This window comes from Coffea arabica, chromosome 10c, assembly GCF_036785885.1.
Source record: "Coffea arabica cultivar ET-39 chromosome 10c, Coffea Arabica ET-39 HiFi, whole genome shotgun sequence".
Taxonomy (NCBI): domain Eukaryota; kingdom Viridiplantae; phylum Streptophyta; class Magnoliopsida; order Gentianales; family Rubiaceae; genus Coffea; species Coffea arabica.
The window spans coordinates 30646164-30790342 of record NC_092329.1 but is presented as its reverse complement, the minus strand read 5'-3'; the positions used below and the strand labels follow the sequence as shown (position 1 = coordinate 30790342).

The 144179-nt window shown below is 36.5% G+C and overlaps 4 protein-coding genes, 1 long non-coding RNA gene and 1 pseudogene across 20 annotated transcripts; 2 read left to right on the top strand and 4 right to left on the bottom strand.

Annotated features, from left to right (window-relative positions):
- Positions 1–1435: 1435 nt before the first annotated feature.
- Positions 1436–4553, bottom strand: LOC113712255 (taxadiene 5-alpha hydroxylase-like). Its single transcript, XM_027235585.2, has 3 exons — positions 2288–4553; positions 1975–2162; positions 1436–1789 (listed from the first exon to the last, which is right to left on the bottom strand). The coding sequence occupies exons 1-3, from the start codon at positions 3264–3266 to the stop codon at positions 1493–1495; spliced, it is 1464 nt and encodes a 487-aa protein (XP_027091386.2). The 5' UTR covers positions 3267–4553; the 3' UTR covers positions 1436–1492.
- A 32166-nt stretch (positions 4554–36719) lies between these two features.
- LOC113714054 (T-complex protein 1 subunit beta-like) lies at positions 36720–71142 on the bottom strand (annotated as a pseudogene).
- On the top strand, positions 41166–42271 carry LOC140016159 (uncharacterized mitochondrial protein AtMg00810-like). Its single transcript, XM_072069588.1, has one exon. It carries the CDS (start codon positions 41166–41168, stop codon positions 42204–42206), a length of 1041 nt encoding a protein of 346 aa, XP_071925689.1. The 3' UTR covers positions 42207–42271.
- A 6712-nt stretch (positions 71143–77854) lies between the features above and the next one.
- LOC113715125 (uncharacterized) lies at positions 77855–84264 on the bottom strand. Of its 11 annotated transcripts, none has more exons than XM_027239314.2 (5): positions 84016–84264; positions 82842–82905; positions 81596–81669; positions 79862–79959; positions 77855–78707 (listed from the first exon to the last, which is right to left on the bottom strand). In XM_027239314.2, exons 4-5 carry the CDS (start codon positions 79922–79924, stop codon positions 78126–78128), a joined length of 645 nt encoding a protein of 214 aa, XP_027095115.1. In that variant the 5' UTR covers positions 79925–79959; positions 81596–81669; positions 82842–82905; positions 84016–84264; the 3' UTR covers positions 77855–78125. The 11 variants fall into 11 exon arrangements, with proteins under 11 accessions (XP_027095115.1, XP_027095112.1, XP_071925502.1 ...); XM_027239311.2 differs by having other exon boundaries at positions 79862–79954; XM_072069401.1 differs by lacking the exon at positions 79862–79959 and having other exon boundaries at positions 77855–78703.
- Positions 84265–102647: 18383 nt separating this feature from the next.
- LOC140016294 (uncharacterized) lies at positions 102648–112129 on the bottom strand. Its single transcript, XR_011822671.1, has 2 exons — positions 110825–112129; positions 102648–104823 (listed from the first exon to the last, which is right to left on the bottom strand). It is a non-coding gene; the product is annotated as an uncharacterized lncRNA (long non-coding RNA).
- A 1173-nt stretch (positions 112130–113302) lies between these two features.
- On the top strand, positions 113303–123190 carry LOC113714597 (uncharacterized). Of its 6 annotated transcripts, none has more exons than XR_003453752.2 (9): positions 113303–113841; positions 114718–115518; positions 116201–116553; positions 117725–117936; positions 119197–119453; positions 119543–119721; positions 119835–119957; positions 120058–120122; positions 122433–122575. XR_003453752.2 is itself a non-coding variant. In XM_027238521.2 (8 exons), exons 1-7 carry the CDS (start codon positions 113583–113585, stop codon positions 119913–119915), a joined length of 2142 nt encoding a protein of 713 aa, XP_027094322.1. In that variant the 5' UTR covers positions 113303–113582; the 3' UTR covers positions 119916–119957; positions 120058–120395. The 6 variants fall into 6 exon arrangements, 2 of the variants coding, with proteins under 2 accessions (XP_027094322.1, XP_027094321.1); XR_003453753.2 differs by lacking the exon at positions 122433–122575 and adding an exon at positions 121868–122315; XM_027238521.2 differs by lacking the exon at positions 122433–122575 and having other exon boundaries at positions 120058–120395.
- The last annotated feature ends 20989 nt before the right edge of the window (positions 123191–144179 follow it).

The following is a 144179-nucleotide window of genomic DNA, read 5'->3' as shown; positions in this document are numbered from 1 at the left end:
TGATACAAGGACTCAAACAACATAGGAAAATTTTGTTAATGCATTAAAGTCAAAAGTCAAATTTGCACCGGTCTACAGCCGTTGTAACCTGAAAAACCGAACCAACACAAATTCGTTAGGAAGGACTTTTAACGAAATTCTTGGTTGTTGCCTTGTTGGAGGAAAACGACACAAAGAGGCCTGAAGAGATGTATGCTCGATCCCAGCTGAATTACGTACTTTGTAACTACCATCAATTATTGTGACAAACTGCAACTCATGAAATAAAATCATGTTTGACCTAGAAAGAATGATATGGCCTTAGATTCGGAGAGCATTAATTAATAAGAGGTGTAATACGGGTAAAAAATCACCTATTACAACTTTTTCTACTATATTTTTTTGTATACTATCTATCTGATTGACACGTGTCCCATGTAATAATAAATAAGAATTCAAGTTTTAAAATCTCTCGATTCACGAGACACTCATCACTTTAAAAAATTGTATAATAAAGTATAACATAGAAATATGTAACAACAGAGCTCAAGCAGGCGTAGTTCTGAAGTTGCCATTTGACATCTTTGACATTTTTATGCCCTTTGTCTTTGGTAAAAAAATAATAAATAAATAAGGAAAATAATGGGAAAAATAAAGAGGAAAGAACAATTGAGTGAGACTTGAACGGGATTTGGGGCAGGGACGGTCATCAGTATGACCGTCCCTGCACGGTTGAAATTTTTGTGCGGCTGAGTTTTGCCCTCAAAAAAATGTGCGGCTGAAATAACACCATGTAACTCGATTTCCGCGCCAAGTGTGGGGCCCACCACTATCTGTTGTGAAAATACAACCTGTGGAAAAAAAATTACACGGTGAACAAAAGAAGTTGCCCCGAGTCCACTTGAACGCGTATTCTAGGATGTGACAGGTCAGAATCTTTGATTGGTAGATTATACTCTGTTCTCTGTAGCCAGAATCTTTAATTACTAGGTAATATATACCAGGTTCCTTGTAACCCGAAACATATAAGATACCCCATTTGACGTCTATTGTTATTGCATGTGCTTGGGTTTTAATCAAACAAGTTTTTTAACAATTTTGTTTATAATAACCTCAAAAATATCGTAAAATCTTAAAATATACACGTCCAAAAGTCAAAACATCAAAAATACACACCATCTTTCTCTTCTACTACTACTTCTCATTTTAGTTCGCTGCCACCATCACCACCACTTGTCCTGCCGGTGCCGACAATCCCCCTCTTTTTCCCCCTTCTCTCTCCCTCTTTCCCCTTCTCCGACCTCCCTCTCCCTCTCCCTCCCCCAGCTCCTCCTCCTCCTCCCCCCTTCCACCCCCCACCCCCTCCTCTATGCATTCTTGAAGTTGTTACTGCTAGCAAGTGAATTAATATAAGAAAATGAACGAAGGCCAATTTGCTTCTCTTGAAGCATAAACAGCTTTTTAATGCAAAATTTTATAAGTTACAAATGTCTAATCCAATTACAATCTTATTTTATGACAACTTGGGAGAAATTCTAATTGGCATTCCGTGAGAGGGAAATGGTAGAGGATCCACAGCTATAGGTTCCTCAGGATTGACTAAGGACCATTCATATTGGGTAACCACAAAATGTATCAGTATTAGGATGTTTAACTTGGCCAATTGAGATCCAGCACACTGCCTTGGTCCTCCACCAAATGGAGAATAAACATAAGGTTGAACAGGCTTCTCAAATCTGCTTGGATTAAATGTCAGAGGGTCTTCAAAATACTCTGATTCATAATGTGTTCCATAAGCAGTCCAGAGCACCTGCAGAGAGGAAGCACAGCCCCTGTTAGATTTTAATCTTCCGTTGCTGTAACCAATAATTCAATGTCGCAAAAAGTACTAATAAAACCTTGGCTAAGAGAAAAACTGAGATTTTACTCGCTCCCGGAAACCATATTGCTTTTGAACAAATATAAAAGAACTGTTGGGGCTGGGGAAAATTTTACCTTCCAGCCTTTTGGAATTGTATATCCGTCGAATTCAATGTCTGCAATTGTTTTTCTGAATGAGCCAAAGATGGGAGGGTACATCCTCATGCTTTCCCTAGCAACTTGCCAAGTATAATTCATCTTCTTTATGTCCTCTAGTGTCAAGGTTTCACCTGGTTTTCTGTTGTCCTTTACGTCAAGATGTTCTGCAATGTATTTAATAACATTAAATAAGAATATTATAACAATTGCAACATGAAATTAAAGGATAATCCTATTAGGCTAATTAAACATGAATTAGCAAGCAAGAAAATATGAAAATGTTATGTACCTTGAAGAAGTTGGGAATAGCATTTTGGATGATGAGCCAACATCCTAAAGGTCATGGTGATGGCAAAAGACGTGGTATCATGTGCAGCAAAAACCAGCAGAACCATATTATCCAACACTTCCTTCTCGCTCATTTCGCCTTGGATCATTGCCTTTACCAGCCGGAAAAGTAGCATTCCTCCCTCTTCTCCTCCTTGCTGGAATTCAATTTCTTCTCTCTTTTTTCTTACTATATTTAGCAACATCTTCTCTACCTCAACTCTTGCATTTTTTGCCCTGGAAAACGCCGACCCGGGGAATTTAACTGGGGGAGAGAACACCCCTTCCAAGACTCTCTCAAAGATTCCCAACATTTTTTGTTCTACTTCAATTCCAAGCATGCATTTAAGCACAATGTCGAATGTTAAAGTTTTGGTAAACCTATACAGGCTGATAATGTTCTTACCCTGCCAATTTTCGTCCAAATGCAACTGAACAGTGTTGCACATCTTTGGGACCGTTGCCTCCAGGCCAGAACAGCTGAGGCTGGTGGCAATGATTCCTCGAATGCAACGGTGTGCATCCCCTTGTTTTCCCATGATAGAATCAGAGCCCATGAGCTGAACAGCTGAAGTAGGCCATGAACTGACCACCAACTTGAATTCATTAGACAGAAAGAACTTATTGGCTTCAGCTCCATTTACAACCACAGTTGGTGATCCCATCAAGCTAGTTTTGAAGGTCTTCCCATATTTCTTGATTCTTGGTTGAACAAACTCCTGGTACAATTTGTTATTTTTTTGGGCTTTGAGGAAGTCTAAGGTTTCACCAATCCAAGGAAGGCCTAGTTCTCCTGGTGGTAATAATTTCTTGTCTCTAGAGCTCTTGTAGTTATAAAACACAATGGCAAGAGCCAATGCAATAAATATAGAAAACAAAGGCAGAAGAAAGTTTAAATCGATAGCCATATTGGTGTTGAAGAAAGAAGATTGAAGGGACATGAGGTTCTGAGGAGCTTAGTGTTTGTGTGGTTTAGCGGACGAGTATTCTGCAGATTTATAGTATCAGCTCCGCAGGAGGGGATGTGTATCGTCATTTGAAAATTACTAAAGTCAACCTTTTCAAGTGTTCCATCTGTAGCATTCTACTATACTCAAATATTTGTTTAATTAAATCGACAAACCAGAAACCAATCTGGTATCAGAGCCACTTAGCTACTCTAAATCTTTTAATCTCAAGGGCTTTTTCTCTACTAATTTTGATTTTGTGAAAACGAATCTTATATAATTAATTTGTGAAAATGAAGTTTTTTTAAAAAATAACTCGTGTGTTCTCTTATGCTGTTGAAAAAAAATAAAACTATAAGGGTATGTTTAAAACAAACTACAAAAGCTGATTTTGACTAATTAATGACCAAATTACCCTTTTGTAGTGCATAAATCGCCCTTTTAAAATTTTGAAGTTTCTATCATTGAAGAATACAATAACAAAGCTTTATGAGAATTAGTTGAGAACTAGCAAAAATGTCATTGGTCCAAGGTAATTATCACCAAAACTTAAAGTGTTATAAGATTATAACTTCTAGATGAGTTTTGGCTCGAATTAAATTTGGCTTCATTAGAGTTTAGGGCCATATTATCAAGAAAATGGAATGGAGTTTAGGTCTACTATACCTCCAATCTTGAGATCGGTAACAAATTATATAACCTCCCCAAAGGTTTCTAACAATTCCAAGAAGCTCCCTTCAAATTTTAAATATCATATAAACCTCCCTTATTTTTATTGTTTATGCCACAAAGTAGACCAAATCAGACAAGTATTTTTCCAAATACCTTAAAATATCCTTTTATAGTCAAAAGAACAAGAAAAAAAGAGTTTCCTAATAACATTCTTTAACTTTTACTCGTCACTAGAATAATTGTCAATTCACTTTCGACGATCACGAGTAACCTTCTCTTCCCAGAAAGAATACTTCAAAACCAAATCCTATACATTTCAAGCAATTTGAGTAGCCTAATAGCTCTCAATCACAAAGCTATTGATTCCATACTAATTGCGAACAAATGCTATCTAACTGTCAAATATTTCCGCGACAACCACTTCTTGATACCTTAAAATTCAACCTCATTACTCGACTAAAACTGAATATCTGCCCTAAACCAAATTCCTTATCCCTTTATCAAATCTGTCCAAATTGCAACAACCTTCCATCAATCCAGTCCCTAAAAAACTTCCATTTCCCTGACATTTTGATCTCTATGAACACCTAATTCTAGCAACCCATAAAAGCAAAATTACAGGGATCATATTTACCAAGACGGAGGAAATGAATAGTTGAGAGAAACAAGGAAAAAGGAAAGGCGTAGCAGAGGTAGCAAACACTAATCGGTAGTAGGCATGTGAACACTAAGACTTTGAGAAGGGAGCTCGGCTAAGGAGGGTGGACAAAGGGGAAAGAAAAGAGGAGGGCAATTTGACAATTTGACAATTTGTTTGTGAAGGAGGATAGAGGAAAAAGAGCAAGTACTTTTATGATTTTTTTTTCATTTTATTTGTTTATTTCCTTTTCCTTTGTTGGAATATGTGTTTAATTTCCTTTTTTTTCCTTTGTGGAAAATATGTCTTTACTTATAGGAAAAGGTATTTTAGTATGTTTATACTATGAAGGGAGGCAAGTGTAATTTTTAAACTTAGAGGGAAGCTTGTTGAATTATCAGAAACCTCAAGAGTGGTTTCTAAAAATATCCTTCTTTTATCCATCACAGATTAGTAAGCTATTTTACCTTGTCGGGCGGTATTTTGACTTCCCGAAGAAATAAGCTGGAGTATATGAAATGAAATAACGTTTGTAAATTTGGAAAGAAAATAAAAGTCGAGTATAATTTTCAGTCGATCTTAACTTAGCATATCTAATATTTAGTGTATCACGTATGAACAATTTTACTTTTTTCTTTATCTTTTTTGGAATATCGATTACAATTATACTTTTTTCTTTATCTGTTTAGTCATTGCGCCATTCAGATTCAAGTTGCTAACTTGTATTGTATTTTTCTTAAATTTGCTCTAATGGAAAAAGTTATGCCAAACATACCAAAGATATGACATATATAAAGAACATATACTACATGTATATAGAATTAATTAAAAATTATACTGTAAAACTCGAAAGACACTTAAAAAGTCAAATGAAGCACCTGCAACCTCAAAAATATCTATACTTCTTCCCAACCACTCTATCTACTAATTAAATTCCATAGTATTTCTAAGTTTACATCGAATTGTAATGCAGGACAATACAATTTCAATTGAGTCAAAAACATAAAAACAAATACTAAAAGTCGGCTTCTCCAACCGACTGATCATATGCAATGCATGTGCACACCAAAAACTCGATATTGTATCACCTTACCAATTTTGGACCATCAGAGCAACATGGCCTCACAAATTCAGTTTGAAGGTTTTAAAAAATTGTGCTGACGGTATGCTAGTCAAATAGTATTAAAATGTTTTATAGCCGTAGTATCCCTGCATATCTGCTTGGCCTAATAACTTAATAGGGTTCATTTGCTTCAAAAGAAAGTCAATTAATAAAAGAAAAGATGGGAATCTTTTTAATCAACAACGATTACAGAAGACAATAATGGAGGCATGCAGCTTATTAGAATAGTATAGAATATTTTGAGTTTCAAAAGAAATTTAATATATCAATGGTTGAGGCCTCATTAGTTTTCTGTTCTTTTTGTCTTTAATAGAAGGTGGTATCGCAACTTAGTGAGACTAATCCACCTCCTGACTTTTACAAAACTCTGTCTAAGGATATATGCACGATAGCCTAGCTCCTGACTTATAGAGCTTTGCTCAAGGATACATGCACGTAACCCAACGGGTTCAAACTAGTGACATACGAGATACTATAGTATGTGGTTACTAGCCGAGATCCCGGCTGGGGTGAGGACTCAATAGTTTTTGACAAATGTAAATATGTACACATTTTTTATGCTCAGTTTTGCCTAACTACAACAAAAGTTTAGACATTTAAAAAGTATTTGTAGGACTTACAAGAAGAAATTGATAAATAAATTTAAGTTACTGGATAGAAGATTAATATTTAGTGACGTACCCGACCTTGATTGTGAAGTTTGATCAACCAGGTGGAGGCTCAGCTCTTAATTGCCCAATTTAATCTTTGACATACATGTGAGTAGTTGCTAGGACTGACACAAATTACGTAGCGATGAAGAAATCATTTTAATCAGTTAAGGATTTGGCTAATGAGTGCTTAGGAGACAACTTTTAAAAAGCGTTTTTTTTTTATAATAAAACATATTTCATTAAAGGATTACTGGAAATCATCCAGCACAATTGACATACATTGCTGCCTTGATGGTAGATAAACATGCACTAAAATTATAGATATGCAATTTAACAAATACATAAGATCTGAGAAATTAAGGACAGATCTAAATAGTACCATAAATTTGAAAAACATTCGATCATAGAATAAGTCGCTGCTGCTCTCTTTGTGCATGCTGTAATCGTCAGATCTGCTAATCAACAGTTGTAACTTATAGGTCCAATAAGAATGATGAGATTTGCCGAGATAGATCCAAATCTGAAATATTCCCTCAGATCTGCTATCCAACTGGTTCAAACTCAAAACTGAAAATGAGATTTGATGAGAAGAGTGAAGAAATTTTAGATCTAACATATAGATCTAAAAAAAACTTCAAGATCTGAGAAAATAAAGAACAAAAAACTAAAAATAATCTCTCACTAAGATAGTTTAGGAGAGACAAAAACTATCAATAGGACACCCTAGGAGAGAAGAAAACTCTCACTAAAATACCCTAGGAAAGACTTTATTGAAGGAAGAACAAAGGACAAAGGAAGAGGAAGGGAGACCTTGGCTCAAGGCCAAGATCTCCCTCCTATGGAGGAGGAAGAGTAGAGGAGGAAACCTAGGGAGAAGGAAGAGAATGGTTGCTGCTAGAATCTTGTGTCATCACTTTTAAAAAGCGTTTTAAGCATTAATTTTTTGACAAAAAAAAAGACATTAATTTGAAAATATATCTAAACACAGAGGGTGAAATAAATATGAGTATGTGTAGACACATAATAAGTTAACTGTACTAATCTAAAATATCGACCACATTCATTACTGCATTGAAAAAAAAAAAAGCTGTACTAACCTAAAACATCCATCAATTAATCATTCCGACACACCTCTAAGTGGTGATAAATTATAAGCCAAAGCAAAATAAAACAACGAGAGAAAGTGGTGCTTCGATGACTGCCAAAAAAAAAAATAGTAATATCTTGAAGTCGTGGAATATGTTATGACTACTACTGTGAGTAGCAGATTTAATTTGCTGAGTTACCATTTCCACCGGCCACACTGTTGGTTGACCCTCTAACTAGTATTTTTCTTATTGGGTCGGTTCACCTTGGAGGTTTTCTTTTTTTTCTTTTTTCTTTTTTTTTTTATCAAAATATCTGCATTTTATTTATTATGTGTTAACGAAATACATCATATCATTCCATCCGGCGAAGAGCCGCAACTCCTAACCTATCTAAGTGGAAAGCTCCTCTCGCAATTTGGGGCAAGGCTGAAGCTGCCAAGTATATCTCCTCCCGGCCCAGCCGACACCCTTCACTGGCCAATGTATCTGCCACCTGGTTAGCCTGGCGATAACAGTGACGAACTCGTGGAAAGTGATGCAACAGCCCAAACAACTGATAAACCTCCTTATAAATACTCCAAGGGCACCGAGATGTCCGATTTAAAACCTGCACTAACACCTTGGAGGTTTTCTTTCATCCAGAAAAAACCATGTGCTTGGTCATGGTGGTTTCTGGTAAGAGTTGACTAACAAGATTTCTAGACTTGTGCAACATTGCTGCATACTCGGTCGTAGAATTTCTAAATTTGTATTAATTTTTTATACACTGATAATATATACTTCATTATTATTGGATGTATGACAATTTTTATATAGATTTAAATTTAAAATTTGCTTATGTATCATGCATCTAATAATGATATTATATACACTCTGTCAATGTATATAAGTTTAACTTTTTAAATTTGTAATTGTACCTTCAAATGACATGGGATAATTTCATAAATTAAGGTCATCGTAATTAAAGCGTAACAAAAAAAATTTACAAAATGAATGTAAGTTCAGCTTGTTAAAGCTAAACTTGATTTAATCGGCTTGTTAAATACAAATTCTTTCAATTTATTTTGTAAGAATTTTGGTTCATGTGGATGTACACATGAACTTCCTGCAATTAACAATTATCTAATGTTTGATGTATTTCATCAAGGATTATTCAATTTATCAACTAGCACCGATCAAATTAAATAAGAGATTCCTAACAACAAAAACCAAAATTTGGATCGAATCTAGTTGGTGAATTCATGTTTTTGTTAAAAGTCAATATTTTAAACATTGTAACATGAATTTAGCGTATCATATATATAACTTTAGATTACAATAAGAGTGAATCTATGCATTTTTTATTTTTTTTAAATTTTTCAATAGGACAAGAGGATAGCACTTTTATTCAAACTAGAATGAATCTTCCTCAAGAATAAGCCTATGCTAACTACAACAAATCAAATACTGTGAAGAGGTCATTTTAATTGGAAAGCAAAATAGAGTAATACTCTAATACCACTTAATTAAAGTAGAACAAAAGAATTCGTTACAGGAAAGAAAGTTAGAGGACGTATTAATAGAGTAAAGCCTGTTATTGGCTACAAAATAAGCAGTTGATATTTATTGATTACAAAAGAGAAGGGTTATAAACCTATAAGCTTGATTGTGCGTTATTTATCTATAGTTCACTGTGAATGAATGTATAGTCGAATTTGATTTCCTCTTCTTCTTCTTCTTTTCTTTCTTCTTTTTTTTTTTTTACTACAAAGTTAGGATCGGAAAATTTGCATCCAAATATCTGCACTCTAACTTATGATTTCTTTTAAGGCAAAGGTTTTGTTTTTGAGAAAAGTTGTGACTAAAATAAAAACAAGTAGAATCCATAACCATATGTTTGTATTCATCTTGTCATTTGTTTAAGGCAAAGGTTGGGGAAGTAAAAAGTCTGGTTTGTGTCCCATTTTTATCTCAAAGTGTTAATGTCTTATATATAAAACCATCGTTGGTTGGTCCAATGGCCAAGGAGAGTTTCTTTAAAGCTCTCTTGTGCATTAGCGGAGTTTGAACCTTCGATCTAGTGCATAGAAGAGTTTTAAAGAGTTCCTTCCTAATCATTGGACCAACGCCCAATGATTGTATATATAAGACATCAAACTGAGCTTAAATGTTCTATTTTCAAGTCTTCTCATTTTTTTATTTCTCCGTGTAACTTTGGGAGTTTCCAGCAAAATAAAAAAGGAATAGAAAAAATGAACACTTAAGAAACTTTTGAGATAAAATGGTACACTAACCAAACTTTATACCTTCCGACACAATGCCAGGATGATTTGTTGTTTAGCTTTGCTGCTCTACCTTAAATATAATCTTTATCTTTATCTATATATATATATATATATATATATTTATATATATAACTGGAAACTTAGCACCGTTTAGATTGAGGAAAGAAAAGAAAAGGACTCTAGTGGAACCAAAATAAAAGTAGAGGAAAGTGACGTTCATTCATCTTATTTGAATTAAATACAAAAGGAAAAGCAAGGAAATACCAAAAATATTGTTTAGAATAGGGAAGAGAAAAAGAAAAATCATGTGTTAAGTTACATTTTTGTTTATAATTTAACAAAATCTAATTTGTAAATTTTAGCACCTTATCTTCTTTTAGTGTTTATTTTTCAATATTCATCCTTTTATTGTCATGAGAATCTTCAAGAATCAGTATTTCAAAATGAATCAAATATTTCTTTTTTCATTTTTTATGGGAAGAAATTACAAGGTCTCAAAAATATAATTTTTTAAAAAATAAAAAATATTAATAATTAAAAGTTTTAGATGTCACTAAAACAAAGGAAATAGGATTTAGGTGATAAGGGAGAGTGGAGACTGTATTACAAATTGATTACATTAATAATAAACATGGAAACACATAAGGATATTTTAGAGTGTTTTAAATTTTTCATCTTCTTTTATCTCTTTTCTCTTTGATTCTGCTCACTTTTGGACTTAAAGCTGACAAAAAATAATTAGAGCTAATTCCTGCCCTTGCTCCTAACTCTACTTTCTCTCCTAAAAAAATCAATTCAAACATAAAAAATTTTATCCCTCCATTTCCTTTCCTCTGTGCCCTGAAAACAAACAGTGGGTAAGGGATCAATCTTTATTTGTGATGATCAGCCACATGAGGAGCTATTGTGCCACAACTACCCATATACTCTGTGAGGAATGACTTGTAACATTTGGTTTCATACAATTTAGCTAATTACTCCATTGAAGCGCTTGATCGCTGCTTTCAGTTGAATTATGTTGAACCCGTAAAATTTCACATCTTAGGTAGTTTTAAAACTATATGTTCATATAAGACTGCAAATGAACTGAGTCGAGTACACTTTTGTCCCAATCAAGCCAAGCTCGATTTAATTTGACCAAAATCAAACTCGATGAACTTGTAGACACCAAATTTTTGTCAATTTTTAATATTTTCTCAAGATTTTTCTATTTAATAATTTATTTATTTTCTTACATTTTAATGTGCATTTTTCTTATTTTTTTTGCAGGTTTGTTTAGAAAAGAAAATAAAAAGAAGACAGAAAAAAACACACAAAACTACTCCCTCAATTGACTCTCTGGACACAGACACACAAGGGAAGTCAAACTCAAAAAGAAAAAACCAACCCTCCACTCCCGGACTCTCTCTCTCGGCTCTTTCTTTTTTTTTTTTCTTTTTTTTTTCCAACACACTCCACAAATCAAACAAAAAGGGGGGAACTAGCGGTCAGGCCATTGAGGTTAGGAATTTCGCCACAAGCTCAAACGAGTGGCTGCAATATTCTAGAGGTAGTTTCTTTCTCGTTTTTTTTTAGTTTTGTTTTTCACCTTACATTCATATTTCGTTGCTTATTTTCTCCTGTTTTTGCTGCCTTCCAGTGTTGTTGTTCTATCGTTAAAATTTTGGGAAATGGCATGAGCCAGTTTTAGGAAAAGGAAATGTTTATTATGTATGCATATTAACTGTTTGATAAAATGCCGAAATGGAAAAACGGATTAAAAAGCTGAATATTGTGCATGTTGTTGTCAAAACGGATGACCGTTAGCTAGCACCAGGCCTGGAAATGTGTGCTTATCTAAATTTTTTGGAGTTTTGAGCTTTAAAGGCATTGAAATATTTTCTTCATTTTTGGGGCTGTTTTGACTTAATGCATCATTTTGTTGTTGTTTACCTGTCAAACTAAGATTATAGTTGTAGGGTTCGTTTGTTGCGGGTGAAAATGTTTTTCAGGAAAATATTTTCCTAATTTTCCGTGTTTGGTTGCACAAAAGTTATTGAAAACATTTTCCTATGTAAAATATTTTCACTCATCTTATGGAAAACAACTTCCCTTCCAAACTTACTGAAGTTGTTTTTCCGAAATGCATGCATCCCGCCTGTAGTATGTTCCAAACTTACTGAAAACATCTTGTAGTATGTTCTTTTTTTTTTTTTTAGTGTAAACAAGAGAACTCGAACCCAAAACCTCTTCCTTACACTCCCTCCCCCGTACCACCCAACCCAACCCCAACCCTCCCCCTAGTATATTCAAAAAAAAAAAAAAAAAAACCTCATCATGCTCATCCTATGCTAGTAATTAATTATGTATAATAAGGACATTCTTTTCTAGAGAAACTTTCAGCAGTAAGAGTGCAAGATATATGTCACAATAAGCATTGCATGTGATTGATATTTGACACTAAATGGCCAGCAATTTGTTTATTGCTTAACGAGATATTTTTTATTCATATATACATTTCTCCAAGATTTTTTAAAGTTAAACAATGAGATAAATTTTTTTATTTTGCATGGGAAGAAGTATGTAGTTATAATGAATAGAAAGTAAAGATAGAGATAAAAGTGAAAATATTTCAAAAGTTAAACAAACACCAGAAAAATGAAGTAAGAAAATATTTTCAATAAACTAACCAAACACCTGAAAATGATGAAAGGGAAATGATTTTCATGGAAAATTACTTCCACGGAAAATATTTTCCCAAGGAAAATATTTTACTTCCAACCAAACAAACCCGTAATGTAGATATTATAAGGAGGGTTTTGGCATAATTTTTATGATTTTTGGTGGAGGTTTAAAGGTTTTAAGAAAATAAAAACTGGACTGATTTCTTGGCTTTTTGGCCACTTTAGGGTCAATTTTTGTTAAACCTAAACTCGAAAATGGAATCTACGCGAAAAATCGAGTAAGGAGGTGTATTTTGAGAAATTTTGGCGACAGGCGGTCCGGCGGTGGTGCCGCCGGCGACCGCCATAGCCGCCAGCCAGAAGGGAGCTTCAACTCCTCGGTGGAGAAGAAGGAGAAAGCAGAAGCAGAAGGAAGGAAACGGCGGGAAGAAAGAAGAAGAAAGAAAAAAGGAAGGAAAAAGGGAAAAAAAAGAATTGGGCTAATGTTTATTTCTCTGATGGGCCAAGAATTAATTTTTTTGTTGGGTTTTGCGAATGGATCTGTGTTTATTTCTTTTGGGTTTCGGTTGGGTTAGGAGGTTGGAGCCCATGTATTTTTTTGTTGGGCTTGAGCTATAACAAAACAGGCTGGCCTGGGTATTTTAGCTTGAACTTTCGTTTGGGCCGAATGGCCTTTGGCCTGGAAAAAATAGAGAATGGCCCAGTGGCCTGTTTTCTTAAGAAGATCTGGTTACGATTTGCACTTTGGCCCCTAATCTTTGGAGTAGTTTTACTGTGGCCTAGAACATTTTAAATTCCTTTCACCTAGGTCCTTAAATTAATTGCACTTTGGTCCTTAAACTTTATCTTTCAATTAATTTTGACCTCTCAACTTTGGAAAAATATAATTTTTGTCCCCAAAAGTTTTCAATTTTTGCAATTCAGTCGCTGGTGAATTTTGACTCTCTTTATTATGATTGCTTCTCTTTTGTAATAGCTAATTATGCTACTTTTGAGTATGTTTAACTTGTAATTTTTAGATATTCTTAAATTTATTTGCGTTTGACATATTAAGGTGAATTTTCATTATTATTATTACTTTTTTCAATTAAATTGGTGCCATGATTCTTTTGTTCATTGTGAGTATAAATAGGACAATTTGATTCCATTTAGTCACCACTTCAAACGGGAGGTACCCCTATTTTTATTATTTCAATGTCAATTACGTGCTCTTATGTGTTCCTATGTGTTTATATATTTTTATATGCGAATAATTATAAAAATTAACTAAACAAATATAATATAAGAAAATTTAAATGTTCATTTAAATTTTCTTATATTATATTTGTTTAGTTAATTTTTATAATTATTCGAGAGGCATTTAAATACCTCAAAAATGTAATAGATAGGACAACTAATTTTATTTTATCATATCTTTCCCATTTTCGATTGTAGTTAGATTCCCCGATGTAATAGATATGTTGCGTGTTTATATGGCTTATATGTTATGTGTTTTATCCGCTTTTCTTAGGATTTTGGCATCTAGATATTATGTTTACGTGTTATGTGCTACGTGCTCTTATGTGTTTATTTGTTTTCATTTATGCTTTATTTGTTTCACTATGAATTGTTAATGCATGACGTCACCACACTAGTCCAACGCTAGTTGTGGCTTCTCCCTCCGCTTACTTGCTAGTCCAACGCTTGTAAGGATTTTTAGAAATGGGCTAGTCCAATGCTAGACCTGTGAGAACCTTGAAATATATATAATTATCGATGCATATTTCATTTGCATTTTTAATTCTTTAATAAATTCTAGCATTATAACTACTTGTGTTTAAATAAAAGTGTAAAGATAATTTTTATGTAATAAATAATATAATTGTGCCAAAATATTAACATACTTGGTTTCGCTATGTTAAATTAATATTTCTTGAGTTAGAGTAATTTTAATGCCTTAATATAAATTCTTCGAAATTTCGATAGCTCATTTTAATCCCTAATAAGGTTAAGTGTTAATTGGAACTTAGCATTATAACAAAACCGATATAAGTATACTAAGTATACCTAGGACATAAAAATTTCGATAATTGAACTCTCGTAAGATTAGTACGTTATTAGGCATTCAAAATTACATTTGGGGTAAATTTTGGGAATTAGATTAGAATTGAGGTCTTAGGTGGAAATTCGGAGGAAATGTGAAATGACTAAAATAGCCTCCACAATTTCGGAAAATTTCCATGCAACCATTCGAGCTCCATTGGCCACTCTTCAAATCAGAACATTTCCATTCTCTGCCGGACTGCATTTCTTCTCAACTCGCACACTCAACTCCCTCATCCGCAACTTATCTCCATCTCATCTTCACTACCACAACTACAAAGCACCAAACAACTCTATTTCACATTCTTCTTCTGCCCTGGACAGAGAGAGAGAGAGAGACAAATCAACCTCTCTTCACCGCGAATCACCTCTCTCAAATACTCCACCTTACCTCGTGAGTATCGACCGTGAGAAGAGAGCTGCCTGCTGCATCCGAGAGTAAGAAAAAGAAAACCCCGAGCTACAGTTTTTCTGTTCTGCCCGGGAGCTAGAGGGAAGAAAGGAGAGAAACACTGCGTGAGTTCCTTCTTCATTTTCTTAACCTCAACCAGCTGTTGATCGTCACCATCTTCATCAGTTCCAACCGCAACTCCACAGCTGCAACCATCGAGTGCGTAAGCTGTCCGAGAGAGGAGGAAACTTGACAGCTTTTGTGCCACGCGTGTAAGCTTCAGTTCGAGGTAAATCTTGGACTTAGACTGACTAACTACAAGTAGGTGAAGATGTTAAGGAGCTTGCATGTAATGTTTAAGCGTTCGGATGAGTAATTGAGGAAAGGAAAATTCTGATGTGCGTAGAAAATGGGTTTGCCGAGACTGTAAGGGGATAATGCTGAGACTAATTCATTTATCTCTTGACAATATGAGCATGCAATTGTGTTTAACTAAGTAAAAATAAGATGATTAAGACATGCATGTACTGTTTGTGCGTTCGGATGATGAGATTGATAGCTTAAGAAATCTGATTCGGAAAGAAATAGAAATTGCCGAGAGTTGATTAGGAAATGCAGACTTAATCTTGCTTAATTAAAATAATCTGAGCTTGTAATTTCGAGTATCCAACTAAACACTAGGTGTTTAAGTCTTGCATGAGGATAGTTAGCTCGGTTGGGCAAGAAAAATAAAAATGAAATGAAATCAGCTTGCATGCAAGATCATCCGAGGCTTGCTGGAAAAATTTCTGGAAAATTTGATGATTATGGCTATTGTTCAAATTTAATCTTGAACTGGAAATGTTAATTAGCTAGCTAAGTGTTTGCATGTCGAATTTGAGTACCTAATACCATGTTTTAAACGAGGAAAGTTTGGATTTAGGACCATTTGGCTGCTGGAAAAATTTTGTGTTTTGTCAAGGGAGTGAAACTGAAAATTTCAGTTGTTTTTGGAATAAAAATTTCTGGAAAAAAAATGTTTAATCTGTATTTGTCTATGAATAATGAGATTTCGATTGCAATCTTGGACAGGATATTGTTACAAATCTTGTCCCTGTGTTATGTACCTGTTAGTAAATTTAAACATTTGAAATTTTGGCTAAATTGCTATAAGAAATGATTGTTGGATGCTAAGGGCTAATGATTGATGAAGCCCTTGGCTATTTGAGTGATTTTTACAAGCATTAAAGTTTTGATGAAATTAACTGCTGGAATTACTTGTTATTATTTCTACTTGGTGGATAAAACCCTTGCGGTTTAGTCGATGGAATTTCTTGGAGGCCTTGAATTTATTGTGTTTAAATGTGACCTGATATGAGCTTGTTGAAACCAAGAGCTAATGATTGACGAAGCCTTGGTCATTTGTTTTATTTTTGATCAGAAATGAATCTGTTGAAACCTAGAGCTAATGATTGTCGAAGCCCTAGTGATATTGCTGTTTGAAATGTAATTTTGCTATATTGGTCTATTCTGGGAGATTCGTTATTGTAATAGTTTAGGTTATTCTTCGGAAGGATTTGGGCCAAATTGCTTACGTGAGTCCTGGCGAGAGCTAGGCAGACGGCCCGCCAACCCTCTGGTTCGCCTTAGGGGAAAGTGGAGTCGCCACAAGTGGTATCAGAACTTAGGTTAGAAAAGTTAATTGAAAGACATATTAGATGTGTTAGAAACCCTAATCCTTTCTAGAAATAAGAAATGAGATACCTAGACATATTTAAGTAGTACCTGACCAAACTAACTATTTAAGTTTTCACATTTGGATTTTGGTTATTTTGCAAGTATGGAGAACGGTAATGGACATGCTAATGGTAATGGAGAGACTAATGGACATATAGAGCCCTTTAGGTCCATCTCCTATAGGCCACGAGGCGGAGGAACTCATATACGCTACTCACCAGCGGATAGGCATCCCCGATGTCAGTGTAGGGCCACCCATGCCTACCCTAATGAGTTAGTGCTGTCCTTGGACGATGAGTGTCGCCATTTGAGAGACGCTAACTATACTTTGACCCAGGATGTAGAGGAGTTGAGCATCATGGTGGACACTCAGTTTGACCGTATAGTTGAGTTAGAGTAGAGGTTAGCAGCTGAGCATGCTAGGTTGGAGGCTGCTCGCGGGGAGATAGGGAGACAGAGATCTCGGTTGACTCGATTAGCCGAGAGAGTATGTGATAGGAGTGCAGGTATTAGGGCTGACGCCACTATGATGATGGATGAGGCCACGAGTATTCTTCAGGGTAACGCTCAGGCAGGTATTGAGGAGGATCCGGAGGAGGATCCAGAGGAAGATCCGGAGGAGAACCCCGAGGAGGACGTTGCTCCTGGTAGCTCTGCTGAGGGTTAGGTTAGGTTTAACTTGATAGTACTGGATATGTAGGGATAGAAAGGGGGACATTTGTTAGGTCATCAATTTTGTATAGTTGGATGACTTACTTTTAAGGCACCACCTCCCTAATTTTTGTTTAAGGGATTATCTGTATATATTTTTGTTAAACTCATGTGCCCTACTTTTGGCAAGTGTCCTGACCTGGTAATTGTATGACCCTTACATGTGAATCTACGTTAAGCGTTTTGTTCTCATTTTCCTCAATTTTCTTGTTGATTTTATTTACAAAGAGAATAATAACAATAATAATAAATAATACTCTCGCCTAATTACCTTATTTTTTTTCAATAATAGGCATAATTAGGTTATGGATCTCCAAGTTAGGGGTAGAGGACATGGGAGACCAACTAGACAACACCCCGAGGCGGGTGGTGACAGGGGACCTGAGGTCAATCAAGACCAAGGGCAAGGGGGCGTGGCCGGAGACCAAGTGACCACTGCAATCAATAGAATAACTGATGTATTAGAGCGCTTGACTGAGCACCAAGCCCCGGGGGTAGTGCATCATCAAGGAGGCCCCATCGATACTGAGGATCGGACATTAGAGAGATTCTTAAAGTTTGGACCTCCTAAGTTCTATGGAGGTCCAGAACCTGAGGTAGCAGAAGGTTGGTGGGAGAGGATCTCTGATATTTTTGCCGCTCTAAATTATACGGAAGAGAGGCAAGTGACTTTCGCAGCATTCCAGTTTGAGGGAACTGCTCGTTCCTGGTGGAACCTAGTTATGGTTAATTGGGACAGGAATCATACTCCTAAGACCTGGGAGAACTTCACAAGGGAGTTCAACGCCATATTTCTTCCACCTCTCATTCAAGAGAAAAGAGAGGACGACTTCATCAAATGTAGGCAAGGGACGATGAGTGTCGCCGACTATGAGGTCCAATTCACGAAACTGTCCCATTTTGCTCCTGAATTGATAGTCACGGAGCAAAGGCGTGTAAGGAGGTTTGTGCAAGGACTAAACGTGAAAATTCAGGAGGGATTAGCTGCAGTTCGGATAGACACATTTGCTGATACTGTCGAGAGAGCCCAAAGGGTTGAAGTAGCCAGAGCCCAAGTGAAATCTTTTCAGGCCAAGAAAAGATTTGCCCCTACTAGTAGTAGGGAGCCAATTTATGAAAATACTCCACCGGCCAAAGTGGGTCGAGGAACGAGTGGAATACATAGCCCTGGAGCACCACGAGGCGCTTTAGCGAGAGGAGCTGGGACAAGAAGCGCAGGGGGGGAGAGATAATAGAGCTAGAGGAGGACCAAACGGAAGGGGGCAACCTAGGAACGCCTCGCAAGGAGGTCGTGTGACCACTTCCCAGGCAACTTGTGGGTATTGTAGGAAAACTGGTCATACTGAGGACAGTTGTTGGAGGAAATAAGGAAAGTGCTTGAAGTGCGGAAGCAGCGAGCACCAGATGGCTGGGTGCCCAAAAATGCAAGATGGTGGTACCCTGAATGCTCGACCAGCCAATTCTGGAGGAAATAGGCCGAAGGTTCCTGCCAGGGTGTACGCTATAGATGACCAACCTGTACCCGATTCCTCGAAAGTTGTAGAAGGTACTCTTCCAATTTTTCAGCGATTAGCTAGAGTACTAATTGACCCTGGTGCAATTCATTCATTTGTGAATCCAACTTTTATGTCCGGAATTGATGTGCAACCTGTTAAATTACCCTTTGATTTTAAAGTTAGGACACCTATGGGTAATAAAAGTATAATTACTAGCCTGGCTTATAAGAACTGCGAGTTCTGGGTTGGAGAACATAAGATGCTAGTAGACCTAGTCAGTTTGGACATAAAAGGTTATGATGTTATCATAGGAATGGATTTCCTAACTCATTACCATGCTAAGCTTGATTGTAGAGCAAAAGTGGTAGAATTTTGGATTCCCGGGGAAGCAACCCTGAAATTGGATGTGAATGGTAGGTTAGCATTGTCTGCTATGATCTCGGGAATACGTGCAAGAAAAATGTTGTACAAAGGAGCGCAAGGTTGCTTAGCCTTCCTGATTAACGCTCCCAGTGATCAAGTGATGTTAGAAGATATACCAGTGGTACGGGAATTTCCAGATGTTTTTCCCGAAGAACTAAAAACATTACCGCCGGAGAGAAAAGTGGAGTTCAAGATTGACTTGGTGCCGGGAATGGCTCCGATTTCTAAAACTCCGTATCGAATGGCTCCTGCAGAGCTAAAAGAGTTGAAAATTCAACTGCAGGACCTATTGGAGAAATGTTTTATTAAAGAGAGTGATTCACCATGGGGAGCACCTGTCCTATTTGTCAAGAAAAAGGACGGAAACTTGAGGTTATGTATCGATTACCGAGGGTTAAACGAGGTTACAAATAAGAACAAATACCCTCTACCTTTAATCGATAGTTTATTTGATCAGCTACAAGGATCTGTAGTTTTCTCTAAGCTGGACTTGAGGCAAGGGTATTACCAGTTGAAGATTAAGAAGGAAGACATACCCAAAACTGCTTTTAATACAAGATATGGACATTTTGAGTTTGCAGTCATGCCATTTGGATTAACTAATGCACCAGCTGCTTTCATGGATTTAATGCAGAGAGTCTTTAAGAAGTATCTGGATCAGTTCGTAGTGATTTTCATCAACGATATTTTGATATACTCTAAGACTCGAGAAGAACATGTTAAGCACCTGGAGCTAGTTTTACAGATATTAAGAGAGCATAAGTTGTATGCCAAATTCAGTAAGTGCGAGTTTTGACTAGAAGAGATATCTTTTCTAGGACACAAAGTTTCTGAACAGGGAATTGCCGTAGATCCGGCAAAAGTTGAGGCAATCACAATGTGGAAACAGCCAGAAACTCCAACAGAAGTTAGAAGTTTCTTGGGTTTAGCAGGTTCCTATAGGAGGTTTATCAAGGATTTTTCGAAGATTGCTGGACCTATGACCGGGCTGACCAAGAAAGGTAACAAGTTTATCTGGACTCCAAAGTGCGAGTCGAGTTTTCGGGAGTTAAAGAAGCGATTAACATCCGCTCCTATTTTGGTATTACCTGATGGAGGAGAAGGTTATGCCGTATACTCTGATACTTCTAGAGAAGGTCTAGGATGTGTTTTGATGCAAAAAGATAAGGTAGTTGCCTATGCTTCTAGACGATTGAAGCCTCATGAACAAAATTATCCAACGCACGACTTAGAACTGGTTGCAGTGAGTTTTGCCTTAAAAAAATGAAGACATTACTTGTACGGCGTGACTTTCGAAGTTTATACGGACCATAAGAGCCTCAAGTACTTGTTCTCCCAAAAGGAATTGAATTTGAGACAGAGGCGATGGGTAGAATTTTTGGAAGATTATGATTGTTCAATTAACTACCACCCAAGAAAGGCCAATGTGGTAGCCGACGCTCTAAGTAGAAAAGTCCAAATAGCGGGGTTAATGGTTAAGGAATAGGACATGCTAGAGGAGGTGAGTAGTTGGAACCCTCGCTTGGAGAGATTGAAGGTATTATTTGGGAATTTGTCATTAAAGTCACCATTATTAGAGCGTATTAAGGAGGCCAAGAAAACGGACCCTGTAATCCAGAAGAATGTAGAGAATGTGCAAAAAGGGGAAACCCTAGACTTTAAATTAGGGTCTGAAGGAGTGTTGAGATTTTGAGATCGAATTGTGGTTCCGGTGGATGAAAGATTAAGGAGAGAAATTTTAGAAGAATCACATCGATCAAAATATACCATATATCCAGGAGTGAATAAAATGTATCACGATGTGAAAGAGTTATACTGGTGGGACGGTTTGAAAAAGGATGTAGCGGAGTTCGTACAGAAATGTTTGATCTGCCAACAAGTGAAAGCTGAGTATCAGAAGCCCTCTGGTCTATTGCAACCACTAGAAATTCCCGAATGGAAATGGGAGCATATAAGCATAGATTTTGTAACGGGGTTGCCTCGAAGTAAAAAGGGATTCGATGCGATTTGGGTGATAGTTGACCGACTTACTAAGTCCACACATTTTTTACCTGTGAGCATGAGCTTTTCTTTGGAGAAATTGGCCAAGTTGTACACAGCAGAGACATGAGATTGCATGGTATTCCTGTAAGCATTGTGTCTGATCGAGATCCAAGGTTTGTCTCGCGTTTTTGACAGAAATTTCAAGAGTCATTGGGGACCAAGTTAAAATTTAGTACTGCGTACCATCCCCAAACCGACGGGCAGTCGGAAAGGACCATTCAAACTTTGGAGGATCTGCTGAGGTCGTGTATATTGGATTTTGGAGGTAAATGAAGTCAGTATATGACCTTAGTAGAATTTGCATATAATAATAGTTATCAGGCCTCGATTCAAATGGCACCTTATGAAGCATTGTATGGGAGAAGGTGTTGATCTCCGATTCATTGGGATGAAGTGGGAAAGAAGAAAATTTTGGATCCAACGGTTACACCTTGGATAGAGGAAGCTCATGAGAAAGTAAAACTAATTAGAGAAAGGCTTCAAGTTGCCCAGAATAGACAAAAGAGCTACGCTGACACAAGGAAAAAAGATTTGGAATTCGAAGTATGAGACAAGATTTTCCTAAGAGTTAGAACCTTGAAGAGCGAAGTAGTATCCCAAATGGGTAAGAAACTGAAGTCGAGGTATATCGGACTCTTTGAAATTTTGAAACGGATCGGGAAAGTAGTGTATCAGTTGAAGTTGCCTCAAGCATGGCCAAGGTTCACGATATATTTCATGTCTCCATGCTTAGGAAATATCACCCCGACCCAAGTCATGTGTTGCAACTAGAAGGAATTGAGGTGGGTGAGTCGTTAGTTTATGAGGAAGGACCAGTTAGGATTTTGGAAAGAGCAGTGAAAGAATTGAGAAATAAGAAAATTCCTTTGGTGAAGATTTTATGGCGAAATCATGGACTTGAGGAGGCAACTTGGGAATTAGAAGAAGAAATGCAGAAAAAGTACCCCGAGTTATTTCTTTAGAAAGTGAGAATTTTGAGAGCAAAATTCATTGTAAGGAGGGGAGGATGTGAGAATCTTGAAATATATATAATTATCGATGCATATTTCATTTGCATTTTTAATTCTTTAATAAGTTCTAGCATTATAACTACTTGTTTTTAAATAAGAGTGTAAATATAATTTTTATGTAATAAATAATATAATTGTGCCAAAATATTAACATACTTGGTTTCGCTATGTTAAATTAATATTTCTTGAGTTAGAGTAATTTTAATGCCTTAATATAAATTCTTCGAAATTTCGATAGCTCATTTTAATCCCTAATAAGGTTAAGTGTTAATTGGAACTTAGCATTATAACAAAACCGATATAAGTATACTAAGTATACCTAGGACATAAAAATTTCGATAATTGAACTCTCGTAAGATTAGTACATTATTAGGCATTCAAAATTACATTTGGGGTAAATTTTGGGAATTAGATTAGAATTGAGGTCTTAGGTGGAAATTCGGAGGAAATATGAAATGACTAAAATAGCGTCCACAATTTCGAAAAATTTCCATGCAACCATTCTAGCTCTATTGGCCACTCTTCAAATTAGAACATTTCCATTCTCTGCCGGACTGCATTTCTTCTCCACTCGCACACTCAACTCCCTCATCCGCAACTTATCTCCATCTCATCTCCACTACCACAACTACAAAGCACCAAACAACTCCATTTCACATTCTTCTTCTGCCCTGGACAGAGAGAGAGAGAGACAAATCAACCTCTCTTCACCGCGAATCACCTCTCTCAAACACTCCACCTTACCTCGTGAGTATCGACCGTGAGAAGAGAGCTGCCTGCTGCATCCGAGAGTAAGAAAAAGAAAACTCCGAGCTACAGTTTTTCTGTTCTGCCCGGGAGCTAGAGGGAAGAAAGGAGAGAAACACTGCGTGAGTTCCTTCTGCATTTTCTTAACCTCAACCAGCTGCTGATCGTCACCATCTTCATCAGTTCCAACCGCAACTCCACAGCTGCAACCATCGAGTGCGTAAGCTGTCCGAGAGAGGAGGAAACTTGACAGCTTTTGTGCCACGCGTGTATGCTTCAGTTCGAGGTAAATCTTGGATTTAGACTGACTAACTACAAGTAGGTGAAGATGTTAAGGAGCTTGCATGTAATGTTTAAGCGTTCGGATGAGTAATTGAGGAAAGGAAAATTCTGATGTGCGCAGAAAATGGGTTTGCCGAGACTGTAAGGGGATAATGCTGAGACTAATTCGTTTATCTCTTGACAATCTGAGCATGCAATTGTGTTTAACTAAGTAAAAATAAGATGATTAAGACATGCATGTACTATTTGTGCGTTCGGATGATGAGATTGATAGCTTAAGAAATTTGATTCGGAAGGAAATAGAAATTGCCGAGAGTTGATTAGGAAATGCAGACTTAATCTTGCTTAATTAAAGTAATCTGAGCTTTTAATTTCGAGTATCCAACTAAACACTAGGTGCTTAAGTCTTGCATGAGGATAGTTAGCTCGGTTAGGCAAGAAAAATAAAAATGAAATGAAATCAGCTTGCATGCAAGATCATCCGAGGCTTGCTGGAAAAATTTCTGGAAAATTTGATGATTATGGCTGTTGTTCGAATTTTATCTTGAACTGGAAATGTTAATTAGCTAGCTAAGTGTTTGCATGTCGAATTTGAGTACCTAATACCATGTTTTAAACGAGGAATGTTTGGATTTAGGACCATTTGGCTGCTGGAAAAATTTTGTGTTTTGTCAAGGGAGTGAAACTGGAAATTTCAGTTGTTTTTGGAATAAAAATTTCTAGAAAAAAATGTTTAATCTGTATTTGGCTATGAATAATGAGATTTCGATTGCAATCTTGGACAGGATATTGTTACAAATCTTGTCCCTGTGTTATGTACCTATTAGTAAATTTAAACATTTGAAATTTTGGCTAAATTGCTATAAGAAATGATTGTTGGATGCTAAGGGCTAATGATTGATGAAACCCTTGGCTATTTGAGTGATTTTTACAAGCATTAAAGTTTTGATGAAATTAACTGCTGGAATTACTTGTTATTATTTCTACTTGGTGGATAAAACCCTTGCGGTTTAGTCGATGGAATTTCTTGGAGGCCTTGAATTTATTGTGTTTAAATGTGACCTGATATGAGCTTGTTGAAACCAAGAGCTAATGATTGACGAAGCCTTGGTCATTTGTTTTATTTTTGATCAGAAATAAATCTGTTGAAACCTAGGGCTAATGATTGTCGAAACCCTAGTGATATTGCTGTTTGAAATGTAATTTTGCTATATTGGTCTATTCTGGGAGATTCGTTATTGTAATAGCTTAGGTTATTCTTCGGAAGGATTTGGGCCAGATTGCTTGCGTGAATCCTGGCGAGAGCTAGGTAGACGGCCCGTCAACCCTCAGGTTCGCCTTAGGGGAAAGTGGGGTCGCCACAAGACCCTTTAGGCAGTCTTGCACTAGATTCATCTTTGTGTGCTATTCACTACATTTTCATGCATATTTTCATTTTTAGGATCTTTTCTCATTTGCATGATATTCCCTATTATATTATCCCCTACTCGTTATAGGTGCTAATCATGTCATTTAGAATTGCATCTCATTTAAGCTAGTTCATTTGCTTGTTCATGTTAGGATAATTATTTTTCAAATATGGGAAATGGGTGATTATAACTTTTTAGTTTAAATACCCTATTAATCCATGTATAAGAAAACTATGTCACGAGTTTTTGCCTCCCGTACCATTTATGTTGCATTCCTTTTTTCTTTGATCACTTATATATATGTATATAATTTAATGTCTTTTCTTTTATTTTAATCATTTGCATACTCGTGACACTTTCAAGGAATCATTTTGACCTTCGCAATTAATGCGATTGGTTCGATTAAACCCTTGAATGGATATTTTGACCCTTTCGATATTTTATAAATTTAGATTTGCATCCATGTAGGAAACATCCAAATATGATAAAATTAAGGGATAGATTAGGAAAATTTTGACTAAACATCGCAACTAGCTTAGACTAGGTTAAAAGGGTGCCTTAGGTTTGAGTCAATTGAACCTTTGCCTTCCATTTCTTCAACCGTGACTCCTGAACCCATTTTCTCTTGTTTTCAAAGATCTGGAGTTGTCAAAAAGGGTTTTGATTTATTTTATTTTTGTCAAAAATATTTTTTAGGTGACTTGGTACACCAAAACTCCATACCAAGTGACAATTCCTATTTTTTCTAAAAAGCCCTTTTAGACTAAATTTTTGGACCCAAATTGTCGTATTTTAAAAGTCCCATTTTAGGTCCCTTTTAACTTGTTTTAAAATAAAATCACATCTTTTATAAATCTCACACTTTATTTTTATTTTCATTGCGAAAAATGGGGCGCGATAGAACTTTTAATATAAAATTTGAACGCAAACTCGACCTCAAATTTGAGTTTAGTCGAACTCAACTTCAAGCCGACTCGAGCTAAAAAGAATAAAAAAATAATTATTTTATTTTTTAAAAAATGAATAAAACAATCATTTTTCCTTAATAAATAATAGAGACATATATGTAATTTTACTATTAAAATAAAAATTATATATATATATATATATATTCGTCTTGGCTCGCGAACTAAAAAGTTGAGTTTATCGATATTTGTTTCGAATTTGATAGTTCGACTTGGTAGGTTTGAACTCGTCTCAAACTCGATATTGACCAAACTCAAGTTAAGTTTTGATCAAACTATTCATTTACAGCTTTAGGTTCATCCAAGATATAGAGCATTGATTTTACTATCTTTTATATTTCCCCACCCAAAAAAGAGCCAAATCCACCTTCTGTTCGACCATTGATAGTCCCTTGCATTCTAAAATTGTATTAGTTCTTGAGAGAAATGAATGACTTTTCTAATACTATCACTATTACTAGTTGATTACCCGGAATCGAATGGGGTAATCCATAAAAACTTGAAAACTTCTAATGGAGAAATTGATCTGCAAGCACGAAGTAGAAGCATCTCTAACCAAATGATCAATGTTATTTAATTCATAAATCTAATTGTATACTACTAAAAGACAATATGTTTAGACAAAAAGCACGGGATTAGACTCTTTGCTAATTATAGCATGACACTAGATTGTTTAACATTACCCTACGAAATCATTGAAACGGTATTTCTCAATTTGGTTTGGCCTTGATTCATCAAAGGGGTTTTTTTTTTTAATTTGGAAATTTTTTCTTGCCCCTTATTTCCTTTTCTTTTTTTTTTGGGTATCTTTCTTACATGATTTAAAGTGATCTAAGAAGCACCACAAGTTAAAAATGCATTTTCGTGTTGTTGTTTTTGCTTAGAAAAACACATGTATTAAAAATGCCATTCAAATTGTTTTACACTTTTCAACAAAATTTTTAGACAAATTGAAACAAGCGAAAACAAGCCAGTCTTGGTTTTCAAAAGAAATTTTTTTTTTTTTGCTTTCATATGTTGAATGTTCCATATCAAGTTAATCAGTAATAACAACTTAGTCAAGTTCTTCCCCACAATCTCTTGAATTGTGGTCTAAATGCAATCTTTACGATCCAGCCGTAGTTTATGCAATTCTAGATAATCAAGTGATGTGGAACTTGAGGTCACAAAATTTGAAGCACTAGTATTTTGGCCAAAAGCTCGTATTAGAGCATATGAACCTGCTTTTAAACTTGCAAAAAGTTAATGCAGCAACTTCACATGGTGAATGGTACAATTTACAAGTTGATTCTTAATGTTAATTACATAGGACAATGCGTTAGTAACGATAGTTATGGTAACGAAACAGTTTTTTACCTGATATAATAGGTTGTTGTACTTTTAGCGACCATTTGATTACTTGATGGATCTATCCACCTAAATAGGATAACACTTAAAGATAAGAAAGTAAGTTTTCCATCTAAAATAGTAAGTTAACCATAATAAATTAGTAACTTTTATATTTCAAAAGGTAAATTGGAATAAATATTAAACTTACTTTTTAAATAAATAAATTCCTACTTTATATCCCAAACTTACTTTTTAGAGAGTAAGTTTAATTCAAGTAATAGTAAGTTTTTATACATAAATAGTAATTCCTACTGATAACATGGTAAATTTGATTAATAATCAAAACTTATTTGATTTATGGGACACATGTACTATTTTACTTTAAAACATATTTCAAACTAGTATTAGGAAATTTATTTGAAATAATAATAAAATGTTTTATTAATGATTAATGCTTAGTACCTTAGTTAGTAAGTACTCGTAATATACATGTATAATACATGATTATAGGTATAATTTAAACAATTTTTTATTTATACATTTTAAAATACTATGAAAAAAAAGTTTGACTTTTCACATAATCTCGTAAAATATGTAATAAAATTTTGTCGTATTATAAGTTTTTAATCATTTTCAATTTTTGAAAAATTTGAAAGTTTGGATAACAATAACAACAAATCTTCCTAGTTATAAATAGAATATCACTTGCTTATATATCACAATTTTTATAATTTAACACCTATGAATATAATAAGATGATAAAGTTTTAATAAATTTACATCTGGGACACAAAGAAAGAATATGAGTTATGTGACGCCCGAAAGGAGGGTTTTCATTTTATATACATATCCTTGTTGGACGAGTGGAGGAGCGCAGTGTTTGAACTTGGAAAAGAAGAAAAAATTTTGCAAAAAGTGAAAAGGCCAAATCCGGCCACAAATCCGGCCAACTCTTGGCCGGATTGCCGGCCAGATTGTTGAAGGATTTTGAAAAAAATTTTGATTCTCCTCTACCCTGAATCCGGCCGGATTGTGACGTGGTAGCTCCGGCAGTCACCTTTGACCAGTTGTTTTCCTTCATATATATTTTGTTTTGGCTGCAAATTGTCCTCATTTTTGCTTCCCTCTTGTCCGGTTCTTTGGGGAGAAAAACAAGAGAGAACCTCTTCATTTTTTAACTTCAATTTCTACTCAAATCTTGAGTTTTAACCGGTGATTTTGCAAACTACTTCATACAAGGGCTCACTATGGAGGTTTGAAGAAGTTGATAGAGTTGTTTTGGAAGGAGAAGCTTTAAGGTACTATCTTTCTTGAGTTTATAAGGTGAGTTGCTAAGAAAATCCCTTTGTTGTTTTGATAATGATATCGTGATGTTTCGTAAGGGTTAAATATGTTGTTTTGCGGAAGGTTTCATGGGTTGAAGTAATTTATAGTGAATTTCTGATTTATTAGGGGATTTTTTGATTTTATATTATAATCCTGAATTGGTCTTGGATTGATAGCTCTAAATGGTGTTAAATGGAGATTTTGTGCATTAATTGCGATCGTTTGCGAAAAATTTCTGGTTTGTGTGGAAATTTCGGTTTCTGGGGTTTAATTTTGGGGGTTTTCTAATGGTTGGCTTTTAAGCTTCTAATTAGTTTGGATTGAAGTGTATTGTGGCCCTAATTGAATGTGTTTTATTGTTTACGAACCGTATGTGCAATTGTGGTTGGTAAGATATAATTTGATGTTGTTATTGTAGGATGGAAATGAAGAATTTAAAGGGAAATGCTGTCCGATCTTTGAGAGTGTTTGGTTGCTTTGAATTTGAGTTGAAGGGCTTGAGTTCGATCCACGAAATTGTCTATAATGGAAGAGGATTATGAGCCGTGGTTGGTGAGTGACCCAAAACTATTTCCAAAGCTACTTATGAACTGTTTCTTGCATTATTTATTCGATTGCATATCATGTGTGCTTGCATGTGAGTTCATGACATGTTTTGGCTTCAATGAGTTTTTGGGAAGTCTTGTGCTTAGAACCAACGTCTCTACCACTGTTAATGTTCATTTGGAGCACCAAAGGGCTCCCTCTTACTGTTCAACGTTAAATGATCCATTTGAGCGTTGGGTGTTTAAGTACAATGATTTCACTGGCTCACGAGAGCAATAAACGTACATTTGATTATTGATTCATGACATCATTGAAATGAACGATTGTGAAACTGATTTGATTATTGATTTTACTGGTTACTCGCTGAGTTTCTAACTCACCCCAAAATATTTTATTCCCCTCCACAGGGCTCGAGGTGAAGGAAGCATTGGTATTAAAGTTCTTCGTGTGAATGGTTGGATGATCTCTTGTACGTTGGAGTTCTTGTTTTATCTTGTGTAATATTTGAGATTGCGCTTGTACTTGTACTTATGTGAGAACTGAGGACCTTTGTCTTATTCGGAAAAATAGTATTGTTTGTATCTCTTGAGGTTTTAGTTTGTAATGTACGTGAATTTGTGGAACATTTGATGTATATTTGAGATTTTATCTTGTAATTTATTTGAGAACTGTAGTGAGTGACTGAGTCCGAGCGAGAGTTGGACAGGCGGTCCGCCGAACCCTTTGGTCCGCCTTAGGGGGAGGTGGGGCTGTCACAAGTTAAAGCCCAAACAAAATGAGAAATAATATAACAATAAAAATGACAAAATTAGTATAACAATTAATATAAGAAAATCAATATGATTTGGACTTTTTCCCTTGAGAGATTGTTCATAAAAATGGGATCCAACAATTATAAATGAAAATCACATGCATATATAATCTATTGTACAATTTAAATTAAATTTAGTTCACGTATAAAATGGTTCTAAAATAATTAGTACACTATGATACAATGTTATTTTAACAACAAATTTTTTTTTACTAAAAGTCTCAAATATCCATGACATACATATGAGGGATGTTTTACCATATTTGTATCTCACATCTAATCATTAAAGTTAATTTGTGGAAAAATATTTTTGACTATAGAATTATTTTGAATTTGATTAACAAGTTGTGATTTTTTAAACAATAAAAGTGAAATATTTTGGGAACTTAGTTGTTTGTTTTCCCATAATTAAAAATTGCTATATTTTAGCAATTGTTGCCATTGACTTTTTGTGACGCCCGAAAGAAGAAAGAAAAGAAAAAAAAATTATGGTGAACAGTGTTAGCAAATCCGGCTAGTTCTTGGCCGGATTGCTGGTCGGATTGGTTTGGTGGTTTGAAAAAAAAATTGATCAGCCGATGCCTTGAATCCGGCCAGATTCTGGCCGGATTCTGTCGTGGATCACTTTTCTTAGTGATTAAGTCTTCATCTTTTGGCCTTTATTTAGAGTTCAAAATTCATTTTTCTTTCCTTGGCTTGACCGAACAGCTTGAGGGAGAGAAAGGAGAAGAAATGCTTCATCTTGCACTTCAATTCCTTGCTTCTATCTTGAGTTCCAACCGATTAAATCACGAAGTACTCCATACAAAGCGCTTGCTAAGGAAGATTAAAGAAGGTGGTGGAGTGGTTTTGGCAAAGAAAGCTCTAAGTTACTATCTTTCTTGAGTTTTAAGGTAAGATGCTAACGAACTTCCTCTTTGTTCTTAATAGTGATAACATAGTGGTTTCTAGTGGCTAAAATTGCTATTTTGTTGAAGATTTATGGTTGAAAGTAGAGTTTTGATACATTTTGATTTATTGGTGATTTTTCTGATTTTGTATGATAAGTGTTGGTTGGTTTTGGAATGATGGATTGATATGGTGTAAAATGAAGCTTGTGTATCTTAGTTGTGAGGGTTTGCCGAAAATTTCCGTTTGTAAGGTAAATTTCAATTTTAGGGTTTCAAATTTGGGGCTTTCTTATGGTTGGTTATTGAGCTCTTACTTGGTTAAACTTTAAGGGTATTGTGGCCCTAATTAGGTGTGTTTTATAGTCTATGAATTGTACATGTAATTATGATTGAATTGAGATGAATATTGGTGTTATTTATAGGATGGAAAATAAGGAAATTAAAGGGAAATGCTGTCCAATTTTTGAGAGCATTTGATAGTTGTGTTATGTGAAATATTGATGTTATATGTGCTAGTTTCACTTGCCTTCGGAAATTCCAGCTTGTGTAGGTCAATATCCATGTTAGGGTTTCGAATTAGGGCTTAATTATGATTGGTTTTGGAGCTATCAATTGGCTCATATTGAAGGGGCATTGTGGCCTAATTAGATATGTGGTATGGTATACCTTATGATTCGTATGTGTAATGGTGGTTAGATACAAATGTTAGGTTAGAAGTGTAATTTCAGTTTTACCTTGTTTCTGGACTCAACTTGGACTGCACATTTCTCCATGTTTTAGACCGAAACAGCTTGTGGACAAAACATAACATTTGTAGAGATATGAGTTAGCTATCTACCTGAAAAATTTTAGATCGATTGGAGTACTGTAGCTTGTGAAATGACCGAAATACCCTTAACTGCCCCTAACCCTGTTTCACGGGCAGTTTCCTTTTTTTCTCTAAGATGTCGAATTTTGTCCAGGAAAATGTATGATTTGGCTTTGGCAGTCTTCATAAGAAATGTTGGTATATGTCTTAGCTTCGTAACGCCATAAGATTCGTTTCAATCGGATGAGTATAGCTTTACTTGTGATTAAAATACCAAAAGGTGATAGGAACTTGCTGGTTTTAGACTTTCTTTTGCTTGACATGATCATTGTGATCTAGGGCTTGGACTTGAACAAGGCAATGATATATGATGGATGGTTCCTAAACTGTGGTTGGTGAGTGATCCCCAAACTATTTGCAAAGTTACTCTTCGAACTAATTCTTGCATTAGTTACTCGATTGCATATCATTTGTGCTTATGTGTGTGCCATGACATGATTTGGCTCCAATGAGTTCTTGGGAAATCTTGTGTTTAGAACCAACGTCTCCACCCCTGTTTACCTGGAGCAATGATGGCTCCCTTTTGCTATTTGACTGTTCATTGATCTGTTTGAGCGTTGGAGTTCTAAGTACGAGGATTTCACTGGCTCACAAGAGCAACATACATACATTTGATTATTAATCCATGACATCATCTAAACGCATTATTGTGAAACTGGTTGGATTCCTGATTTTACTGGTCACTCGCTGAACTTCTAGCTCACCCCAAAATATTTTATTTCCCCTCCACAGGGCTCGAGGCAAAGGAAGGGCTTGTAGTACTTATTCATGTGACCGGATGGATTATCTCATGTATAGTTTGAGTTTTAGATTTCTCTTGTGTAATAGTTGGACTTGTATGAATGTTTGGACTTGAACGGATATATGTATATGTTCCACGCCTGGAAATTAGTATTTGCTTCGTTTTGATATGTATATTCATGGAGGAATTGATGTATATTTGAGATTTATATTGTAATTTGTTTGAAAACTGTAGTGAGTGAGTGAGTCCCGGCGAGAGTTGGGCAGGCGGTCCGCCGAACCCTTTGGTTCGCCTTAGGGGGAGGTGGGGTTATCATGCTTTTCATTTTGTAGACTAATTTTTATCAATGCAAAATTAATTTTATTAACAATAATTGAGGTTCCATTGATCCGAGGATTGGCAATCTATTTCTATTATTTTATATGTAAATATTTAACCTAAGATAAATAATAGCCACTTAAAAAAAGGAAATTGGTGCTCAATTGATTGTGGTGTAAAATATTAGTATACAATTAACTAGAGCGTGAAATGGAATTAAATTTATTTAGTATTTTACTGCTAACAACTTTGACCCCATTTAATGGTTAAAGAAAAAATAAAAGAGACGTAGAGATTGGGATTAGTTTCTTAGTGTGAAAAAGGAAAGTTCCTCTGAAGTAATGCTGCATGAAATTTTGGATGCATATGAAATTAGAAATGTGATAACTTTGCAATTCATTCTCATTCATGATGAATTTCTTCCATTCTATATAGAATTATAATTTTTTTCGTTCAACACGAAAATATTCTTTTTTTTTTGTCATATTGATGGCTTTTGCTTTTAAGATTATCTACATGTCAGTGGTTAGTATTATTGACAAGGTTAGAGGTCATGGAAAATGTTACTAATTTTAGGAGAAATTATGTATTGTAAAAATGGTTTAATAATTTTCTACTAAGCATAACTATTGCATACAAAAGGAAAATATATTTGATTTTATTTTGCTTTGATTAGAAGAACTTGTACCAGTAATAAAGGAAATTTCAATTCAACAATCAACGTACACATGATTACAGTAATTTTTTAGTCAATTAGACTAATATATGCCATAAAGTAGTAAGATTTAGTCATTTGTGAATTGATAATTTTAATAGTTTACATAACATTCATCTATAACAAATTATGATTATTATAAAATGATGTTTTATAATAATTTACATACCATTTTCCAATAAAAAAAAGAGTTTGATAGAAAAAATATGGATACAAATCCATAATGTAAATGATATAAAGTATATTTGAAAGTCACAAAACTTAACATATGGGTAATTTTACTATAATTTTCAAAGATTATGCTACGTTAATACAACTTTAATTTTTATACTTGTGACCCAGAAAATAAATTTATTAAAATTTTACCATTTTACTAAATTCATAGGCATTAATATATGAAAATTGTGATGTATAAGTAAGTGCTATTTTCTATACAACTCAAAAGATTTGTTGTTATTATAATACAACTTTAACTTTTATAATTGTGACCTAGTAAATAAATTTATTAAAACTTTACCATTTTATTATATTCATAGGTATTAATATATGGAAATTGTGATGTATAGATAAGTGCAGTTCTATATATAACTCGAAAGATTTGTTGTTATTGTCATCCAAACTTTCTAACCTTTCACAAATTCAAAAATAATTCAAAGTTTTTAATATGACAAATTATTCTTACATATTTTATAAGGTCATGTGCAAAAAAAAAAGTTTTCATAGTATATTTAATATGCTTAAAACATATAACATTTATAAATGATACATACAATTGTGTATCATACATTGACATTACGAGTAATTACTAACTATAATACTAAGTTTCAATCATTAATAAAAAATCTTAGCTTTATTTCAAATAAACTTCCTAATACTTGTTTCATATAAGTTTTTTAAGTAAAATAGTAAATTTATACTACAAACTAGTAGGTTTTGACCACTATCAACAATATTTACTATTAAGCTATAAAAACTTACTATTATTTGAACTAAACTTACTCTCCAAAAAGTAAGTTTCGAATATAGAGTAATAATTTATTTAAAAAAAAGTAAGTTCCATATTTATTCTAATTTACTTTTTGAGACATAAAAGTTACTAATTTATCGAGTTAACTTACTATTTTTTATGTAAAACTTACTAACCAAATTTGTAAGTACTATCTTATTTAGGTGACCAGTCCAATAGGTAATTAAATAGCCACTAAAAGTATTTTTACCTGTTATATCAGGTAAAAACAATTTCGTTATCATAACCATCGTTACTTCAAACTTTTCCAATTACATAATGATATCTTCTAATATGTGCCTAACATTACAAGAAAAACTTACTAAAAAAGGGCTGGATTCACTAAAAAAATTCTATTATTATCGCTTTTCTGCTAAGCTACATATAAATATAATTTGTCGAGAATAATTACTCTTCTGCAGAAAAAGTGATCCCTTATAAAATATGTACTACTGGTCTATCACTTTCCTCTCTTTAAAGTAGTTGTCAAACTTGAATATAAAAGTACAGTAATTAGTTGGGAGTTTAATTATTTATCGTGACACGTAATAACTGTGTTAGATGAGGTGGATTTAGCTAAGCTTTACCAAATAAATCATGGCCTTTTAGAATTGATTATTAATATCTACAAGTAAATAGTTATTTCTTCAAACGGCAAAAGAGACAAGTTACTAAGTAATATGTTCTGAATTTACAAAAGCTCACTAAATGAAATTCAAATTTTGGTTAAAACAAAGAAATTCCAAATTTAATGAGGATTGACATGATATATGAATGTAAATAATTAATGTAGATTTGTTAATTAAAAAAAATGACACAAAATGTTTTAGTATGCACATAGAGTTTCTTAGCATGTACGTACATAAATATCTTGAACAGGATTTGGTTCCATTATCAGATTTTAATTTGCACAAATTCATATCTTTGCCTAGATACATACTTCTCTTGCAAATTTTGGATTAGGTTAGGATCTTAGACTATAAAGATTAGAGGACAAATTACAAATGTAGTTCTTGAGCATTTACAGACTCTTATTTTGGTGTCCAATATTAGTAATTAAACAATTTGATACTCAATAGGGTAATTTTGTACCAAGGTAATTCTAACATGGTATGAAAGTTAATCTTTTGTTCGAAAAACACATCCGATTCATACTATTAGGTTAAAAAAATGATATTCACATATTCCTCTTTGATATTATGCTCTCACCAATTTAAATTCCTTAGAATGCAATGAAAATTAAGGTGATTAGAATGTGCGGATATCAAATAGAAATGTATCAATATCTTTTTCTTTTTCTTCTTGTTTTGAAAAAGTAAAAGTTGGCCCACATTTTGTTCTTAGTGGGTTTTTTAAGAGAAAAATGGAATACATCTATTCAGATGGAGCTAAAATATGAATGTAATCTATATCAAAAAAAGTTAAAAAGCTGATTTTGACAAAATGATGACTCTATTACCCTTATATGCTAGATAAATAAATTTTTGCACTAATAAAATAATATTTTATGTAATTAATTACTTTTCTTATGAAGATCAAATGATGGATGAGAAAAACAGGGGACACCTAGATGAATCTGAAAGCGAAATAAGAAAAGGAAAAAAATAGAAAGACCATAAAGAGTTATCTATTCTTTAGGGAATTTAGTAGTTATGTTACCATTTGAAAGATAGTTTTATCTACATGAAAAAGTAAATCAAAATCGGAATCTAAAAGCACCTCAAACCTTGTTTTGATTTTCGACCTTTTGGGTCTAGAAAATCTAAAATCAATTGAGAGCACAAAGAAATAACTTCAAATCAATTGACAACAAAACAAAATAATGTTTCAAAAGTCAAAAAGCTAAAATCAGATTTCCAAAATCAGTTGAGAGCAAACCCGACATTAAAGTAAGCTCCGGACATATTTAAACCATCAATACCCACGCTTTATAACTGCGATAACTGTTCTCGAGAACCCTTTGTGCTTCCATATCAATTCTAATCATTTCCTACCTCCATTTTGGTTGAATAGAGAATAACTTGTCGACAATATATTTTACACATTTTTATCACATCAAACATCTAAAATGCATTTTGATCAAGAAAATTCAATGGTTTTGCTTCCTGCTGCATCAAGTGTTTGCAAATATACTTAATTTTTGTCAACATGCAAACTTCGTCCAATTATTACTTCATCCTTCACCTTCACCGATTCATCTCTATGAAAACCTTTCTTTTCTTTTCTTTGTTGGCAAGGAATAAGGGAACATACAAGTACAACTATAAAAGCCTAAACGGAGAAAATTGTCAACCTTACCATGTTATGCTAGTAATCGCAACATAACATTTGAAACAAAATGTCTCCTAAAATAAAGCAAAGCATGTTAAGGGCATGGTTTTCAACTCATAAGCAATAAGACCACTAGAAACCTTAAGTTTAGCAACTCAAACAAATGCTATAACAAGAGCACCATTGACATAAGATACTTCCATGCGACAATCTACTAAAGCAGATGAGCAGGTCTAGTTGCCAGTTTTGTCTCACATTCTATCTTCCCTCCTACATGGGGCACACGTAATGTCTACATCGACTCTTAATATCATCTCAGCAGCCTCAGTTGCAGAGAGCAATACAGATCGCTTGACTTTAAATGCTTCAGAGATTCCAAGCTCTGCCGTATCTCCTACCTGTTAAGATGACAAAATACATTTATTTGGCATAAACTGACACTTGAAATTGGTGCAAGTTACATAATATCGCTCCATAGGAATAATCAATGACAAAGCTTTAATTCACATCATCAATGGTTAAAATCACAATTAGTTCTCTAAAGAAGAAAACATGGTCTATTTGTAATAGACCACTACTTCACTTACAGATCCAGATATGACATCAATGTCTGCAGTGCTTCCTTTCTTGTGGTGTTCTGCATGGACTTGAGAAACCAATTCAGCACTCTCCAGGCCTGCATTATCAGCAATTATAGTTGGAATGGCCAATAGTGCTCACGAGAAAGCTTCAATGGCATGAGACTTTATCCCAGGGGTCTTCCTAGCTAGTTCATCCACTGCTTTTGCCATCACCATCTCTGGCCATCCACCTCCAAGCAACACTCCAATGTCATTTACAGTATGAGATAGAACACACAAGGCATCGTGTAGGGATCTATCAGCTTCATCCAGTACATGAGAATTGCTACATGAATCAGGAAGATATCAACAAAGACAGACAGATGAGAAAAGCTTGCTCCCGATCCAGGATAGTGTAATAGCTCACACTGAGTTGAATGATAGGAATTAGAGATAAGAGATAGAAGGAGAAAAGGGAGGTGATCAGAAGGGAAAAAGGGGGAGAGAAGAGAGGGCAAAGAGGAAGGGAAAGACTGAGATATTTTTGAGAGAGAAAATCTGTATTACAATCAAGCTAAAACTCTCTAGTAGACAGACGCATTATTTATACAGATTGTTAAGAGAATATAAGTATTATTGTAGATAATAAATTAGTAAGGGTATTTTTGTAAATAGTTTGTTAGGGTTGTACTCCTATAAATACTAGTTGGTCACTCATAATATGGTGACTAGATGTTTTCCTCCCAAGATACCTGTTTACATGGTATCAGAGCAAAAGTCCTAGGGTTAGGGTTAAACATCTAGCAAAAAGTTTTGGTCATCGCGACTGTTCACGCGATACTGTTCACCGCAACTGTTCATCGCGACACTGTTCACGCGGCACTGTTCACGGTACTATTCACGACACTGTTTACGGTACTGTTCACGGTACTGTTCACGCGCTGTTCATCTCGAGTTTTGACCCTTCGTTTGGTTGGAGTGCTATTCCCTATGGCTGAAAGTCTATCAAAAGGTATTGTGACGTCTACTAATATTATGCCAATGGTGATGCCTCAAATCACAAATTGGAAGTTGAATGACACTAATTATCAACAGTGGTCGAAGGCCGTTAAGATTTATCTGACAGGCTTAGGAAAGCAACGATATCTCACAGATGACTCTCCTATGGAGGACAACAAGAAACTAATGTGGATTCAAGAGGATGCCCAAATTCTTGGAGCAATATGGAATTCTATGGAGCCACGAATTACTTACATGTGTTCTCATTGTGAGACAACAAAAGAGGTTTGGGATTATGTCCGGTTATTATACTGTAGTAATCTTTCACGGATGTATGATATTTCTTTGGAGTATTTTCAATTGCAACAAGCTAACAAGACAGTAACTGAATACTTTGCTGATCTTAAGCGAGTTTCAGAAGAATTAAATGCCGTAATGCCTCTCTCAAGTGATATTACAATTATGCAGAGGCAAAGAGAACAAATGCTTGTGCTCAAATTCTTGGCCGGTCTCAAGCCAGAATTTGAACCAATCAAATCTCAAATTTTAGCAGGTGAACAATTACCATCCTTTGCAGAGGCGTATGCTCGGGTCTTACGTTCTGCATCTAAGGACAATGCACAGGGTGATGGTGCTCTAATTAACGACAAATCTGTTTTAGTTGCTAACAATGGTCGGATAGAGCAACTTAACTTGGGACGTGGCTCTCGTGGAGGAAGAAGTAGAGGAGGTCGTGGGGGTCGTGGAGGTCGAGGCACCCGTGAGTGCACTCATTGTGGTTTGAAGAATCACACTATTGAAACTTGTTGGGATTTAAATGGTAAACCTCCTCGGTTTGCTAATACGGTTACCATTGACCAAGCTGAATCAAGTCCTTCAGCACAAGGGTCCCAAAAGACTTTTACCATATCCGAGGAAGATTATGTCAAATTTCTGCAGTACCAAACTGCAAATCACACATCTCTTCCCTCTGCTTCTTTAGCACAAAAAGGTAATGCTATGGCTTGTCTCTCCACTTCCAAAAATCTTGACTCATGGATCATTGATTCCGGAGCTACTGATCATATGTCAGGTACCTCTAGAAATTTTTCTAATTTGCAAGAGTCTACTTCTTTCCCTCATGTTACTTTAGCTGATGGATCTACAACTAAAGTTAAAGGACTAGGCACTGTAGAAATTAACCCATCTCTTCCGCTGTCTTCTGTTCTTTACGTACCCAATTTGCCTTTTAATCTAATGTCCGTTAGTAAGCTTACCAAATTTCTACAGTGTTCAGTTAATTTTTCTCCTGATTCTGTTGTCATCCAGGATTTGAAGACAAAGAGCACGATTGGTGGAGGATGTGAGCATAATGGTCTTTATTTTCTCAACTCTAATGGTCCGATTGCATGCCCTGCTACTGTTTCTTCTCTTGAAATTCACTGTCGTTTGGGTCATCCGTCTCTACAAAGTTTGAAGAAGTTGGTTCCTACCTTGAGTCAGTTGTCTTTATTAGAATGTGAGTCTTGTCAATTAGGAAAGCACCATCGTGTTTCTTTTGCCCCTAGGGTCAATAAACGGGTTTCGGAACCCTTTTTGTTAGTTCATTCTGATGTTTGGGGTCCTAGTCGAGTCACTTCAAAGTTAGGTTTTAAATATTTTGTAATTTTTGTTGATGATTTTTCCAGAGTTACATGGCTTTATTTAATGAAAGATCGTTCAGAGTTATATTCCATTTTTTGTGCATTTGTTACAGAAATAAAGAATTAATTTGGTGTGCCTGTACGTATACTTCGCAGTGATAATGCGAAAGAATATTTTTCCACTCCATTTAATACCTTCATGACTGAGTCCGGTATTATTCATCAGTCCTCTTGTCCTCACACTCCACAACAGAATGGAGTTGCTGAAAGAAAGATTGGACACTTAATCGAGGTTGCTCGAACACTTATGTTGCACATGAATGTGCCCAAACAATTTTGGAGTGATGCAGTTCTAACTGCATGTTATTTAATTAATCGCATGCCATCTACTATTCTTGGAGGCCAATTACCTCACTCCATTCTTTTTCCTCATGAACCTGTGTTTAAATTGCCTCCTCGTATTTTTTGATGTGTGTGCTTTGTTCATCAGCTTGCCCCCGGGGTGGATAAATTAGATTCTCGTGCTATTAAGTGTATTTTCTTAGGATACGCACGAGCGCAAAAAGGGTATAGATGTTACAGTCCAGTTTTAAATCGATTTTTTACTTGTGCTGATGTTTCTTTCTTTGAATCCACTCCATATTTTATCAAACAAAGTATGTCTTGTGAGTTAGACCAGTGTCACTCTTTTTCCTCTCCTGTTTTACCAGTCCCTTCCCCTTTATTACCTGAGTTATCTAGTCCACCAGATTCCATAGCTCGATTATCTCGTCCTCATCTTCAAGTTTACTCTCGTCGTTCCATGGTTGAGAAAGTTCCTGATATGCCACGCACTTCACCAGTTAACTCTCACCCTTCAAATCCAGGTATGACGCCCTCCTCTGAGTTAGATCTTCCTATTGCTTTACGCAAAGGTAAGAGACATTGTACTTCCCATCCTATTTCTAATTTTGTTTCTTATTCTCATCTCTCTATGTCATATTCTTCTTTTGTTGCTTCCCTTGATTCTATCTCCATTCCTAAGTCTATTACCTATGCTCTTAATCATCCTGGTTGGAGATTAGCCATGCAAGAAGAGATGTCTGCTTTGGAACAAAATGGTACTTGGGATCTTGTCCCTCGTCCTTCAGGTAAGGCTGTTGTTGGTTGTAAATGGGTGTACACTATAAAAATGCAGCCTAATGGTTCTATTGATAGATTAAAGGCTCGTCTGGTAGCTAGAGGATTTACTCAGGTGTATGGAGTGGACTACTTAGAAACATTTTCTCCTGTTGCAAAGATTACCTCTGTTCGTCTTCTTATCTCTTTGGCAGCCACTTATAATTGGCCATTGCATCAGTTGGATGTGAAAAATGCATTTCTGCATGGAGATTTGGAAGAAGAGGTATATATGGAACAACCTCCTGGATTTGTTGTTCAGGGGGAGAATCCGCGGTTGGTTTGTCGTTTGAAAAAATCCTTATATGGATTGAAACAGTCTCCGAGAGCTTGGTTTGGCCGGTTTAGTAGTGTTGTCATGGAGTTCGGTCTGACAAGATGTGGAGTAGATCATTCTGTATTTTATCGGCATTCTAATGCTGGTAAAATCTTATTAGTTGTTTATGTGGATGACATTGTGATTACAGGAGATGATGTTGTGGGGATCCAGAAGCTTAAATCCAATCTGCAGACAAACTTTCAGACAAAGGATTTAGGTCATCTACAGTATTTTCTGGGTATTGAGGTAGCTCGGTCTAAATATGGGATTTATTTATGTCAAAGGAAATATGTACTCGATATGTTGAGTGAAGTTGGGATGTTAGGTTGCCGACCTGTGGATACTCCTATGGATCCCAATGTGAAATTAGCAGGAGATCAAGGTGCATTACTTGATGATCCTAAGCAATATCGAAGACTTGTGGGTAAATTAAATTATCTCACTGTAACGAGACCTGACATTTCGTTCCCAGTGAGTGTTGTGAGTCAATTTCTTGATACCCCTCGTACTAGTCATTGGGATGCTGTTATACGGATTTTCAAGTATCTTAAGAGTGCTCCTGGGAAAGGGTTGCTGTATCAAAATCATGGACACGCTGATATTGAAGGATATAGTGATGCAGATTGGGCTGGTTCTGCCTCAGATCGAAAATCGACTACAGGATATTGTGTGTTCGTTGGTGGTAATTTAGTGTCGTGGAAGAGTAAGAAGCAAACAGTTGTATCCAGATCAAGTGCAGAATCTGAATACCGTGCTATGGCTCACACTGTGTGTGAGTTGGTTTGGTTGAAGAGCATGTTACTTGAACTTGGGTTTGAGCATAAACAGCCTATGAATTTAGTATGTGATAATCAGGCGGCTGTTCATATTGCATCTAATCCAGTGTTTCATGAAAGGACAAAACATATTGAAGTTGATTGTCATTTCATTCGAGAGAAATTGCTTGACGGGGTCATCAAGACATCTCATGTACCGTCTGTAGATCAATTGGCGGATGTGTTTACCAAGAGCTTAGGGGGCTCTAGGGTGAAATACCTTTGTAACAAGTTGGGTGCTTATGATATATATGCTCCAACTTGAGGGGGAGTGTTAAGAGAATATAAGTATTATTGTAGATAATAAATTAGTAAGGGTATTTTTGTAAATAGTTTGTTAGGGTTGTACTCCTATAAATACTAGTTGGTCACTCATAATATGGTGACTAGATGTTTTCCTCCCAAGATACCTGTTTACACAGATCATAGCCTTCAGCTCAAGAAACAATCTGCAAATGACTAACTAATTTTCCCGCCAAATAACTAACTTCCCAATTCTGTTGTAACAATGCTCAGCCACGTGATCCTTCCCTGTGATCAGATTTCCGTTGCTCATTCCCTTGCTGACTCATCTTGGTAGCTTGTGCATGGAGCTTGAACTGATACTGGCCATAACAATACCTCCCTCTAAAAATAATCCTAGTCTCTAGGATTGATTGATTGTGAAAGCAGGGAATTGAGCATGAATGAACGATAGGTCTTCCCAAGTAGCCTCCTCAGGTTCCATGTTTTCCTATTGCACCAACACCTGGTCAATTCCCTGACCCCTCTATAAATTGTTCTCCTATCCAACACTGCTGAGGGAACTACCTCGAACTCACCATCTGCATTCAAGGTAGGCAAGGTAGTGCTGACTGGAGCCTCCTTAGATGACTTCTTGAGCAATGAGACATGAAAGACAGGATGGATGTTAGAGCCTGCAGGTAGCTGCAACCTATAGGCTACAGTTCCCACCTTCTGCTCCACCTGATAGGGTCCATAGTACTTGGCAGTCAGTTTTAAATTCCTTCTCACGGCTACAGAAGTTTGTTTGTAAGGTTGGAGCTTCAGATAAGCCCACTCTCCCACTTCAAATTCCCTGTCACTCCTCCCTTTATCAGCCAACTATTTCATTCTATTTTGAGCCTTTAGCAGGTTCTTCCTGAGCAAGGAATTCCACCCCAATCTCTCCTGTGCCCAATCTTCCACCGCAGCTACTAATGTGCTATCAGGCCTCAGATTCAGCTAAATAGGTTTGTAACTATACAAGGCCTGAAAGGGAGGCATTTGTAGACTGCTATGATAAGTTGGTGTTGTACCACTATTCAGCCGCAGGAAGCCATTTCCTCCATTTCCCTGGTTGATCCATGCACACACTTCTCAAATAGCTCTCCACACATCTATTAACCCTCTCAGTCTGTCCATCCGATTGAGGGTGGTAAGCAGAAGAAAGGTTAAGCTCTGTACCCAGCATTTTAAAAAGTTCATGCCAGAATAAGCTAGTAAAAGCCATGTCCCTATCAGAGACAATGTGTGTTGGTAAGCCATGCAACCTGAAAATTTGATCAAAGAATGCCTCTGCTACACTTTTAGCAGTGTAATGTGAGGTCATAGGGATAAAATGTGCATATTTAGTAAGCCTATCCACCACCACATAGATGACATTGCAGCCAAAAGACTTAGGTAACCCCTCTATGAAGTCCATAGAAATTTGTTGCCAAGCCTGCTCAGGTATAGCTAATGGCTGCAGCAGTCCTGGATAAGAGCAATTTTCATTCTTACTCCTCTTGCAAATATCACAACTCTATACATATTGTTCCACTTCCCTCTTCATCCCAGGCCAATACACATAGCTCTTGATCCTTTGATAAGTACCATGATTTCCAGAGTGCCCCCCAAGGCAAGAATCATGGAAGCAGGAGATCAACTTTTGTCTTAACCCGGTGCCTGCCCCTATCCATATCTTACCATTAAACCTCAAAATCCCTTGGTGATAAGAGTAGTCAAGCAGTGCATCAGCTCCCATAGCCAACTTCAATAGTACTTCTTTAGCTATTTCATCACCAGTGTAGCTCTCAGCCACCATTGTCAACCATTGGCGTTTAATGGTAGTGAGAGAATGCACAGATGTTTTTGCTGGATCTCCCTGCTCACCTCTTCTTGACAATGCATCTGCAACCATATTGTCCTTACCCCTTTTATACTGAATCTCAAAATCCATTCCCATCAGTTTAATCAACCATTTCTGCTGAAGGGAAGTGTTTATTTTCTGATCCAGCAAGTATTTGAGGCTCTCATGGTTAGTCTTTATAATGAAATGGTTTCCCATCAAGTAATGTTTCCATTTTTGAACTGCAGTGATGAGTGATAGTAGCTTCTTCTCATAAGTGGATCTGGTCTGATTTTTTTGTCCCAACACTTGACTGTAGTAGGCTATAGGTCTCCCTTGTTGCATCAGAACTGCCCCAATAGCTACCTAACTAGCATCAGTTTCCAACAGAAATGGCTTTGAAAAATCAGGTAAAGCTAACACTGGTGTCCTGCTCATGGCCATTTTCAACTGCTGGAATGCAGATTCTGCAGTCGTACACCATGCAAACTGATCGTTCTTCAGCAACTTAGTAAGAGGTTTGGCAATCTCCCCATACCTCTTAACAAACCTCCTGTAGTAACCTGTCAAGCCCAAGAATCCTCTGAGGGCCTTCAAACAGGTAGGGGTTGGCTAGGACAGCATAGCTTCCACCTTGGATGGATCAGTTTTCACCCCTTCACTAGTAATTATATGTCCCAGATACTCCACTTGATTGTGACCAAATGAACACTTTGACATTTTTGCATACATGGAGTGTTTTCTCAAGGTCTCTAGTACTATGGATAAGTGGTGTAGGTGAGTTTTGTGGTCTGGACTATAGATCAGAATGTCATCAAAGAATACAAGGACAAATTTTCTGATGTAAGGCTCAAAAACTGAGTTCATTAGTGCCTGAAAGGTGGCAAGTGCATTGGTGAGTCCAAAAGGCATTACAAGGAACTCATATAGTCCAGAGTGAGTCCTGAAAGCAGTTTTGGGGATGTCATCAGAGTTCATTCTGATTTGGTGATAGCCTGATCTCAGGTCAATTTTAGAAAAGACCCTGCCTCCATGTAATTCATCTAGCAGGTCATTTATAATGGGAATTGGAAATTTATCTTTTATGGTAAGGTTGTTTAGCTGTCTATAATCAATACAGAGCCTCCAACTCCCATCCTTCTTTTTGACTAATAGAGCAGGGGATGCAAAGGGGCTGTGGCTGATTTGTATAAGGCCAGAAGCTAACATGTCTTTCACTTGCCTGTCAATTTCATTTTTTTGAAAATGGGGGTATCTGTATGGGTGAATTTTGAAAGGTTTGGCATCTGATTTAAGGGGAATTTGGTGGTCATGGCATCTGTTAGGAGAGAGAGTTTTAGGTTCTGCAAAGACGTCATCATATTTGGCCAACAATTCAGTAAGAGAATCTGGTACAGACATTACCTATGAGTTGTGAATCTTCATCATGCAAGACTGCTGCAGAGCCTTCCTGATCTTATGTTTGACATACTTGTGAGCTGATAAGCCTTGCTGCATCCTAACGTTGGCAGTGTTGGTGTCTCCTCTTAGCACCACCTGCTCCCCTTCCTTTTCAAAAGACAGATGCAATTTCTTGAAGTCAAAAGTGATAGGACTGTAGGATTTCATCCAATCTACTCCCAATATCAAATCATAAGGTTGCAGATCCATGACAAACACATCATGAGTAAATTTGTGGCCCTGCATGTCCCACTGCATCCCAGGAATCCAGTGGTCACAATGCAACTCCTTGCCATCAGCTATCTTGATCTTAAAAGACCTATGCTTCTGCACCATCTCTGGGTATATCTGAGCCACAGATCTCTTGATAAAGCAGTTAGTACTTCCTCCATCAAGAAGAATTGTCAGATGATGACCCCTATACTGCCCCTGCATTTTGATGATGCTAGATGATAATTCTCCTAACATTGCATGCAAGGTCAGCTCCACATCATGCTCATGCTGGTTCCCCTTGTACTCAATAACTTCCTCCTCTTCTGCTATCTGATCTGCATCACATTTTTCCCCATCGTCTACTAACATCATGTGGATTCCCTTACTTTTGTAATTATGCCCTGGACTGAATTTTTCTCCACACCTAAAACACAGGTTATGGTCCTTCATGTATTGAAATTCAGTAGGGGAGATCCTCTTGAAAACCTGTTGTAAATTGGATTTCCTGCTGTAATCTGGTGACAAAGTACCCGTCTGCCTAACTCCTGGATCCTACACTCCCTTGGTAGAACCATAGGAATTTGATTGTGGGCCACTTTTGAGTGAAGTTCTATTGGACTTGTGGAGAAGCTCTAAGTGGTGTTCCTGTCATCTGGCCATTTTAAATGCAGCTTGTAGACTAAGAGGCCTATGCATCTTCACAGCAGATTTGATTTCCCCCTTCAATCCACTTAGAAAACTAGCAATGTAGTAAGATTCAGTCAGTTCAAGCACCTGGAGCATTACAATTGACCTCAACTCTTCAAACTTTTCCTGGTAAGCCAAAACTGTGGAGGATTGACTAAGCTTGCTGAATTCCTCTACTGTATCTGCTTCCCCTACATTGCTGAATCTTCTACACACCTCCAAACCAAAATCCTTCCATTGAACCACCCCTCTGTCTTTTTTGAAATTTTGATACCAGAGATCTACCTTGCCTTCTAAGTGCAATTCCACCAAGTCCATCTGCTGTTCTTCAGGAGTGTGAAACAGTTGGAAAAACTTTTCACACTTCCTGATCCACTACTTGGGACTGTGGCCTTCAAACCTGGGAAAATCTAGCCTAGGAACCCCCATAGGCCAGTGCTGACCATCTCCTCTGGTTGAATTACCAAATTCACCTTGCCGCTCCAGCACTTCGATTATTAGGAGTTCTCTTTGCTGAGCCCGTAGGATTTCCCAAAATGCCCCTATCACCTTCCAAACTCCTCAAAATGGAACTAATTTGAGTACTCATGAAACTTTTCAGCTCTGTGTCATTGGCCTCCATTAAAGCTCGCATCTCTCTTTGATTACCTTCCAACCGGTCTTCCATAGCCTGTTTGTCTGCAACCAAGGAATCAATAACTGCTTGGATCCTGGCCTCTTGTTTCCTGAGCTGCTCTTCAAAGCTCTTCATTCTAGTACCTTTCGCCATGATTTTTAGCAGTTTGAAGCTCGCAATCCAAGGATCGTAAGCTCTGATACCACTGTAATAGCTCACACTGAGTTGAATGATAGGAATTAGAGATAAGAGATAGAAGGAGAAAAGGGAGGTGATCAGGAGGGAAAAAGGGGGAGAGAAGAGAGGGCAGAGAGGAATGGAAAGACTGAGATATTATTGAGAGAGAAAATCTGTATTACAATCAAGCTAAAACTCTCTAGTAGACAGACCCATTATTTATACATGTCGCGCCCCATTTTTTTGAATAAATAAATAAATAAAATGGTTTAAGAAAATGTATTTTTTGTGATTGGAAAATGAATCGTGATTTAAAAGAAAAATGGGTCTAAATGGGGGTTTGAAAATGCGACGATTTGACCCAACAAAAATAGTTCAAAAAGGATTTTTTATATGAAAAATGGAGTCGCCACTTGGTATAGAGTTAGGGTGTACCAAGTCACCCAAAAAAGTGAATTTTTTAAGGAAAAAAGTAAGAAACCCTTTTGAACGACTCCTAGTCCACGTAAACCAACGAAAAAGGTTCGGGAGTCACATTTGACGAAGGGGAAGGCAAGGATAAAAATCCAAGGCACCCCTTCGACCTAGCCAAGGCTAGTTGCGTTGATTTAATCAAAGATTTTCTTGTTTTAACCAAAGAATTTATTACATTTGGATGCACTACATGAATGCAAACCCTAGACCTAGGGGTATTGGGGGAAATTTCCCTTCAAAGGTTGAGTGGTGCCAATCATATTAATTGTGAAGCCCAATAACGATCCTTTGAAGAAGTCACGAATAATGCGAGTGGGATGCAAATGAATGGAATGCATGTATGCAATGTGAGGACATGAGTTTGAAAAAAAGTAATAAAAGGCAATAATATGTAAGTGAAAATGTGCACGTGAGTGGGCAAGGTGCGGTGTGTGAAATGATAATATGAAGTACATGTGTGCAAGTGATGATAAAAGTGTTCGTGTGTAAGTGAAGGGATAAAAAGGTGTACGTGTGCAAATGAGAGGAGAAGTGTTCGTGTGCAAGTGAAGGGATAAAATGTGTACGTGTGCAAATGAGGGGAGAAAATGAAAGTGTAATGATAGAATGGATGCATGAACCTAGGGAATTCATGCATAATGGGTACGGGGAGACCTAAATCGTGACTCAATTTGCCCTTTGATAGAGAGGATACAAGCGTGCTAAGGCTTAGAACAAGCCACACTCGTCTATATCCCATATTTAAGGGGACTCTCAAGCAAATGAACCCTATAACTAGTGTGAAATGCAAAAATCCTAAAATGGAGGGAAAAGGGGTTCGAGGGACATGCAAAATGATAAAACTAAGAAAAATGCATGAAATGAAGTGAAACATGCAAACATGTACTAACGAGGGGAAATCCCTAAGGGTCTAGCGTTGGACTAGCCCATTCTATGAATTCCGACTAGCATTGGACTAGTGGAAACGTACATTCATCCATTCCATTCATCTACACTATGAAAAACGAGTAGACATGCGAATCACCTAAAACACGTAGCACGCAACACTTAGCATGCTCGACTAGATGCAAAAATCCTAATAAAGCATTTAACACATAACATATAGCAAGCAACCAAACTAATGAACTATTACATTTGCTAGCTAGGCACACGTCTTCAACAGCTCTTCATCGAATGCTCCTCCAAACCCTATCTATTACAAGCCAAGAGGTGTACACATACCCCATAAAGAATAACTTAAATAAAAAAACAAAAGTAAATAACATAAATAAAAGAAATTAAGGAAAGGCTAAGAAAGCAAAGTAGGCATGTATTTTTCACGTAGCACGTTGTATCACATAGCGAGAGGCAAAAAGAATAAAAATAAAATAAAAGAAAGTTATACCTCTCCCCGTTCGTGAAGCTAGTAAAATGGAAAAATGGCTTCAAAACAATAAAGGGATCAGGGCACCAATTAAGTAGTAAAGTGCAAACAAAATTATTAAATTTCTCCTAATTGCAACTTAAGATAATCAAATAAAAGCATAAAGACCAAGAAAATGAAATGACCCATCCAATTACTAGGGACCCAAAAGTAATCCTTAACCAATCACTCAAGTTCAAATGAAACATTTAAGAACTCTAAAGGTCCCAAAAATAATAAAAAGGCAAAATAACGGCTTAAATTGCAAACAACTTAGAACTTAATTGCAAGAGATTGAAATGTAATTGGGCCTTTTCAACATTAACCAAAAATTAAAAGGACCAAATTGAGGAAGTTACTCAATTGGTTGGGTCATAATGGAACAAGGGAGGACTTGGGGGGTCAAAGTGCAATTTTCAGAATTTTATCATGCATGCATACGAGGATTATAGTTCCTGCAATGTTTTCTTTCATTTCCAAATTCACTGCAAATTTCCAGCCGCAACTCTACCCATTCTATCAGGCAAATAGGTATATCAAATAGCAAGCTCTTACCTAATCATCATCAACTAACATGCAATTTCATCCTTTATTATCTAAATGTCAGACTTAGCTAACAAATAAGATGACTGAAACTAGTTTTGATAGGTGGTTGGGGGAAGAATAGGAAACGGCAGAACATGAGGCGACCATTTTTTTAAAAAAAATGCAGGCGAGAAACAAACATAGGAAAACTTGTGGCCACATGGAAGATACAGCAGAGGAACAAATAGATGAAGACTCAAGGCCAAATGGAAAATGCAGCAAAGGAACTACAAATGAAAGCTCACGGCTAAATGAAAAATGCAGCAAAGGAACTACAGATGAAAGCTCACGGCCAAATGGAAAATGCAGCAAAGGAACTACAGATGAAAGCTCACGGCCAAATGGAAAATGCAGCAAAGGAACAAATAAAGGAAACTTCATTTAGCATGGCTGGAATTCTTTTCCCTTTAATGCAGATAGTTACTATGGATTCACAATGTTGCCGCAATTCATCCTTTATCATGTTCCGTACTGGCATATGGACCAAAACAACCCAAACACTGAATGAAAAACAGGTCACAGCTCATGAAGTTTCGAAACTTCAACAACTTCCAATCACACATGCCACTAATGTGACCTGAACATCTACTAGGACTTCAACTAGAAAATCAAGACAACCAGCATTACCCTCTTGTTATGAACAAAATAAATTACGAAAAGGTCAAACCATCGAATGAAGTTAGACTGTAAACTAGAACATGTATCTATCCACCCGAAACAAATTAGACCTGATGGCTCAAGCATGACGAATACAGGACAACATGGAACAGCTTGGAATGGATGCATACATTATGTGCCTTGCAAACTTCAATCTAACCCAATATTTCCAATGAAGTCTGAACCAGAATAAGCTAAAACAAAGCAAGGACTTAGTCCAGAATTTGGCGTAACAATCCAACAAAATTCAGGCCCCATGTTCATGAAAACTGACTCGGCAATATATATAAAAAAAAAAAACGGGAACTTTTCTTGCCTCATTCAAGAGAACCTCGGTAACCGAAAGTACAGGACTTCATGGCATTTCACTCAACCAACAAAACCAGGACTTTAAACTAGATTCTCAGTCGATAGCCCAAAAGAAAAGGAACAAGAAATCGTAATAACAGCCATTTTTCAGCCTACTAAACCAAATTCCATAATATTCTGTAGCTTTAACAACAAAAAGCAGTAGCTTTAAACTGTAAAAAAACGCAGGAAACATCATTCTGTCCAAACAGCCGGGTTTCATAAAAAAATAGGCCAGAGAAAAAGTCGAAAGCTACCTGTTTACTGCTTTTGAATCTGTAGCTTCAATTTGGATACAATAATGATTTGGACTTCTGGCCGCGAACTCCTCCTCGAGTCAATCTTCCCCAAACTCTCAAAGTTCTCCCTTTTTACTCTCTCAGCTGTTAGCTCTCTCCGCTCTCTCCTAGCTTTTCTGGTTCCTCCCTCAATCCTTACGGCTGCTTTTCTGGTTTCTTTTCTTTTTTCTTTTCCGTGTATGCCGTTCCTTTCCTTCTCCTTCACCCCCTCTAGTTCTTCCTGCCGCCCCCTTTGTTCTGGTTTTTCCTCTCTTTTCTGGTTAGACGCTCTTCTTTTACAGCCCCCCCACCATTCTTTCCTTGCCCTTGCTTCATTCCTTCCTGCTGCCCATAGTGGCGGTGGCGTTGTATTTGCTGGGGTCATTGCCGTTGGTGCACGGACGGGGCGTCATCGACGACTTTGGTACCTTGGAAGCAGCCATCTCCCTAAGCTAACACCACCCATCCACTCTGATCATTTGAACTCTGCCCGGAAATGGCATAAGCTTAGCAATCTGACTGGGTCATGGAAGAATGAAGATGGGGATGAAACTATCTGCTCATCCACTGCTTAAAATGTTCTCTCTCGGTCCCTGTACTCTAGTTCTCTCTCTACCAAAGCCTTCCGACACCCCTCTTCTTTATTTTTCTACTCTCAGCCGCCGACCACTCAGTTTTCTCCACAGCCATCAACTCCAGATTCTCTCTCACGGGAGCTCTCTCTTAAAACCCTCAACCCAGCCGTCAATCTCAATAGCCGTTCCCCCTCTCTGTTTTCTTTCTAGCCGTCCTCCCTTTTGCGGCTCTTTTCTCTTTCTATTTATACCAGAAACCTCACAACCCTAAACACTTCAGTCCTTCTTCTGCAATTTGCAGCCAAGGAGCCGCCTAGTCCTTTGTTTGCAAGCTGCGGCAATACGCAGCTTGCATGCCGCATGATCTTTTTTTTTTTTTTTTTTTTTAACTTAATAATTTAACAAAAATAATAATAAAACTAAATAATAATAAAACAACAATTTTAATCAAAATAAACAAACTAAAAATAACAAAATTACCATTGTCGATCTTTTCTTTCATTTTTCATCATTTTCCATCATTTTCTTCCTTTTTTCCTTTTTTTCAAAATAAATGAACAAAAATAAACCAAAATGCCAAAAGATTGAATTTGAACGTATTTTTGTGAACAATTTTCCTTTTTTTTTTTTTTCTCTTTTTCATGATTTTTCTATGCTAAAACTTAAAAATAAAAACTAGAAACTAAAAAAACTAAAAGCAACCACGACAAATGAGAATAAAAAGTAAAAGAAATTACACCAAAAATTTGGTGTCTACAGTTTGCCCCTCTTTGTCTGAGTTTTGAAAAAACTTGGGACAAAGAAGTAGACACCAAATGCTTACCTGGCTCATTCGGCTTCAACAGATTCCAACGAACAGGAATTCTAATACGGGATTGACCCGAACATGAAAAATAAAACGGGACTGACCCGAACAAGAATTGAAAACGGGACTGACCCGAACAGAATTTAAAACGGGACTGACCCGAACAGGAATTTAAACGGGACTGACCCGAACAGAATTTAAACGGGACTGACCCGAACAGAATTTAAACGGGACTGACCCGAACAGGAATTTAAAACGGGACTGACCCGAACAGAAATTTAAACGGGACTGACCCGAAGAGAATTTAAACGGGACTGACCCGAACAGGAATTTAAACGGGACTGACCCGAACAGGAATTTAAACGGGACAAACGGGACTGACCCGAACAGAATTTAAACGGGACTGACCCGAAGAGAATTTAAACGGGACTGACCCGAACAGGAATTTAAACGGGACTGACCCGAACAGGAATTTAAACGGGACTGACCCGAAGAGAATTTAAACGGGACTGACCCGAACAGGAATTTAAAACGGGACTGACCCGAACAGAAATTTAAACGGGACTAACCCGAACAGAATTTAAACGGGACTGACCCGAACAGGAATTTAAAACGGGACTGACCCGAAGCGAATTTAAACGGGACTGACCCGAACAGGAATTTAAACGGGACTGACCCGAACAGAAATTTAAACGGGACTGACCCGAAGAGAATTTAAACGGGACTGACCCGAACAGGAATTTAAACGGGACTGACCCGAAGAGAATTTAAACGGGACTGACCCGAACAGAATTTAAAGTTATGAATTGAAGTGAGATGGAGTCTTAGTGGGATTGACCCATGTTTACTGGTGATGTAAATGAAAGAAGTGAAATGAAATGTTAATGGGACTGACCCATGGCTCCAGTGGCTATGAACATGAAATGCTCATTGGCGGGACAAACCTCACGCTCCAGCGGCTGTGAAAAATGAAATGTTCTGACAATCGGACAGTGGGATTAAACCCAAGCCTGCCGTGATGAAACTTGATTTGATTTTGAGTTTGATTTTTTACTGATTTTTCTTTTTTTCCTTTGATCTTTTTTCCTTTTTTTTTTTGTCTTCTTTTTTTTGATTTTTGCTTGATTTTTCGAGAGAATCTTTTTCAAAAATAATTTGCCCCCAGTATGATGAATTGATCAGCGGGATTATACCCGAACCTGCCTTGATTGCATTGGCGGCGCAAATTTCAGACCCAATGGGATGTTGGCGGCACAAAGTCCAGGCCCAACGTGATTTTTGTGAGGCTGGCGGCACGAAATCCAGGCCCAACTTGATTTTTGGAAGGTTGGCGGCATAAAATCCAGGCCCAACGTGAGTTTTGGAAGGTTGGCGGCACAACATCCAGGCCCAACATGATTTTGTGATGAATTGGTCAGTGGGATAAAACCCGATCCTGCCGAGTTTGGAGGGATAAAACCCATGCCCAACGCAAAAATAAAAGCGGTCAGCGGGATAGAACCCAGGCCTGCCGAGGTCGGAGGGATAAAACCCATGCCCAACGCAAAAATAAAAGCGGTCAGCGGGATAGAACCCAGGCCTGCCGAGGTCGGAGGGATAAAACCCATGCCCAACGCAAATAAAAGCGGTCAGTGGGATAAAACCCGAGCCTGCCGAGGTCGGAGGGCTAAAACCCGTGCCAAACGAAAATAAAAGCGGTCAGTGGGATAAAACCCGAGCCTGCCGAGATCGGAGGGATAAAACCCGTGCCCTAACGAAAATAAAAGCGGTCAGTGGGATAAAACCCGAGCCTGCCGAGGTCGGAGGGATAAAACCCGTGCCCTAACGAAAATAAAAGCGGTCAGTGGGATAAAACCCGGTGCTACCGAGATTGCTTGATTTTTGATTTTTGAAATTTTTGAATTTTTCTGATTTTTTGTATGAATCTTTTTCAAAAATAATTTGCCCCAGTGTAGGGCCCTTTTCCCTTTTTTTTTTCCTTTTTCGGCATCGGCCTTCCACATCACCAGATGCTCTTTCGTCGATTTCAACAATGAATACCTGCACAGGGGGCTTACCAAAATATGACATGCATTCACATTTACATGAAAAGAGCAGCGTGATTGATTTGAAAGATGTATTATTTGATTCTTGGACGAAATCCTCAATTGGACTAACAAAAATATTTGCCCCTGTGTGAGCTTGTTTTGCGAAATTTTGCAAATAAAAATTTTGCCCCAGTGTGGGCCCATTTGATTGCAAAAATTGGTTTGGATGCTTCTCCATTTATTTGCACAGGGTAAGCAATTGCTTTTCCTAACATGAAGAAAATTTGAATGTCTTGCTTAAACTGATATAACACATTCCATGATGAATTTCTCAAAATAATGCCAAATTACGAAAGATTTCTTCCCCACTTTAGCATCAATGCTTTAGGTAATGGGTCACCATTTCTTGTTGGTTCATCTGTCAGGACCAATGATCTGATTTTTGAGGGGGTTAAGGGAAATGAGAAGACGAGATTTGTTTGGTTCTTGTGCCCAAATTTGTAATTTCTTCAATGCCACATCTTAGTGAAAGCAAAAAGTTTGTCACCCTTATTTTTCAAGAAAACTTAGTCAACATACAAGGTTTCTAGGCATGCAACGTATGGGCAGAAGTGATAGCTAAACATGTGGAAACGGGTTATACCCTTATGATCACAAATGATTTGATGAATTTCTTATGAGCATGATCCTCACTTTGGATTGTCATGAAGGAATAAGTCAACGATGGACTTTATTGGCTTGTAATGTGGCTTGAAAACGATAGTTAAAGAATAAGACTTTCAAGGATATTGCACCATAGATCGCCTTTTTCCAAAAATTGTCTTTATTTTGAACTCAAAAGATCGAATTTTTCTGCATTTTCTTTTTCCTTTTCCTTTTGGTTCTTTTCTTTTCCCTCGAGCTGATAGGCTTCCTCATACCCGAGTAATTCAGAAATACAGCTAAAATTTTCAGCATCAGAAATTTTCTTGACAGGGCCATTGCAAAGAACGGAAGTCAGGACTTTCGGCTTTTGTAATGGGGTCTGGTGGGGTGTTTAAAAAAGTTAAGGCCTGAAGGCAGATTTCAAGAACAATTTGAAAAATCTGAGATCGCATTGTTGCTCCAATCCCATTTTTAGGATTAAATCAGAATTTGCCAGAGCTTGTGCTCAATTGAGGCTTTTCCTCTTTCATTTTCTTTCTTCTTTTGATTTTTCGGCATTCTGCCATCTTTGAACTTTCACAAAATTTGCCCCAGTTTATTTTTAAACTGAGGTTCTCTTTTCTTCCTTTGCTTTTGATTTTGCGACTTTTCACTTTTTCACTTCTTGAAGTTTTTCCTTTCTTTTGCAAACTTGCCCCAGTGTGGGGTTTGCGATTCTCAGGGGTTGCCAAACGAAGTATTTTATTCTGAAGGCTCAAAAGGGATAACTAGGGATAGAATGCTTGATCGGAAAAAGAAGATGGCCTGACTTGTATTCCGTTCCTTACAATAACTCTGAAAGGAAACTTTCATTAATGGGAAATCTTTGGCATGCACCTGAATCAACCGACTGAGGAAGACCCTTGGTCATCCATATCTGTGAAACATAGAGGATCCGCCAGACAACTTTTCTTTCTTCACTCTTCTTTTTCTCACAATTGAAGCTCAGGTAGAATCAAATTTCCCCAATTTGCGGTTCCCCTTTTTAGTTTTAGCATTTTTTGCTTTTCTTTTTTTTTTTTTTTGTTTTTTCTTTGTTTTTTTTTTTTTGTTTTTTTGAAAAAATCTCCAATCTCCCTCCCCAAAGTGGGGTGCGATCATAGGTGCTTTGAAAAGAACCATCAATTTAGCTCAAATGAGAATGCAAGGGGTAAATTGTGTTTAGATTGTAGAAACGACGGCCAAAGCATCATTCTTACACTCCATGACAATTAAGGTGACGAAACGCTCATTGAGAATCCATTCCCCTTTTGATATGTGAAAATTTTCCAATGTAGGGTAGTGAGTTTTAAGACTCTTATTTGAAACGAAATTATTCTTTTAAAGGCTCAAATGGGAGAGCAAATGATAAAAACTGTATGGATAGAGAAACGAATACTTAAAGTATCATTCCAAATTTTCAAAACAAACAAGAATAATGCACATTTTTGCTTTCATTGAGATGTGAATTGAATCTAATTAGACGCTATGGACATTTTTCCAAGCAAAGATTGCCCCAATTTGCAATTTATCAATCAATGTGACTGATTTTATTTTGGGGTCAATAGGAGTGGCCAAAATATGAATTGTACAGTAAAGGAAAAAAGGTATCTCATTGGGTCTTTTGAGTGACTTCTTTTAACTTTGAGCACTCTTATTGGATAGCTCGGATCACCAATCTAGTGTACGCAAGAATTTTAGAAAGCATACACTTGTGAATTTTCAGACTGGAGGTTGAGGAAATCTCAATTTAGTCTTATTTTCTTAAAATTCATCATGAAATTTCCAATGAGCAAAAAGAATGAAATGTACATGGATATACAAAACAATAATTGTCCAAAAATTTTATTGCTGAAAGAGTTTGAAACAAAATGCTCATTCAATTATAATACAAATGAGAAGAGAAAAACTTCTAAGAACTCCCCATATACACATTTCTGCCTCTTTTGGGAACAAGAATGTATTAACAAATCCAATATACAGAGTCTTCTTTGAAAAATAATTGTGAAATCTCTTAGAAGCTCTTAGTCTAGAACTTTCAGATGGATCTTTTACGTTTCCATTGTAGGGTCTGCCCAAGAATCAAATAATACTTGTAATTTTCACACTTTATTAGATCAGAAATGTTATCAAATGTAGAAAAATATTTTTGCCTTATTGAAACATTTTTTTATGAATGCAGGGGAGGGGAAAAACAAAAGAAAAATAACCCGAGTTAGTAAACAAGACTGCAAAATCGGTATGCATGTCCTATGGGGGAGCCCTTTTTGTGCCAAAGGTAGGCCTAGCATGAAAATGCAATCCTCTAAGGTAGGCACCATACAATACCTGATGAATCCGATCAGTTGATTGGGTGAAAAAAATGATTTGAAAGATTTGGCCTCCAATTGGAGTGAAAAGACACATTTGTCCTAAAAATTAGGACAAAGTCCGAATGGATTGCTTGCCTTGATTGACACAAAAAATGACGCGTAAAAGAGATTGCAATGTTTAGACTAGGTCATTCAGTGAACCTTAGACCGAAACCCTAAGAGAGGGAAATCTGGTCAAATGCATAGGATGAAATTGATGGTTTATTCAAAAATTGACTAGATTACCTTAAGAAGGGTAAAATGGTCAAATGCATTGAATGAAATTTGATTATTTATTCAAAATCGAATGGATAACCCTAAAAAATGAATTAAATGAATCAAATGAACTAAATGAAATCAATTGATCAAACGCATTGAGTGAAATGATGATTTATTCAAAATCGACCGTATGACCCTAAAAAAGGGTAAATTGGTCAAATGAATTGAATGAAATTGATAAATTGACCGAACGACCCTAAAAAGGGTAAATTGGTCAGATGAATTGAATGAAATTGATTTATTCAAAAATTGATCGAATCACCCTAAAAAGGGGTAGATTGGACAAATGGACTAAATGAAAACTTGATTTATTCAAAATTGGTTCGATTGCCCTACCAATGGGTGAATTAGCCAAATGAATGAAATGGAGATTGATAACTTATGCAAAAATCGACCAAATCACCCTAAAAGGGTAAATTGGTCCAATGAATTGATGACTTATCCAAAGATCGGCTGGATGACCCTAAAGAGGGTAAATTGGTCAAATTAATGAATGATTTTTCAAAAATTGACCGGATGACCCTAAAAAGGGTAAATTGGTCAAACGAATTGGTCAAATGATGAATGAATTGACAAAATGGATTGGATAAAATGGATGATTTATTCAAAAATCGACCGAATCGCCTTCAAAAAGGGTAAAATGGTCAAATGCATTTATTCAAAATTGAATGGATAACCCTAAGAATGAATTAAACTAATCAAATGAATTGAATGAAGTTAATTGATCAAACAGATCGAGTGAAATGATGATTTGACCAACTCGCCCTAAAACTAGGCAAATCGGTCCAATGGATCGAATGATTGATTCAAAATTGACTAGATCACCCTAAAAAGGGTAAACTAGTCAAATGAAATCGGATGACTTATTCAAAATTGATTGAATTGACCTAAGAAATGAGTAAATTGGTCCAATGAATAAAATGGAGATTGATGATTTATGCAAAAATCGACCAAATCACCCTAAAAGGGTAAATTGGTCAAATGAATTGATTTATTCAAAATTGATTAGGAATTGACAAAATGGATCGATTGAATCGTTCCGCCATTGATGGTTTCAAAAAATTAGTCTATGAGCCTTCTAAAATCATGGTTTGGCCTCAGTTTATTAACTGTCTCAATGATAAGGAATTATTTGTGAATTTCTTCAAATTAATGTCCTTTACGCAAGGGATTTTTACCAGTTAGGTTTAAAAATGGCCAAAAAGCGATTATTAGATGCTCATATTCCAAGGATCGCTTTATGAAAAATGATCGGATCCTACCTTACCTTGTGCACTACCCCTTTGGATGGTACGGGAAAGGTAAACGTGCAAGTCTCATTGGATTATATATCCGAGACATGGGGTAGCTGATTTCTAAAACGGGATTCCCTATGTGGCATTCCCTTCTAAGGTGGATGCATGATGCCATTTATTAAAGCGATGTAAATATATCACAAATATGGCCTTAAAGGACATGAATAATGCATCGGGGGGAAAAGGTCTAAAAATGAAATGTACTTATTGAGAATCAAATGTAACAACTGAAATTTAAACATGTGAGCTATCTAATGGGTAAGTCGCTAAAGAGTGCCTAAGGGGCCTCTTATTACTAGGGCATATGAATGTAAGACAAGAAAACAATGAAATGGTTAGTACAATTGATAGTACACATAACACATTAGGAGCAAATAAGAAAAGAAATACAAATACAAACAAGTAAAAGGGGTGGAACCCCTTCCCTCGTGCCTAATGTGCTTAATAGGGTAAGGTCGACTCTACCCTAGGCGAGTCTAACATGGATGCATGAGGCTGGGGCTCACTAATGCAACTAGACTCGACAAGGTTTCGGCTCCCAAGCCTTCAGACCTAAAGGCCAAAGGTCATCACTCCCAAGGCCTTCGATCGGTGGCTCGAGTGATCCCTTAGGTAGTGCTATGGGCGCAGGGCACACCATCCACCTACCCAAGGCAATCAATTCTAGTCCTACAAGGCGGTGTGGGATAGCGCCCACGAAAAATAAAATAAAGTGGGATAACAATAAGTAAACGTGCACGTATGAAGTGTTCCCTATTTTGAGGGAAGGGGTTGAGAACCACACAAGGCTCTAAAGGTGACACCCCCCCCAAATGCAATGCAAGCGCGAGATAAGTAAGTAAACATACATCCAATCAACCAATCATACATTCGTGAGCGAGGGAGTAATTTGAGACGCGAGTGATGCAAAATCCTAAAAAAGGAAAAATGCAACCCTAAAACACCCAAATGTGATATATGAAAAGATTAAAAGAAGAAAAAGATTGATTAAATCAAATTTGCTCGGACTCTCGAATGTCCCCAGTGGAGTCGCCAACTGTCGCGCCCCATTTTTTTGAATAAATAAATAAATAAAATGGTTTAAGAAAATGTATTTTTTGTGATTGGAAAATGAATCGTGATTTAAAAGAAAAATGGGTCTAAATGGGGGTTTGAAAATGCGACGATTTGACCCAAGAAAAATAGTTCAAAAAGGATTTTTTATATGAAAAATGGAGTCGCCACTTGGTATAGAGTTAGGGTGTACCAAGTCACCCAAAAAAGTGAATTTTTTAAGGAAAAAAGTAAGAAACCCTTTTGAACGACTCCTAGTCCACGTAAACCAACGAAAAAGGTTCGGGAGTCACATTTGACGAAGGGGAAGGCAAGGATAAAAATCCAAGGCACCCCTTCGACCTAGCCAAGGCTAGTTGCGTTGATTTAATCAAAGATTTTCTTGTTTTAACCAAAGAATTTATTACATTTGGATGCACTACATGAATGCAAACCCTAGACCTAGGGGTATTGGGGGAAATTTCCCTTCAAAGGTTGAGTGGTGCCAATCATATTAATTGTGAAGCCCAATAACGATCCTTTGAAGAAGTCACGAATAATGCGAGTGGGATGCAAATGAATGGAATGCATGTATGCAATGTGAGGACATGAGTTTGAAAAAAAGTAATAAAAGGCAATAATATGTAAGTGAAAATGTGCACGTGAGTGGGCAAGGTGCGGTGTGTGAAATGATAATATGAAGTACATGTGTGCAAGTGATGATAAAAGTGTTCGTGTGTAAGTGAAGGGATAAAAAGGTGTACGTGTGCAAATGAGAGGAGAAGTGTTCGTGTGCAAGTGAAGGGATAAAATGTGTACGTGTGCAAATGAGGGGAGAAAATGAAAGTGTAATGATAGAATGGATGCATGAACCTAGGGAATTCATGCATAATGGGTACGGGGAGACCTAAATCGTGACTCAATTTGCCCTTTGATAGAGAGGATACAAGCGTGCTAAGGCTTAGAACAAGCCACACTCGTCTATATCCCATATTTAAGGGGACTCTCAAGCAAATGAACCCTATAACTAGTGTGAAATGCAAAAATCCTAAAATGGAGGGAAAAGGGGTTCGAGGGACATGCAAAATGATAAAACTAAGAAAAATGCATGAAATGAAGTGAAACATGCAAACATGTACTAACGAGGGGAAATCCCTAAGGGTCTAGCGTTGGACTAGCCCATTCTATGAATTCCGACTAGCATTGGACTAGTGGAAACGTACATTCATCCATTCCATTCATCTACACTATGAAAAACGAGTAGACATGCGAATCACCTAAAACACGTAGCACGCAACACTTAGCATGCTCGACTAGATGCAAAAATCCTAATAAAGCATTTAACACATAACATATAGCAAGCAACCAAACTAATGAACTATTACATTTGCTAGCTAGGCACACGTCTTCAACAGCTCTTCATCGAATGCTCCTCCAAACCCTATCTATTACAAGCCAAGAGGTGTACACATACCCCATAAAGAATAACTTAAATAAAAAAACAAAAGTAAATAACATAAATAAAAGAAATTAAGGAAAGGCTAAGAAAGCAAAGTAGGCATGTATTTTTCACGTAGCACGTTGTATCACATAGCGAGAGGCAAAAAGAATAAAAATAAAATAAAAGAAAGTTATACCTCTCCCCGTTCGTGAAGCTAGTAAAATGGAAAAATGGCTTCAAAACAATAAAGGGATCAGGGCACCAATTAAGTAGTAAAGTGCAAACAAAATTATTAAATTTCTCCTAATTGCAACTTAAGATAATCAAATAAAAGCATAAAGACCAAGAAAATGAAATGACCCATCCAATTACTAGGGACCCAAAAGTAATCCTTAACCAATCACTCAAGTTCAAATGAAACATTTAAGAACTCTAAAGGTCCCAAAAATAATAAAAAGGCAAAATAACGGCTTAAATTGCAAACAACTTAGAACTTAATTGCAAGAGATTGAAATGTAATTGGGCCTTTTCAACATTAACCAAAAATTAAAAGGACCAAATTGAGGAAGTTACTCAATTGGTTGGGTCATAATGGAACAAGGGAGGACTTGGGGGGTCAAAGTGCAATTTTCAGAATTTTATCATGCATGCATACGAGGATTATAGTTCCTGCAATGTTTTCTTTCATTTCCAAATTCACTGCAAATTTCCAGCCGCAACTCTACCCATTCTATCAGGCAAATAGGTATATCAAATAGCAAGCTCTTACCTAATCATCATCAACTAACATGCAATTTCATCCTTTATTATCTAAATGTCAGACTTAGCTAACAAATAAGATGACTGAAACTAGTTTTGATAGGTGGTTGGGGGAAGAATAGGAAACGGCAGAACATGAGGCGACCATTTTTTTAAAAAAAATGCAGGCGAGAAACAAACATAGGAAAACTTGTGGCCACATGGAAGATACAGCAGAGGAACAAATAGATGAAGACTCAAGGCCAAATGGAAAATGCAGCAAAGGAACTACAAATGAAAGCTCACGGCTAAATGAAAAATGCAGCAAAGGAACTACAGATGAAAGCTCACGGCCAAATGGAAAATGCAGCAAAGGAACTACAGATGAAAGCTCACGGCCAAATGGAAAATGCAGCAAAGGAACAAATAAAGGAAACTTCATTTAGCATGGCTGGAATTCTTTTCCCTTTAATGCAGATAGTTACTATGGATTCACAATGTTGCCGCAATTCATCCTTTATCATGTTCCGTACTGGCATATGGACCAAAACAACCCAAACACTGAATGAAAAACAGGTCACAGCTCATGAAGTTTCGAAACTTCAACAACTTCCAATCACACATGCCACTAATGTGACCTGAACATCTACTAGGACTTCAACTAGAAAATCAAGACAACCAGCATTACCCTCTTGTTATGAACAAAATAAATTACGAAAAGGTCAAACCATCGAATGAAGTTAGACTGTAAACTAGAACATGTATCTATCCACCCGAAACAAATTAGACCTGATGGCTCAAGCATGACGAATACAGGACAACATGGAACAGCTTGGAATGGATGCATACATTATGTGCCTTGCAAACTTCAATCTAACCCAATATTTCCAATGAAGTCTGAACCAGAATAAGCTAAAACAAAGCAAGGACTTCGTCCAGAATTTGGCGTAACAATCCAACAAAATTCAGGCCCCATGTTCATGAAAACTGACTCGGCAATATATATAAAAAAAAAACGGGAACTTTTCTTGCCTCATTCAAGAGAACCTCGGTAACCGAAAGTACAGGACTTCATGGCATTTCACTCAACCAACAAAACCAGGACTTTAAACTAGATTCTCAGTCGATAGCCCAAAAGAAAAGGAACAAGAAATCGTAATAACAGCCATTTTTCAGCCTACTAAACCAAATTCCATAATATTCTGTAGCTTTAACAACAAAAAGCAGTAGCTTTAAACTGTAAAAAAACGCAGGAAACATCATTCTGTCCAAACAGCCGGGTTTCATAAAAAAATAGGCCAGAGAAAAAGTCGAAAGCTACCTGTTTACTGCTTTTGAATCTGTAGCTTCAATTTGGATACAATAATGATTTGGACTTCTGGCCGCGAACTCCTCCTCGAGTCAATCTTCCCCAAACTCTCAAAGTTCTCCCTTTTTACTCTCTCAGCTGTTAGCTCTCTCCGCTCTCTCCTAGCTTTTCTGGTTCCTCCCTCAATCCTTACGGCTGCTTTTCTGGTTTCTTTTCTTTTTTCTTTTCCGTGTATGCCGTTCCTTTCCTTCTCCTTCACCCCCTCTAGTTCTTCCTGCCGCCCCCTTTGTTCTGGTTTTTCCTCTCTTTTCTGGTTAGACGCTCTTCTTTTACAGCCCCCCCACCATTCTTTCCTTGCCCTTGCTTCATTCCTTCCTGCTGCCCATAGTGGCGGTGGCGTTGTATTTGCTGGGGTCATTGCCGTTGGTGCACGGACGGGGCGTCATCGACGACTTTGGTACCTTGGAAGCAGCCATCTCCCTAAGCTAACACCACCCATCCACTCTGATCATTTGAACTCTGCCCGGAAATGGCATAAGCTTAGCAATCTGACTGGGTCATGGAAGAATGAAGATGGGGATGAAACTATCTGCTCATCCACTGCTTAAAATGTTCTCTCTCGGTCCCTGTACTCTAGTTCTCTCTCTACCAAAGCCTTCCGACACCCCTCTTCTTTATTTTTCTACTCTCAGCCGCCGACCTCTCAGTTTTCTCCACAGCCATCAACTCCAGATTCTCTCTCACGGGAGCTCTCTCTTAAAACCCTCAACCCAGCCGTCAATCTCAATAGCCGTTCCCCCTCTCTGTTTTCTTTCTAGCCGTCCTCCCTTTTGCGGCTCTTTTCTCTTTCTATTTATACCAGAAACCTCACAACCCTAAACACTTCAGTCCTTCTTCTGCAATTTGCAGCCAAGGAGCCGCCTAGTCCTTTGTTTGCAAGCTGCGGCAATACGCAGCTTGCATGCCGCATGATCTTTTTTTTTTTTTTTTTTTTTTAACTTAATAATTTAACAAAAATAATAATAAAACTAAATAATAATAAAACAACAATTTTAATCAAAATAAACAAACTAAAAATAACAAAATTACCATTGTCGATCTTTTCTTTCATTTTTCATCATTTTCCATCATTTTCTTCCTTTTTTCCTTTTTTTCAAAATAAATGAACAAAAATAAACCAAAATGCCAAAAGATTGAATTTGAACGTATTTTTGTGAACAATTTTCCTTTTTTTTTTTTTTTTTCTCTTTTTCATGATTTTTCTATGCTAAAACTTAAAAATAAAAACTATAAACTAAAAAAACTAAAAGCAACCACGACAAATGAGAATAAAAAGTAAAAGAAATTACACCAAAAATTTGGTGTCTACAATACAGATCATAACTTTCAGCTCAAGAAACAATCTGCAAATGACTAACTAATTTTCCCGCCAAATAACTAACTTCCCAATTCTGTTGTAACAATGCTCAGCCACGTGATCCTTCCCCTGTGATCACATTTCCGTTGCTCATTCCCTTGCTGACTCATCTTGGTAGCTTGTGCATGAAGCTTGAACTGATACTGGCCATAACAGATAGCTGACAAAATCACTATTATAATATAGCAGCATGATATCATACCACAGGCAAATGCTAACCAATCAAAAGAGGAAAACAGCATAAATGTGCTTATAGTCTATGCAAGCAAATACCAAACAGGAAAGCAAACACATCCATTATCATTTCCCTGAACTGGTCCCAAGAGCTCTGCCTGTCATATATACTAGTGTAAAGATTGACATGGAAGATTCAACTTTTGAAGTTAACCATCCAATGTAGTAAACTAGCACATTTCGCATTTCCCTGCCAAATATGCAAGTTTTTGGTTCTAACTAGTAAATACATGCTTATAATTCACTTTGTTCAGACAAAACTTGCTAATGCAGGCTAAACTAAAGTGCCAGTTTATTATCAGATGGTAGGAAAAGTGCATGAAATTCAAATCTGTAAGTTGACTTGCCAAAAGATGGTGCAAATAAACTCAAGTAGATGATGCAAGGCACAAGAGAAGGCTAGACAAAAGAGATCATCCAAAAGAACTAGAGGGAAAAATATGGAGCTGAGACAAAAATTGTAAGAAAGAGATCTTTCAAGAATAAGTTAACTATCTCCATTAAAAAAATTGACAGCTATGAAAAAGCATGCAATAGAAAGATATAGGTATTGGAAGTGACATGGCCTCAACCCTTGGGCTAGTAAATGGTTTTGGAACTTGGCTAAACCCAACCAGTCCCAGGGCTAGTTTTGAATATTTTGCCCCAAAAGTATACTTAGACTAAAATTTTTCTGTCTTCTGCAAGGCAACAAGGCAACATCACCTATTGCACAGCAGATGAAAATATTTAGCAGTAAAACAACATAAATTTGTCAAGATACGTACCTTGCACCTGAGTACAATTGTACAGCCTGACCCATTTCACAACCAGAAAAGTGGATCAATTTGTCCTCACCAGTCATAATTTCCTCAATAAGTTTACAGTGTCCAAGCTTAACGGACTCAGGATTGTCAAAGGTTGAGGCACCAATAATGAGTGCAAGTCACTCAATCCCATCAATGCTCTATTGCAAGTACTCCAGCACCAGCAAACAATTTTTCCCATAAGTAATAATCTTCTGCACCTTCTCTCTCATCTTCTCCTTTTCAGACCCTTTAATATCTGCTACTTTAGACATTGAATCAACATGCACGTGTGCCCCATAGATTTTCACTTTGTCTGTGTCCGTTGCAATATTAGCCACTAAAATCTTTGCATTCTCAATTCTCTTTGATTGATCAATACCAATTTTCTTTTCCAAAACAAATCTACAACATAAGAGGCAGTATGCTATAGAAAGAGTCCAGAAAGAGGTTTTCAGGACTTCAATAATTTAGCAGCAAGACAAGCAAAGGCGAATACAAATCTCTAAATTTAGCATTTGCAAACAAAAAAGTAGGAAGAGCTTGGAGTAGCTTGTGCACAAAAGAATATGAAAACCAATAAAGAGGAAAATCAATCTTTTCTTCAAAGATATAGGAAATGACCATATTAAACACCAATAACACACAATAGAATAGACCTCAGCCCCTATACAAAACTACAAATGAAGTTTTAAAATAGAGTACATGCATAAGGTAGCAGTTAAAGGAATTTTTCTTTAACAACTTATACATGAATAACAAGATTTCTCTTCTGCAGTCACTGTTGAGTGTGTCTTTGTATCCCACATCGGGACTTTTTAAAGAAATAACTCCTCTTGGTAGTTATAAATATAGTGAACTTAAGTGAGTTTAATCGTGCTAAGAGCACCAATCCAAGTGTCATGTGCACCGGTCCAAAGAGAGTTTTGGAAGGCGCCCCAATCTGAGAGGAGAAACCAAAAGAGCAAGTCATAGGCCTTTGGGTCATAAAGCATTTAGTGATATTTAGACTCTTTTGTGTTTTCAGTTTTAGGTACCTTTTGGACCTGGAAATTATTTTCTAGGGTTTTGTACTCTCTCTTTTGTACCCTCTTTCTGTTATAGTAAATCTACTACCCCTTCGCCTATGGACGTAGGTCAATTAGACCAAACCACGTAAATTTCGTGTTTCTCTGTTTGATCTATTTATTTTATTATTATCATTATTGAGTTATCAAGAACCCTATTATTCTCGTTTATCAATTTCTTGAGACCCGACCTAACAAATTGGTATCAAAGCGTCAAATTTTGGGTTTCTGATGACAATAACAGGTTTTGAATGCTACAGAGAGTCAAGAAAAAAATTTTCGTTAAAGTTCAGTTGGGTTTTCAAGAAGAGTTATTTGGTCCGTTAAAACTCGTTAAGGGTTTTGAGAAGAAGGTGAAACAAGATTACTATGTTCGTGTTTTTTAACCCGTTGGGATCTGTTGAACCTTTTGTGAGATTTGACCCGTTGGAACCTGTTGAGCCTTTTGCATCTTGATTCGTTGGTGACTCGTTGTGGTTCGTTAGGACTTTTGTAGTTCGTTGAGATCCGTTGGAACTTTTATGGAGAAGGTGGAGCTTGTTTGCTATTTGTCTATTATTTATCGATGTTGGATACACGCCAAAGTGGAGATTTGTTTAGTGTGTCTTTGTATCCCACATCGAAACTTTTATAAAGAAGTATCTCCTTTTGATAGTTATAAATATAGTGAACTTAAGTGAGTTTAATCATGCTAAAGGCACCAATTCAAGTACCAGTCCAAAGAGAGTTTTGGAGGACCCACACCCCAGTCTAAGAAGAGTTTTGGGTTTGGCATCAAACCAAAAGAGCAAGTCATGGGTCTTTGGACCATTAAGCATTTAGTGATATTTAGACTCTTTTGTGTTTTCAATTTTAAGTGCCTTTTGGACCCGGGAATTATTTCTTAGGATTTTGTACTCTCTTTTTGTTATAGTAAATCTACTACCCCTTCACCCGTGAACGTAGATCAATTAGACTGAACCACGTAGATTTCGTGTTTCTCAGTTTGATTTATTTATTTTATTATTGTCATTATTGAGTTGTCAAGAATCCTATTATTCTCGTTTATCAATTTCTTGGAACCAGACCTAACAGTCACCATCTATGCATGCATCCTTTAAGCAGCAAAAATCCAGGAATTTAGTCCAACCAGCAATAAGATCCAAAACTTGGCGATGGTGTTCCCAATGCCTAACCAAAAGTCACTATCCCCAATCCTCGGGAAAAAGGAAAAAGAAGAAAAACAAATAAACAAACAAGAAAAAGGTTTTAAAAAGTAGCAAAAAGATAAAATTGAATAGCCTACCCCTCATCTAAAACTGAATCCTTTAGTGAACCTCCAGGTTTTTTTTATGATTTGAATAGCCTCCACATTTGTACTGCCCTGTCATTTAGAATCAAATTGTCAGAAAAAGCATAAAAGATTACATAAACCAAAACTCCAACCCACCGAAGGTATATTTACCTTTAGCCTCATGACAGCATCAACAGCTATGTTTGCAAAATGTTCCTTGTATTGAGACAAAATTTTGGAATTCAAAGTAGTCATTGCAATCTTCATTAAATCTAATTTGAATATTTCTGCAGAGTCCAACAGGAGCAAAATTAAAAACTATGAAAGAAAAAAAAAAGAAAAAAAGAGATAAAACTGATAATTGATATTAAGAAGAACCAATCACCACTTGTTGGAGCACCAATGTAATATGAGCCCGTCTCATGTCACAAATGGATCAATAAGTAAATGATGAAGAACCAGATTAAGTTTGAAGTCATAAGGTCAAAATCAAGTAATGGAATAGACTAGGCCATAGGTTGTAGAATCACTCAAATATTAAGCACAACAACTATATCTAATAAGAGCCCAAGCAGTAACACTAATACCTGCATCTTGTTAATTGTCCACAACCTTCTCCAACAATGCGTTCCAAGCACATTCAGCTGCCATATGATAGCCTATTGAAAGAGTAAACAAAATTAAGATGAAAACTGAGCACGCGTGCTTAACCAAATTACCTTGAGTGAGGAGAAATAGGTAACCTAATGCTTCTTATCCAAGGACAAAAAAGAGAGTAAAATAAAGACATCACAACCACATGTGCAATATTCAATAAGACATTCAAACTTTGAGCTTTGCCTATAAACTAGAAGAACCAATAGAATTGCATCAAATTAAGAAAATAGATGCAACAAAAGAAGGTTCCATTAACATCTAATCATCATTAAAACGTTATTAGCATAATAATACGAGCTTTGTCAACATCTTTATACCATTCTAGTTCATGTAAGAGATAGGACTGCATGATCAACAGAAAAAGTAAAGAGTATAAACTCCAATGTCACAATAAGCAACAATAGCCAGTCTAGTCCATCATAAAGAAAGTCCAATGTAGAAAGATATATCATAGAGTTCTAACCATTGAATGTCTCATAAACGGTGCAAAGAAATGAAAAAGTACCTAAGATCACCTACAAAACTACAAGATTTAAGGAAGAAAAGCAACCAAAATTGTGGAATTGCAATCACCAATTTCTGGAATTTTGGTTTGCTAAAAGAAAAATAGCAAACTTCCAATTGTTTCAAGTAGTGTTAAAATATTTATAACTATAGGGCAAAAGATAAATTAAAACTGACCTGAGATGATTGTCATTGGATGAATTTTAGTGTTCACCAGTTTTTCTGCTTCCAGTAGAAGCTCCCCAGCCAAAACAACAACTGAAGCAGTCCCATCACCTACTTCATCATCCTGAACTTTTGAGATGTCTATATGATGGAATTAAAGGAACAATACCATATGCCATTGTTAAATTAATTCCTTGGCATAACTATTTAATGATATCATTAATAATTAATGCTCCAAAAAGATCACATATCCTCAACAGCATATTCATCAATACACATAGCACTCCACAACAAAAAGTAGTACAAGGGAAGAACCTTGTGGAATTAGCAACATAATAAGACTGAGAAGAGCCTACTTCACCAGTTTTAGTGTTCACCAGTTTTTCTGCCTCCAGTAGAAGCTCCCCAGCCAAAACAACAACTGAAGCAGTCCCATCACCTACTTCATCATCCTGAACTTTTGAGATGTCTATATGATGGAATTAAAGGAACAATACCATATGCCATTGTTAAATTAATTCCTTGGCATAACTATTTAATGATATCATTAATAATTAATGCTCCAAAAAGATCACATATCCTCAACAGCATATTCATCAATACACATAGCACTCCACAACAAAAAGTAGTACAAGGGAAGAACCTTGTGGAATTAGCAACATAATAAGACTGAGAAGAGCCTAAGAAACAAACAATAAGGATACCAACAAGGACTTTCGCAGCTGGGTTGCCAATATGGAGGGACTTCAAGATGGTGGCACCATTATTTGTAACTGTAACACTTCTTCCTCTGCCTGTTGATTGTAAAATTGTTTCTTGCAAAGCAGAACTATAAAGTAAGCGAGAAAATACAGAAATTGCATATGCTCAAATGGTGCACTATACGAAGACAGGTTTTATTGTACCATTCCCTTAGGTCCCAAGGTCGTCTTCACCAAGTCAGCTATTGCCATAGCTCCAACAAAAGATGCCTGGTATATAGCAAATGCTTATCTTTGTTAGGGGAAAAAATGTTGCATTTAAACTATTCTCTTTACCCGCTTCGACTATGTACAAAACACATACTACTGAAAGAAACTGCCATTCAATTGTAGTAACACTAGCTTACTATTCTAGACCTTTCTCCCTTTTCTTCAGTGGCTTCATCTTTAAAAAATTTCTCAACCAACAATACTCAAAGAAAAAGATAATAAATGAAAGCAAAACTTCTACAAGATAATAATTTGGAAAAAGAAAAAGTAATTGAACGGCCACCGAAATATCATACAGCCATTGCAAAAAGATTAGGCAAGGATAAAGCTAAAGCTCAAGTGCTCAACGACACTAATGATCTGAAACAATAAAAAAAAAACCATGGTTTGTTCAATGTAAGCCAAAAGAAACTAGAGAATTAACTGTTTGATAATTTTATCCAGGTAATTCCTTCAAAATACAAGAATCTAACATCCTCCGTTAACTTTCTTCCATATTTTTTTTCATGAACAACATGCCCTCAACCCATGGCATTTTAAAGCAACTGGAAACACATTGAAAATGGTAAAAAAGAAAAAAAAAAGAAAAAAAAGCATTACTTTTGAAACCAACAGAGCAAGAAAAACAAAGTGACACCTGTCACCATGATTTTCGGAGACTTAGGGTATAAACAAATTAATGGGGGAAAAAAACTTACCCGTATCCAATTTATGAGAAATTGCACAGAAAGACAGAAATAACAAATCAATTTTTAACCCAAAATTCTCTCTTGGAAGACTCTTCACTAAACAGCAAGTAGGTGGCAGAGATTCAAGAGAAGGAGAAGAAAAGATAAAATGGCTAAGAAGACGAGTAGGCTTTCATGTAGGGGTGAAATTTGAAGAGGAGGGAGGAAAGAAGAATGAAACGCAGACTCAGTAATTTTTTTTTTTAACTTATACCACCCTCTCCAAGGTATTTAAATATTTAGGTAAAATACAAACAAGCCCCCTATAGTTAAGCTAATCTACGAAAATGCCCCTTATAGTTTCAAATCATACATTTTAATCTCTCATGATTTGAACTAATTTGAACAGCAACCGAAATCAGCAAAACTAACATAGGCGAACGAAATGACACAATTACCGTAATATATATATAGACACACACACACAATAAAAGACCGTCTAACAATCATCCTATTAAGCAAACTTACGAAGAAATTCCCAGTGATTAAGTTAACCTATGGAAAATACCCGTATGATTACATGTTGCTTTTATTTATTCATTTTGTACATAAGAATAAGATAAGTTATATTTGAAAGTTTTTATTTATTTACTTATTTTGTGTATAGAAATAAGGTGAGTTTTATTTGGGAATTTTAATTATTTATTTATGTATAAAAATAAGATGAGTTGCATTTGGGAGTTTTGGATTGTTTTTGAAAATTTCATGAGTTCTGAGAGATTTAATAGGTATATTAGCTAAAATTTGATTTAAAAATTTATTTTCCATGTCAAGCAATCTCAAACTCATTAATTTAAATAATTTTTGTTGATTTTTCACATTAGATCAAATAATGAGACAGTAGATTGTATGATTTGAAATCATAAGGAACTTTTTTTATGTATGTTTGTTTAACCACAAGAGACTTTTATGTATTATAATTCTAAGGGTATAGTAGTTATATCAACTAAAAATTTATTTGTTTCCAGTACAAACACTCACAAAAAGAAGCACGTGTATTTTAAACCCGTTAATTCAGATGATTTCCGTTGCTTTTTTAAATTAGTTCAAACCACGAACTACGGAAATATATGTTTTGAAACTATAGAAGGTTTTTTTTTATGTTCACTTAATCTCAAAGGGACATTTCTATATTTTACCCTAAAAATTCATTTTTTGGAAAAATATATAATCTCATTCTAAATTTATTTTCTTTCCTTGTGGACTTTTAATTGTCATAATACATTAATTGAAAAACCCTTTAATAATTTTTTTGTGATTGGTTTGGACAAAAAATATTAAGATATTTAAAATTATAAATAATTTCGTATGCTTGTAAAAATAACTCTAAATAGTTTATAATAATGAAGGAAAAAACTATAAAATGAAAAGGCAAACAATTTATAAAATTCCTTAAATTAACTCAATATATTTTGCAGTATACTTTTGTAACTTGCAAAAACTTCAAATAAACTTTGAAATAGAAACTCTTAGTGTTTCCAAAAATGCATATATTGTCCCATAAGAATTAAACCTTCATACTTTTGAATTTTGTTATTAAATTATTATTAATATACTCAAGTTTTTTTAAATTAATATATATGTTAGGAATGGTACTCCTCTTTTATTTGTATTTTTCCTTTTATCACCATGTATTGGAGGTTTTGGTTTAGTCCTCTTCCTTCCTTTATTTTTATATATTAATAAATTAAAGGGCTAGTTGAAAAAAAAGTTTCTATATTAAACAGTAAGACAACAAAAGGGTAAATTTGGAATAATATTATATTCTCTCTCGCAAAATGATTTTTTTATTATTATATTTTGAAATGGATATCAAATGACATAAAAATTTTACAGTAAGGGAGGCAAGTGAGATTTTTGAAATTTTCATCGAGTGGCCATTGGCTAAATATATTTCTTCTTTTTTTTTTCTTTTCAATTTAATGATACAAAAATGTGATATTCTAATTTCTAGCATCAAGTAATTTTCAAGATTCCTTATGTTGTTTATGCTTTTAGTGAATCAAAAGGTTTCTTCATAATATATTCGTAACTTTTTTTAAAAAAAATTTCTAGCAGAGAAAATATGGGATATAAAAAATAGAAAAGGGAAAGGGGATTAAATTTCAGGACCTCTAAAACCTTGGGCCATAATCTATTTGTAACTTGGTTCAAGATATATGGTAATTTAACTCTAATAATTAGTTATCCATATTTCCTACCGAAAGAAACATCACTTTAACGTTGTTGACCTTGGTCGATCAATCCTTGGTTTTGATGATTAACAAACCAAAATGTAGATTTGGGCTAATGTTTTTATGTGAGCAATTTGTTAGAACAGATTCTTGTGGCACAAAAGAAGAAGCAAAAACAGGGCACTCATGTGGGACGTCCGAAAGGAAGCTATCGGACGTCCGAAAGGATGAAGAATATCAACGGACGCACGCATCGGACGCACATCAATCGCATCGGACGTCCGAGAAATTTCGCAAAGATTTGATGACTCTCTGACTACGTTCGGACGCAGGGTTCGGACGTCCGACAGGTGGTTCGGACGCTGGGTTCGGACGCTCGACAGGTGGTTCGGACGTCCGACAGGCCAACGGCTAGTTTTGACAGCATTTAATATTTGACCGTTGGAGAGCCTTTTGGAGCCATTTCTCACCTTCTATAAAGACCCCAAAGCACAAGAAGACAAGAGACTTTTGCCAACACAAAATACAAGCTTACAAGTGAGATTTTTGAGTAGAAAGATTCTTTGTTGGTTGTATAAAGGGTTAGGGAAGTTGGGTTGTGAGGTTGCTCAAGTGAAGGTTACTCTCTAGCAAGAGTAAAACCTTGGTGAAGGTGAACCTATCACTTGAAGTGGTAAAACCTTGGTGAAGGTTGCCTCATTTGTATAAAATAGTTCTTAATTGGGTGAGTGATCTTTCAAGTGTAGGTTGTTGAGGGTTAACTAGAATAGTTGTAAAACTCCTTGGCTCAACCAAAGTGTGTTTGGGGTGAGGAAGGAGTGAGCCTTCACTTGTACATCTTGGTTAGCATCGCCATCAATTGAAGAGGCTATTGGATTGATATTTGGTTTGCATTTCTTATCTTTTCTCTTTAATTAAGTTTTCCTTATTGTGCTTAAATTTGATATATCTTTGTGCATCATTGTGAAATTGTTTGTACTCATTGGGTTGCACCGGGGCTAACAAACGTTGTTGAAACATGTGATAAAATATGCAATAAAAATATTTGAAATTAAGAAACCTTTAAAGGACATAGTTATTGAAAATTCAAGTTCTAAGTATTAGGAAATTGGCTTAATTTCTTTTAGTCAAGATTCCTATTTGGTGTGGGAAGTAACTAATTTTCTAATTGGATTTAGTTACTTGAAATAGTAGTCAAGTAAATCCCTATTTAACTAGAATTAGATACTATTTTCTATTCTATATGAGTTTAGGAAATAGTATTGGTTTCCAATTGTTATTTGGTTTTTTGGCAATAATATTCTCTATAAATAGGTGGGTTGCCATACTACACAAGAGACACACAAGGAGACACAAGGGTCATCATGTAGCCTTATACATAGGGTGTGAGAGAAGGTTCTTGAGAGATGAAAGACGGTATACAAGGGTTGGGATTTGATTCAAGTTGTATTTTTGTATAGGGTTTTCCTCTCATAATAAAAAACAGGTTTTTCTCCGTGGACGTAGACTCAATAGTGGAGTCGAACCACGTTAAATATTGTGTGTCGTTTATCTTTCGCGCTTATGGCTTATTTACTATTAAATTGTTGTGCATTTGATATTTCAATATTGTTTATTCCACGGTTGGATCCTAACAAGTAGTATCAGAGCCTGGTTGCGAGATTGGGTTGCTCTCAAACACTTGGATCCTAACAAAATGAATGGTTGGATCAAGAGATTGGTTGTTCAAGATTGGATCCTGGTTAACTATTGAGATCAAGTGGATTGGTAGTTGTCACCAATTGAACAATTTAATGGGTGGCATCCTTGTTTTAATGGCTTGGCAAAAAGCATTGATGATGAAGGATGAAAAGTCGAAAAGTATGGAGATGTTTGACGGTGGATCTGGGCAGGTGATTCAAGAGTCAAGGAAAAGGTGGAGTCCAATGTTGATTTTGAACGTGAATCGGTAGAAACTTTCTCACACCTCCAACGGTTGATACTTCATCCCGGTGGATTTTAGATTTTGGTTATGTTTTTTGAGTGGTGTGGTACGTGTCCCAAAGAAACAAGGAGATCTAATTTCTATGCGCCAGAAAACTCTGACAGGTACGAGTTTTTCGTTTTAGGTGGAGTTTTGGAAACCACATGTGGCGAGACAGTCCTGAGGATTGAAAGAAGTATGGTGATTTTACCACTTGATTGCCTCAATGGTTAGGGTTAGAGCTCACAGAAGGGAATCTCAGATTGCCAGTGGTGGTGAGAAAAAATCCTGCAAAGGGAAATGGTGAATTGAGGCACCTTCTCACAAGCCAACTGGAGGTTGGACTCGGGATAACTACACATGTTCATTTGTCGATTGAATCAATTTAGTGTCAGGACTGTATTGATTCGGGTGTGTAGCTAGGCACCAAGGTACTTGGTGGGAAAAGGCAAATGGAGTTTTTGGATGGTTTGCTGTGTTTGCTAAAAGAAATATTCGCCAACGTGGAGATTTGTTAGGAAATTGGTTTAATTTCTTTTAGTCAAGATTCCTATTTGGTGTGAGAAGTAAGTTAAGTAACTAGTTTCCTTGGATTTAGTTATTTGAAATAGTAGTCAAGTAAAACCCTATTTAGCTAGAATTATATACTATTTTCTACTTTATATAAGTTTAGAAAATAGTATTGGTTTCCAATTGTTATTTAGTTGTTTGGCAGTAATGTTCTCTATAAATAGGTGAGTTGTCATACTACACAAGAGACACACAAGGAGACACAAGGGGCATTATGTAGCCTTATACATGGGGTGTGAGAGAGGGTTCATGAGAGATGAAAGATGATATACAAGGGTTGGACATGGGTTCAAGTTATATTCTTGTATAGGATTTTCCTCTCATAATAAAGAACAGGTTTCTCTCCGTGGACGTAGGCTCAATGGTGGAGTCGAACCACGTTAAATATTATGTGTCGTTTATCTTTCGTGCTTGTGGCTTATTTGCTATTAAATTGTTGTGCATTTGATATCTCAATGTTGTTTATTCCACGTTTGGATACTAACACTACTGCAAATTTTTTAATAATTGTATTCATTAAATTGTGCACTAATTGAAAATGGACTGAGAACTTAATTTTTTTCTTCATAAATGACACAAATTTAAATATATTGCTATTGTTTGTAACTGGATTTTTTTTATTGTTCTTAAATAACATGAATTTTTTTTCTTCATAAATAACTGAATGCTTTGAATTTCCTGGCTATGGAATGCTTTGTACATGGTGCGAGAGCTGGAGGATTGATTTTTGGTTATACATTGCTCTCTTATGAATTTAATAATCTGTGTTATCTCCATCTTTAGTTTCCCAGGATTAAGCCACTCAAAGATAATGTTTTCTAAACTTTTGAGCAATGAGGTAGATGAACAACCAAGACAGTAATATAACTACTTCTGAAAAACAGCATAGTTTAGATTTGAATTATAGATTGAAGTTGGTTAGACGGTTACAGGCTTTTGTTAAATTATTATATCCGTGCTCATGGCATTATTGATTATACTCTAGTTTTGTAATTTACGAAGTGATCTATTTCCGGTTATTTTCAGTGCCATTTTCCATTTATTTATACAAGTTTCAACGGGCATTATCAAATATTACTTGAATAATAATCTTATAGCCACTGCAGTTGGTTTAGTGATCAGGCGAGAGGATTTTTAGAGTTCTTTCTGTTGTTAGGCTAAAATTTTAAATTCAGAGTTGGCCATTGGAGATGAGAAGGATGTGGAGAGAAATAAAAGATGTGTGTGTGTGTAAAATAGAAAAATTCTATACTAAATGACACATAACTTGTACGATAACATATACAAACTAAATTAAGGTCTATCTTCTCGATTTTAAACATTCCCATATTTGTGTCCATCGCTTTTCGTAGATAAACTCAAAATAATCAGCCTAGTATTGATTTCATAACATACTATTAACGAATTTGTGGCTCTGTATTCGTAACGCCCACACTTAAAACCGGATATGCCCTTCGGACGGTTGATTTTGGGGGGTTTTTTTTTTTTTTTTAATTTACTCTGGCAATTTCATTGGAAATAATGTATGCAAAATAAAAGGGCAATTAGAGAATGTGTTAAACTTTTTTCAAAAACCGAGTTCTTGAAAAACAATCCAAAGAAATGGCGAATTATCCCGTTATCAGTATATTCATTTCTAGTTTCTACGAAAACGTGAACAAATCAGCCATCATCTATCATTTCTTTGCAAATCTTTAAAAGATTCACATAGAAAACTAAATCCTTGCTTTAGCATAGCTCTGCCTAGATTTTCATGATTACAACACCAATTCGCACTAAACAATTTCAGCATGAATCAATTATCAGAAATAGGTACCAGAATGCTGCTAGTATTACGAAGTATGCAAATAAAAAGCTGTTGTCCAAGTACATAACTTCCAATTGAGTTTGTTTCCAATATAATTTAGGAAGGCAATTATGCAAGTGCAGAACATCTTTCTTCCAGCATTGATTCTCTTTTTCTGAGAAATAAATAACTCTTCCTTCATTCTCAAAGAGGAAGAGGATCAAAGAAGCTCCCATTACAAAGAGTTCGTTTACTGTAAAAACAAAATATGTTTCCATAGGCTGGGAGCATCTCCAGACTATATAGATCAACATAGAAACCTCTCTGAAGTATGACGCTTATAAATTTTACAGGTAAAGCAGATTTATGTATGCATGAGGTGTAAGCCTAATTGAAACAAGAAATTCAGTTAGAACCGTACCCAGCAGCGAGTGCATTTGGCCATGCAATCTCCCTTACAATCGACATTATAGCCTAGTACCCTTGGATTGCGCATGAGGAGGTTCTTTAGAGTTTTTCCTTCAATGCCCCACTCGTTCTCCAAAACCTTTACATTGTTCTTCAATTCATCTTCAAGGCTGCATCCAAGAACTTCAGGAAACTTCTTCAGAAGTTTGGAAAGATCATCATCAGCGAGGTTTAAGCTCCTTAGATAGCTTAAAATTTCACTTACAACATCAAATCTTGGCACTTCCATTTTCCGTTCTTCACTCCAATAAGGGGAGTGGATATGGCCAAACGCTTTCCCCAATATTTTGTCCTCTTCCTCAACAGTAAATTCAAATGTAGAGAGAGCTTGTCTGCAAGCATCCCATGATTTCTTTTCTTCATCACTTAAGACTGTACTCTTGGTTTGTGCAGTTGAATGCAGTTCCCATTTCCTTGATGGAGGTACAAACTTCCACGGCCTTCTTATGACATTTGGCAGTACATTGTTTGGGAAGTTTACAGCAATGTAAGGATTGTTTGCTACTACTGAGGTAGAATCTAGCTACAAACAAAAGGTCACAAAGTCAGTTATAACAAACAATCCAACACTAGAAATAATGTCACAAAAGAACAGTATTAGACAAAGGAACAACTAATCTTCCAATATGAATCACAGAAGAGCAAAACAAGAGGTAGAATTAAAGAAAAACGTGCACATCTTGATGTTCAAAATGCTTTTGAAGGTAAGCAAAGGATGTCTGTTGCTTCACTAAAGGAAAGGCTACATTTCTGGAATTGAAGTAATCAATACCCACAATCCAATATATACCATAGTTTAATTTACACAACTTCAAAGAGATTTCTCAAATACATATGATCATCCAGAGACTTGTAAAAAATTTCAGTCCTTCGGAGCAGGATGCACGATTTGTGAAATATCAAATCTTCTGAACTTTAAATATTTATAGGCCTCTGAATTTTCTTTTTTTCTTCTTTTTTTTTTTTGGGTTGGAAATGGCATTGAGTGCTGTGTGTTGATCTCATTCTCAACTCTTGGTACCACATGTTTGCGTCTAGTCCTTTTATTCTTTTTTCGCCATTTGCCTCTAGTCAAACTTTGAAAAAAATGTCGTTTCAAGTCTGCTTGGATATGCATTGATATCATCCACGTCAACCTAGAAAAAGAATTTAGTCTTGGACAGCTAAAACTGCAATGGACATTTAAATCATCTGCAACTTCTTTCTCTGGATTTACTTGGGTATTAATCTTGGTCATTTAAGAATACGTTGTACTTTATTCCAGTGTCAAATACAAAACAATCAAAAGCTACTAGCCAGAGAGCATCTTTCAATATAACAGGAAGTATTCACTCTTTCTCAACCAAGCATACTGGATCAAATCCAGTTTAATTTGTGGAATGGATTGCAAATCCAATCAATTCAATCAGTCATCGAATGCAATCACTCTGGCAGGGCAGCTATAGAAATCTAATCAAGTGCAGTAAACTATGACATTCCCACCAGCCTCCTTTTCTGTTTCCTTATCTTCCATATCTTTTGCTTCTTTTCTTGTTGCAAATGGGACACAGATTAATGCGTTCATGATATAAGATCTAAAAATCTGAAACCAATGGTGCATTCATGAATGAAAACCAAACCTACGAAAGAATCTGAGCATCGAAATCAAAACCAAATGGCAATGAGTAGAATCAGAACCTTGAATTTCTTGATTAGCAGCCATTGATAAATCGAGTGTCGGAACGTTTCCAACGCATCCATTATGACTGCTTTACTATGTACTCTTTATCCCTGTCCTAGAAACCATTTAGTAAGTTTGCATGGAGCACAGGACTCAAGAACTTCCATCTCAAGATTCTTCTGCCTTATTTTGTAGTTCAGTTACAGCATTTTGCGGGATTTAAGCAAACACAAGGACTTCTCCATAACAATGGAGTCAGTTCATTCATTTGGAATGCATTTACAGCCCCAACCAAGACACAGATGCTGTAAACTATTAAACAAAAGCAATTAAAACTTGGAAAGTACAGCGCACTTCAAAACCCAACCATATACCTAGAAATAACAGGATCGGCTATTCCCTTTTTCTTTTCCTATTTTTCAGCATGTAAAAGTGTTTCTGACAAGCAATGCCCAATTCCAACTTCATGCAAGTTTCCATCCTCTATGTTTTCTGTCATTGTATTTAATTTCAAGACACAAGCAATCTCAGATAGATGTCAGAAATATAAGAGGCTAAATATTGCAACAGACACACAAAGCTAGACAAGATATACACTAATATCAGAATTGGGGAAAGGCAAAACAAAACAAACTGCATAGGAAGAGTAAGTGGTCCTAGTAATTTTACTCAGGGAAGACTACAGGTAAGTTCAATATGATGACTAAATCTAAAAGAAATCAATTCAACAGTATTTACGCCCAATTACTGTTGAATTTTCTTATTGGAAAGCTAGTGGATAATAGAAATACTGCAAATAATTTTAAGAAAAGTTTAGGCGATTTTAAGTCTCCAAAACAAGTATATAGACACAAAATGATAAATGGATTTCTTTAATCGCTCACCAATCTGTTAACCAACATGAAATATCTAGTTCACAAGGGATTATTATCTGTTAGCACTTGTTCTCTTAGTGTGCCAAGTCCAGATAAATTCATAGTTTTGATTGCGTCTCAGCTGTTAAATGGACTTAATTACAAGAATCAAGTTAGCAAGGAGGTGATGCATAGGTCCAAACACAAAGAAGCAAGAAGTATAGAAGATCAACAAACAATGATGCATATTACTAAATTAATAGCAGAACTTCCTCTATTCCAATCTACTTCCACTTTGAGCAATGATATGTGAATTAACAACATAAAATTGAATTGAGAAGATATCCTTTTCAGGATAATAATTATATTGTTTGAGTATTAACAAGTCAAATCAGAAGATATCCTTTCAGGGTTATGACATATGTCCTTAAACTACTTTCCACATCTTTTTTCAAGCATTAAACGATTAACAACTGGAACTTGCTAGATTTTAGGACATGTCATATTAATTAGCTTCTACAAGCAATTTTTTTAATCAAATGATATGTTCACTTCTCAATTTTCACATTACTCTCACATTTCCAACAATAATTCAATATGCAAATTCTTTCACTAAAAGCACGTGATTTGGCAGGGAAACTTAGTTTAATTAATCAAACTAAAGTTGAAGCTAAATTTAACAGAACCTGCCATGCCCAAGATTAAGTCTAGTTTCTCTGCGATGCTAATTTTACTGCTGAGCATAACTTTGATGCTTTTTTATGACTAATATGTATTGAAGGGTCACATCTCAAGAAAAGGACAATGACATCAGATGATCCATGCCAAAATATTTCATGAAACAATGAAGTGTTTTACAGAAAATACTAGTCCCATGCAATGTCAATGAACACTTACAGAGGAAAAGAAAATGCCGCATGCGGTGGAATCTGAGGTCAACAATGGAGGAGTTGGTGATTTACGTAGCATCCCTGCATTGTAGAGAAAAAGCATAATGAAACGCATATCACTAAATAGCAACTTCCGTAAAATTGTTTACTTTTATAAACTTTTGAATTCCATATAACAGGCCATATCAAACTTGGATGCTCTAATTTAGTATAAAATGACCGTAAGAACTATTGTTTCGGTACTTAAAAGGATAAGTCAAACAAGACCACCATTTGCCTATCAGATTGAAGCATAAATCTACTTGTCTGGAGGATCTATTTAATTTTAAGAATTAAAAATTCACTAAAGTAGGGTTTTAAGAACAAGTTTATAACATGGACATCAGAAGGTGAATAGTGACCCAATTGAAACTCTGACGTGGAGGCGAATTTAATATATGACATGTCACATTTTGTTAGAGACATGAGGTCATCTAATGAACAAAAAAAAGGGAAGAATTAACTACATTCTCAATGCAGATAACGCAATTTACAGCAAATTTACTGAGATATAAGTCCACTGCAAATTCACCGACTCAAGATTGATGTAAGTGAGTGTGTCCGCCAATCAACAAAACAACAAAATTATACTTCCTGGTTACAAATGCAGCTTCCAATTTTGACGAAAAAAGGGAGATCAAATCATTAAGGTTCTGTAAGTTAGTGCAGCCTTTCTTTACTTCTTTTTACTTAATATTGAATTTTGTTGGACCCTACACCATCCTTCCTAAGAAGCCCTTCTTATAATAACCTACATATTGTAGGCTGTAGCTCAATGTTTAAGACTTCTTTGACCGTACACAGTCAAATCGGATGTGCCTATGATATTTGCAACATCATATCATCTATGCAGCAGTCCACAGACATCATTGGACCTCGTAAAGGACAGTCAGATCTATCAGGAAAAAGAAACTTTATTGTTTGAGGTACTCTGGACCCTGGCAAAGAAAGACTCCTTAAACTTTATCATGTTCACAGAAGGATCAAATTGATGAAGTTACTTGGTGACTAGCTTAAACCATGGCATTTGACAATAAACTAGATTATAATCCACTTATTGGCTGGGTAAGTAACTTTATACCCTCCAAACTGTTGCCCCTGCACCATCACAAAAAAACCCTTAAATTTCCAATTTGCTATGTCAGAAACCAAGACTGCAGTAAATTTTCATCTAAGATGATATCCAGATAAAAGTCCATTAGACATAGCCCCACCTCATTATAAGTATCTCATCAATTTATACTTCCCTTGCATCTGATCTGCCACACATTCATGATGCTGTCAAGGCAAGTTGAACATCTACATTAAGAACATTTGGCTTACAAAATATATGACAAAGCTGAAATGAGTTCATAAAGATCGTTGGATTGGCACCTTCATGCTATACTGTGAAGGACATGGACCTGACAGACCTATGATTCCTGTTCATTTATCTGATTTTAAGGCAGTACAAAAAATAAATTTACCTTTTTTTTGGTAGGTAAAAATAAAGTTACACCTTCTTAATTTCCAGAGCATTGACAAGAACTTAACATAAAAACAAATAACAAAGAACATATGGAAGATGGATGAATTGCCTTTTGTCTTCCCAATTGTTGAAACAGTTTCACTTTCAGTGCTTCTATCTAAATTTCATACATTTGGATCCTTACATTCCTAACCCCTCTAAGTTTAGTCCTATATTTAACTATTGTCCTATTTAGTATCCTAAATTTAACCATTTCAAAGTTGCATATGACTAACTACAAGATAACATTATTCATATATACAAGGGACAAATCATGCTAAAAATCAAAAAATGGGAACGAAACTGAGCATGAATTTACCCATTTCAAAGTTGCAAACAAAAAGGGAACCAATCCTTCTTGTTTAAGCATGAATTTCAGCTGTTTTTTAACAATTGAAGTGGACCCAATTTGACAATAATATTTAATATCCAAAAAACCATAATAAGAAAAAAATGAGTAAAACATATAAACAGCTCAACAAAGTCAAAAGTCCCTTACCAACAGCAAATTCTCATTCCAGTTTTTAAGGACAAAATACAGTAAATTTAGCCCAAAATAAAACCCAATTTACCAAAAAAAAAAATCACAAGTAAAATTCCAGAGAAATTTCAATGGACATGCCAAGCAATCAATTGGGGTTTCTCTAATTTAGATTAATCGAAGAAAGCAAAAGGCAAAATCTTCTCAATTTGAATCATATGTGGGATGGCAGCGATTTTGACTTTATATTAGAGAGCTGCCAGCCAATGCGTAATTTTCAAGAATATTCAAGTGATACATAGGTAAAATATTTGGCAATAGAGGTCATACAAGAAAAAGAATGAAAGAAAAAAATAAAACTTGGGGTTTAAACTTAAGTTGAAATAATTTGTTCGCGCACCTTTTCGCCTGCTGAACAGTTGGATGTTTTTGGTATGGGAGTCTGCAAAATACACTTCTCAGAGAGTCCGCAATTGAGAAGAGGAGAAGCTTTGCTGGTGGCAATTTGGCAATGCAACTAACGGTCAGAGAGATTTGGAGGCGGGTCCCATAAGCGCTTATAGTCAAAACTCTTTGGCACCCTTTGGATCGGTGTAAAGAGAAGGGAAGGAAATGAAATGAAATGAATCCAACGGAAAGGGAAAGTAGAGGAAAGCATAATTGATCCATCTTATCTTAGATTAAATATGGAATGAGAAGAAAGAAAACGCTGAAAATATCACATTTTTATTACTATTTTGCTTAATTAATAAAGTTTGATTTGTATACATATTTTAGCAATTACCCTCCTTTTAGTTTTTTTTATATATTTATCTTTGTACTCTTGTAAAGTCTACATGATAATAGTATTTCAAAATGAATCAAACATTTTTTATTTTGATTTTTTAGCAGAAGAAATTATAACTCCAATATATATATATAATTTTAAATAATAGCAAATATTCACAAAATAATTAATATCTAAAAGTTTCTAGTAATAATTAAAAAAGAAAGTAAGATTTAGATGATAAAACAAAGTGAAAATTGGAAATTTTCTTAGAATATTGTAAAAAAAAAAAAAAAAAAGTCGCACCATGAGGAAAATATAGGGGCTTTTTCTTCTTTTAGATTCGCCACATCTCCCCAAAAAAATTGTTTTTATTTTTTCTAAAGCTACATGGCTACCACACATGAACATTGCACTTTCAGTCCCTTAAGGATTGGAATTGAAAAAGCCACACAAAAATTTTTTTTGTAATGAACAGACATGTGTGGTGACCCATAAAAAACATTTTTTTTGAGATCTTAAGGAAATTTAAGCACTCTTGTGAAATCATATTATAATTATTTGGGCCTATTTAACTACAATTAATGATCGAGACCATTAAGCTGCATGTTCATCTTTTTTTCAGCTAGAGTGTGACCTAGAAAATCAAATTTTTCCTATTTATTCTTTTTTTTTCTTCTAATTTTCTACCTAATTGTATTCATAATTGTTGCATATATATAGATTCTTCACATCCAAGAGCATTATTGAGTTATGTAGATGTAATTTTGTATTCTATACTTACTTGTGTTTCTCTTTGAACAATTGATGAGAAAATATACTTGTTATGATAGTTGTACCCATTTGGAAAATATCAAATACTAAATGGGACAAATAGATCCAATCTTATAATCAAGGGTGCAAAGTAAGAAAAATGTGCTCTTAAAGTTTTGGAATTAATTCTGAGATAAAATGGCTTTAATATAACTCAAGTTTCAATCGAGAAAAAAATGTAGAAAAGCTAACCAAATAAGTCACCAATAGTTGAATTCAAAGAAATGATAATAATACTGTTTCTAAATGTAATCCATAAATTACTAACACTATTCTAATAAATTAATCCAAAATCTTGAAAGTGCAAACTTCTATTTACTTTTTTCTTTTCCATTAAAAAGAGTTATTAGTCCTAGAAACATACTACAAAAGTTACTTGTTTTCGTGGTTGATGGTTTCCTTTTGGCTTTTTATTTTCTCTTTTTTGGGGATAATAAGTGAGGCTATGGAACCATTTTTTTGGGTCTTGGGTTTTTCTCTTTATCTGATAACAACAATGGATTCTTTTTCTTTTCCTCTATTGCTGAGGTAATGTGCTACAAGTGGAGGATTCTTAGATTTTTTTCCTCTTTGTTAAAGAAAGTTTCAAGACCTTCACTAAGCCTGTCCACATGTTAGGTGCACAATAATTAAGGTTGTCATTTTATTATGTCGGACGATGTTAAAATAGGGCTCTATTCATTTAAAAAATATAATTGTGCGGCCTTTTCAATTCCAATCCCTTAGAGATTGGAGGTACAATTTTGGCTATTGTATATTCCATGCGTGACAACTTTGTAACTATAAAAAAAAAAAAAAAAAAAAATTTTTGGTATCCGTATCTCCCTAAAAGAAGAAAATGCCCCCCAATCCTCCCATTTTTGTGACTTTTTTTTTTAAACAATATTCTAAGAAATTTGCTAGTGGAAATTGTATTAAGATAAATTATAGAGTAAAATATAGAAAACCGTCTTATAGTTTTGCCCAAGTCAATAAACCAGCGTATAGTTTCAAAATATCCACATAAACCCTTTGTGGTTTGAATTGATATGGAAAATGAATGGAGTTAACCTCTGTTAACGACTGTTGATACACACGCGAGGCAAATTCATGCAAGTCATCAAAAACATCATTGGTTAGATCTACAAGTCATATTATCATACCAAAACTCACCTTTGATAGTCAAATACATATGTGGCTTTAGGGCAAATATCTTTAATCTCTCAGAAGATATATATATATATATATAGAGAGAGAGAGAGAGAGAGAGAGAGTAAAATTGACAGATTGAAAGTTGCAAGATCCTTTCTTCCAAGAAGGAATGTCAGGCTCTAACATTACTGGTGGAGAATCGAGGGATTCGAGATATGAATGGAAAATATGCTCCTACGAGAACAAAGCAAAAATCAAGATTGTAGAGTCTAATAAAACCTACAAAAGAGATGTTGTATTATGTTTGTAAAGTAATTTTATTAGTTTGGTCATTATATAATCCAATAAGAAGAGATGGAGTCGACAATGAATCCACTTGTCAAAGTTGTTTGATGAAATGGGAAGGCATGATTGATTTTGGTTTAAGGATGAAAAACGTGAAGGTAATTTGGTGATGAACCATGACAAGGTTTAGCGGGGAATTTGTTAGAAAATGAACAAAATCAGAGGTATAGTTGGGATGTTAAAGATGACCTTGTTAGTGTGTTTGTGTGTTTGATACTCGTCATTAGTTCTTGCTTGGCTTAGATAATATTAGCTCTACAGTATTGTAATGCAATGTGGCAACTGATTATCAATGATTTGATAACTTTCTTTTGTTATGAATTGTTCATTCTAGAGTTTACATTGTTCATTTTAGAGAATACATTGTGTTCTACCTAACGATCTTCAATCAAATTTGGAGTAGAAGTCTATTATTGATTGAAATTTAGCTAAAGAAAAATCAAGACAAGCTTAAACTCAAAACACCCGATCATGCAAATACTACCTTTACAAAATGCAGTCATTCAAATACTGCATTACAAAATGAACACCAAAAAGGTAAACACCCAACAATCACATCAATATCATCATTACAAGAGCAACATCAAAAAATTAGACCTATTCTTTTCTTAGAAGGCAAAAATTAGAGAACACTTATTTTCCCAATGTTGAAAACAAGTGTAACATGATTAAATTGATGGGAAAAAATTGATCAAATTAACTAATTCAGCATAGAAAAATAATCAATATTGATCTTCATAACTAGTCTATAACATATAAGGACTAAAATCTGTCCACAATAAAAAATACATAAAACATTAATTTTTGTTCGATCTCTTTCTCTTCTCAACTTTGCTAGTACTAGTTCAATAATTGTTGCTACTTGTTCTAGTATCACTACCAAGTTGAGAAGATAAAATTGCTGCTTGAGGCCCTGCTACATTTGCTATAGAAATTGTTCCTACTTAACTGTTACATTGTGGTGCCTATACACATAATTGAAAAGTCGGCTAGATTAGCATTTCACTATCAAACGATAACTCTTTGGAAGGAAATGTGCCCCCATTGAATTTGCAGTTTCTCAAGTAAGCCTCTTTGGTGTTGCAGCTGTCAATGTATCCTTCCACCTTCAATCTTGCTGCTTGGATGGCAGCAGTAGCATGAACATATGGCACTCTAGTCAACTGGAATTCCCTACATGTGCAGGTCTTGCTAAACAAAGACAGATTAACAACATTAGTTACGTTAAAATTATCAACTTCATAAGAATGTACTCTATCAAAGGCTAGAATACAATGTCTACTTAAAATCTTATTCCTCTCAATTTTTCATCAATGTTAGAACACAGACATCCTCTATATTTTTACATTTCCTATATTTTCAGTGTGACTCTTTGTATCATTTTACTCATAAAGAACTCTAATAAGTTATTTATTAGTTCATCTCATGCTTTTAGAATATAAATTCAAGTTGTTGATTGTAATGTCACTCCTTGCTGATATGCTCATAATGGGTTCTAGATCAAAATTTATATGGTATTCTCCTAAGCCAAGTAGATGCAGTTAGCTTGTCACCATCATCAAGATCAGCTATCTCCAAATTTGTTATCACCCTATTGAAATCCTGTGCAATGTGTCCCGCCCCATTTTTTAATAAATAAATAAATGGTTTAAAAATGTATTTTTTGATTCAATTTGTGATTGGAAAATGAATTGTGATTTAAAAGAAAAATTGGTCTAAATGGGGGTTTGAGAATGCGACGATTTGACCCAAAACTATAGTTTAAAAAGGGTTTTTGAAATAAAAAATCGGAGTCGCCACTTGGTAATGAGTTAAGGTGTACCAAGTCACCTAAAAATGAATTTTTAAAGAAAAAATAGGAAAAAGTAGTAAGAAACCCCTTTTAAACGACTCCTAGTCCACGTAAACCAACGAAAAAAGGTTCGGGAATCACATTTGACGAAGGGGAAGGTAAGGATAAAAATCCAAGGCACCCCTTCGACCTAACCAAGGCTAGTTGCGTGATTTAATCAAAGATTTTCTTGTTTTAACCAAAGAATTTATTACATTTGGATGTACTACATGAATGCAAAAACCTAGACCTAGGGGACATGGGGGAAATTTCTCTTCAAAGGTTGAGTGGTGCCAATCACATTAATTGTGAAGCCCAATAATGATCCTTTGGAGAGGTCACACATAATCCTAAATGACGTAAAATGAGTGGAATGCATGCCATGTGAAAACGTGAGTTTGTGTGAAGTGAGAAAAGTAATAAAAATAATAAGATGTAAGTGGAGGTGTGCAAATGTATTTACAAGGTAAGGTGAGTAAAGTAACAACGTGAAAATGTATGTGAGATAACATAAAGTGCATGTGTGCGAGTGATGTTATAAAAGTGTGAGTATTTGAGTGAAAACGTGCAAAAGTAGTGTGAAGTGAGAATGTGGAAAAAGGGTTAGAATATAAAGTAGAAGTGTATGTGATAGCGAATGAGTAAAATGCATGAATCCTATAGGAATGCATCAAGACGGGAACGGGGAGTCCTAACTTTGTGACTTCAATTTTCCCTTTGATTAGAAAGGAGAACTAGCGTGCTAAGGCTATTTTGTAGCCAAACTCGCTCGTTTCCCTTATCGAAAGGGGACTCTCAAGCAAATGTACCCTATAACTAACATGAGGTGCAAAAATCCTAAAATGAGGGGAAAAGGAGTTCGAGGAGCATGCCAAATGATAAAAACTAAGAAAAATGCATGAAATGGAATGAAACATACAAGCATGGACTCACGATAGGAGATGACCTATTGGGTCTAGCATTGGACTAGCCCATTCTATGAATTCCTACTAGCGTTGGACTAGTGGAAATGTACATTCATCCATCACATTCATTCATGGCTATGGAAAGCGAGTAGACATGCCAAACACTCATAAACATATAGCACATAACACTTAGCATGCTCGACTAGATGCAAGGGCCTAATAAAACAAGTAACACATAACAACAAAAGCAAAGCAATCAAGCTAAAGGACCTATTACATTTGCTAGCTAGGCACACGTCTTCAATAGGTCTTCATCAAATGCTCCTCCAAGCCCTATCTATTACAAGCCAAGAGGTGTACACATACCCCATAAAGAATAACTTAAATAAAAAGTAAAAGTAAAAATGAAATAAATGAAAGGAATTAAGGAAAGGCAAGGGAAACAAGTAAACATGCAATTTTCACTTAGCACGTTAGATCACATAGGGAAAGAGACGAAAAAGATAAAAGAAGTTTTACCTCCCTTGGAATGGTGTCCAAATGAAAGGAATCACTTATTAATCCTCCAAAATAAAAGAAAAGATCAAGGGACCAATTTATTTGAGAAATAATTAAAAATTAAAAATATGCAAACACAAACTCACTTGGTCATAAAAACCAAAATATGCAAACACAACTCACTTGGTCATAAAGACCTTAAAATCATGATTTAAGTGCAAATTAAACAAAGCATGGAGGTTAATTGAAGCAAACAAGCAATGAAATTGAAAAATTAAAGTTTCCAAGGACCAAATTGCAAATATTAACAAAGCACTCAAGCCCAATTTAAACATTTTAGGAACTTCAAGGGGGCCACAAGGGGGCCAAAAGTAAAGAAAGAACCAAGAAATGATTCAAATTGCACTTACTCCATGACTCAATTGTAAGAGAATGGAATGTGATTGGGCCTTTGTAACATTACTAGAGACTAGAGGGAGCAAAATGCTAAATTCAGAAATTACTTTCATGCAAAAACATGCAGCCACGTAAAAACTTAGACTTCTGCAACAAAAAAACGAAACATGCTTCCTTTTGTTTTCCAAGTTTGCTGCAATTTCCAGCCGCAGCTTTCTATTCATGCGGACCAGATTTTTTGATTCAAATGCACAACCTTGATCAAATATTTTTAGCCCAGCATCACGACTCCAAACCCAGCAACAAACTACCTAGTGACCACAATTCAAATGACCAGAAAACTTGGGAAGACATCATACAAGATTCTGGAAAATGCATGCAAAAACGATTCGACAACCTGATCATTTATTTTTCAGCAAGCATTCAATCGTAACTCAAATATTTCTAGACCCAAACACCTAATCCCAACATCACAAATTCAGACTAACCCACTTCATAGTTATCACCATTCGAATAAACAGGAAACTTAGCAAGATCTAGTGCAAAAATCTGAAAAGAAAAAAAAACATACAACATGATTCGGCAAAACTGAAGTGGTTTTCCTTCTACCATTTGTGTTGAAATTTTCATCCGTAAGCCTATGCAACTTCACGTGATCTCAGCACACAAGATTCATATCACAGCTTTGAAACAACCCCAAACAAAAACATGGCTGAACACCTCTAAATAATACAATTGCTAGAAAAGTTTCATGCAAGCTTACAAAGAAAATGAGCTCCTACAACTAAAAGAGAAGTTTGCTATATTTTTGTTTCCATGATTTGCTGCAACATTATATGACAAATAGCTAGCAACAAAGTCTGATCTCCAAGCTCTCATTCAGTGTTTCAAACTCATTCTCAAGATATCATGCAAGGGGAAGGAAAATCTGGGCAGAGAAGGGCCATAAGATTAGATTTCTGCTGGAAATTTTACAACTTATTTTCAAGATAGCAGCAGGTAACAAAATTCAAACAAACAGCAGTCTTTTCAAGCCAAAACAAACTTTATACATCTCATCATCTAAAACCATCCTTATGCACCCCTCCAAGATTTCCAAACCAGATTATGTACAAAGGAAATCAAAAGAGCATTCATGAACTTTTACAGATTTCTGGGTTTCATGTCAAACAGAGGGAACCAAGCTCCAAGCAAGCATCAAACTCTATTCTAGCAATCAAAACGCAGGAATTCGACATCCAAACATGAATAAGAACCCAGAATTTCTGGTTACACAGACTAGATGTCATACGGTATGAAAAAAAAAGTGGAAGACTACCTGTTCGTTGCCTGGGCTCAATGAAGATCAACAACCAAACCTGGCCCTGGATTCAACCGTGAGAACTCAAGAAAGTGACGCTGGTTTCTAAAAAACAACGCCCAGGCAGATCATGGAGAGTCCTCGCTCTTTCTTTTCCTTTGCTGATGACTTTCTCAGCCTCTCTCTCTCGCTCTGCTTTCCTGCCCCTCGCTTCTGATCTCTCTGTCCAGCCCAAGCTCTCCCTCTAGCCCTCTCGATTTCTTCATTTTTTACCGTCACTCTCTCTTGTTTCAGATTCCCTTCTCCTTTGTTCAGCTTTTTCTCTCTTCCTTTCCACAGCCGAAGCCCTTCCTCCACTTTTGTTTCCGCCGTTACCCTCCAAAACCTCCCTGTTTTCTATCTCTCAAAATGGTTCCCTTCTGTCTCTCGGTTCCTCACTCTTTCACAGCCTCCTTAACCCTAGCCGTCAAAACTCTCAGCAGTTGTTACCACCAAACCCCCCTGCTCTCAGCTGTTGTTTTTTCCTCCTCTGTTTTTCTTTCTTTCCGATCCTATCCTCTCTCCCTTTGCGGCTCTCAATCTCTCTATCTATTTATCTGGGACCTCCCAACCCTAAACACTCAAAACATCTCTTCTACATTTGCAGCCTAAGGTCTCCTGAGCCCCTCCTTGCAAAGCTGCGAAAAACGCAGCAACAATGTGAGAACCCGTAAAACCCTAATTATTTTCCTAGGGTTTATTTCCCCTTAATTGCATGTTTTCTGCATTTTCTGGCGTAGAAATATTTTCTTAGTGAATTTTATGAGCAATTATAGTTTTAAGATGATTTTCCTAGCATTGGAGAAATTTTAGAAAATTAAGAGTAAATAGTGGACGTGGGACCCACTAGTGCGAAAAGTTCGGAAAAATTCGGCCAATAAGGTTAAGTTTTGGATACTGGAGTTAATTTATCGGGTGTTAAGAGATAAGTAGAGGATGTTATTTGGATTGGTATGAGGGGGAAACAAAGAGATAGAGATTCATTTATGAAGTGACAAGTGTCACCATTTGATTGGTTGGACACTATTCACTTTTTGACTTTTTTTACCAAGTGATTAAATATCTTAAAATTTCACAAAAATCACCATTTCTTCTCTCTCTCATGGCCGAACCTCTTGCAAGGAAAAGGAAGAAAACTTCTCCAAGTTTCAAGCTTCAAACTAGCTCAAATCTTCCAAGAAAATTACTTAAACTAGTTTCTACTCCATAAATTCCCTCTAGTTGGTGCTAGTAAGTGATTTGGTGAGTTTGTTTGAAGACTTAAGGTGTCCAACATCTTCCTCTCTCTTGTTTACTTGGTAAGTGGTATATGAACACCCTCCTATATCTAATGATGCTTATTTTATGCCTAATGGTGGCTATTGTGCTAGATTGTGGATTATTTCTTGGTTTGAAGTGATTTGGTTGAGTTTTTTATTTTTTGAGGAATTTTCTGGTTTCATATGATCTTGATGGTGTGGTTGTTTTTGATGGTTGGTAATAAGGGGCTTTGGCTCTAGTAGGTGCATATGATAGGAAATTGCAATCAATTTTGAATTTGGAAGAATTTCTGGAAAATTAGGGTTCTTGGTTGAACATTCTGTCCGAAATTTTAGGTCATATATAGAGGCCGAATTGGAATTTGCTCAAAACATAAAAGTTGTAGGTATTGATGTGTTTGAGGTGCCTGTAAAATTTCAGGTCATTTGGATGAGTGTAGAGTGAGTTATGCCGTTTTTACTGTAGCTGTTCTGTTTTGATCAGAATGCGAAAACTGCGATAGTAATTGGCCCTTTTGACTGGAATTGGTTTGGATTTTGAAGTTGGTGTCTTCTGATGAAATGTAGCTGGATGTCTTAGCTAACTTATGCCTTTGGAATTTCGGCATTTGGACTTGTATGGACTGAGATATACCGATTACAGTTTTCTGTGTTTTGCAAACCTGTTTTGGTGATTCTGGTTTAGTGTTTGGCATTTTTGACCTAGTTGGGCCAGGAACTGGATTGAGTTACCTTCTACATTGTTGTAGCCCTGTTTCATAGCTTCGAAACGGTGGGTCTTGCACCCCCATCCGATAACCGTAGTGAAAGTGGTGTCATTACCGCATTATGAGGTCAAATACATTTTTTTGTTAAGGCCTAAGTTAAAGCCATTTCTTAATTTCTGGTTACCTATGATGCTTATATATGCATATGAAACCTTATTGGGGTTGTGGTTGGCATTGGTTTATGACTCGTTATCGAGTCTCTTTTAGGGCTTGCTTTCATTTCGGTTGTTTCCTAGTTAACTTTTGTACTTGTACCACTTTGAGCCTAGTGAACGGCTTTTGGGAAATGAGATGAATTTTGTGTGAGATGTTGGGACTGATTTGAGGATAGAATGAAGCCTTAATGGCTGGAAAAGTAAGAGATTTAGGGGAAGTGCTGCCCGATTTTCTAGGCCGTTTGGTTTCTTTAAGTTAGGTTTGCCTTTTGGTAGAATGAAAGGCTTTTGGGTTGTTTGCGCCTAGGTCTTCATGCTACCTTTTCGTTTCCAAGAAAATCATGTTTTGCACCCTTGCATTAGTAATTATTTGGCGAGGTATACGACTTGTAGTCGAGCCTCACATGTGCATTCTGTTTACTCGATTCTGGAAGTAAAACCTTCAATTGGTTTATTTTGATTATTTTAGGGTTTCTTGGCGATTAAGGCCAATCTGAAGTGAAAACTTTTGAAGTTGAGCCGGTGAGTGTACCACTCCCCTTCATTGTTGTTTAACTTGATTCTGCTCTGCAATCTGTTTATTTGTTCGAGACGAGGGTGTACTTTATCACACTCGTTCTCTAGTCTGATCATATGCCAATTTACTATGCAAAATTTGAATCTGTTATCTATGTCTGCATCTGTTCGGATTTCTATGACCTATGAGCTCAATCCTGTGGCTAAGTTATTCGAGTCGGGCCGGCAAGGGCCTGGACGATTAGATAACGAACCACGGTAGTCTGTTCGGGGATTTTGGGTATTGAGACCCTTGATTCCGGATATACTCGAGTATTACCATTTCTGTTCGGTTACGGTGAGCGGGCCCGGTAAAGGGGTGTTTGGTGGACGGAATTCGGTGTAAAGGGGGATCTACGGACGCGTTGGTTCTTTATACGTTGACGGAGAGTCAACCGGTTTAGATCAAGTACTGCGCTGGAAACTTGGCTCCTTAGAGCCACCCGTATCCTTTTGATTTGAATCATTGGTTCCTTTGCTTTATATCTGGCATGTGTACTTGATTTGCTAAACGTGAAATGCCATGATTTTAATGCTATCTGTTTGGTACCTCATTGAGCGCAAGCTCACCCTTTTCTGTTCCTTTTGTTTTCCTTACAGGAAAATAAACACTTTTGGCCTGGATTTGATAATCGGTTGCCGAACTGAGCTAGTTGGACATATCTTTTGTATAGCTCACTGTTTTAAAACCCTAAGTGTACTTTTGGGGGCGTTTTCTCTTTTGATTTGGCAAACCATGTGTATATATTAACTTTTGAAAACTTTTGTATGTCATTTTGATTTGTAAACGCTAAAGTTCAGATGTGAATGTTTGTTAGCTATTTCGGTTGGGTTCTGACGGGTCGGTTACTATTCATGGCCGACTCCGGATTTTATTTTTTTTATTTTGGGTTATTTTACCATTTTGACCTGTTTACGCTCGTTTGTAAGTTCCGGATCGCTATAGATAGTTCTGGTTTGCATCGTTAGTCCTGGCGAGAACTGAGCAGGCTGTCCGCTAATCCCTTTGGTTCGCCTTAGGGGAAAGTGGGGCTGTCACAAACAATGTCGCGTATTCACTTTTTTTTTTTTTGAGATTAATTTAACAAAAATGATAATAAAAACTAAATAATAAAAAACAACAATTTTACATCAAAATAAACAAACTAAAACAACAAAATTGCCATTTTCAATCTTTTCTTTCATTTTTCATTTTTCATCATTTTTCACTTTTTCTTTTTTTTTTTCACTTTCAAGAAAGCATTGAATTTAAATTACAAACGACTAAATCATATTTTTTGAATGCTTTTTCATTTTCTTTTTTCCTAAAATGTCTAAAAATGAGATTAGTAAAACCAAACTAAAATAAATATCAATAAAACTAATAATAAAAAAATAAAGTCAAAAATTTGGTGTCTACACAATGGCTTAGAACTTCTTCCTTAGATCTGTACTTTAAACCATAACTTAAAGTTGTCAAATAAATGTTTGAGACAAAATCTATGCTCTGTCCCTAGAAACAACTCTTCAATGGCATGCATTAAGCCTTTTACCCATTGAAAATGAATATATAAGAAAACCTACATTTCTCTTTGTAATGTGATATATCATCTCTTTTAAGAAACAGCTCCAACTATCATAGGTTTCAGCATCAGCCATAGTAATTGGAAATAGGAGCATGTTCTCATTTCTATCTCTCCCTATTATAGTCAACAGCTGATTTCCAAATGGACTCTCTAAAAAGCAACCATCTAAACCTATGATAGGTCTACAACTTGTATAGAACCCTTGAGCCGTTGCACCTAAATCATAGTAAATCCTTTAGAAAGTGAGTTTCTGATCAAGTGTCCTATCAATTTGTAAAGTTATATGGTTATTTGGATTGTTTTGTTTAACTATAGTAACATAATCCTACGAGTTATCATGTTGCTATGCATCATTACCCTAAAGGTTATCTTTAGCATTTCTATTAGTTTTATTTGCTTGTTTCTTGCTGATGTTAAGTATAAATGTCCTTCTAATATCATTCATAACTTGGCATTGGACCCCACGGCCATCGCGGGTGCCCATATTATAATTTTTTCATGTATTTTTGGTTTTTTTTTATATAACCCACAGGTGTCCGCATCCGTTTTACGGTTTGCGAATAATCCTGTTCGAGTCGCGTTGGGCCTCTTGTAGGGAGAAACTCTCCCAACGTTGTTTTTTCCATTCCCATGGGTTTCGAACCTGAGACCTCATGGTTAAGGGATGTAAGCCCCTTTCACTTGCGATATGGTTGTTTATTAGTAATTGATTTTGAATTACATGTGTGATATTCACATTAATTATATAAGAGTTTTTAGAAAGAGTATGTTAAAATTATTTAAATTTGTGTATGAAACTAATAGATGAAAAAATAATATTAATTAAAATTTCCTATCATGCAATCAAATATTGCATTTTGGGATAAAAGTAATAGTTATTATAATGTTGCTGAATAATGAGGAATATAAAACAAAGTAGAAGGGATGATAAATAGAAGGTTATTATTTTCTTGTATATTATAGTCAGTTCCTTGATAAACAAAGTAGTGTTAGGTTTCTTGAATGAAGTCTCGGCTGAAAATCTATATATCATAGTCATTTCATTGAAGTAATGTGAAGAGAAGGATATTCCTTTCATGCAATGAATGTCTTTGAGCGAAAGTTGACCAATTGGTTGTTATGTAGTTTTTCTCAATGAGAAAAGTCCATACTTTTAATCTATTGTAGCAGTTTATAGTGTTATTGACGTCTTTTTCTATGCAGCAATGTATACCTCCTAGAAGCATCTGAAATAACAATATGTATTAACATAAGAATTAATGTGTGATGATGTAGCTGAATTCATATATATGATAGAGTAAATTTATCAGATTTTTAAGGTCGTTACATGTGAGGATGACAAAAAATCAGAAGTGTGTCATCAGATTCTCTGTTTCTGTGAGTAATACTTTGAAGATCATCAAACTTTGTTTAGATAAATGATGATGGATAAATAGTTGTTGATTGTAATTAGCAAGCAAAGTATATGCGTTAAAGGTAATACCACATTTAGGAGATAGTTCTTTGTCCTTTAATAATATATTCTACTCATAGTTGATCAAATAGTTGTGCGGACTATAAACTACGACTCTGAATACCATGCAGCTTATATGCAAAAAACGTAGTATTGACTATCTTGTAAGTTATGATCTTCAACAAATTTTATCTATCCAAATAGTTTGAAACTTGTATCAAGTTGAAAAACATAACTTCAATCATAAGAGCAAAAAGTAGATAAGTGTAGATTCATTAAGAGCAAAAGCTCAATATAAGGAACATGAGCAATAAATACAGTTGCATTCACTGTAAAGCTGGAGTTAAGCAACACCGAGGAATGTAGTAAGAAAAGAAGATGAATCATGAACACCAAGATATAAAAAACAATTATAACTTGATATGATTAAAGACAAAATAAAAAAATAGAATAACAGCATTTAAAGGAAAGCAGGGAAATGTTTTACCCAAATGAGTGCAAAGCAGACAAAGTGAAACAGAGAGAACAAAAGGATGGCACAAAATGAAGGTTTAAGAAAAAGAGAAACGTCTAACTACATAAAGTAATAACTCAAAACGAATATAATAGTTGTAACCCCACTGCCAAGAATAGTCAAAGCAAAAATATAACGGTGAGAAGGTCAGTCAAAGCAAAAATATAATGGTGGGAAGGTCACTAAAGGTAGTATATAGTAAAATAATGATTGAGCTAAGGACATGCAATCATTAAATGCAGATTTGATAGGTAATCGCTAACAATAGAAAGAGCATGCGTTTTGGCTGAACTAAGCACATGCAAGCATTAAATATAAATTTGATAGGACAATATACAGTAAGAAAAAGTAAATCTCTTATAATTGCACCTCCACTATCACAACAAGCTGCAAAAGAACTTGGCGAAGAATAAGAAGATATCATTGGCAAATGACAAAAAATGGCAAAATGCGTCAAGAAACAACCATTAAACCAGCGAAAAAAAATAAGATTGAAAATAGGAACCAAAATTGAGGATTGCAGCAGAGAAAATCAAAGGCAGCTGACCCCACGATGAGGTCCATGGCAGGTAATTTGACAAAAGAGGACAAAATGAACACTCAAATTACAAAGTAACTAGCGAAATTTACTATTCCCAACCCTTTGGCGCTTTATGTATTTAGAGATTCAAGTTTGGTTGCAATTAAGGTCATCCCTCATATTCTCTTGAAATTTCTTAGATAAGTAATTAGAAATGACATGTTTGTTCCAGTAGTTACTTCCATAGTGGTGTTCGCTTTTCAATGTCTTAATCTGGAACATAATAGTCCCCTAAACTTGACTTGCATGAATCTGCCAAGATAATGATACATCTATGTAGTATGTTACATCCATATAAAGTTATGTTTCTTTAGTGTGTAGTGTCAAGTATGTACTAGTAGGATTCTCTTTATGTACTAGCAGTAATGCTTTATTTGGATAAATCAAATCTTATCAATTAAAGTTTTTTTTTTATTCCTGATTTTCTAGACAAGGTTGGATGTGAACAAAGAAGTGCGAATGAAAATATTGGAGATGGCTAAATTTGAATGCTCAATATAAGAGTATTGATATAAACCATTAACTAAATTTAATTAATAAAAGGTGCACCAAACACCACTAAACAGGCTTAAGTAGAACCAGATGTCAAAGTTTGCTCTTTTTTCTTATGTGTATACATTAATATTAATCAAATTGTAAATCTAAGTCTTGTATTGATATTAATTAGATTGTAAGTTTGACTATTGTAAATCATAAATGGATACATTGTTGTTATAAAAGCACAACTATTATGTTTTGGCAAGATGGCTTTAGATGAAGACATTAACTCTAAAGGTGCTTGTAGAAAAGATTTTGCTTGGAAGCATGCCAAAGTAAACACTAATGAAAAGCATTTCAGATGTCTCTACTATAAGCAGAGATGTACCGGGACCATTAATAGGCTTAAACACCATTTGGCTAAAACTCATCAAGGTATGAAACTTTGTCCTTTTGTCCCACCAAAAGCATATGAGGAATGTAAGAAAGCTTTGAGTGAGATAAAACTTGTAAAAAATCAACGAAATGCTGTCTTGAGTGAGATTCGTTTGACTGTTGAAGCGGACAACAGGGTTAATTCACAACTAGAGGGAATGGTTATTAGTGATTGTAGTGCTAATGGAAGTGTTGGTAGTGCACCATCACAACCAAGGATAAGGGGTCCTGTGGATAATTTTACAACAACTCAAGCTAGGCAAACTACTTTGAATTCTAGCTCAAAAACAGAAGAAAGAAGGAAGTTTGCAAATTAGTAGGGTGATTTTTTTTTTCTGTAGTGGCCTTGCTTTTAATGCTATAAATAATCCTTATTTCTTACCTATGTGTGAGGGAATTGGAAAATATAAAGCCTATTTTTGTACCTCCTACTATGCATGAATTGAGAACTTGGATACTTAAAAATGAAATTCAAAGTATCAATAAAATGATGGAAGAGCATAAAAAGGCATGGAAGTAATATGGTTGTTCTATAATGTCTGATAGTTGGATCAATGGAAAAAGTAGATGTTTTATAAATTTATTAGTAAATACTCCAACTGGTACATGGTTTTTCAAGTCAGTTGATGCCTCTAATTCTATAAAAAAAAATGGGAAACTTCTCTTTACTTATCTTGATAATATAGTAGAAGAAATTGGAGAGGAAAATATTGTGCAAGTTGTTATGGATAATGGTTCAAATTTTGTTAATGCTGGAAAAAATTAATGAAAAGAGAAAGCACTTGTATTGGACTTCTTGTGCTACACATTGTATTGATCTCATGTTAGAAGATATAGGCAAATTGAAAGTTCGTGAAACTACACTTGCAAAAGTCAAACAAGTTGTCAAATTCATATATGGACATACTTGGATTTTGAGTTTGATGAGATCTATTACAAAGGATCATAAGCTTTTACGGCCTACAGTTACACGATTTACCACTACTTACCTTACCCTTCAAAGCATTTATGTTCAAAAGCAAGCACTTCAATCTATGTTCGCTTTAGAGGGTTGAAATACTTGTTTTTAGGCAAAACATGTTGAAGGTATGAAAGCCAAAGCCGCGGTTTTATTTGGTTCACAATTTTGGCCTCAAGTAGCTTATTGCATACGAAGTGTTGTTCCATTGGTGCTTGTTTTAAGGGAAGTTTATTTAGAAAAAAGACTAGCCTTGAATTTTATATATCATTCGATGAAATCTTCCAAGGAACAAATCACTTTAAATTGTGGCATGAACAAACAAAAGTATGGACATGTTTTAAATAAAATAGAGGCTAGATGGACTCCACAACTTCATCAATCATTACATGCTGCAAGCTATTATTTGAACGCTCAGTTGCATTTCGATAATGATTTTTCATATCTCGATCATATAAAACAAGGTTTGCATGAATACATGGATCGAATGCTTGATTATGATGATTGGCTTAAATTTGATATTCAACTCGATCAATATGATTTTTCTAGAGGAGATTTTGGTTCTCGAGTTGCAGTTGACACTAGAAAATTACGAGCTCCAGGTCTATATTAATTTTTCAATATATCTCTTTAATTATATTTAACTATTATTTTTAGTTGTTTACTAATAATTTTTTCCCTATTTCATAATTGATTGGGGGATTCGTTTTGGTGGTAAAACTCCAAAATTGACAAAATTTGCCATCCGTGTTCTTGGTTTGACTTGTAGTTTCACGAGCTGTGAAAGAAATTGGAGTACTTTCCAATCGGTATTATAATTTTTCATTCTCATTGTCTGTATGTCTTATATGATCGTACCGTTTACACTTTAATCCATACACTTTTTTTTTATCTATTGTGATTATCATCTAAATTTATACTAAGAAAAGAAATAGACTTGAGCACAAAAAATAGAATGCTTTGGTGTATGTCATGTATAATACTTGCTTGAGGGGGAGGAGTATAAGAAGAAAGCAAAATTTTGATCCAATTTTTGTTGATGAAGTTGATTCTGATGATGAATGGATAACTGAAAAAGAAGATCCTATCTTTCTAGAAGAAGTTGATTAATTTGATGATGATGACTTATTTAGAATTGATGCTGTCAAAATTGTGCCAATTACTGAAATTTATGAGAAAACATTCCCAGTTGACAATTCTAACGATGCTTTATCTCGGTTGATGCCACAGAATAGAAAAAGAAACCGTGTTGAAAGTTCAACTTCATCAAGTAAGATTTTAACATTTTAATATTTAGTTTTATTACTAATTTACTATCTATTATATTGAGACATTGAGTGAATTTGATATGAATTTATTTGAAATATTATATATGGTTAGGCAAAAGCAAAGGTAAAGAAAATGATATTGTCACATGTAGATTGGATCCTGTTGAAGAAAATAAAGATGTGATAGAAATTCCGGAGCCTCTGTCAATAATTGGAAGAAAATTACCTAGTGTACATACACTATATGAAGATGATGACATGGATGATATTAACTTTGATGAATAGTATCATTTTATTTATCAATTTTTTTCTAATTATTGGTGCTATTTCTTGTTATGTATTATAAGCAATATGGTTGCTAACTTGGTATTTTATTTTTGATACAAGTTAAGTGTATTTATTGATACAATTAACCTTTGAAGTTTATGTTTACTTGAAGTTATGTGTTTGTAATTTAAATGCTTGATAATGCGGTGGCTGCTGAGTTGTGACTATTGATTAGTTTGTTCAAAAATTAAACTTTTTGTAATGTTAGTCATTCTGCGTTTTTCTATAGCTAATATTAATATGTTGTTTCTTAAATTTTTAATTAGAGTTATACAACAATAATTCTTCATCTATGTAAATTTTCTTAATATAATCTAATTTAATTATATTTATTTATATCTTCAAATGATTTTTTATGATATATATCATATTTATATATATTTAAAATTACAAATTCGTGGGGCCTCGAGGCTTTCGCCCTAAATGCTTTGCTCAATGCTTTCACTTTTTAAAACATTGGTAGGTCTTTCAAATGAGCAAATAGAAGATCTCAACTGAAATTATTATGCTATTCAAGAATAGGGCATAAATAGTCGGTGCAAAGAGTATCTCCAAGGAAAAAGATATAATTAGAGACTATAGAATATTATTCTTTGATTGACCTCTTCCATCTATTCTAGTTAATACAAGAAATTATTATGCTATTCAAGAATAGGGCATAAATAGTCGGTGCAAAGAGTATCTCCAAGGAGAAAGATATAATTAGAGACTATTGAATATTATTCTTTGATTGACCTCTTCCATCTATTCTAGTTAATACAAATACACAATAAGTAGAAATAATTATCTCAACTCACGTGAGACAACGTGAAATTTTAGGCAAAGGCTACAATACAAACGCATACTAATAAAGCTGCATGAAGGAACATATGTATATGAAGGTCAAAATAGTAATTTACATCAAAACACATGTAGGAATCTGTTGTACAGTATGTAATAACAACAACAATACGGAGCAAAAATTGACTAAAAAGCCCTCGGGGCCAAGGCACCAGAAGCCATGGAGCATACCAAGGGCAAAGCAATCAACTCAAACAACATACACGCACCAAGTTATTGTACACTAAGCGACACAAACATCAAATTGTCCAATACAAATGATCAGAAAAAGCCCCCCAAGTTGGTAGACCAAAAAGCAGTGAATAGTGGCAAAAACCGCTTCTTATTATTGTCGCGCCCCATTTTAAATGAAAAAATAAAATTAGTTTATGATTTATGAAAATGGATTTTTGATTAATTTTGAGTGAAAAATGAGCTTTTGATTTTTTAAAAATAAATAAAGAAAATGGGCCTAAATGGGACATAAAAGTGCGAAGGTTTTGGCCCCAAAATAATAGTTTAAAAAGGGTTTTTAATAATAAAAAATAGGAGTCGCCACTTGGTATTGAGTTAAGGTGTACCAAGTTACCTAAAATGAAATTTTAAAAAAAAAAAGTAGATAAAACCCTTTTTAAACGACTCCAAGTCTTCGAAAATTAGAGAAAAATGTTCGGGAGTCACGTTTGAAGAAAGGGAAAGTAAGAATAAAATCCAAAACACCCTTTCAACCTAGCCAAGACTAGTTGCATGATTTAGTAAACAAATTTCTTATTTTAACCTAAAAATTTATCATATTTGGATGTCACTATATGAATGAAATCCTAGATCTAATATATATCAGAAGGGTCAAGATGTTTCTTCAAAGTTTGATTGGTGCAAATCGCATTAATTGCGACGCCCAAGAGTGACTCGTTGAAGAGGTCACGAATATACAAAAATATAAGACTCGAAGAAAAGAAAAGAAAAGAAAAGAAAAGAAAATAATAATATACAAATATACATGACCTAAAGGAATGCATCATAATGGCTGCGAGGAGCTAATATTCGTGACTTCAATGTTCCCTTTAATAGAGGGAATACGAGCATGCTAAAGTTAGAGAGCCATACTCATCCATATCCCATATTCGAGGGGTATTTCTCCTATCTAATCATGCAAATGTACTAATTTAGTTCTAATTCTTAAATGGAATGCAAGTCCAATGTCATGTGTCACACATGGGGATAAGGTATATATATATAGGAAAAATATGGGATAAGAGATATACATATAGGGGAATATGGGATAAGAGATGTACATATAAGGGAAATGTCATGCAAAATGATAAAAACCCTAAAAGATAGAAAATATGCATGCAAATGTAGTGATTGTCACAGAATCATGATCTAATGCGTGGACGGTTCCTAAGGATCTAGCGTTGGATTAGCCCATGTTTATGAGCTCTCACTAGCGTTGGACTAGCAAGAAATCGAGGAAAAAGGTCACAACTAGTGTTGAACTAGTATGGTGACGTCACACATTGATTACAACTAAACTAATCATATAAAACATAATAAAAGTAAGTAAACACATAATATCACATAAAACACATAGCATATAAGCATGATATCTAGATGCAAAGCCCTAAAAAATCGAGTAACACGTAACACACAAGCATGCAAAACACACAAACCAAATAGAAACCTAACTATTACATTTGGGGGCCCTAACTACAATCTAAAGGGGGGAGGAATAAAATAAATAATAAAATAAATACCTAACTATTACATATTTTATCTAAATACATGTCTTGAATCCCCTAACTATTACAATTTGGCATTTAAATGCCTCTTAAATAATCAAAAATTAAATGAATGAATATATGAAATTAAAAGAAACAAATAAAATGAATAAATAAACAAAAACAAAATAAATAACAAAACATTCAACATACATGCAATTACACACATAAATTCACATAGGAGCACATAGGATTAAGTAAAATCAAAATAAAGAAGTAGAGTGTACCTCCCTTGAATTGGTGATCTAATGAAATAAAATTTTCCTTATTCACCCTTCAAAACAAAGAAAAAGGTCAAGGCATCGTTTTAATTAACAAATAATCACATGAAATGGAAATAAACACGAAATTCAATCACTCATAGCATTCAAATAAAATAAACAACCCATATTCAACAAATTAGAACAAACAAGGACCCAATTGAAAGAATTAAACAAGTTTGAGGGATCAAGTCATTATTATTACAATATTAAGGGGCCTAAAATAAAATAAAATTAAGGGCTTAAGATGAAACTTACCAAACCTAATGTTAAAATTCACAAGAAATAAATGAAAACCCCCTCACCAAAACCCAAAACAAAATAAATACTACCCAAATCTAAAATCATTTTTACAAAATTCAAATAAAAAACAATAAATCTATCAAAAATTATTAAACCTTCAAATTTCATCCTAAAATTTCATGAATAATCTGTCCAAAATCACATTAAAGCATGTCAAAGAAAAATAACATTTTAAAAGGACAAAATTGATTGATTTTTCTAATTTTCTGGGCCATAGTAGAACAAGGAAAAACTTGAGGGGTTAAAATGCAATTTGTCTTTGATTTGCATGCAAGCTACGAAGAAGATTTCTGCAACTGAAACTTTCGGCAACTCCTGAAGCTTTGGAACTTCAGCAACCTTATGCGGCAAAACAAAAATTTCAACAACTAGAAATATCTGACCTCCAAGTTCACATTAAGCTTCATAAACTCATCATCAAGATACCATACAAGAGAGAGGAAAATTTAAAATGAGAAAAAAGCTTGCAAATTCCAGGTTCATTCATAGGTTTCTGGGTTTGCTTTGCTACAGTAGTCCATTGAATATAACCAACAATTCGCATGCATATCACACCATGAAAAGGCAAAGCAACCAAGTCTAAATCTATTCAAAACTCCTAGCAAGATCATCCAAGAATAAAAACTCCACAACTTCAGATTGAAGACATCGGCTCATGGGACAAACCAACGAACAGGAGGAAAGGAAATGAAAGCAACGAGAGATAATCAACATGTGCCACTAACGGAACCTAAATCTAGCCAAATTTTGTTGTAAAATATAAAAGTATTTCAAAAGTTTTGTCCCACATCGAAAAATGAAAATGATTGCTTTCTCTATCCCACATCGGAAGTGAGAAGAGTTGCACCTCATTCTAAAACCTATAAATAGGTGTTATTTCCCCTTGAAAAAATGCACCACTTCCTCTCCCCCTGACAGTTGATACCTTCATGTCAGCTTTCTTCCAAAATCTCCCACTGACAGTAAATACCTTCCTGTCAGTCCCCTTCTACTTCTTCCTCCTATTACTCTGTTGGATTTATATTTTATTTGCTAGTTCTGGTCCTTCTAGTTTGCAACAAGAAGAAAGTTTGTCTTTCTTGTTCGCAACAAGAAGAAGGCTTGTTTAATTCTGGGGAGACATTTCAATTTCATGAAATAGTTTCTTAGGACAGTGCTACGCACGACTCAAGCAATAGTATTAACATTGTTGTGGTCGTTTCACTAACAATCTAAGAAACTATGGCTTCCGACAGTGTTAACACCATAGCCCGCAATTTTTGCATCCAGCTGCCTCCTCCTCCTCCATCGCCTCTGGAAAAATGGCGTATTCGCAGTCTGGTGAAGTCCATTGATGAGACAAGACTGAGTTGCATAATTGCCTTTTTTGGATCAGCTGTCAGCATCTTTGAATATCTGTTATTTGCTTTGTGCTGATTTGTATTTCCTCTTTACCTTGCATATAACTCCTAAGATGAACAAGTGTAATTTTCCATTTTCAAGCTACATAAACATTTTCTAGTCCTCTTTGAATCGAAGAATCATATTCTTGGGAATCTATATATGCATATAGTTGGAACTTCAAATTACTGTTTCCAATTGTACTCTTATTTTGTCTATGACGTAGAGCATGTTTTGCTATCTTGCCATGCATTCTTTTGCTTAAACAATCGAGATGTTGATTTCTTTTGATTTATCATTGTGGTAGTGCTAGAATGTAGATACGCAATTTAGAATCATGGACGTAACTCTTCCCCACTTGTCCAAAGGAACAACTTATTTGAAGCATATTAAATTGAAGGTCAACTTATTCCTGGTATATTCCAACTTTGCATATGTGTTTTGGTTGTGCTATCTTGAGATTTTTTTTCAGTTATCTTTTCCAAAGGATAGACTCTCTCAGTCCCTCTCTTCCCTTTTTCCTATAACAACTGCCCTTCAGTATTGGTAATAGTAGCATTAGTGGATGTCTAGCTGAAATCTTGGGCTTGCCACCTTAAATATGCACATGCACATAAAAGACACCTTAGCCAGAACAGATACAAGGTCAACGCAGATAGGATATTGATGAATGAATGGGAGCCTTAGTTTAAGCTTTGATATGGAAACTAGAAATTCACTTGCAACTTTTTTCTCTTGGCAAATTGTTTGAATACTCGTTCTTTAGACAAGATATTTTTCTTTATTAGGCATGAATTATTAGGTTGCATTTGGGTTTCAATGATCAGATTTTCTGTGATATCTTGCTATGCTTCTGATTCTATTGCTTGTGTGAGGTATCATTACATTTCTTATGTTCTGTCTTGAGTTCATGGACTATCTTCTTTTTCTTGAAGAACTTTTTTTTGAAGGTATAATACATGAAATAACACCACCTTATTCACCACAATATGATGGTGTAGCTGAAAGGAAAAATAGAACATTAAAAGAAATGATGAAATTCATGTTAGTTAGTTCTCATGCTCCTGATAATTTGTGGGGTGAAGCTATTTTATCCGCTTGTCATTTACAAATTAGAATTTCACATAAAAGGACTGGCAAAACACCTTATGAATTGTGAAAAAATTATAAACCTAATTTGAAATATTTAAAAGTGTGGGGGTGTTTAGCTAAAGTATTATTGCCTGAACCTAAGAAAAGAAAATTAGGTTCTAAAACTTCTGATTATATGTTTATTAGATATGCTGAACATAGTGCTGCATATAGATTTCTTGTTTTAAGAAGTGATGTACTTGATTGTAATACAATCATTAAGACAAAGAATGCTGAATTTTTGGAACATATTTTTCCACTGTCTAATAAAATTTCTCATGCACCTGTTGAAATAAACAAAGAAACAACCTCTAATGAGGAGTTGACAATGAGTAAAAGGCCGAGAAAAGAATTTTTCTATAGGAATGATTTTCAAACCTTTTTTGTTGATAATGATCCTTTAACTTATTTTGATGCTATTTCTTCTTCTGATAGCAAATTTTGAAAAGAAGCAATTAAAACTGAAATTGACTCTATTATGAAAAATAAAACTTGGATTTTGGTAGATTTATCACCTGGTGCAAAATCTATTGGTTGCAAATGAATTTTCAAAAGAAAATATAATCCTGATGGCTCTATTGATAAATATAAAGCTCGTCTAGTAGCTAAGAGATTTTTTCAAAAACAAAATATTGATTATTTTGACACATTTGCACCAGTAACAAGGATTGCCTCTATTCGTGTTTTATTTGCACTGGCTTCCTGGCTTCTATTCATAAACTTTTTATTCATCAAATGGATGTCAAAATAGCTTTTTTAAATGGTGATTTAGAAGAAAAAATTTACATGATCCAACCTGAGGAATGTATTATTTCTAGACAAGAAAATAAGGTTTGTAAATTAACTAAATCTCTTTATGGCCTAAAACAAGCTCCTAAACAGTGGCATGAGAAATTTGATCAATCAAAGACGGATTTTCATCTGTAAAAATGGATAAATGTGTATATGTTAAAATTGTAAATGATCAATATGTGATAATTAGTTTGTATGTAGATGACATGCTTATATTTGATACTAGTCTAAATATTGTCAATAGCACTAAAGAATTTTTGTCTTCCAATTTTGATATGAAAGATATGAGTGAAGTTAAAATGATATTGGGTGTTAAAATCATAAGGAGAGATGATGGTATAATGTTGTCACAAGAGCATTATATAGAGAGACTTCTTAAGAAGTTTGAAAATTATGATGAAACACCTGTAACCACTCCCTATGATGCTAACACTCAATTAAAGAAAAATAATGGTGACCCAGTTGCTTAGTCGAAATATGCTTAGATAATTGGGAATCTGATGCATTTAATGAATTTTACAAGACCAGATATAGCCTATGCTGTATGTAGACTGAGTCGATATACTCATAATCCCAATCATGAGCATTGGTTTGTATTGGTTAGACTAATGAAATATTTGAGAGGTACCATAAATTATGGTATTTTATATAGTGGATTTCCCACTGTACTAGAAGGATACAGTGATACTAATTGGATCTCTGATTCAAATGATACAAAATCCACTAGTGGTTATGTGTTCACCCTTGGTGGTGGTGCAGTAGCATGGAAGTCAGCCAGACAGACAGTCATTGCCAGGTCAACTATGGAGTCAGAGTTTAAGCTCTGGGGTTGACTGGTTCTGAGACTGATTGGTTAAGGAATTTCTTAGCTAATATTCCTTCAAATAAGGATCTGATGCCTCCCGTGCCTATATATAGTGATTGTCAAGCGGCTATTGCTATTGCTAAAAATAAATCGTATAATTGTAAAAGTCGACACATGAGATTGAAACATGATGACGTAAAGCAGCTGCTTAGAGATGGAATTATTTCCATTGATTATGTGAAATCAGAGTTGAATTTGGCCAATCCTCTGATTAAACCCGTAGGAAGAAAATTGATTCTTCAAACTTCAAAAGAAATGGGACTTCGACCAACAAGTTGTCAATAGAGACGGTAACCCAACCTATGTGATTGGTGATCCCATGAAATAGGTTCATATGGGTAATAACAAGTCAATATTGATGGTAAAACACTTCAAATTTAAGTCCCTCCGGAGATAAGTGCTTTGAATAATTGTGAGGATGAGTTAAAACTCTTAATGAATTCATATCCCATTAGGGAGGTGTAGTTAAAACAATACACACTTGATGAATTCACCTATATGAGAGTCAAGTGGGGCCGCTCCTATAAGATTCATCGGTCAAATCTTTAGAACTCTCATGAATAACCAGGCAGGCGCACGGCCAAAAGGCGCAAAATCGTGTTAATAGCAAATTATGGGTTGTAATGTGATTGATAAAATCTCTGTCATACTTCAAGAGTTATTGGTTCATAGAAATTTATATTTCACCAATAATTTTGTAAGTCACGTTTTATCAATCTAAGTTTGGTTCATAGTCCAAAAAACACCAAACGAATTACATTCCACCCAAATGAATCCAGTAGATTATTTTCTTATCTTTTGTCCAAAACCTTTTGAAATAGGAAGGAGATTGTTGTAAAATATAAAAGTATTTCAAAATTTTTGTCCCACATAGAAAAATGAAAATGATTGCTTTCTTTGTCCCACATCGGGAAATGAGAAAACTTACAGTCTTTGTCCCATATCGGAAGTGAGAAGGGTTGCACCTCATTCTAAAACCTATAAATAGGTGCTATTTCCCCTTGAAAAAATGCACCACTTCCTCTCCCCCTGACAGTTGATACCTTCCTATCAACTTTCTTCCAAAATCTCCCACTGACAGTAGATACCTTCCTATCAGTCCCCTTCTACTTCTTCCTCCTATTACTCTGCTGGATTTATATTTTATTTGCTAGTTCTGGTCCTTCTAGTTTGCAACAAGAAGAAAGTTTGTCTTTCTTGTTCGCAACAAGAAGAAGGCTTGTTTAATCCTGGGGAGACATTTCAATTTCATGAAATAGTTTCTTAGGACAGCGCTACGCACGACTCAAGCAAATAGTGTTAACATTGTTGTGGCCGTTTCACCAACAAATTTCACATGCATTATTCTTCCCTTTTTGATAACAGAAACAAATAATAAAAAAAAAGATCCTTGGTTCATATATTCCCTACCATATTCATGGAAAGAAAAATAAATAAGATGTCAGGGTAATGGAACCGACAACAAGAGTGCAAGAGTTCATGTCCAATGACTTAGATCTTCGTGAAAAATGTGTTAAACTAGCAAGGAGAAGAGTCACGGTTACCTAAGAGTACTTATGTAGTCGATTGAACGTGAAATATGCCCAGAAAGGAGTGTTGATTCCAAGAATGAAGCCAAGAGCTTCGTTGCAGAAAATTGCAGCAATGATGAACCCGATATTTTGGGTCCTGATTTGGGAAGCTCAGAGAGGTTGTTTTGAGGAGATTCCTGAATGAAAGTTCTTGTATTTCATGCCAAGATAGTGCAGAAATCAAGAGTTTACTCAAAAAGCTAAGAACTGGGCCAGAATTTGGTGCGAAACTATGCTGGTTCGTCAACTTGGTGATGAACTTTTGCAGCAAAAATTCTCAGTTTCACCTCTCGCTCGATCTCCTCTCTCTTTTCTTTCTTTTCCGTGTCCCAAGCTCTCTCTTTTCTCCCAAATTCTTCCCTAAAGCTCTCTCCCCAGATTCCTTCCTTTCTCACTTTTCTTTCTTCCTCAGCCGAAACCCTATCCTTCTTGCTTGCCTTTCTCGGTTCTCCCTTTTTTCCTCTCCTCCCGAAAACCCTTTCTTCTTTTCCCCTCCTAGACCCTCTTCCTTTCCAGATTTTTCTCAAGCCTTTTCTTTCTCCATTGTTCTTCCCAACTCCCCGCAGTCTCTCCTCCTTTTTTCCCTCCCTGTTTTCCCCCTCGGCTCTCCCTTTTCTCTTAGTTTTTCTTGTTTTTTCTTTGCTTGGTTTCTCCTGCTGATTCCCGTAGTCTTTCTTGCTTCGTTTTCCCAGCCCAAAGCTCTTTTCTTTCTCTCCCTCAGCCACCCTTTCTTTCCTGTTTGCTCCAACACGACCTCTGTTCCTTCCCCCGCCCCCAGATCTTTCCCGAAGCTCACACCAGCCTTTTTTCTCCCTCCAGTTCCCTTCCAGATTTCCCCAAGTTCCCCCCCCCTTTTCTTTTTCTTCAAACCCTCTCTCGGTTTCCTCAGCCGCCACTCCCTTGCTTCCCGTAGCTTCCTTTTTTCTTGCTTGGTTCTTCTTCCTACTTCCCCCAGCTCTCTCTCTTTTTTTTTTTTTTTTTTTTCTCCTTCTTGCCCGTAGCTACTTGTTTTCTCTTCCTCTTAGCTGCCAAACTCTCTCTCTTTTCCTTTTTTGTTTTTCCTCCGTCCGTAGCCTCCTCCTCTTTTCCTTTCCTATTTCCCTCTTCAGTTTTCTTCCCTTAACCGAACCCTTTCTCCGTGTCCCTCTCCCCTTGTCCCCGTTCTTTGTTTCCGTAGCCTCTCTCACTTTTCCATATTCTTTTGTTTGTTTTTTCTTCAAATTTTCCTAGGTTGAACACTTGTCTTGCCACCTATTCCCTCCTTGCATGTGGTATCAACAAAATGGGGACACTTGTCCTATTTGCATGCACTAACACTTGTCCAATACTTCTCTAATACACTTGTCTAATGCTCCTTTAGCACACTTGTCCAACATGCAAACCTCCACCTATCTTTTTATTTTTCATTTATTTATTATATTTTTGTTTTTCAAAATCAATTTAGGTAAACAAAGAAAAAGCTAATTCCTAATTGAAATTGCATTGCAACATTTTCATTTACTTTAAAGAAATTGAATTTAAGATGATTAAAACATATTTTTGTGAAATTTTTCCTTTACAAAATTTTAATGCAAAAATATCTTAAAAATAAAAATTATGAACCTAATTTATAAAAACAAGCAAAAATGAATACTAACTATCATTTAATCAATAAAATAAAATAAAATAAGAATAAAAAAATAAAGCTAATATTGAATTAAATAAATGAAATTTTTGGTGTCTACAATTATACTCCAAATATTTAACTACCGTATTAATCCTTTTAAACAAATTTTTATAGTGTAAGTGAGAGGGTTCAAACTCGGAGCCTCTCACTTATACTCACTTTTTATTATAGTCTTTTATAGTTTTTTTTGGTAGTCTTTGTTTTTAAATTTTTTATAATATAAGTAGGAGGGTTAGAATCCAAAATCTCTCCCTTACACTCCCTTTGTCCGAACAACCTATCTTCTCTCTCCTCACGAGTTTACCATATTGGTTTTTAGAAACTTTTATTAATTCATATACAAAGAAATAACAAGCATTCTTCGAGATAAGAATTAAATTTTGTCATACTTCCTTATTCATTTTCAATTTAAAACAAAAGCAAAAAGTACAATGATCTATTTTTACATAAATGATTTATTAGTATCTATCAAAATTAATAAGCTTACCAATGTAACAACTAAGTTAACGGCTTAACGCAAAGAAAATTTACCATACATGGATAAAAAGAATACTAATTCAAATTTATTAATAAGATAGAGGTTGGTAGAAGTGAGAGAAATTGCAGATAAAATTGGTTGGAAGAGAACTAGATGCAAAAATGAGTAAAACCAAGCATCCATTAATCTATTAATTCTTTTCGATCACGTGTACCACTAAGAGGGAAAGATAATTGTTCTCTTTTCCATTTATCGTTCTAATAACAAAGATTAGATTTGATGTCAATCAATTAACCAAATCTTGAAGGGTACTTCCGTAACTTCACCAAGAGGCAGGGATCAGGAAGCCGCTCTCCACTTCCTTCCCTCCTCCGGTGAGTCCAAAACACACACAGACACACACTAAAACACACTCTTTTACACAGAGTGAGACGGAAACCTCCCCAATTTCTCTCTCACTGAAAACTCACTGAAACTCAGTCAACATAAACCCCTCTCCCTCTCTCTCTCTTTTGTCCATATTTTCATCAGTATATAAGTAAAACAAAATAAATAAGTAAATAAGTAGATGAGTTGACGAATCGACAATGCGGAAATTCACTGGTTTCAATGGCGGCGGTGGATTGAGGAACGGCGGCGTTTCGTCGGATCACAACCACCACGTATCGATTGGGATTCGTTCTGGTGCTTTGCATAAGCAGCAATCCCGTTACGGTCACCATCTTCACCACCGTCGGTTAATAAAGGGTCGCAAGATCTCCATCGTCGGCGCCCTTATTCTCTTTCTCTTCGTTGCCTTCGTCGCCTCTATCTTCGCTTTCCTCTTCCTCTCTTCAAAAGATAAAGGTACATTTGCACATTCTAATTTTATCTCTACTTTTTTTTTTGGGGTTCTTTTTGAAACACAGTTTTTAAATTTTTGCTCGTGTTTTTTCTTTTTCTTAGTTTAGCAGAAGAGTTAGCTTTTTTCGGAACTAGAATATGCTGACAATGTGGAAATTGAATTCAATTTTGCAATTGTTTGTTTAAACTAGATTATGGTTGTTGATTTGATGCAAATTTGGAACGTTTGACTTAGTTGGGAAAGCTTGCTGTTGTACTGCTGCTACTGCTACTGTGATTAGGAGAAGGGGGCACAAACGATTTTCCCTTCTCAAGGATTAGAGGAGGAGATTGGCAGTGACATTAGAACGCCAAGTTGATTTTCAAGCTTTTGCAGTTTAGGTTAACTGAGGGTTTCAGTGTTTGATGCAAATGTTGGGGCTTGGTGACTTGGTGAACAGTATATGAAAATTGCTTTTGTTGATTGATTTTGTACTTGCATTGATTGATTCTTGAATGTTAGACTGATAACTGGTCCAGCCCTTTACTAATGAAATTAAAGTTTTAAATAATGAATGAGAATGGGATTTCACTGCAAAAAAAAATGTGTACATATTATTGGAAGACACGAACTGAATTAAGTCTGTCATTGGTATCACTGTGACTGACATTGAAATTTGACAAATCAAGCACCAGACTTATGCCAGCAAAGGGGATCACAGATTTGTGAGCCAAAATATGTTTCTTTCTCCCTGATGCTTTACAGATACCATAATTGCTGAAGCTTGACTTCATTTACTAGAGATTCTTTTTATTATGTGTTAGTCACAAATCAGTGAATATATATTTGATAGTTTTAGAACTTGACTTCTAATACATGTTTCTGTTGTCTTGCTGCAGACACACATAGTAACTTAATACAGGATGATGACTTCGTAAATGATACAGATTTTCTTACAAATGTTACACGTACAAAGAAACATAATACCGTAAAATTTGGCCATGGGTCGGTTACACATGGTAAAGATTCGCGTTATTGGGATGGTGATGATAGGAGACGAGATGAAGATTATCATGAGGAGGCTAGGGATCATTCTGTAAATAAGGATCATGTTCCTGAGAAGGGTAAAAACAGTGGTAGGAAATCTTCTAGTGATGAATCTCATAAAGGCTTGGGTCATAGAGGGAATGGATTATATAATGAGGCAGGGCGTAATGAATTAAAAATGTATGAAGCTGAATATGAGGCATCTTTGAAGAACATTGGGCAGTCAAAAGAACATGATGGTGGAAATCTGCTACCTCATGATCGTACTAGTAGTGGAAATGAGACTGAGATGGTGGATCCTGATGATGAGTATGATGATGGTATTGACTTACAGGATGGTAGGAAGGAAGACGATGGTGAAATGGAACAGGATGATGGGGACCATTCTGGTGCAACTACATCATATGATCTAGATGGTGGAGAGTCTGCTAATTTACTTAAAGCTCAAACCAAGCATCAAAATATTGTTCACGAGGTTGATGAAGCTTCCACTGATTTATCTGACAAGGAGTCAGCTTCCAGCTCAGAACATTCTGGCAAAGTTCCTGGTCATTCAGGACATGCACGTCCTATTGATAGTCAATATTCTAGAAGGTCTGCTACTGAAAAACGGTCTGGTTCCAAAAAGAAGTCGAAACGCCGTAAATTTTCTGGTCAGTCTCTGCTATTTCTACTACGTGTGTCTTTAAATGTTATAGCTTTTGAGTGATTGCTGATGTAGTGACATGGTCATGTGGATGAGTCCTGAACAAGCCGTGGTGCTTCACCACTCTTCTTTGTATGTGAAAACCAATCATGGTGTTTGGGTTTGTTGACATGAACGTTGAAATTCTTTTTATTCTTTTTTATTTTCTTGTTTTGGGAAAAGGTGGTAAGAATATGAAATGATATGATTACCACACACTTGTACTAATGTGTTACGTGGTTATCTGATGCTGCACTTAATATTGGAGCTCATAATGGCTAGGTTGTGCTTGGTACTGAATCAACTATTGGGTTGACAATAATGGGCTGTAATCTCAAGTGAAGAACCTTTAATTTTGTATCTAAGACACTTTTTTAGCTTGAAGCATTTCTATTATTTTATCCTATACTTCTTGTTGCTACATGGATCCATAATTGATTTTAGCATTAATTGTTTGTGCCTGTTATGACATAGTGTGTCTAGGTTAATATGCATTCACTCACATGTTGATATAGACAAGACAAAAAAGTAAGGGATAGTTGCTTGTGATTGGTGTAGGCAGTTTATGTGGTTTATTTGTAGTTTAAATTTTCATCATATTCACCTGAATGTGAACATTCATTTGGCCAACTTTTACTATATGATTTCAGGTTCTTGCGAGATGAAACTTCTAAACTCTACTGCACTGCTTGTAGAACCTTTAGAAAGCCGAAAATTTGCAAGGTTTTCCTTGCAGTATACAGAAGCAGAAGAAAAACCCAATGATGATGAAGAGTGGCAACCTAGATTTGCTGGGCATCAGAGTCTAAGAGAAAGGGAAGAATCTTTTATTGCACATGATCAGAAAATAAACTGTGGCTTTGTAAAAGGTTCTAGTGGATATCCTAGTACAGGATTCGACCTGGCAGAAGATGATGCTAAATATATAAGCAGTTGTCACATTGCTGTGGTGTCTTGCATTTTTGGAAATTCAGATCGGTTGAGAATACCTGTTGGAAAAATGGTGAGATGTGTTTCATTTTTCCAATATTCTTGGTAAAACTTCTGCATCCTTTAGCTGTTATAGTCTTTAGAAACAGTAATCTGGAGGAATAATATAAGAACATCCTTTACTGCAGCTTTATGAAGGGCTGACAGTTTACAGTTAAGTGTTAACCTCGTAGCTTACTGATGGTTCTATTAATTCCTTTCCCTTCTCCTACCCTCCTGTTGCCTTAAATTCTGCCAATCCCTTTTCTTTTAATATCTATCTATGTATAAAGCATGAGGCATATCAAGTATATCAAGTATCTAAAATTCTTCTCAAAATTTGTTTCAAGTTTTAATGGATTTGTAATTTGATTTGCATATGGAATTTCTTGGAAATTGTATTCCTCACAATAAATTGGAAGTTTTAATATGAAAATAGCTTTCACTTTGGGGTGAAAATTTGCTTCTAAATGGAAAGCACCCTTATTGCCTCCTTGGTCAACTCTTGTTAACTAATAAAACATGTATTATGTACAAAGGCAATTGACCATGAATGCTTTGGGTTACCATGACACTTCGGTGATGAGGCTGTAGAGAGTGGTTGGTTGCTTGAACATGATAAACACATGAATGTGAGATGTACTGATTCTTTGCAATGTTTAATGAATTTTACCTGCCTTTGCTCAATTTTGAGCTTCTTCTCTCCTCAGTCGACGGTTTTTCCATCTCCAAAGATATTTTTTCATGTCCTTTCCTCTTTGTCTGTCCGTCTGTCCTCTTTCTATGCATTTTTGTAGGTAATAGTTTCTACTTATTCCCAGACTTTCTTGCCCAGCATATGCCTATGTTGTGCTCAACACGTTAAGCAGAAGAGGCAGAGTGTGGCTTCTGTTCCTTCTTCGGTTGAAGAGCATGCCCTTTTCTTTTTCTCTTAGTTGTCACGGACATTGTGAATGTGATATCCTGAAAGAATGCTAAATTAAAATATCTTTGTTTCCAATTACAGAATGTTACTTGGATGCAGATCCTATTTGTGTACACATTCGACTCATTCCTTATGATCAGTAGATAAAATTGCTTATTTCTTTTCTTTACTTTTCCTTTATCTGGTCAGTAAATAAGTTTCGTTCAAATGATTTATTATGGTGATGAATATGATATTATCTTCACTTACATTCATCCATCCTCTTTCTTTCCTCTTGCAGGTCTCTCGTTTATCCAGGAAAAATGTTTGCTTTGTTATGTTTGTTGATGAAGCTACTTTACAAGCTCTTTCTTCGGAGGGCCATATGCTAGACAGAATGGGCTTCATTGGACTGTGGAAAGTTGTAGTAGTGAAGAATCTGCCTTACACTGACATGCGGAGAGTAGGAAAGGTTCCAAAATTGTTGTCACACCGACTTTTTCCTTCAGCTAGGTAAGAGAGTAGTTATTCAGTGACCTTTAAATTGATTCTGAGGTTAACCATGTAACTCCTTGTTTTACTTCTATTTTTACTAGCGGCTTCATGGATATGATGGAAGACATTTTTCTTATGTATAATGGCCCAGGTTTCTTTATGCTATCATTATATGTTTACTGTAGCTATATATGGTTAGAGGTGTCACTGTCATTTGACTTGTATCTTTTTCCTCTTTCTATGTTGTTCTTTTCACTATTGCCATTTCAATCTGTAGTTTGAATGTTTTGTGAAGAATATTGGTTCAACCGATGGTGGCAAATGCTGAGACTATCTGACAGATTCCACATTGTACTTGTATGGTGAAACCTTAATGGTTAATTGGACCCCCCCCCCCCCCCCAACCCACCAAACAACAAAACAACCAACAAAAAAAAAAAGACCCAAAAAAAGATTAAGATTTAGTTACACTGTTAGTTAGTGAACAGAATCCCGGTAAACTTTTGAAAGCTGCCCCATCGTGTTTGGCAGTTTTGTCCTGTTATATATATCAAAGTGTGTCAAGCCGTGGACTTAACTATCATGAGGTTTTAAACATCATATTCTTCTGAAGTCTAGAACCAAGGAGGAAGTCTTAATCTTCGCGTTAATCTTAATTCTTCAGATCATGTCTTTCGCCAGATGTTTCAAGATATTGAAGTACTATGGTTGTTAATATTGTTGAATTCGAGTGGTGCTCATTGGTGATTCTTATTAGGGTTGCTGAATTCTATCTCTGGTGGTAAACAATATTATAATTTACCATCTAGAGATTGATTCAAATCAATTTGACCGATTTTTGTGGTGTCGCTTTTTTTTTTTAATCACCAATATTCTTTTCACCTGTACTTTTCACATATTCTTTGTGTATCTTGGTGATGAGGTGCTTGATCGTAGTTAGTCAGTGGCCAAGCAGGAACAATGGTAAATTTAGAATTCAGAAAATGGGCATTCAAGTTGATGAATTGCTGTAGTGATTCTATTTGAGAGCCTTTCCTGCTCAGTCACTTGTTCCTGTGTGCTGGGTTTCCTTCTGTTCACAAGTGCTGCAATAAATGTCAATCATACCAAATTGTGTCCATACAAGGTGCAGTTGGACAGAAGAAACAACCTCTTTTTTGCTGTCCTATAAGACATAGCTTGACAATCCTGAATTCACTTTTATGTTATTCAAAGTTGGATTATGCATTTCAAATGATCTTTTTGGATGGTTAAATGCTGCTACTATGTTGTGTTCAGGTATTCAATCTGGTTAGACAGCAAGCTACGTCTACAGCTTGATCCACTGCTTATCTTGGAATATTTCCTTTGGCGGAAAGGTCATGAATATGCTATTTCTAATCACTATGATCGCCACTGTGTGTGGGAGGAAGTTGCTCAAAATAAGAAGCTTAACAAGTACAATCATACTGTCATAGATGAACAATTTCAATTTTACCAAAATGATGGGCTAAAACGATTTAATGCATCAGATCCTAACAAACTTCTTCCTAGCAGTAAGATTCTGTTTCTTGTCTGCTTCTGAAATCTTTCAGCTTCAGCTTCTGGTATGATCTTAATAGAATGTTTTCTGGGTTATTGACAGATGTACCTGAAGGGTCCTTCATTGTACGAGCTCACACGCCTATGTCAAACCTGTTTTCTTGTCTTTGGTTTAATGAGGTCGATCGATTTACTCCTCGTGATCAGCTGAGTTTCGCATACACGTATCATAAGTTGAGGAGGACAAACCCAGAAAAACCATTTTATCTAAATATGTTTAAGGTGAGCAGTCCTGGAAATTGCATACAAAGTCTGAGCAAGAGATTGACAACTTGCTTCTAGTTTTGTTTCTTCTTCTTATAAGCCATTTAAAACTGTTGTTGCCTGTCTTGCAGGACTGTGAGAGGCGAAAGATGGCCAAGTTGTTTCGTCACAGGTCAGAGGAGAGGAAAACCGTACAACATGAGATAGAGTAGTTCTGGATGGAACTTTACCTGGGAAGGGTGATTCATTCTTTTGTATGTTTACATCATTACAACTGGATTCATTGGTTCAATTCTTCCGGCCCATTTGTTGTAAAGTGATGAGTAATCAATCTGCTCAATTTGCTCCTGGTAGTCTGCCAAGTTGATGTATAAGAATTGGATGTTTGCACCTTGTGGACACGGCTCCAGGAAAGGCAGGTCAGTTTTCAAGACTCGTCTTCAGCTGGAAATTCAAATAATAAAACAACTAAGGGCCTCCCTTTTGTCTATTTCATTCATTGGCTTGTATCATAGCACCATGGACCATCCAATACCTTTTGTAACAATATTTTTTTATTATAATTTCTCGTACGAAATATATACCTAGCCAAATGTGCCTCTTTTATGGGGTTCATGAATTTTGTCGAGTCATTACGTCTGTAAAATGTATTAAGAGTTTAATTCAAATTTGAGCAGTTTTAGTTGTCTTCATATCTGAACATTGTACTTTTCTCATGTCCTTTTTTCAATTTGAGGTTATAATACTTTTTGATATAGAGTTTATATCCACTGGATTTACCGGTATTGATCTGTTTTTATTGTGGACGGGATGTAAAAGTTGATATGAGAGATGTTGTTTGTTCAATTTTCTCTATTAGAAGTTAATAGATTTGAATGTGAAATATGGAGTTTAGCTAGACAAGAAAAGCTGTCTACCCTCCTTGCATAAGGCACGCTTGGGAGAAGTAGAATTACATATGGGGCAATGCATGCCTAGAGAAAAGAACAAAAGAATATTAACAATCATATGGCAAATTCTGGACAAGCATGTCTGATGTTTGTATTCCTTGGAAACTTTTAAAAGTAGTATTGTATGCTGCAGGTGATTGGGCTATACCCTTCTGTATGTATTCTTGTGTGAATAGTAAGAATGAAATTGACATCTCATTTATCAAGATGATTCTCTTTTCCTTAATTTTGTGATGAATCCTGATTCATTTTTCAAGTTTTATGGTTGTTTTGAATTTCAACATCCTGAAAGTACTTTCGAGAGCTAATGCTTGTGGCTAGTGGATCAGTAAGTATGTTTTCTTGGAAAAGGTTTTGTATAAGGGAAAGGTAAAATGATGGTGATGAGAATCAAACCTTTGTTACCTCTAGAGCAAAGCCCTTTATCGATTCTCCAGTGAAGGTCATTTATGTGCTTTGTTAAGTTTTCTATCTTAAACCTTTCAACCAGCACTTTGAGATGGCTTATGACATTCACTTCTCTTCACTGTAATTGTCCTTCAATTCTGCCAAAGATCTGCACTTAAATTTAACTGGCTTACAGCAGAAAATGTTGTCTAGTGCTCTGCACCTGATTATTTGGAGTTAAGAGGATAAGCATAATCCACAAGTTAGGGTGGTGAGCCCATGTTATGTGTCCCATTTATCTTCGCATTTAAAATTTGGTCTGGTGAATGGGTGCATAATGTTAGCTTTAAGATGGAAATTTATCTTAAAGCATGCTGATTTCTGTTTCAAATTTTATCAGGAACTTTAGTGGTTATCTCAACATCTTGTGTAGGAGAAGATATGAACAGCTTTCAACTTGATCTATTTGATACCTGAATATTTTACCTGATAAATTGAAGCTTTACATATTAGAATGGTTGATTTAATTTTTAGTTAGTAGATACTGACTGCATGGTGGTTCATCTTCAGTTGTGAACTGTGGGGCACCCTTTAATTTTGGGCAAATGCCCACTGCTCTAAACATACATGCTGCATGGTTGTGACTGAGAATTTTGTCGTTGAGACTGCTCCCCCAAAACGAGACATAGATACAGTAGCAAGATAAATAGCACAGAATATGGGATTACAGTTTTTTCCTTTTGGATTAAGATTTACATTTCAAGTTTCAAATGAATGCTTTTGCATATCGTACAAATCATAGCACTTGAACTGATTTAGGATTACAGGGGTTCAAGGCACCAATAGCATCAGATTCAGAGTCTCACTGCTGCTACACCAAATTCAATAGATACAAACTGCACTAATTTAAGTTTTGCTGCATGGGAGTAATCTGCTGCAGCAACTTGTTTCTTCCTCTAAGAACCTCTTCGAAAACTTTGGTGACTTCCAATTCAAATACCTCGAGACTAACCTTCAGAGCAGCCGATTTCTCTTGGATTGATGCTTTGGTTCTTTTTAACTTATCTATATCTGTTGCAATTTGCTTTTCAGTCTGAGATTTTGTCTCTGTTATCTCCTGTTCAATCATTTCATGCCCAAGAAATGCTACAAAAAGATTGTCAACATGGATGTTGGATTTGTTGTTAAAACATTTTGCAAGCTCTTGGACTGAATCTACAAATAATTTCATCTGAGGAAGTTCACAATGAATTTCCTTTTCAAGTTCTACTGGAATTGGACAGAAAATTATACAGAAAAGGATTGAGGATATAATGGTCATGGCACCTGTGATTGCACATATAAAATTTGTGGTACTATTCTTGCTGTTAATTTTGTTCATTGGAATTTCAGTACTATCTTCATTTTTCCACTTCAAAGAACCATAAAGTTTAGTGTCCCGCACAGCCAGTACCTGAATATTAGCCAAAGACTCGCCTTGAGACATACTTCTGGAGGCAACATCAATCTTGAGAAGGTTTCTATTCATCTCATTAATTGCAGATGTGAGCAAATTGCAAAGCTCCAAGATGCGTAAACTCTTATTCATGTATTCATCCACCAACTTGCTTATGCCATTCCATGTGCTCGTCGGTACTTGCAAGCTCTGAAGTAACAGAAGAAACTCAGCATGCATTTTCTTTAGCAGAATCACAGCTTCTGTGCACCTTTCTGAATGTCATGCGCCAACGAGGCAAACAATGGCGCAACATTGTTCTTAATGATGGTGTGCGGGCTATCTTCAAGCTGAAATGGAGCAAGACAGGTGATGAAATACGCCTTACCCATTTGCTTTCTATACTTAGCTAGAAACCCTTAACCAAAGAATTATAATCTTAGAAAGACAACCGTGCCATTTACAGAAGATCATTAGCAGCATCTTCAAACAAATAGCTTGGAGTTATGGTTAAAGAATTATATTAGGATATTGGAGGAAGCCATTCGCTAGTGTTGAAAGAATCTCTACCTTGTTATACAATACTATGAAATCTATTCCTATTTGTGTAAAAGAATGTTTGTAGCACACGTAAACTAACAGTTTTAACGAACCACCCTAAATCAATTTTATTGCAAACGTGAAGATAAAGTCACGCAATTACTTTTCCTGTTGAAGCATAATGTCTGCTTTTCGGTAGGAATGGAAAGCATGATTGTTCAGAATGATTATAATAGTATTTTGAAAATGATAGGACTCCCCAAATACTAGCCGTGGAAGAAAGGAACCCCGTGAAGGCAACAAACTATGCATTAGTCTATTCTTAATCCATTGCTACAAGCTTAAGATTCTAGCTTGTACTCTTCTTTGATCAAACAAAGCAAAGACGGTCAGCTTTATTATGTAGAGGGAAGAAAATCAAAGTAAAGCTGTTTTCCGTATGTTGCTCCTTATTTTCTAGTAAGGTGTAACAAAATGCTTCTAGAATTAACTTGTGCATGGGTCTATAGAATAATTCAAGTTTTGCTTGTTTTGCCACTCAAAAACAAGGTTGAATTTTATAAGTGCATATGAGATTGGGTAAAATATTTGCAGATTCTTTCTTATCAAGCGGGTATTGTGCAGTTAGTTCAACTTAACCATTAATCTTTATTCTATGATTTTATTCAGCAGTTTTATATTGAATTAACGATATCAGTGCCATAATCTCTCTCTAAAATATTGTACCTTACACAAAAATTGGCGGAGCCGGGGTCCAAATATGCTTGGTTAGCCTACATCAATTTAGACCTATAGCTTCTTATATGTTTATAGAGGTGGTCATGGTTCAGATTTGAATTGGAACTGAACAGTAATTAGATTGGCGGTTTGTTGAATTGGAATTGAAACCGGACTTTGAAAACCTAAATTGGAACCATAATCGTGACTAAAGGTTCGGGTTTAGATTCACCAAAATTTTGAACTGGACCGGAATTGGCGATTTACTACCCGTTCAAACCATCTAAAGAAAATATTTACTATTTAAACATATTTGGCTAGTTTAGAATTCAATATCAATAGTCAGCATCTAATACTAGCCGTTCTAATTCAAATCCAACAACCTATTGCCCCATTCTACGAGTAAGTCTACACCCCATGACTAATCTAAATTTAAAATCAATCTAATCTAATCAACAATGAGATTTTTTTTCATAAAATTTGCATAATTTTTTCTTTTTTCTTGCATATGATAATACAAAAAGTTTTTTTTTTTTTAACATTCATTGTCATATTTTCTTAAAATCAATTTTATAACAAGTATTTAAACATAACTAAAAGAACATAACAGTAACCAGAAGAAATTGGAATTGTAACTAGAATTGAATGTTCTACAATTGTAATCGTAACTCTCCCTATAAGGACCAATTTAGGTTCCATTTTTAGAAAAATTAAATCGTCGATTTTTAAATTGGAACCGTGGCCATGTCTATGTGTTTCTATTCACCCCATGCTTTTGTTTCTAGAATTGAAGAGATGGTATGGTAAGGACAAAATATTGAATTATATTTTAAATTTTGTATGTTGATAAGAAAGAGTTCCACTTTATTTACACACCATTTGACAACAAATGAATAATTATTCACACACATTCTTGTTAGCCAACCCCAAGCTCCGATTACAAAATGGGTTGAGCTTCAGAAGTGTATTGAGGAATCCAACGTTTTTTGGGCCCAACTTTAGGCTTGTTGATCGAGTCTAATTCATGAATGGAGGCCTTGAAAAAAAAGATCTGAGTTGTCACCGGTACAAACTACTTTAATCAAATTCAATGCTTTAATGCTTAAACTTGTTTGTTTATTTTCGGTAAACTTTCAAAATTGGCTAGTTTCTTTATCAAGGAGGTGAAATGAGCATTTATCGAGTTGAGTTCGAGTATTCTAAATTTTGGACATGTAAATTTAAAAAATTATGCTAATTGACAAAAGTTCTAGTTATGATCACTTGGTACGAGTGTCAAAACTAAAATACTAGTAGAATGTTAAGATTTTGTAGTGAAGGAAACCTAGGTTGATCCTATAAGGAATAGTTGTAACACTTAATTTCCTATGTTGAAGTGGCAAAGGATAAATTTTGATGATCTAAAAATAGTAAAGAAATAGCAATAAGACAGCAATAATAAAAACAAGGATTAAACCACTAGGAAGGGTGTGGTTGTTAGGAATGAGAAGGGTGTGGAAAGGAGCAGGAAGAGTGTGGGGAGGGGTGAGAGATTGAAAGAACTAAACCAGTAGTAAAAGAGCGAATCCAAGGACAAGAAGTTTTATATTGCAATTGATCATCAATAGTTAAAGATTCAATTTATGATCAACTGTATGGCCTAGGCTCCTCTAGATACCAGAAAAATTCACAGTTTCTCTAATTTTAATTGAAGAGGGGATTTTTGGTTGGTAGCTGAGCCGACCTGAATCAGCCCTCCCTGAGGTGGTGTGATAGGTCCGAAGTGAACCTACCGAGCTGAAGTGAGTGGCGGGACTTCTCCCCTGGGATCACTCTGACGATCAAGTTAGTATGAGAACGAGAATAATAAGAATACGAGTCAATGAACAGTGTATGCTTACTTGTTGGGAGTGTGTATGCTTACTTGTTGGGAGTGTGTGTGGGGTATTTATAGGAGAGTAAAGGACAGGACGGAAAGTCCATGCTGGTGGGACCCTGTTGACCTTGGTCGATCAATCCTTGGTTTTGATGATTAACAAACCAAAATGTAGATTTGGTCTAATGTTTTTATGTGAGAAATTTGTTAGAATCAGGTTCAATGGTGTCAAGGAAAGAAAACCAACCAAATGAAGAAGCAAAATCAGGTCACTCATGTCGGACGGCCAAAAGGAAACTATCGGACGTCCGAAAGGATGAAGAACATCAAGAAGGAAACTCTGTCGGACGCACATCGACCGCATCGGACGTCCGAGAAATTTCGCAAAGATTTGATGACTCTCTGCCTACGTTCGGACGCAGGGTTCGGACGTCCGACAGGTGGTTCGGACGTCCGACAGGCCAACGGCTAGTTTTGACAGCAATTAATATTTGACCGTTGGAGAGTCTTTTGGAGCCATTTCTCACCTTCTATAAAAACCCCAAAGCACAAGAAGACTAGAGACTTTTGCCAACACAAAATACAAGCTTACAAGTGAGATTTTTGAGTAGAAAGATTCTTTGTTGGTTGTATAAGGGGTTGGGAAAGTTGGGTTGTGAGGTTGCTCAAGTGAAAACCTTGGTGAAGGTGAACCTATCACTTGGAGTGGTAAAACCTTGGTGAAGGTTGCCTCATTTGTATAAAATAGTTCTTAATTGGGTGAGTGATCTTTCAAGTGTAGGTTGTTGAGGGTTAACTAGAATTGTTGTAAAACTCCTTGGCTCAACCAAAGAGTATTTGGGGTGAGGAAGGAGTGAACCTTCACTTGTACATCTTGGTTAGCATCGCCATCAATTGAAGAGGCTATTGGATTGATATTTGGTTTGCATTTCTTATCTTTTCTCTTTAATTAAGTTTTCTTTATTGTGCTTAAATTTGATATATCTTTGTGCATCATTGTGAATTTGTTTGTACTCATTGGGTTGCACCGGGCACTTACAATTGGTATCAGAGCTTGGTCTCTTTTGATCAAGCTTAACCGCTTAGAGTAAAGATCATGGCAACCATAAAAGTTTCTTTTTTAGAAGGGCAATCTATTGACAGACCACCTATGTTTAATGGTTCTTATTTTAGCATGTGGAAACAAAGAATGATGATTTTCTTACAATCCGTTTATATTGAATTATGGTATGTGGTAGAAGATGGTCCTTATGAAGCCAAAATAATTGACTCTATCACCAATTTGAGTAGATTAAAGACTAGACAAGAATTGAATGAAAAAGACAAGAGATACCTTTCTTTGAATGCCAAGGCCATGTGTATATTGTACAATGCATTAGATGTAAATGAATCTAGTAGGATTAAAGGTTGTAAATCAGCTAAAGATATTTGGGATAAATTGTGTGTATTTCATGAAGGTAATCAAGATATTAAAGAACAAAAGAAATCTTTACTTGTTTCTCAATATGAATTTTTCAAAATGCATCCTCTTGAAAATGTTGATAAGATGTGTAGTAGATTTTGTGACATTATTGAAGATCTTAAATTGCTTGGAAAAGAATATTCTTTGGGTGAGAAAAATAGAAAGATTTTGAATGCCTTGCCAAAAGAATGGGAAAACAAAATAAATGCTATAGAAGAGGCAAAGGATTTAAATTCTATGTCCATTGAATCTCTTGTGGATACCCTAACCTCTTATGAATTAAAGCTGGAATTCAAAGTGCAAGAGGAAGAAAATGCAAGAATGTATAAGAGAGGCATAGCTTTTAAAGCATCTCAAGTGGGGGATAACCCATCCTTCATGGGTAATGAAATCATGGAAGTGGACAATGATATAACTCCTCACATCAAAAGTTTCAAGAAGATCTTCAACAAGAGATGTTCAAGAGGAGATTGCAAAATTACATGGGATGAATGCAATTCAAAAAGAGAAAAAGAAGAGTTGGCCCAAATGGCACTAATGGCCGTTGGAGAAGATGAGGTAAGTTCTTATCACTCTTCTTGTGATGAAGATAATGAAGATGATGATGTGAAAACTCTTATGATTAAAATGCATAAAAGTTTGAAAAAATCTTATGCTAAAAATAAAGATTTGAAAACAAAAATAAATGATTTGTTGGAAGAAAACTCCAAACTTGTTCAAGAAAACAAATGTTTGAGAATGGAAAATGATGATTTAAAAAATCAAAAAGGTGTTTTTGATTGCAAAAATAATTTGAAAAGGAAGTTGGAAGAGAAAACAAAGTTTTATGAAAAAATGTTGGAGGAACAAAATTTGTTAAAGAAAAGAATTAATGACTTGAACGAGGTTCTCCAAAATGAAAAACAAAAGTTTTCTCAAACAAAAGAAAGCAAATCTTTTCAAGGCACAAATAAGTTTGCTAAGAAAATTAGTTGCATTAAATCCACTTATGTGCAAAATACTTCTATCATGTGTCACTTTTGTTGCCAATTTGGACACATGCAAAATGATTGCTATGTAAAGAAAAATATGAGAAAAGGTATGAAATCCATGTGGATTGCTAGATCATGTTATAATAACTCCCAAGGACCCTATTATGGTCTTGACTTGAAAAATAAAGGGGGAGTTTGCTTTTTGATTGATGCCAAAAGGGGGAGTAGGATTTATTGAAATTTCTTTGCATGTTGGCACTTTCTAAGGGGGAGCTTTATTTGAACTTATTTGATAAAAGAAATCTTCATTTTGTTTGTCATCATCAAAAAGGGGGAGATTGTTGACCTTGGTCGATCAATCCTTGGTTTTGATGATTAACAAACCAAAATGTAGATTTGGTCTAATGTTTTTATGTGAGAAATTTGTTAGAATCAGGTTCAATGGTGTCAAGGAAAGAAAACCAACCAAATGAAGAAGCAAAATCAGGTCACTCATGTCGGACGGCCAAAAGGAAACTATCGGACGTCCGAAAGGATGAAGAACATCAAGAAGGAAACTCTGTCGGACGCACATCGACCGCATCGGACGTCCGAGAAATTTCGCAAAGATTTGATGACTCTCTGCCTACGTTCGGACGCAGGGTTCGGACGTCCGACAGGTGGTTCGGACGTCCGACAGGCCAACGGCTAGTTTTGACAGCAATTAATATTTGACCGTTGGAGAGTCTTTTGGAGCCATTTCTCACCTTCTATAAAAACCCCAAAGCACAAGAAGACTAGAGACTTTTGCCAACACAAAATACAAGCTTACAAGTGAGATTTTTGAGTAGAAAGATTCTTTGTTGGTTGTATAAGGGGTTGGGAAAGTTGGGTTGTGAGGTTGCTCAAGTGAAAACCTTGGTGAAGGTGAACCTATCACTTGGAGTGGTAAAACCTTGGTGAAGGTTGCCTCATTTGTATAAAATAGTTCTTAATTGGGTGAGTGATCTTTCAAGTGTAGGTTGTTGAGGGTTAACTAGAATTGTTGTAAAACTCCTTGGCTCAACCAAAGAGTATTTGGGGTGAGGAAGGAGTGAACCTTCACTTGTACATCTTGGTTAGCATCGCCATCAATTGAAGAGGCTATTGGATTGATATTTTGTTTGCATTTCTTATCTTTTCTCTTTAATTAAGTTTTCTTTATTGTGCTTAAATTTGATATATCTTTGTGCATCATTGTGAATTTGTTTGTACTCATTGGGTTGCACCGGGCACTTACAGACCCACTCTCTGGCATTACGGCTCTGTCCCCTGTCAGGAGGTCTGACCCTGACACTGTAGCCTTCTGGGTATGATGACGGAGCGTGTTGGGCAGGTGCCATTAAGTGCCTCAAGTGCTTTTCAGATAAAGCACTGGTCCCGGGTAATGTCAGGTGGCCTGACATCATCAGCGTGCGGCCAAGGTGGGGGTGCCGAGGTCACCCACACGATAGACTAGGGATCCGGCCGAGCACAGGGGTTATGCTCAAGACACGGATGAGCTCTGATAAGGGACGAGGTGGTGGTCCCTAGAGGTCATCCAAGGAGGTCGCCCAAAAGCCTTGGTCGACTTCAGGGGTCATTTGTGGGACTTGACCGTGCTTGAGTGGACGGGAGCAGGGTTCACCTCGGCCAGGCGGTGCTGCCCGAGGTGAGCATCTTCAATAAGCCCCCCCAAGCCTCGGGAGCTCGGGGGATTACGAGGTGCCGAGGCTTCCTGGTGCCGAAATCATTCAGGATCGGGGTCCTGTACAGGGCTCCGGAAGACGCGGGGGCGTGACACGTGGGCATGTCAGTTGAAGGGACTTGGAGTTCATGAAGAAGCTGTCCCCGACTGAGATGGTCCAGGGCCTCATGGTGTCCACAGCTTCCACCTCGGCCTTTGTGGCCGAGATGACACACCGGTACTGTGCTCTGGTAGAGGAGCAGGACACCGGCAAGTTGCAGAATCAGCTCTCTAAGTTGGAGAAAAAACTGGCGGTGTCCGAATCCGAGAAATTGGAGCTTCAGAGGCGACTTCAGGAAGCCGAGGCTAAGGGCGAAGAGGCCGAGGCTACAATGAATAGTCTCAGGTCGGCCCTCGAGGAGGAGGAAAAGAGGAGGGACGAGGTGAAGAAGTCCCATGAACAGGCTCTCGAGAGTGTTGGAGCCTCGGCCGTGGAGGCTTTCCGGAAGTCCGAGGCTTTCCGGAAGTTTGAGGCCTTCATCAAGGACCTCGGCCAACTACTTACGCCTAACTTCATGTTTGGCTTCACTTCGGCCATTGACGAGGCCGCAGCTCACCTCTCCTCCGAAGCCTTGGAGTCTTTGAAAAACCATGCCAGCTACAATGAGGACTCCAAGGAGTTATGTGATCGGATGGCCGAAGGCATTCAGGCAGGAAGGAATTTGGCCGAAGTCCAAAACGAGTTCAACAAGTGGCTGTCCGAACTCGACGAAGTGCTCGAGGAAAGCGGGGAGGAGAACCCTGAGGAAGACTTCGGCGCACAGGTGACGAAGTGCCTGGAGGAGATGAGCTTCACCCCAGCGGGGAAGAGACCGGCGAGAAGGCTGCACAGGAGGGAGCCAAGACCGGGGATGGAGCCGAGACGGGGGTCTAGGCTCGTAGGCCTTAAAGGGGTGGACGAGGTGGAGAATGTTTAGTAGCATTCCGACCTCGGCCTTGTATTTTTTGTAACACCTCTTTTCTGTTGAATGAAAACTTATTTCTTCTCATCTCAGCATTTTTAATTTCTTGCTTTGACTTCGTCCCTTGCTTGTCCCCCTTATTTTTTGAATAGCGTAATACCGATGTTGAAAAATAACATAACATCCGAAGTCATAACTTCATTAAGAATTCAAGCATAATATAACTTGAGGTTCTCGGCGTGACAAGACCTCGACACTAATGAGCCATCTCGGTAACTCAGTTTACAATACCCCTTAGGGTCAGATTCCACAACTCGATAAGCGCCTTCCCATTTCGGGCACAATTTCCCTTGCGGTTCAGCTCGGCTGATTGAGTTTTTTCTAAGAACCAAGTCTCCAGGATGGAATGTACGATGTCTGACACGGGCATTGTAATAGTGTGCCAGTGTGTTCTTGTATGAAGCTATCCGGGCTGAGGCGAGGTCCCTTCATTCTTCGATGAGGTCGAGATCCAGCTGTCTCTCTTCATCGTTCACCTCGGCTGCATAGGCTGCCAGCCGGGGACTGGGGGTAAGGATCTCGGCAGGGATGACGGCCTCGGCGCCGTAGGTCAAGGAGAAAGGGGTCTCTTGCATGGCGGATCTCGGCGTGGTCCGGTAAGACCACAGGACACTTGGAAGCTCTTCCACCCAAGATGACCCAACTCGGTGGAGTCGGGTCTTGAGACCATGCAGGAGAGTCCGATTGAAGTTTTCTGCTTGACCATTGGCTTGGAGGTGGCCTACCGAAGTGAAGTGTTGTTTGATGCCAAGGTTTGTACACCAGACTTTAAAGGGGTTCTCGGTAAATTGCCTTCCATTATCCGAAATGATGACCTGAGGTATGCCGAAGCGGCAGATAATGCATTTCCAAAAGAATTTTTGAATGGTCAGCCCGGTGATGGTCCTCAGAGGCTCGGCCTCAACCCAATTGGTGAAGTAATCCACGGCTGTTACCAGGAAGGTATAACCCCCGACGGCTCTGGGGAAAGGACCTATGATGTCTGTCCCCCATTGTTCGAACGGCCAGGGTGAAGTGATGGGAACCATGAAGTTTGAGGGCAAGTGGTGCTCGGGTGCGTGGACTTGGCAGGAAGGACAGCCGAGAATGAGGTCCTGGGAGTCTTGCCGAAGTGATGGCCAGAAATATCCAAGGAGCATAGTCTTCTTGGCTAACATCCTGTGGCCGACGTGAGCTCCGCACAGGCCTTCGTGGATCTCGTGGAGGACGTGACGTCCGGCCTCGGGAGTGACACACCTCAGCCATGGGTCGAGGTAGGAGCGTTTGTACAGCTCTCCATCGCGGAGAGCGTACTGAGCCGCCTTGCGTTGTATTCTTCTCGCCTCGGCTCGGTCTTCAGGGAGTGCTCCCTGACCCAAGAAAAGGATGAACGGGGTCATCCAGGTATCTTCGGAGTGCACGGGGCAGGCCACCTCTTCCACGTATCCCGGTTCATCCAGCACTTCCACCAAGACTGTCTTGTTGAGGTCAGAGAATGAAGTGGAAGCCAGCCGGGATAAGGCGTCGGCTCGCTTATTCTGGGACCGGGGTATTCTTTGGATTTCGAAAGACTCGAAGTACGCGATGAGTTGGTGAACTTTGGAGAGGTACCGTTGCATGGTCTTCTCCTTGGCCTCGTATTCACCAAGAACTTGGCGTACAACTAGTTGGGAGTCACTGCGGACGTGGATTTGTTGGGCACCGAGCCTGCGGGCCAGTTGGAGTCCAGCAATCAAGGCCTCGTACTCGACTTCATTATTGGTGGCCGGGAAGCCAAAGCGGAGGGCGTATGAGCACACTTCTCCCTGAGGCCCTTCTAGGAGTAGTCCAGCTCCGCTGCCGTCTCCATTAGAGGATCCATCTACATACAATGTCCACAGGGATGGGGTGGACACCTCGGCTAAGGCGGAGGTGGACTCCGGACCTTCCGTGAAGGTGAGCTCAGCAAGGAAGTCAGCTAAAGCTTGAGCTTTTATGGCGGTGCGTGGCTCGTATGACAAGTCATACTCCCCTAATTCGATAGCCCACTTGGTGAGGCGACCAGAAGCTTCAGGTCGCACCAATATCTGCCGAATGGGCTGGTCGGTCCTGACGGAGATGGGATGAGCTAAAAAGTAGGGCTTCAATCGCCGAGCTGCGTGGACTAGTCCCAGCACAAGTTTTTCCACTTGAGTGTATCGGGTCTCCGGCCCGCGGAGAGCTCGGCTGACGTAGTAAACCGGCACTTGGGTGCCCTCATCTCGGATGAGCATGGCGCTGACAGCCTCGTCGGCTGCGGAGAGATAGAGGAAGAGCTTCTCCTCGGGCCGAGGTGAAGCAATGGTGGGTAGATGATGCAAGTACTGTTTCAGCTGGTCGAAAGCAGCCTGACACTCCTCAGTCCAGGCAAACTGGTCAGTCTTTTTCAGCACCTTAAAGAAGGGGAGAGCTTTCTCGGCGGATTGGGACAGGAAGCGATTCAGCGCGGCCAGGCGTCCATTCAACCTTTGGACCTCTCGGATGTTCCGAGGTGGGGACATGTCCTGAATGGCCCTGACCTTGTCGGGGTTGGCCTCGATTCCCCGGTGGTAAACCAGAAACCCCAAGAATTTTCCCGAAATGACGCCGAAAACGCACTTCTTGGGATTCAACTTCATTCTTGAGTCCCGCAGGACGCCGAAGACTTCCTTCACATCGGACAGAAAGGTCGAAGTGGCCTGGCTCTTGACAAGGATGTCGTCCACGTAGGCCTCCACATTACGGCCGAGCTGGTTTCTGAAGAGGCGGTTGATCAACCTCTGGTAGGTTGCCCCGGCGTTCTTTAGCCCAAATGGCATGGTAGTGTAGCAATAAACACCTTGGTCGGTGTAGAACGCCGTCTTCTCTTGATCCTCTTCACTCATTCCTATCTGATGATACCCTTTGAAGGCGTCTAGGAAGCAGAGGATCTCATACCCCATCGCCGAGTCGATTAGGGCGTCTATCCTCGGCAGAGGATAGCAATCTTTGGGGCAGGCCTTGTTGAGGTCGGTGAAATCTACACACATTCTCCACCCACCGATGTCCTTTTTGACCATGACTGGGTTGGATAGCCAGGTGGGATATTGGACCTCATGGATCATCTTGGCCTGCAAGAGTTTATCGACCTCATCCGATATGGCCTTGCTACGCTCGGGGCCGAAGTGCCTCCGTTTCTGCCGCACAGGTCGTGCCTATGGGTTGACGTTAAGTTGATGAATCATGAGCTCGGGTGGCACTCCCACCACTTCATCGGCGGACCACGCGAAGATGTCTCGGTGGCCCTTGATCAGGGAGATCATTTCTTCCTTCAGGGGTAAGGGGAGTTCGGCCCCTACTTGGACCACTTGGTCAGGTCTCGCCTCATCCAAGACCACTTGTTCCACTTCATCCCCTGACTCAAGCCTGCTGGGCTTTCCTGCCTTGTGAGGGTCGATGCAGTCTATGGAGAGGACCGCGGGCCTCTTATCTTCTGACCTCGGCAAGGGTCGAGGTGCGACTGCTGCTTGAATGGTGGCGATGTAGCACTCCCGGGCGGCGCCCACGTCGCTGCTCACCTCGGCCACCCCTGCAGGTGTTGGGAATTTAAAGCTCAAGTGGTATGTTGAATACACATCTCTCAAGGCATTGAGCGTGGGCCGGCCTATCAGCATGTTGTAAGGAGAATCTGCTTTGACCACCGCAAAGCTGACAGGCACGGTTCGGCAGCGGGGATGGCGCCCAATGGTCACCATCAAGGTCACCATACCCTCCGGGTGGACGACATGTCCCCCGAAGCAGACAAGGGGAGTTCTGACTGGAGTGAGTTGTTCCCGGATCAGCTTCAAACTCTCGAAAGTTCGGTAGTACAGGACGTTTACCGAGCTTCCGGGGTCAACGTAGACCTTTTTGACGATGTAATTATTAGTGAGGACCTCAATCACGAGGGCCTCGTGATTGCTGGAAGCGGCGGGGACGGGGTCACTGGGACCGTAGGTGATCACATCAGATAGCCGGGAGCTCGGCTCGGCCGCTTCCATGCCGGCCTGGCGGTAAGTCCTTTTTCGGGAGTTCTGGTTGTCTCCTCCCGTTGGGCCACCCGCGATTGTGTTGATCACCCCGGCGATGTTTGGGCCGTAGCCTGGTGATCCGTCGCGTGGAGGCCTCTTTCCTTCGTTATGGTCCTCGGGACCTCGGCATTGAAGTTTCGTGTCCCGCCTGTCTTCTCGGCGTGGACCTTGGCTCTCCCGGTGGGAGACGCTTCGGTTGAAGCCTCCATCTTCGCGGACAAATTGTTTTAAGTGTCCTTGCCGAATCAGGTTTTCGATCTCTCGCTTCAGATCGTTGCAGTCTTCGGTCTCGTGCCCAACGTCTCGGTGGTAGGCACAATAGAGGTTGAAGTTTCTCCTATCCCTCCTCCCCGGAATCTCAGGAGGTGTTCGGCCGAGGTGGTTTTGCCTCATCACCGCCAAAACATGAGACCGGCTTGAATTGAGCGGGGTCAACTCGGCGTCCGAGGTGGACGACCTTCCCTTCACGATCCGGTCGAAGACACTCCGGCGGTCTCGAAGTTGGGTTGAGGTGCCACTTGGGCCTGGTTCACTTCGGTCGGTGTCTTTCCTTCTCCGGGGATCTTGCCCCGTACGAGATGCTTGGGCTTCTCGCTTCATGCGGTTTACATCTTCACTTCGGATTCCCTGGTCCACTCATTCCCAAAGTTCCCGAAGTGTACGGGGGTATTCCCGATGGATTTCGGTGTTGAAGATCCCAGCTACTAACCCGTTGGTGAAGGCAGCAATAGTTACCTGCTCGTTCTGATCAGGTATCTGTACATTCTCCTCGTTGAACCTCTGGGCGTATGAGCGAAGTGACTCGCCCTGATCCTGTTGCAGGTTCAAGAGGTAAGCTGAAGTTTTCGTTATTGGTCGAGACGACACAAAGCGGTGGATGAACCGGTCTATCAGCTCATCCAGGGAGGAAATGCTCCCTGGTTCTAAACTCCAGAACCACTTTCGGGCAGTCCCCATGTAAGAAGATGGGGAAAACCCGACAAATCACGGTGTTTGGGACGCAGTAGAGGCGGAAAGCGGAGATGAAGGCGCGGAGGTGATCCTCGGGGTCACCTCGGCCGTCATAAGTGTGCAAGTTTGGAAGCTTGAAGTTCGGGGGCACCATCTCCCCATTGATGTCATCGGTGAAGGGCGGAGCCCTCATGTAGTCAGAAGCTAGGCCCCCGGGGCGCCGAGGCGGGTCCTCGGCACGTTTCCCTAGCAGTCCCCGAGAAAACGCCGGGAGATGGAGGCAAGTTTAGAGGTTGCCTTGGAAGAGGCGCGCCTAGAGGTACTCCGAGAGAGACGCCCCTCATCAGAGTCCTCACCTGAGGGCGTTTCAGGAGATTTCGTCGGCCTCCTCTTGGAAGACTCGGCCTTTTCTTTCCCCTGTCTCTTGAGGTATCTTCCCAGCTCCTCAAAAATGTTGGGGTTGTCTGATACGAACTCGGCCATCTTGGCGATGGCGTCCTCCTTGTTGGGCTGGGTCCTTTGGGACCCTTGCTCTTCAGAAATGCGATCTTGCTGGGCTCCCGAGGTCTGCCCAGCCCCGGTGGAGGGAACTCTTCCGCTTCTAGAGCGCGTGGATCTCATCTTAGCAAGTCTCGTTTCCCACAGACGGCGCCAATTGAAGAGGGGATTTTTGGTTGGTAGCTGAGCCGACCTGAATCAGCCTTCCCTGAGGTGGTGTGATAGGTCCGAAGTGAACCTACCGAGCTGAAGTGAGTGGCGGGGCTTCTCCCCTGGGATCACTCCGACGATCAAGTTAGTATGAGAACGAGAATAATAAGAATACGAGTCAATGAACAGTGTATGCTTACTTGTTGGGAGTGTGTATGCTTACTTGTTGGGAGTGTGTGTGGGGTATTTATAGGAGAGTAAAGGACAGGACGGAAAGTCCATGCTGGTGGGACCCACTCTCTGGCATTACGGCTCTGTCCCCTGTCAGGAGGTCTGACCCTGACACTGTAGCCTTCTGGGTATGATGACGGAGCGTGTTGGGCAGGTGCCATTAAGTGCCTCCAGTGCTTTTCAGATAAAGCACTGGTCCCGGGTGATGTCAGGTGGTCTGACATCATCAGCGTGCGGCCGAGGTGGGGGTGCCGAGGTCACCCACACGATAGACTAGGGATCCGGCCGAGCACAGGGGTTATGTTCAAGACACGGATGAGTTCTGATAAGGGACGAGGTGGTGGTCCCTAGAGGTCATCCAAGGAGGTCGCCCAAAAGCCTTGGTCGACTTCAGGGGTCATTTGTGGGACTTGACCGTGCTTGAGTGGACAGGAGCAGGGTTCACCTCGGCCAGGCGGTGCTGGCCGAGGTGAGCATCTTCATCAATGATTAAAATAATGACCCAATTTTATTTTTGTCAATAAACAAATCAAGTATTGACATAATTCAATTAATGTAATGGTAGATTTAAGAACCAAAAATCAACCAAAGATAACAATAATTTGTGGTGCCCAAATTATTAAATCAACACCATTGCCCCCTAAGATATCACAAAAGGATACAATAAGTTATTAGCATTAGTTGCCACTGTGACTCCAATTTAAGACAAGTACAGCTCAAAAATAAAATCAGTACTTTAATGTGAAAATACATATAAAGAAAATAATGTACTACTTAGTTCATCATAAATGCATCAACAATAGCAGTTAAATCAAGGAGACATAAATAGTTAATAGAAAGATTGAAAATATGAAATCCGATTTCACAATTAATGGAACTAGGACTTCAATCCTTGAGTTGAATATCAAATTAGCTACACATAATTGAGAGTTTCTTCCTCAATAATAATAATCTCCAAGAATAATTGAGAAAATGTGAGACATTTATAGCTAAAACACAAATCCTTCATTTTGATAAACTCCTCTAATCTATTCCTAAGATTGTAAAGCTACGAGAAATGTAGAAATCTCCATCTTTTGTTTCTTCAAAAGTTGTTTGTACGTAGGTCTCCTTATATAGATACTAGAGAGTCATAGGGTTTGAGTTGGAGGAGAACAAGTAACTTAATATAAAAGAAAACGTGTTTCCCATAGATGTCTAGCTCCAAGTTTAGCTTCAAATCCAGTGCTTATTGTCTACTGCTTCTTTAAACTTTGAATTTTCTCCTAATTTCAGCTCCATTTTGGTTCTTTCTTCCAATTGTATTCAACCCTATTCAATCACGAAAAATATCTTAAATAGTACTTTTTATAGAAAAAATTTTTTTTATAGCAAAAATTAATTAGAACTGGACAGTAAATGTTTATGACTATTTGACTGTTGTTCATGACTATTTGATTAGTTGATGAAGCAAAGATTAAACAAATTTTAACCAAACCGAGCTCAATTTGAATATCACTTTTTAGCCCTATGAGCTCTATAACGTTAGCTTCTAAATTAAACAAATTCAGATTAGATCATTCACATGAGGACATAATCGATAAAATTCTTTTCTTCAACCTTCAATATATTGTACATTTTCTCAACTAACATGTCCTTAATTTTGATACTATTCAAGTGGTTAATATGGTTAGAGGAAGAAGTGTTGAGAATTTGAAGTTCCAAAACTCCATTTGTTAATTTTTTTATTTTTGGTTTTTGTACAAAAAAAAAAAATTAGAACAAAATGTTATCCTACTCCAAAGGCTGGAAGGTCACGGGTTCCATGAGTGGAATTAATCGTTGGGTCACTGCACTAAATCCCGATGAACCATGACTTGAATTGCACTTTACCCCTATGACTATATAAATACCTAACTCATGATTTTAATCAAAAAACAAAAACCTAACTCACTCCAATGTGTATGGCTCAGGCCAATTTAGATCCATGTGCACAAGCATGACACAGAGGTAGATTGGCTATCACGTTGGAGGAAAAAAAAAATTTTTACAGAAAGATTTTTTTTTTTTTTTTTATATAAAAGTATAAGTAATCCACAGTAATGGGATTAATACAAATTGATTATAACCAATTAAGTAATCAACACTATAACTGATTAACTCACAAATAGTGGAAAGATAATTAATATAAAAATAGACACAACATATATTTAGTGAGACCTAAGCCCAACTGCTCTAATTTATAGAATCTCAAACTTGACCACTAAATCAAGGGTTCATCGGCATCATGTTGGAGAAAGTTAGAAGTGTATTGTTTGGCCAATGTTAGGGAGGTTAATAACTGCATTGAAATATCTTACGGTAAGTGCCCAATGAATTTAATATTTTATTCTATCATTAAGAATTACGTTTAATTAGTGCTGTCACGTATAAGAGAATTTTTTAATTTTTAGTTATGATAGTAAGGCAATTTGTTTGATTTGGATCCATGGGATCTCGTAAAAATCTTGTATTAGTAATTCTTGTTAAATCTTAAATTATAACACTTCTATCTTTCCAGTATTACTCAATATATTTTGTTTGAATAGTGTTCTACATGTCTCTAAAACTTTTGATAATTTTGTAATTCAACCTTTCAAGACTATTCATTTCATTCACTTTGAAATATATGCATTTCACAAGAAAATATTGCCTTTTGGTATTGCAATAAAGATTCTACATGTATCACAGACGCTGAAACTTTTAAAGTTATAAATATATATAGAACTCTCTCACTTCATTACCTGCATCATTTGTGATATTGAGTACTTGCGAAGTGTCTAAAACACAAAGGTGATAATATGTACTTGCTTGGATTTTGTTTTCTAATTATATTTACATTTAGAGGAGGCAATTTTTGACACAACAAAAAAATACGATTCGAAAAAGGCTCGATATTAATGAAAGTGTATGTACCCTAAAGTCAATCAACTTTTAGGGTTTGATATGTATTTGAACTATTTATGTTATAATAAATGATAACTTTACAATATTGATTGCTTATAGATTTATATTTGTATGATAAAGTTATTATAATAAGCCTAATCAATTTAATTATAAGGATTATGATGATGAGGTGCAATTAGTTTTTTTTTTCAACATGTGAAATTTCTGGTAAGCTTAAAAAAGAGAAAAAAATGAGCCTACTACAATTATAATAGTAATCAAAATCAATTGCAAATTAAAGTAATTAATTGCGTATGCTAATAAGGTAGAATTTGAACTCATTTTATACGAGTGTTTAGTGCTTTAATTGCTTTATTTGAGCTTTAATATTGATGGAAATTGCCTAATTTATTCTAGTTTTTGATCCAATAAGGGGTTGGCTTAATTTGATAGAAAATGGACTGATCGGGTACAAAGCTCGAGCGCCAATTAGAAGAGACCAATGCAAGACATCATAATGGACATTGAACTAGACATTCTCCAGAAATTTTTAATATTTTGCATCAGTCAATGTTAAGCACCGAACATTACGTCGGACTTTGTCAAAAACCTATTTGAACTTGACTTTATAGCTTTTCAAGACTTAATCATACTGCATTTCAACTAGAAATTTAGGATGCTATATGCAAGGGTTGTTTAGGACACTTTTAAGAGAAAAACATTGTGTAACTTTTTAGTCCGTACATTTTATATCTTTGTTTTTTAAACAATCAGGACAAAGGTGGGAAAGAATCAAGGAGCGATCAAGACAAAGATTACAGCCACTAAAATTAAGAAGTTTTACTTACTCTTTATCTTCACTTGGATTATTCATGACTATGTTGAATTAATTTAATTCTAGGATTAGGGTTTTGTGAAGAAGTATTGGTTGATTATTCTAATTAAATTCTTGAAATTTGTCTTGATTTATCTATCTTATTTTAATTATATATTTATGCTTGATCACTATGGACATGCATCTAGGGTTTGTATGAATTGAGAGGGGCTATACAACTGGGTATTAGATATATAGACATACTTAACCTAAAATTTGAGAGTAATTTAGGATTTGCATGATGTAATTAAAATCACTTAAAATCTTAGATCATCAATTAAGTAGTTATGATTTTGAGAGAGATGTGAAATTTAATTGAGCATAATTTAGATGTATTGAGAGATAATCTAAAGTAGCTTTATGTGATAAATTCTTAGCATATTAAGAAAATACTTGAAACAATTAATTCAAACTTTGAATCGAAATCCCAAAAACCCTAGTTACTTGCCAATTGCTTTCTCTAACTTACCTTTTTTGCTTTAATTATATAATTTATCTCTTAAATAGTGATAATAAATCTCTAAATTTGAATTTCATTACTCTCTATAATAATTATAACTCATTCATGTAGGTTCAATCCCTAGAACACTCCAGGTAATTTTATTACTATGATCAATTTTGTACACGTATAGTAATTATCGATCAAGTTTTTGATGCCATTGCTGAGGATAACATTTAATTTTGTTACTTTAGTTATTTTTGGCATTTTATTTTTAGTTCTTCACTTTTAGATTTGATTTTTGCTCATTTAGGTACTTGATTTATGACTTTATTTTCTCAAAAAGGTGAATTGAAATTTGACCTGGAGATAGAAAAAAATTGCAAGGAATTTGAAAAGACAAGCATAGTTGTAGAATCAAGTTTTGCACCATTTATCACCTAGAATCCATTTTGCCTTGGAGTTAACTGAGTCAAGTAATTTAGATGAATCTAAGATGGCATTGAAGCATCCAAATAATAATAATAACAACTAAATCCCTGGTCTACTCCACCTGCTGGACTTTGTTTGAGGGACATCTGATGTCCGATGATAGTAGCTTCTTTATATTGTATTCGCTTGAGTGATAGGGTTGGAAACTATACATTGAAGACCGATCACTTCAATATGCTGCCTACACTTCACGGTTTGTCTAATGAAGATCCCGTCTCTTTTATCCATGAATTTTGTTCAGCTATTCAGATGTTCCTTTTAAATGGTATTTCAAAAGATGACCTACAAATGAGGTATCTTCCATGTTACCTCATGGCTCGTGCAAAATATTGGCTACTGAATTTATCAGAAGGATCGTTGAGGACACGGAAAGATGTTTACAACATTTTTATGGTCAAATACTATTCACCTCAAAAGATCATTGATTTGAGGAACGACATTGCACATTCTCTTAGATGGAATTAGAGCCTATTCATGAAGTTTGGATTCATTTCAAATTGTTACTTGCATAGTGTTCCTACCATCAATACTCTTTGGTATTAAAGATGCAATTTTTCTATGATAGATTGACATTGACAACCCAAATATGGTGGACATCGCTATTAAAGGCTATATTGGAGACAAGACCCTAAAGGAACTAGTTGGCCTTTATGAGTTGCTATTTAGCAATTCTCAATAAAAAATACTTTAAAGTAGGTGTTCATAAAGTAAGCACTTTAAAGGATTTGAGTTCACAAGTTTCTGAATTAAGTCGGCAAGTGCAGTTGCTTTTAAATTGTGACATTCAATCTTAGGAACTATGCTCATATTGTCATACGTATGGGTATAGTATTACTGGCTATTATAATAGAGAACCTCTTTTCATAGTTGAGGATGTTAATTCTGTTAGGGCTTATGGTGCATAAAAATTTCAACAATGACCCCTTTTCCAATACTTACAATGCAGGATAGAGAAGTCATTCTAATTTTTCTTGGAAGGATCAAGAAGTTAGTCCTATAGGGTCACCTGGGTTCCATAATCAATAGCCAATATTTTGGTATTCTTCCCAGTCTATTCAAGAGAAAAAAAAAACATATTTTAAAGATATGATACTGCAATATATTCAAAAACTAGATCAATGATAGATCAAACTAATCGACTTATCCAGTCCCATCGAGCATTAATCCAAAATTTTGAAAGACAAGTTGGTCGATTGGCAAAGACAGTGACTAAAAGAGAATCATAGAGATTGCCTAGCAATACATAGGTGAATCCTAAGAAAGTTACCATAGCACTAAACCATCATTCAAAAAAGGTATTAGACAATCCTACATATATTTATAAGGAAAAATCTAAAAGTGAAGGAATTGGTGATAACATGCATGATTCGGATAAATAGATTCATATAGAAGATCGGTCTAGCAAGGTACCCAAAGTAAAAGTTTATGTGCTACCCATTTGTTACCCTCAAAAATTGAAGCAAATGACTAATGATGGCCATTATCAAAAGTTTTTGAGATGCTTCTAAGGTTTGAAGTGCATATCCCATTTGTGGAAGCTCTTGCAAATATGCCATCATATGCAAAATTCTTAAAGGAGATTGTGTCCAACAAGAAGAGGCCATAAATGATTACTTTATGTCCAAAAATCATATTAAGGCATATAATCTGTCCAAAAATCATATTAAGGCATACCAAAGAAATATATCACGTTAAAGGGACATAAATGATTCAATTTTCCAATTTTTAGGCCATGGTAGCATTAAACCAAAATCCAGGGGTCAAAAAGCAAATTTTTGAAAAACATTTCATGCAAAGCTACGAAAAGCCGCCTTCTTCAGCAGCAATGCTTCTGCAATTCAGAGTTCTCCAATGCGGTTCTCAAACACAGTCTCAAATGGACAACTAACATCTCAACCAAACCCAAATTGATCCAAAGCAACAAGATCACCAAATATTCTTCACTTTTCAACATAAAATTCTTAGACTTAAACACAAAAATTCAGAAAGAAAGAATCATGCAAAACTGGAAACAAAATTTCTGCAACTTTTCGGATGGCTTTGAAATGTTTATCAAACCTCATACAGCAATCGTTAGCGGCAAATTTTTATACCAATCCCAAACCAGAAAACAACAAGATCACCAACTAAGGTCCATTAGAAACTTTCAACGCACTTTGACGAACAACATAGCCATTGAAAATCCAAACAAAGACAAAGCATGAGGGACGCAAGGGGAAACGAAAATGTAGTTGGTTTCTGATGAAACCAGTGGTGGTATCATTAGGAGCAAAAGAAAGTTTACAACCACATCACTCAAAACATCCAACATCAAACCATAGCCATGATCATTCAACAACAAAAAAAATGCAGCCTGCTAAACCGAATTTCAGAACATGCAATAAGCAAGAAACCCACGTTCCTATCTAGAGGATTTACTTTTTTTACAGGAATTGAAATGAACAAGGGAGGGCTGGAGAGTTACCTTTGTCTGCCTTAAAGATTCGAAATGGTGGTGGAAATCCCCAGGCAGAATGAGCGAACCTCACCAAGGATCAAGAAACCTAGGTTGCAGACTTTGGTGAAGAGCTATGAAGGTCTGAACTTCGGGCTCGAATTTGACAGATCTGGAACTATTTTTTCCAAATTATTTCTGAACAAATGTTGTTAAGAAACTTCCCAGGGAAACGTAGAAGCCAAGAAATCGTTATATGGGCCTGAGATAGAGTCGAAAAATGATCCAGAATGAGTTGATGGCTCAACCTGAACACCAGATTTTTCCAGAAAATTGGCTCGTTATTTGCTTTTCTCTCCCTGCTGTCCCTTACTCTCTTTTCGTTCCTTCTTTGGTTCTTCAGCCACCACCTTCCTTCCTTTCTTACTCTCTTAGATTCTATCCTTTCTCTCGGT

What these genes read in the sequence shown, in the direction of transcription:
- LOC113712255 (XM_027235585.2), bottom strand. Translation starts at nt 3,266, where the DNA reads ATGTCCCTTCAATCTTCTTTCTTCAACACCAATATGGCTATCGATTTA. An exon ending in CTATTCCCAACTTCTTCAAG is followed by an intron (nt 2,163 to 2,287) that starts GTACATAACATT and finishes AATACATTGCAG; the next exon opens with AACATCTTGACGTAAAGGAC. An exon ending in CAATTCCAAAAGGCTGGAAG is followed by an intron (nt 1,790 to 1,974) that starts GTAAAATTTTCC and finishes TCCTCTCTGCAG; the next exon opens with GTGCTCTGGACTGCTTATGG.
- LOC140016159 (XM_072069588.1), top strand. Translation starts at nt 41,166, where the DNA reads ATGGAGTTCGGTCTGACAAGATGTGGAGTAGATCATTCTGTATTTTAT.
- LOC113715125 (XM_027239305.2), bottom strand. Translation starts at nt 81,667, where the DNA reads ATGCTACGTAAATCACCAACTCCTCCATTGTTGACCTCAGATTCCACC. An exon ending in GCGGCATTTTCTTTTCCTCT is followed by an intron (nt 78,708 to 81,595) that starts GTAAGTGTTCAT and finishes TTTTGTTTGTAG; the next exon opens with CTAGATTCTACCTCAGTAGT.
- LOC113714597 (XM_027238521.2), top strand. Translation starts at nt 113,583, where the DNA reads ATGCGGAAATTCACTGGTTTCAATGGCGGCGGTGGATTGAGGAACGGC. An exon ending in CGACTTTTTCCTTCAGCTAG is followed by an intron (nt 117,937 to 119,196) that starts GTAAGAGAGTAG and finishes TGTTGTGTTCAG; the next exon opens with GTATTCAATCTGGTTAGACA. An exon ending in TAACAAACTTCTTCCTAGCA is followed by an intron (nt 119,454 to 119,542) that starts GTAAGATTCTGT and finishes GGTTATTGACAG; the next exon opens with ATGTACCTGAAGGGTCCTTC.